We start from the raw sequence: 140,281 nt of genomic DNA, 5'->3' as shown, positions 1-140,281 counted from the left end.
ATAGCGAAAAAATTAGAGAAGATTAGAAATCCTAAAGGTTCAAGATTTGAAATGAAAGTTACCATTGAAGCTTTGAAATTGTTCCCAAGCTTCAAGCTTTTCAAATGGCAGAAGAAAGGAAGAAGATGAAAGATTTGTGGGAGAAAAGGGGCTTAGAAATGCAAGTTGTAATTGGAACACTTATTTTAGGCTGATTTAGACTTACACGTGGATTCCAAAACACAGAGAAAATGCGTTTTAGATACATCTCATGCGCCTAAAAGAGGTGTATTCACCTTCTTGGACATGTCAGCGTTTAAGGATTAAAAGATATTAAAAATAAAAAGTTCAGGGGGTAATAGGATCCCCGTAAAGTATTGGTGTGTAGTTGAGAATTGACTAATACGTTAGGGGGGCATTTGACCATTTTCTCAAAAACTAATTATCCAAATACTCTCTTCGTCCTTTTAATTGTCATGGTGTGCTTTTCAAAAGTTATTATGACTAATTTTCAAAGTAAAATTAAATTATATTAGTTTAATATTTTAAATAAAAAATTTAAATATTAAAAAAATATAAAAAATATTATGAATTATAATATTTTACCTATCAATTAAATGAAGCATCGTAAAAAAGACAGTGAAAATATTTATCATTTTACTGTGTAAAAAAGGAACCTTACAACTTAAAGTGGACGGAGATAATATATATATTTTTATATATTTATATTATATTATACCATAGACATAAATTGACTCATTTCTTATTATTACAATTTTACTTTTCTTTTACCTCCTCCTCTCTTCTCCGCCTGTTATCTCCGTCTTCAATCGCCGCCGGTGAGTATTACCTGAGCTCTTTCTATTCTATTTCCGTTCAGTTTTGTTGTCTGTATATTAATTTTCTTCTGTTGATCAGTTTTCTGCATAATTGACATTGTCGTTGTAGCTGTGCGCTATTTTTTTAGGGTTTTTTATTTTTACGGGTTTTATTTTATCACATGTTCGATTTATATCCAGATCCAATCAATTGTGCTTTGCCTTGGAAATCTGTTAAGTCAATCAGGCTAATTTCTGTCAATTTTGATTTAGATTTTGTTGTTTGCCGATCCGAACTTGTTTGGGACTGAATTGTAGTTGTTGCTGTTGTGGTTTGTTGCTGAAGTGTTATATAGTTCTGGATATACAAATTGTTGACTTTTTTTGTTGGGGAAGAAATTGGGGAAAATGAAGATTTCCAAGTTAATTATAAAAGCTTTTTTGAACTGAGAAAAGATTCAAGTTTTAGTAATTTGTCGTTCTGTTGGAGCTATATTGCTTGGATCCTCATAAAAATGCATAAATTTGGACTCATTAGAAAAAAACACAAACTTTTGGAGTATGTGACACATAGGGAGTAATCTCTGATGATCCGAGTAATATATTGTTGGAGAGTTTAATAAGGAAAAGTAAATTTGTGATTCACTGAAGATTTATGTAAACATAGTGGATATACAGGTAGTTTTAGATTTGTACCTTTGTATGCATTTTGTCTGATTGAGTTTCAGAATTATTGGCTCTTTTGGAGCTGACGTAGAACGTGGATGTTGAGATTTACTTTTTATCACGTAGAAAGAGGATTAACCGATTAAGTCACAATTGAAACAGAAAGAACAATAAAGGTTATGCCAACTAGTTGAATTATAGCTCAGTTTTTGTTATGCTTGCATTATGTGTCCTATGTTTGCCAAGAGTCCCTTTTTAATCTTGTTAGAAACTTACAAGTTAGTCTATGTACCGATAAATGTGGGATTAAGCATTCTCTATTTGAAGGGAAGTCTATTATGCTTTAGAAAGTATATTATCTTATGTTGGGTGAAGTCACTGAATAAAGAAAGATTTATATAATCGATCCCAACTGGTTTGTGAGTTGGGACTAATGGATAGTTGATTGGATGGATAGATCAAGTATAAATAGGACTTACTTCTATTCTACTTGTTTTGTGATAATGTGCAGTTTTATCATTTGTTTTTGTGCCGTCTATTGTAGATGGATTGGCAAGGACAAAAGCTTGTGGAACAATTGATGCAGATACTGCTTGTGAGCTTTGGTGTGGTAGCATTCCTCACAGGCTATATGTTGGGCTCGTTCCAAACTATGCTGTTAACATACGCTGGTGGTGTTGTCTTTACGGCCCTTCTCACCATACCTAACTGGCCTGTCTATAATCGCAACCCTCTCAATTGGTTGGACCCAAGTGTAGTCGAAAAGTATCCCAAACCACTGCCTGCTACTACTGGTTCCAAGAAGAAGAGCACTAAGAAGTAGGTCATTTGACTGATATTCCGCTGACATTTCACTTGGTCTTTCTACAGAAAACTATTATGATGTATCAAATACAGTCGGTGGTTTTTTGGTATGAGCTGAACGTTTTATGCTCTCGGTGAATTTTGTCAGTGCTATAAGAAAGATTTAGTTTTGATATTGTTGTGCCATTTCTCTTCTATTCCTAAATTTTATATGTGAACTGCCTATTTATTTGCATATCATCTGAAAATAATCAGTCTCTATCCAAACACAAGTTGTGTTTGGATGAAAGGACTATAAGTAATTTTGATTTCCTGCGATCGTTCATGTCCGTCTCTAGGTAAGAAACCAAATATGAAAGTGAAATAAAAAATATGCAGCAGGAATCGAGTGAGCTATTGTCGTTGCTGCTGATTTGCTATGGCTCTTTCATGCTTGATGCCTGCAATGTGCTCTGCTTATTTGGACTGCAGATAGTTGTTCTACTCTTTGTATTTCTTTTACCAAGTGTCTTTATAACGTTGTGTAAGTTCAAACAGTAATACTTGATCTGAAGAGTAAAATAGAGATTTCAGGTTGCAGGAACTCTTTAGTTGTGAAATGAATTTCGTGGTTCATACCACAATGCATTAGTAGTCTTGATCTGGATAAGTTGATCATTTCATTTCTTGCAACTGAGTCAACGTTTTAAATGTAGCATCGTAACACTACACATTCTCACTCTATATGGCTTACTAGTAGTCTATGTTTCTCGAACTCTCCAAAAATATCGTATCACTTGTGTTGGATCCGACATGCATCTGTCAATGTTGTCACATGTGAGACGTTTTCATGGACGTGCATTTAGTTCATGTAGTTTGTATTCCAAGTTACTCTCACCGAGTCTTTTGCTCATTTGAAGCAAGTGGCGGAGCTACCCTTGTCCAAATTTTAGTTCGAAGGAGAATATAATCAAATTTTAGCGGTAGATGAAAGAGAGGGGTTTGTCATTGTCACTCTGCCTGCCTTTCTTTTTGTTTTCATAGGTCCAATTTTAATAGAAACGCGGTCGAGTAACCTGACTAATTTGGATTCACGTACAATAGCCTATTAATGCGGGTACAATGCTCTAACCCAGAAATGATCCTTTTGCAGTCTCTAAACTCGAGCCATCTGATTTAAGGGTATAGGGATTTCAATTGGATGCGATTACAAACTCCAAACTCCCCTTAAGTAGTGCATCAAGTGTCAAATGCTAGTTATAAAATAAAAACTAGATAACTATTGCAATAAATATAAGGGTTTATTCTTCTTTTCTATAAATTTCCCAAAATATTCTTCCATCACATGTGAGAGGTATCTTGGTGCAATAAGAATATTTACGTCTCAGTTCAAAACAAGTTGAGACTAACTATATGAATTCACATTCACCATAATATTTCGTTTAACTCATCTCATGTCAATATCATATCACTCCTATAAAACATGAGAAGAACAACCAAAAAGAAATAAGTAGTAAAATGAAACGTGGTCGGCAGGATTCGAACCTGCGCGGGCAAAGCCCACATGATTTCTAGTCATGCCCGATAACCACTCCGGCACGACCACTTGATATTTTAAAGCTTCCTCAAAATACGATACTATCAATAATTATTTTTAATTTAATAATTTTCAACTTTCAATTATTAAATTAAAAATAATTTAATAGATTGAGTGACTTTCTGAGGAAAGAGTGGATAGTTGAGTGACTTTTGAGGGAAAATTGAAAGTTGAGTGACTTTCTGAGAGAAGAGTGCATAGTTGAGTGACTTTTGAGGGAAAATTGAAAGTTGAGTGACTTTTTGAGAGAATAGTGCAAAGTTGAGTGACCATCTGAGGTATTAACTCGTGCATAAAACATTACTTTGCTTACATAAGATTCAAGAAGGGTCGCGACTAAAAGAATGCGAGGTAGACAATCTTTCCTGATATAAATATTAGTGACTATTTTATCAGTTTAAATTCGTGATCTAAGAAAATATTATTAAAAAAAAAATAAAATTAACAATGAATAAATTTTATAACCGAACAATTAATCTATTGCTAAGAGCTATGAATAGGTACCACATCACAAGCTAGTTGGTCTTAATTCGTAGGCATCAAATAGCCAAATAGTTTTAGCATCCAAGAAATAAATCTCTTATTATGTGGTTATCAAAAAAAGTTAGGTAGGTTATAATTGAAAAGCAACAAGTGTGTTATGTTCTATAATTAATTCTTCTAATTCTATTCAATAGATTAATTAAAAGGCTTTGAAATGCATTACAAACATTTTAGTGTGCTTGTATGAGTGCTAGCAATATTACAAATTCTGTTGTTTTCTTGCATCATATTTACTTTTCTTTTTAACATATCCAAATTTATAAATTGACTATGAATTATGATATGAAAGTAATCAAATTATTACATATAGTTCAAATATAAATTAAGTACTTTCTATAAAAATTTCATATGTTGAAAAGCTTCCGGTTATTATGAATAATACTAACTTTGTATAAATTAATTTACAAAAAATCTTAAAAATTCTACTTAGATATAAATTGAGATAAGAGAGTAATATATATCGAAAATAAATTTGGATCTTAATTTTTTTATAAATATAAAAATAAAGAATGCTTGAGTTGTTGCTTCCACACGATTCGTTTTTTTTTGTGAACAAATCTTGTGGGACCTTATCATTCATAGCACGACCATTTTTTCCTTCATCAGCCGCCATTTATTTGGGCTATAACTTCTTCTTCTTCTCGTCGACCCCTTAAGATTTAGCAGAAAAAATCTATTAGCAATGGCGGCGTCTTCAGCTATAGCTTCAAGTTCTACAACTTTCATCAATAAGGTTTGTGTGTGTTTAAAATGATTGAATTAAGATGCCCCTTTGATGCAAAATAAGTTTTTTTTTTCTTCTCATTATGAGTGAATTTACGCTGACCCTTTTGCTGATATGCTCTTATTTGCTGCCAAAATCAAGATTTTTCCCTTATTGAGGAGTTTTGTGCTGACCTGTTGCTGATTTTCTCATATTTGCTGCAAAAATTAAGATTTCTTCCGTTATGAGTGGATTTGCACTGACCCTTTTGCTGATTTTCTCAAATTTGCTGCAAAAGACAAGATCTTTTTTCCGTTTTGAAGAAATTTGTGCTGACTCTTTTGCGGATTTTCTCTTATTTATTGCAAAATTTAAGTTTTCTTCAGTTTTGAGGAGATTTGTGCTGACCCTTTTGCTGTTTTGTACAGAAAGATGTGGGTCTATCTGCCTTCTCTTCACAAGCTTCATTTTCCGTTCAAACTGCTCGGAAAAGGATATCCAAGAGAATTGTTTCTGTGATGACACCTCAGCAGACTGAAAGAAAACCTGCCACAACTGGATCAGTATGCATTTCTGATTGGTTTTTGTGCTCTTAATTGAAAAAAAGGGGTTGACTTTTTTATCATGTTTTTTTTTATTGTTATTAGGTAAAGACTGGGATGACTATGACTGAGAAGATATTAGCTAAGGCTTCTGATAAGCCTGACGTGAGCCCTGGTGATAATGTCTGGGTGAATGTTGATGTTCTGATGACTCATGATGTTTGTGGCCCTGGCTCTATTGGAATTTTTAAGAAAGAGTTTGGACAGAATGCTAAGGTATATATGCTGCCAGTAGAGTAACTTTCTTAGTGCAAATTGATTGTCTTGCTATTTTGGTTGAGTAAATTTGGTTTTGCTTCGAGTACTTGGAAACTGATTCTTAGCTAGTGTTTCGCCATAGATATATTTGAAACTTGAAAAGAAAGAGTTTTTGAAGTTTTGTTGGAAGATAATTTTTGGAACTTGAAGTTGTGTTTGGACATGCATATTTATTAGTGCAAATTGATTGTCTTGTAATTTTGGCAGTGTAAATTTGATCTTGCTTCGGGTACTTGAAAACAGATTCTTAGCTAGTGTTTGGTCATGCATGCATTGGAACTTTGAAAAAAATTAGAAGTTTTGTGAGTGAAGGTGAAATTTCACCCTAAATTGATCTGGGCTAGTTTTTGGAACATGAAACTCTTCAAAAACTGACTAAATTTCATGGACAAACAATATTGAATCATTCTTTTTTATAAAAAGCAATCTAATTCCAGAATCGATGACCAAATGGGAGCTGTTAGTTTGCTAATTTTCTTCATTACCTGGTTATGTGGTAGCTATATGTACTGATTGAAATTTCTTTAGTTCTCTGGTGGTCCGGTAATGGTGTTATTAAATGTGGAAATATGAACTAAAGACTGTTTCTCAAGCTCACGCTTATTTTGTTGATTTGATGCTGAACTAAAGACTATGTTTCTCAAGCTCACACTTATTTGTTGATTAGATGCATTATTCGGATGATATATCTAATGGATGTTTCCTTATTTCAATATCATAGGTCTGGGATCGTGAAAAGCTTGTCATTATACCTGACCATTACATATTCACAACTGACGAACGAGCAAACCGTAACGTGGATATCTTGAGGGATTTCTGCAATGAACAAAATATTAAGTACTTCTATGACATAAAAGATTTGGGGAACTTCCGTGTATGGCTATTTCCCTCTAAGAATACCTTATTATGTGCCCTGCTGAAGCTGTTACTTTGTTTGTCTGCTCATAACAAATGAAAAAAACTAAATGTGTGATACTATACAGGCTAATCCTGATTACAAGGGTGTCTGCCACGTTGCTCTTGCACAAGAAGGTCACTGCAGACCTGGAGAGGTGAATGAATAATCTTTGCCAAAATCCACATTGTCAAGACATATTGATATGTATATGCATAGGCTTTTACTTTATGAAACCTTATGATTGTTGCCAGGTTTTGCTGGGTACAGACTCCCACACATGTACTGCTGGAGCTTTCGGGCAATTCGCCACTGGAATTGGCAATACTGATGCAGGTTTTGTGTTGGGTACTGGAAAGATTCTGCTCAAGGTATGCAATTCTTGTCTTTATGGGATACAGTTATGGATTCACAGTTATGTTGTTTGATTTTATTGCCAATACGAAATTCCTAATTATATATCCCGAGAAGTTTTATCTACATTTTCTACTGTTGCATAGAGGCGTAACTACTCTCATTTTTTGGTGTCCCTTACCAAAGAATTAACCTTTTTTAAGATAATAGATGCCAGAGCTAAGCTAAAGACTTACAATAGTAAATTATAAGCTCATAAGGCATGTCACTGAGCTTGTTCTCCTTTGCATCTCACAAGATGAATGAGAACAAGTAACCATAGCATTCTTCTTAAACACGTTTCAATGCATTTAAATGGAGGAAAAAAATATGCAGCAAAAAATGTATTAAAGGAACATGATGTAGACTTCTTCATTTTCTTTTTGAAGATTGAAGAATGAACAAGAACTGACAGTTGCACGTGGCTCTTCGACATTTTGTATTTTTCGTAGTTAAATAACTTCTCTTTCTGCAAATGTATATCATCTACGAAATTTAATATTTGTATGATGCAGGTGCCTCCAACTTTGAGATTTGTAATGGATGGTGAAATGCCTGATTACTTGCTTGCTAAGGACTTAATTTTGCAAGTAAGTTTTGCTAGATGCTCTATTTTTCATTTTTGTATGTTGATATGATTTGTTGCGTCTGTTATTCTGTTTCTCTACAACGTTGTTGGATTGATAAGAATCCAAAGTTCAAATTCTTGTCCTTTGCTTTTAAAAATTGCAGATTATTGGTGAAATTTCAGTGGCTGGTGCTACTTACAAAGCAATGGAGTTTGTTGGCACGACAGTTGAAAGCTTGACTGTAAGTTTTTTTGACATTGTTGTTGGGATTAACGATGTTGGATCCTCAAGTAATTATGGATCTTATTGTTATAATAGATGGAAGAAAGAATGACATTATGCAACATGGTTGTTGAAGCTGGTGGAAAGAATGGTGTCATCCCAGCTGATAAAACGACATATGACTATCTTGAGGTAAGTGAGGAAGCTGGGGACTCAATTTCTCCCCTTTAAACTTCTCCACCTCCCTTGTGAGAGGTCAATTTCATCTGAGACATGCTGCCAAAAAGACCTTATAACTTTATATTCAGGGTGACTGAATAAAGAACCGCTATTCAGCTAATGAATTTTTATTTTCTGCTGTCACAGGGTAGGACTTCTGTGCCCTATGAACCTGTTTATAGTGATGAAGGAGCCAGGTATTGAATGCTAGAGACCATTGTAGCGATGTCACCAATTGATTCCATATTATTCTAGTGTGCAGTTGTCTCGTCTCAGATTAAATTGCTAATTCCTTTGTTAGTACATATTTTCGTTATTGTTATTTTGAGCACTCCATATGTGGCCAAAATTAGGTGGTTATAACTGATCATTCATCAAGGTATCAGATAAAAACTAATTTTCCAAAAGTGTTTGTTTATAAAAGGTATATGAGATGACTGATGAGATCAAATAGAATAAACCAAAATTTTCTAAAGATATATCAGTATATGTTCAAGTTCAAGAACAAGGTTGAAAGAAGTGGGTAATCAGTTGATGAGACAAATTTGTTCTACTATAAGCTTTGTAGAAATAATTTCCTCATATCCTGGAGAATGTGGTGACACATTTTGCCAAAACTAAATCCTTTCTCGCTATCATTTTCTTGTACTGAAAAATAATTATTTGTCCAAAGTAAATGAATAATACGAAGGAGGACTACATGTCCTGAAAATTGTCAATATCAGAAAACATTATTAGAGTGCAATTATTAGCTATTCCTTTCTGGTTAGGCGATAGAATTTTGTTATGAGGCTCATTATGTGACTCAATAATGGAAATCTGGCCCATGATGAATGTCTGAATATTTTGTTCTTCTGATGAACATTGGGAGATTGTTTGCTTTAAGGATTGTAATTTTTTCCAGAAAGGTTTTAGTGGCCGTAGAACATTTGTATTTGGATAGAGCTAACAGCAGAAGGGTCTGAGATTGGTTTCTTTTCAAGATATTTGGGATATAGAAGTCTTTTAGTAAAGCAATAGCCTCCTTTAATGAAATTGACTTTTTCTATATCCACCCAGATTATAGGGTTTTATTTATTTGATGCAACTCTTTCATAAGATTGTGCACTTGTAGTTATCTTCCATACAACCTTCTTCTCCTCATCTCACGAAAAGAGTATATTAGGTTATCATTTGTGAGTTCAAATTGCCATGTCTTCAACATTAATACGTCGTTTTTTTGTGTACCCAGATATCTTAAGGAGTACAGATTCGATGTTTCCAAGTTGGAGCCCTTAGTGGCTAAGGTTGGTTATGTTTTAGCGTTCTTTCTTTTGGGATTCATCAATGGTATTAACACTGTTTAGTTGTGTGGGTGTAACTCATACGGCGGAAAAAATTGAACTTGCAATTTTATATTATCAAACGATCAAGAATGCTAGTACAACTGTCTTTGCAGATTTTTTAAGCTATTCTCGTATTGTTTAATATTTTGATTTTATTTTCTCTGGAGATGGATTTCTACTCATTCTAAGTACTACCTGTTCCAAATGTTCTAAACCGTCTGCGCCTCCTGCAGCCTCATTCTCCTGATAATCGTGCTTTGGCAAGAGAGTGCAAAGATGTCAAAATCGACAGAGTATATATTGGATCTTGTACTGGTGGAAAGACAGAGGACTTCATGGCTGCTGCAAAAGTTTTTCTAGCTTCCGTAAGATTTTACTCCAATAAACCAATAATTACTCATTTTTATTATCTCATTGGTGTTATGTGGATGTTGCTATGAGTGTGGGATGCAATTTTTTTTTGACAGGGGGGTGTTTGGTTTCTAATTTAATCCTGAAGGAACCGTATGTAGTAGCCATATCCTTGTAATGCTCATTTGATGAGTACATCAAGGCGGTTGAAAGGTCTTCACAATGTGGGATTTATACCCATAAATAAAAATGTTTCTTAAAATAGTATTCACAATTAATGGCCTATATCTATAGATGACTGCAGTATGCTATAAATTATGACCAACAGTCTTGAATAATGTTTTGTTTCCATTCGGGAGAAACTGGAAAATTATATTGATGCATGTTGTAATCAGACAATTGTTTAGTAATATCTCACAGTTTTACCTGTTTTCTCTATGATTTATGATCCATCTCAATCAATGTTGACTTAACTAAGAACAAAATACAGTAGGTCAATGTAGCCAATATCAACTAGGTGTGATTAAGACTTAAATGTTGTTGTACTTAAATTAGGTTTTCTGTTTGCGAGGAGTCCTTTTGTCTTGTTTAGACTTTTATGGCCATGTAGGCATAAATGGTTAAGACAACTTTTTAGTAGTTGAATGAATTGGCTTGAATAGAGTGGAACAAATATGGAGGCTTAATATAACCAATTGCATCTAGTTTGGAATCGAGGCTTAGATGTTTGATTGACTTTACACCTTCACCAATTATAAACTTTGTCGTCTGCATTGACTCAATAGTTGAGGCGCATGATGTAATGTCGATTTCCACATTAGGCCACTCGTCTTTTCTGCAAGTCTATGGTCTCTTCTGTAGATTTGTTCTTGTCCTATATTGGCTGATTACTATATATGTGTGCAGTGTTGCTTCACCATGTTTCACAATTATCTCACACTATTATGCTTAATTTCTCGCTTTTTATGGCAATTTTTCCTTGTTCGCTTTTGCTCCCAGTCCTTCAGGGAGGGGAAATTCTTACTCATTTTTCATGATTAAAGTCTTTATTCATCTCATGTTTTCCGTGCAATAAGATGCTGAATCAGTGGATCAGATCTTCCATTATGTTCTTCACATTGATTCTAAGCGTTCCATGTTTTATTTCCCTTTTGATAACTTAAATAAATGGAAGGTGCAAGTGCTATGATCTACTTCCAATTAATCAGGATATGTTAGATATTTCAGTTTTAAAAGAATAACCATGTCTTATGCAGGGAAAGAAGGTAAAGGTTCCCACTTTCCTTGTTCCTGCTACCCAAAAGGTTCGTAATCTTATTTTTTATCCTAGGACTATGTTGGTATCTTAGCTGCGATATTATCGCAGAAGTACCATATGATGTAAATATTTGATACTGTTTCAGGTATGGATGGATGTATATAGCCTCCCAGTTCCAGGATCAGGTGGCAAAACATGTTCCCAGATTTTTGAGGAGGCAGGTTGCGATACACCTGCAAGTCCTAGTTGTGGTGCTTGCTTGGGTGGCCCTAAAGACACTTATGCACGCATGAATGAAGCTCAGGCAAGTTGTTGGTTGTTTTATATGAGTTGTTAAGTTGCCATTAATATGCTAGGGGCATTTGGCTTTGACTATACATCATTGGGTTGTTTGTGACAAATAGGATATTTCATAGCGAAATTTTCTTTGAGCAGGAATAACTTAGTTCAATCTTATACCACGTAGTTGAATATTTATTTGGTTCACCACACATTGGACACCTCACAAGCTGGAAATCATTGCTAGTTTATAGTGGTGACATCGTTTAACATGGCATTAGTTCCAGACTATTTATTGCTTTACCCTCCTTCCAGATTATTGACCTAGTTTTAGTGAATGACTTACATATCTAAGTTAAATTAGCATCCGTAACCGGAAGTGTACAATGCTGACCCTTAGATCTGTTATGTATGTTGTTGGTTGATTATTCTTTGCGCCTTGTAGTCATTGTTGGGAGGTTGTTGGCGGGCGTGTAAATTTTTGAAGCGTTTTCCATGTTTCTTCTTTTTGGTTTTTGTTTCCTTTTCCATTCTCGGTTTCTTACTGAATGCGTAAGCCTTAACATCCACACAACTCTTATAGAAATTTGCTTGCTATGTTCATTCTCCGTTGACGCGGGCTCTAGAACCTAGGTTCTCTAGATGCAAAACCTTTCAGTCCACGATGATTTGTTTTTACTTGAGAGCTTTTTTCAAAACCGATATAGTGAGCAGATATCATCATTTCAGTTTGGTTTTTCTGGTTTTGGGGAGCCATAAAACAGATTCTCGACGTGAATCCAACTTTTCTGTCCAAGACAATTTTTTCACCGGAGGTTTTCTTTAATCTAAATATAGTGGGCAAATATAATCATGTCACTTTTACCTTTCTGGTTTGGGTCTCATAAATTCGATTACCAGGATGACCTCCTGTAGTTTTGAGTTAATGGTAAAAGCACACCTAAGCTATCATTTTTTTTGCAATTTTTATACTTCCAACTATCCGTTGTTTCTTTTACCCACCTAAACTATCACTCCCTTGTATTAGAACACACCTCAATAGTGACTTGGCCAAATATTGTTCCCACTCAACAGCAGGCTCGTGTAGGCCAACTCAGCATTGAGGTGTGTTTTTAATACAAAAAGAGTGATAGTTTAGATGAGGTAAATGGAACAATGGATAGTTGAGGTATGAAACCTCATGAACATGTGATAGTTTAGGTGTGTTTTCGAGAGAATTCAACCTTGAAATTAACATAATCGTAAAGGGAATAGGGGTCAGTCACAGAACAAGAAACATACCAGCATTATCTGGATTTTGCATAAACTGCCTTTCTATTTTCCGAGTTCAGGCAGCCCTAAAATTGTTGGAAGGAGTCAAACTTGTCATGGCAATGTAGGTCGTTACCTAACTCTATGAATGATTGTCTTGCAGGTCTGTGTATCAACCACGAATAGGAACTTCCCTGGTCGAATGGGACACAAGGAAGGCCAGATTTATCTTGCATCTCCGTATACAGCTGCAGCATCAGCATTGACCGGTTATGTCACTGATCCCCGAGAGTTTTTGCAGTGAAGTTCCTCGATGACCTCGTTTTAGGAGTTTGGATTATGTTGTACACTAACAGATGAGTGAATCTTGAGCTTTTGATGCTTATATATTCCTGAGGAAGGCCGCGCCCGATGTGTTTCTCTTTTTTCTCTTTACTCCCGAGAAATGAATGCTCTTCTGCAATAAAATGAGAACTCCTTAACTCCTAATTTCTGTCTTCTTTGTTGTATTCTTGGAGTCTTATATTGAAATAAGAATTTGTTTCTGGAAATAATTACTCCTTTTTTTGTTTTTCTTCCTTGAAGTAGTAATAGCAAGAGAAGTTTCAGATTCCGCAGGTGAAACTCTATGATAATATTCTAGAATTTCACCGTTCGTACTTGAAAAAAAGACTTTTCAATTACAGGCGCTGAAAAGTAGCTATTTGTGAATTTCACTACTTTGCTAGTTGACCATAGTTGACCACTTGTGAAAAGGAGATGAGTGTCACTCGAGGGTGTGACTTGGTGGTCAGTCAGGAGGAAAAGAGTCGGCATATTAAGGTTCGAATTTTGATAGACCAGAAAAGATTGGATCCCACAAATGATGGAAATAAAAAAATCATAACAAACTAAATAAAAAAATCATAACAAACTTTAAATGAACTTCTCTTTTTCCAAGAAAAGACATATTACCAATTACAAATTGATAACAATGCACATAGTTTTGAGAACTAAAAAAAATAATCAGATAGAATAGTAATTACAATATTGTAAATAAAAAATAATAATGAAAAGAGAGACCTAAACAAAAAGACCCCCTAATTCCTCAATATTCTTCTTCTTGCAATTGGGCCTTACAAATCTAATTGGGCTTGGGCTTTCAAAACCATGATCTGCTAGCAGTTGATGGGCTTCTATACTTTTTGTTACTAACACTTTTCTTTTTGGGCTTCCCACACATACATTGACATTCATAGCCACAAATATTACCAAAGCAAGAAAACAAGCTACTCCCTCCACTCGAACGCCTTCTAGGGTGATGTCCGGTCGAACGATAGCTACTTGAACCTGTCCCTCCGTTTTGTACCGGAGGGATCTCGTTCCTCCACCTCTCGAGCTTCGACCTGAGCCCCTCGGTGCTCTCGTCGATGCTCCAACCATCCAACACTGAGCTCCTCTTGTCATCCATTAGATATCCTCTTTCAACTAAAGCAGCAGCCACTATAGATGCTGAAGGCCCAATTTCTGATTCAGTTAATGGGCCTTTTGGGCCTCCAAACTCATTTCCATAAATCTTCATAGTGGACTTTGTAATAGACTGTTCATCAATTTCTTTAGTTGTTGGTGGGTCATAACAAGGCCCTTTTTCATTTATGGGCTCATATTTGGTCCCCATTTCCAATTCAATAAGTTTGAGTTTGGGCTTGGGATTGGGCTTTTCATGATTGGGCTTATCATAAATTGATGACCCTTTGCTTACAATTGAATCACTTAAAACAGAACTTGTCTTAATTTTTTTATTTTCTAATTTTGATTTCTCATTTATTAGCTCAGCTCCATTTATAACAGAACTTGCTTTTCCCTTTTTTTTCATCATATGAATTGGAGGTTCAAATGAAATACTAATTATTGAACTCTCTTTTTCATGATCTATACCTTTTGTTTTTGAAGGAATTGCAACTATTGAACTATTATTACCTATGGAAATATCATCCAACGCGATACGTTCGCTACGTTCACTCTTTATTCGACGTAATATAGGTTTTGGAACATCAACATTACTATCGTTGTTCTGCTTGATCTCATTGTTGTGTGTATGGTGTGTGTTTCGATCTTCCATCAAATCGCGATATGCAACTGCTGACGTGCTCATTTGTCTATATAATGGCATACTCCTCATCGAGCTATCGAGTAAAGATACACCAATATTCAATATACCTTGAGGACGCCCTGATGGACGACGAATCTACATACATATGTTAACATTTATATAAATAATAAATAATAATGTCAATTAACATAAAGGTAAAATTAATGATTGAAATATAGAGTCATGTGACATGCATGTATCCAAAAATAAATTGGAGGCCTAACTTTTAGTTTTTATTTTTGAAATCCAAAGTTATTTCTTTCTTTTTAATGAAAAAGCGAAACAAACCTGAAGTGCGACAAAACGCATTCCATGATGGTGAGTACGGAGGTGAGTACGAATCGGAGGGATTAGGTTTCCGACAAGGACACGAACCGTTCCGACGAGAGAGTCACGGAACCAATGGACGGAGTAAATCTCGATGTGGACGGCGGAATTCTCATGACGGAGAAATTCTTCGTCCACACGAAAAACAAACTTGTCATTCCACGTGGGGTTATGGCCACCGTCCACGTCAACACCCGTGGCAAGTTTCCGCGTAGGATGGACCCATGCGGCCGCGTAGGTCTTCAATTTCTTTGACATGGGTTCCAAGTCCTGCGCGGAAATGATGTTTATTTCCAAGAGCTGGAACGGTTTCAAAGACGTTCCCATGTTCTTGGAAATCGGTGGCATTATTTCACAATGTTATTATCGTGATCGTGGTGGTGAAATGAAAAAGTTTTGCTCGTCGTCCTCTTTCTCGGACGCGATGAAAAAGTTCGGGGTCAATTCGCTAGAGACCCCGAATGAAATTGGGGGTTAGAGAAGGAGGTAATTATTAGAAGATCGTAGTATATACGCATATGGAGGATTTAAAAAAAATTATTGTTTAAATGTTGTTAGGTCAAAAAATCATTCACTATGGACCTTATATTTAGGCAAGAATTTAGATATATACGTGGAATTTTTGTTAAAATATTTAGTGGATGTTTGGATATAAGAATTGTAATTTTTTTATTTATAAAATAAATAGTGTTTGTTGTCAAATTGAAAATTATTAAACTATTAAGCGATAAATAAATTCGATTTTCTCATATGTAAATATACAATGAAAATATGTAGAATTACAAATCATCAAATGGTCGTTCGATTTCCATTTTGGAAATGACTTGTTTTTGTTCTTTTACCTTATTTCAGCCTAACAAAGCTTACACTATTTTTTCGCAGTTACACACATAACATGCCATTGAAAATAATTCTACTATACATAACGCTATAAATTTACAAGATGATCCTAAGTAATCGTTATTATTTATTGTTCAAATACAATTTGAAGGTATGCCTCAATCTATGCATTTCCATTCTTTTAAAACATTGCATTCTAAAATCTTTATATATATCAGAGGGTTACTATTTTTTTTTTAATATTTATGTTTCCATAATTTAATCATGGTTTTTTCTAAACATATAGGAGTAATTGATTCATCTTTGTATTTTCATATGATGTTAGTACTCACAGTATTCTTTACCAAGAAAAAAAGTACTCACAAAATTATTTCACAACAAAAAATATATGAAGATAGAGTTGTCAATTAAGGTTTGATCTCTTATATTCCTCAAGAACTTGTTTTTTTACATGAAACATATGATTTGTTCACATCGTGTAATTTTTCAACGAAGGGGTGGTAGCATGAATAGGGTCGTTAGGACATGTCCATCGACCTCTAGTAACTACTAGTCTAGGTCAAAATATTGACGTTTTAGAATAACACGAAGCATTTTATTGTGTTTTACTTTTGAATTTCTTCTTATTGCTCGAACTTGGATTGTTAATTAAGTGAGACGTTTAAGAAAATAAACTATAGTCTATAGACAAATATCATTTAAAAACACTCATTATCTTTTGTTTTGAACACTTTATTTAGGATATCCATAGAAGTAGCAAGTCAAGATTTCTGAATTAATCTCAAGCAAACAGCCAAAGTTAGAAATATGCTGCTGAGAAGCTCATCAACTCCTGTTTCACAAACCATTTTGGTAGAAAGTAAAAAAAGTGACTTTGATAATACTTCTGCAGATCACAAAAATATTGGCAAAGTCTCATTTCACTCAGCAAGCCATTTATGTTCTTTCTCATGCAACTCTTCATCTGATCATCAACTAAGCCTCAAAAAATCCAACAACAATCTTGGTCGAAAAACGGCTCGGAGAGTTCAATCTGAAGGGAACTTAAAAGGGTTCGTGTCAAAATGTGATCTTGATGAGGTTTGGTTGGTGTCAGAATCTGATCTTGATAAAGTTTATAGAAAAGGGATGGTTTCAAAATGTGATCTTGATGAAGTTTGGTTAGTCTCAAAATGTGATCTTGGTGAAGTTTATAGGAAAGGGTTGGTGTCAATATGTGATCTTGATGATGTTTATAGAAAAGGGGTGGTGCCAAAATGTGATCTTGATGATGTTTATAAGAAAGGGTTGGTGTCAAAATGTGATCTTGATGATGTTTATAAGAAAGGGTTGGTGTTAAAATGTGATCTTGATGATGTTTATAAGAAAGGGTTGGTGTCAAAATGTGATCTTGATGAAATTTATAGATCAAAGGTACTACCACGATCTTGTCACAACCAAGAGACTAACATAATATTGCAAACAGAATTATCATTTTCTGTTTACAAGGATGAAGATTTTAAGGAGATGATTAATGATGGAAAATTGGTGAGGGCTGTTACTATAGGAAATGAGATAGAAGATTTAGTTAGTGATGATTTTAGTTTTGGGAAATGCATCATGGATCTTATTAAGGAAAACGATGATAATGAAGATTGTGACGAGAAAGAAGATAAAGAAACTGAAGAACGAAATGAACCAGTTTGTCCAATGTACCTTGCTGCTGGATTTGGAATTGATGTTAGTGGCATGAAGTCTCTGACTGAGGGCGGGCTGATGAGGGCGGGTCATGGTGCTGACATTGTACCGTTAAATTTTGATGAAATGGGAGATGTTGAAGCACATTATAAGAGTTTGCTTGAAGAATATCCTTTCAACCCTTTGGTCTTGAGGAATTATGCTCAGCTTTTGCAGGTCAGTCTATTGACTATGTTGATCATCGTATGTCTCGAGGAACATTTCTGATTCTCTTTGTATCTTGCAACGTCTTCGTTGAGAGCTACTCCCTGCTTCAATCTGCGTGAACCTATTTGACTGGATACGAAGTTCAAGAAAAAAAGGCAGATATTGTGAACTTGTGGCCTTAAACATATCACAACGTTTGTGTGGTCTTAGACATGTTTAACATATAGTCAGCTTTTGCAAGTCACTCTATTGATGATGTTGATCACCATTTCTTCCTTTTACGAATATGGTGAATTCTCTTTGTACCGTGGAGATTTTCTTTATGGTTTCGACAACTAAAAACTCTCTACTAGTGATTTGGAAGGATGAAACAATACCAAAAGAAATATGTACCATGTTGTTTTGCCCCTAAACTCTCTGTTCTTGTTTCCACATAATGTGATGTTATTTAGTCCAATCTTGGTGATCATGTTATGTTTTGTGTCATTCATGAACGTTGGTGGCAGTCGAAAGGAGATCTTTCTGGGGCCGAGGAATATTACTTTCAAGCTACTCTAGCTGATCCACAAGACGGGGATATCTTGTCACAGTATGCTACATTGGTGTGGCAGCTACACCATGATAAAGATAAAGCCTTGAGCTACTTTGAACATGCCATTCATGTTGATCCCGAGAACAGGTACCTCATCCGTTTTGGGCTTATATGGCAGTATTTGAATGCAACGGAGTGTAAGAAAAAAAGAAATACTTCTGTCACATACCAAAAGTACCACTGTAACTTCTGGTTTCGATGCATGCCATGATATCGTTATGGCTATAATAGCATGTCATTAAGAGCAAAATGAGAAGTTTCAAATTAAAGAGCTTCCAAATATAAAAAGCTTTCTTTTTTCTTAAAATAGACTGAAAATGATATAGCGCGATATGAAGTGGAACATGTATAACTTTGTATCTTCATTTCTCATTATAGAACAAATATATGTATGGTGTATTGATAGGTTACAGATTTGAACACACATAGTATGCCTCCTTTTTTACATTCATTTTTTCGGTTTCCAGCCATGTCCTTGCAGCATATGCTAATATTCTTTGGGAGATCAATTATGATGACAACGAGCACGACGCAGACACACACCTTGATGAAACTAAGGTTTTCACACATCCTCTTTACTTTATTTCCTAGTGAATATATACTAGCTACCTCCGTTTCAATTGTCCGTTTAAAAAAGAATGTCCCTTTCCACCTTTGACAACTATTTCAGTTCTAACTTTCCACCTGACATGTTTAAAGTACATTTTCTTACATTCTACACATCTTTAGCTTAAGACTACAAGATTCAAAAGTCTTTACTTTCTTAAACTCAGTGTCAAGTCAAAACCAGACAAACAAATTGGAACGGAGGGAGTAACAACTTTTAGAACAAGATCCATTTTGCATCATATGAAGTTTTAACCTTCTTGATGTGCCATCTTTTCAAGGAAACCGAAGAAGTTGCTACGTCCCACAACATGTATTTTGAACAAGACAACAGACAAGCTAGCCCTCTGATGAATCTTGCTGCAGGATTTGGCATTGGAAATTGCGGATTTAGCGGTGGCATGACTCTGGATGAGCTTATAGCAGCTGAGGATTACTATAAGAGTATGATTCAAGAAAATCCAAATAATCCCTTAGTTTTAAGAAACTATGCTCAGTTCCTTGATCAGGTAATGTCCCTTATTTGTCATCTAAGCTACCGCGTATAAGCAGTAGCGTAGCAACATATAGTGAAAGGTAGTCAATTGAACACTCTTGAGTTCTTTTGCATAAATACACTCAACCTTTTCCAAAACTCCACTTGTCAGATCACATTGGATATGTTGTTGTCATTAGCGTGCTTTATCATTTTTTCGTGCAGTGTAAAGGGGACTTGAGAGGAGCTGAAGAATACTACTCGCGCGCGGTATTGACAGATGCTAGTGATGGAGAAATTATTTCACAATATGCAAATTTTATATGGCATCTTCATCATGACCAAAATAAAGCCTCTTCTTATTTCAAAAGAGCAGTTCAAGCTTCTCCAGGAAACTGGTAAGTGTTACTCTCTTCTGTCTCATTTTATGTGAAAGTGTTTGATAAGGCACGAACTTTAAGAAAGAAAGAAACTTGTAGTCTAACATAAGCTATAAACATTTGATCGACTATAAATCATCTCATTAGCAGAGAAAAAAGGAATGTTTATAATGATAACACCACATAATGGTTAAGAAATAAGGATTTTTATATACGTACGTCGCAAACGTTTCCTTCTTCATTGTCATTTTTTCTCCTTTCATACCTACTTTGATTTGCTATACTCGAGCATAGGATTTTCCAGAAACAACCTCTCTAACTTCACGAGATAAAAGTAAAATCTGTGTACACACTATCCTCTCAGACTCCACTTGTGAGATTTCACTGGCATTATTGTTGTAGTAAAGGACTTTTGCATTGGCGCCATATTTTGACTTGTTTCTTATTTTTTTTTAATGTAGTATTCTTTTTAGAGAACCATAGTATATTAAAAAAAAAAATATTAGTACTACCATATTCATTACATTTATTTTGTTTCCAGCGATGTACTAGCATCATATGCTAGGTTTTTATGGGAAACAGAGGAAGACGAAGATGAAGATGAAGATAAAGACGAAGAGTCAAATAATCACAAATATCAATTTCAATATTTTCATGGAGTAATGGTTACTCCAAATGCTTAATCCCCCAATACCAAGTAAAATGAGTGGTCAGAGGGGATTACATGGTGGGAAATCGAATTCTCACTAATAAGGTGAAAGTTCAAATAGTTAATCAGCTGAACTAATAAGATTTCCTGTTTCCATATAGATAAATAATAGTTCCAATAGGATTTTTTTCCTTCCAAAAACCGTTGTCATATATAGAGATAATCTATAGCTACGGTTTTTTTGGTACAATTTCAACGATTGAATTGCTAAAGTGTATTAGCAATACTTAAATAGTTGGAATATAGTGTTCATAGCAACGGTTGTATAGCCATAGCAAAAAAATACCGTTGTCATAGGTCTAGTTTCTAGTAGTGTCATTTCGAAATAACTTCAGACATGACGTTTGATATTAAGCTGTTGATAAAACTGTCTGAATTACGTAAGTCTGAATTGATCAGACTAAAATGACTAAGGTTTAATAAAAAAAATGTTGATTCACGATGTAAATTTTGATGTTGCTAACAAGCAAATTTGAATTATAATTTTATGAGGTGATGGTTTTGTGTTTATTATAGTTAAAGAGATTTTAGTAATTTTTTTGTACTTAAATTTATTTTTCGCATAAAATTTACTGTCTAAATTGCAATTTGAAGTGGAAAAAAATTGACATTTTTTAATTAATATTTTCATAGAAGATGTGACCGAAAAACATGATAAATAATTAAGATAGATAAGGTATTAGTATTTAAGGAAAAAACTTTTGGTCAAAAAATTTAGCTAAAATTTTGATCAAAATGATATTTTATTTATATTATTTTATTTTTTTGTATATTTTTAGATTTTTAACTTTAATACATTTTAATAAAAAGATATTTAATTAAGGTTTACCTCATATTTTATAGTCATAATTGAATTTATTGGAATTTTGGGTTCTGCCCAAGTTAAAAAACAACTTCTTTATATGTAAAATTTATTATTCACTCCATTCACTTTTAAGGAAAAATAATTACTTTTTTTTTCTTAATTTACCTTCTATATTAAATACTTAATTTCAAATTATTTTTTTATATTTAAAAATATACATTAATAAATAAATTATAGTTAAATAATAATATTAACCATTATATTTTAAGAGACATGCTCAAAATAAACATATAATAAGACCTTTCTTAAAAGACATATATATATATATATAAAAAATGAATATTTGACACTTTTCAACTGCATTTTCTTAATAACATTCAATTTTCAAGATAAAAAACTAAACAAAGGATAATTTCATAAACTATATATTATATTTATTAATTTTTTAATAAATATATTTTTTTCTAAGGTCAAACTTATTTTTGAAAAAACAAGTAAGTATTTATTAGGGATATATATGAATTTACTATAAGTGTTCTTTTTTCTTCTATAAATTGAATTTGCAATAGTTTTTATATTTATACAAAACAAGGGTTTAAGCCTCAAATACAGCCAAAACCCTACAAATTTTCTCTGCTTCTTCTTCTTCCTCAACAATGGCGCCTATGGGTAGAAAACCCTTTGCTTTGACCGGATCAAGCAGCAAGAATGACGGCGTTTTAGCTAGGATTTCTCAATCCACCATTGTTACGAAGGGGAAACAAGCAGCTTGTGATGCGACTTATGTGGGGAAAAAGCTTGCGAAGAGTACTGGAAAAGCTGCTTGGCTTGTTGCTACAACGTTTTTGGTTCTGGGTTTGCCGTTGATTATTGTTATGGATCGTGAACAGCAGCTGAATGATCTTGATCTTCAACAAGCAAGTCTTCTTGGTGCTTCCCCTGCTACTACACAGAATTGATTTTGTTAGTGGGTTTGAGAAATTTGTAGAATGGGTTGGGGAAGCTGCAGTTTATTAGTTAAAAAAAGAAGATCTTGATCTTCAATAGAAATTATTTTTCGTTATGTTTGTGTTTTTTTGTTAGTGTTTTGATGATGGATTTCGAGATTGGATCGATGAAATTTGTAGAATGTGTTGGTTGTTTTATTAGATGTTTGGGAAGCTGCAGTGTTTATTAGTGAAAAAAATTTGATCTTGATCTTTAATGGAATTGATTTCACTTTGTTTTGGTTTTGTTTAGTGTTTTGATGGTGGATTCGAGATTGGATTGCGAAATTTGTAGAATGGGCTGGTTAATTCACTTTATCAGTGAAAAAAAAAAGATCTTTGATATGATGGATTTGAGGTTGGATTGCAAATAAGCCGCTGTGAAAAAAATGATCTTGATCTTCAACAGAAATGATTTCTCTTTGTGTTTGTGGTTTGTTTGTTTTGTTTAGTGTTTTGATGATGGATTCGAGATTGGATTGCATAACTAATTGAATAGTTTGGTTACTAGATGTTAATGTGCTGCCTCTGGTTAAAAAAAAGTGATATTGATCTTCAATAGAACTGATTTGTGGTTAGTCTTTGTTTTATTTAGTGTTTTGATGATGGGTTTGAGATTGGATTGCGAAATTTATAGAATGAGCTTGTTATTAGATATTTGCGAAGCTGCACCTTTTATCAGTGAAAAGAATGATCTTGATCTTTAGCAGAAATGGTTTCTCTTTGTTTTATTTAGAGTTTTGATGATGGAATCGAATTTGTGATTGAAAAAAATATAGAATGAGTTGGTTATAAGATACTTGGGACGCTGCACCTTTTATCAGTGAAAAGAATGATCTTGATCTTTAGCAGGAATGGTTTCTCTTTGTTTTGTTTAGTGTTTTGATGATGGAATTGAATGGAATTTGTGATTATAGAATGGGTTGGTTATGAGATGTTTGTGATGACACTGGTTAATTGACTTTATCAGTGAAAAATAATGATCTGGATCTTCAACATAAATGATTTCTCTCTGTGTTTATGGCTTTTACTTTGTTTTGTTTAATGGTTGATGATGAATTTGAAATTGGATTGCAAAATTTATAGAATAGTTTGGTCATGTTTGATTTTATCAGGTGAAAAGAAATGATCTTGATCTTCAACAGAAGTGATCTCTCTGTTTGTGGTCTCTTCTTTGTGTTATCTAGTCTCTTCTTTGTGTTATTTAGTGTTTTAATGACAGGTTTGAGATTGGATTGCAAAATTTATAGAATGCTTTGGTTACTAGATGTTTGTGCTGCCTTTGCTATATGTTTCTGTTTGGTTTATTTCTGCCCTTAACCATAGTGATGAACTATGAACAACAGCTCAATGATCTTGATCTTTCATCTAGTGGTTCGAAGAAAAAGAGTCAATTGTTAGTACGATTTCTCTTCAAGAACACTAGATTTCTTTTCCCAGAAACTGAATTGAGATGAAGTCAATTGAAGTGTACAAGGGGGAAGTAAGGCAAAGGTTTGTGCTTTGTGGTGTATCTGGAAAATCAGGTAGTTGTGATAAATGTTTGTGCTTGTTTTGAAGTTTTTCTTCTTGTGTTGTAGCACAGATCTTGTCTGTGATGACTTCTTCGTGTTCGCGTTAACTAGCAGACTAGTCGCGAGCTTGGGTGATAGGGTGAGATTTAACTCTTGCAGTCGTGCGTGCTCTCTCTTGAGTAGGTCAGTCTCGCTCTCTCTCGATTGGTAAGTATATCTGTTATCGTATTGTTGGCGTAATAACCTCTCTAACTCTGTTGCAGAGACAAGGTCTATTGTTCTTGTCTTATCATGAAAAATTTAAGATACTTGTATGTGTGTGTTATGTCCCGTAAAGTTTTTATAAGATTTACGTATACTTTAATTTTTAAGTTAGTGCAAATTATATGAACTCTTTGAAATAAGACTTGGAGACAATTCTTTTTTCGATATTGATTGTTACCAAATCTTTCATTTATTTTATAGGTCACCAAATCAAATGTTGCACTAGCTCCATTAAAATTAAATCTTCTATTTAGTTTGAAAAGAAAAAAATATATCAATGTACTCATAATTTTAAAAGATAATAGATTCTTTATCTTGTAAATTGATGCTCATTTAAGAAGAATTAACCTAAATAAACCAATCACTCAAACTAATAAGGATGAGTAAATGTATAATGATATGTGTAATTCATATATTGTTTGTGCATAACAAGTATGTAATTTATGTCTATTAAGCTAGCATTGTAGTAAGATAGATCTCTTTATTTATCAATTCCAAACTTCCAAAAATATTAGCAAATGATTGTAAGTATATTTGTTATGGTATTGTTGGCGTAATAAATCAAATAATGAAGAATTTATGTGTCCATCGTAAAAAAATAACATTTTTTATTTTGTGGGATGAAGTTGTAGTAAATATCCGTTGGAGAGTCCAGGGTTCATACCGTAACAACCTCTCCACCTCTAACGTATAGGCATAATGTCAGTGTACGTTCTATTTTTTCTAGATCCTACTTTGTGCGGCTACATTGTGTATATTGTTGTCTCTATATTACGATTAGCTGCAATAATATAATATGAATACCTATAACCAAACACTTCACATAAATGTCATTAAACACTTTAGCCACTTAAGATGAAATGATATTTAGATGCAATAAATGTTTTGCCATAAATTAATAAATAGTCACTTAAATAAAAACTTATTACTACAAATTCTTTTGTTGCAATGACAGTCTAGTTAAATTTATTACGCAAAATTGAATTAGTCAGATTCCAATACGAGTACTGAATACCAATCATTGATCCTTTTGTAGGTCAGCACTTCATGACTTCTCAAATATTGGAAATGAGTTCAATATGGTTTGTAGTCTGCACTGAGAGACCAGCTAACTACATGTTCTACAAGGCACTTTGACACAGGCAAGAAACTCGACGTGTGCCACAAGAATCATTGGTAATTTCTACTGTTCTTACCTGATGAGAAGTCAGAGGAGCTTCATGGAGATCATGTATCAAACTAGGCGTTGTGCTTCAACAGCAGCACTCAACGTAGAAAACAAAGAACGGAAGTAAGTCTTAATAACCAACGATTAGATCCTGCACTACACCGAGAATGGCTGTAAATAGGACTTGACAATCAATGTCAAATATTGTAAATGAAATGAAGTTTAGAAGTCCTCGGATACTTCTACGTTCTGTACATGTATCCGAGTTCTCCATCTGGACACGCTCGAGACATGTCAATCAATTAACTCAAGCCATAAATTACAGTTAACTGATGCAAATATGTAAGCTAAGCTCATATTTACTCAAAAACTTTCCACAGGCCAAATGCTCATTATGAATCATAAACCTTGTGCAAGTTAGCAAAATATGATGTTCCAGGGAATAATACAAAGCAAGCTAGGATGAATATACGCCAGTTGACGATGCAGTAAAAAACTAAGAATCAGTTCTTACTCACGAAAGTGAGGCCAACTCCGACAATCTTAGGCATACAAGACTCTCTTCTCCCTTCTTTATCACAAAATGAACCATCGAAGACTTCCTTGCCATCGTCGTGTCCTCAGTTCTTTTTCACCTTTTCCGAGTTGAGGGGATAAAACATATGCAATGCACTGTTGAATATGATACACCTTGCTGTTAGTCTTGGGAGTTTCTGATGAGTTACTGTCAGTATTGGAGTTTGACTGGACTAGCATAAAAAATTTCGATACAAAATGAACGATGGAAGTTAAGACAAACATATACAGCCAAACAAATGAAGAGAAAACAAAGAACTTTCTGTAAAGTAAGAAATTTTTGAAGAAAATGTAGAAGCATTTTCAAGTCAACTGGACAAAGAGACAATATGCACATGGCAATTGGAGAAAAAGTTATAAACCAAAAGGACTCTTTCTAATAACTATATCCCACAAATGGTGTCGGGCGAAGATATGATGTATGCAGACATTACACCTCTACCTTTGGTGGGACAGAGGGGTTGTTTCCGATAGACCCTTGGCTCAATAGGACTCTTTCTCATCTTGTTAATAATTAACTAACAATTTAAGTTCACTTTTTATTTCCAAGAACTTATCACCATACATCTCAATTTCATAGCCCAAAAATTACTCTTTTCCAAACAGTTTTCATCCCTGTTTAACTAAGAAAAACCAAGAATTACAGACACAAAATCCTTTGATTTCTATTTTCCTTTCAAGAAGAGAATCGAAAAAAAGAATCCACCTCAGGAAAGCGTTGCCGGTCATAGCAAACAAGTCTGACCCCTTCAATAATCTGCAGCAAATAATGCATTGATATAACAGCATAAGCAAGAGACAATGTTTCAAACTATTGAAAATAATATAGTACATTAGTCAAATTAGGCGTACCGTCATGTTTCTTCATTAGATTCCTTGCAAACAGCACGCATATGAGTATAAACCCCACTCCAGCTACCCCTCCTAGTATTATAGCCACTGTCTTCCCCACATTTTGCCCTGACCCTACGACAATTATTAAATGCAGCTCTCTTTACAATATAATTGTAGGCAACAAATAAGAAGAATGGCTGGCAAATCTAAGGAGGACAAAGTTTTGATTTATCTAAGGAAAGAAAAAAGGCACATTGAAGTAACTGAAGTTTGGGTTGTAAACGATCGAGTAAAATAGACAGTCCCTCCGTAAAGAAAAGAAAGTTTTACTCTGACTCCACTTCTTGCTCTTCCAATTCACGAAAACTAGTCAGAAATCGTCAATGGGATTAAAGCTAAAGAGGGGTTTGATATAATCAACTTAATAGCACTAGTGTTTCAGACCTTTTATCATAAGTCCAAGAATACAGAAGTTTACTAGCTTGACTTCGTTTTGACACTGGAAAAAGCATAAGCAATTACCAATTTAGTAGAATGGCAACTTCAGCCAAACCAATTAGGAAATATAGACTTCCCAAAAATGTTATCATGCCCGTGTTAGATCCTCCAAAAATGGACTACTTTTGGAGGATATGACACACACCCTGCAGCATTTTTGAAGAGCTAGAGCATATAAAGCTAGACAAGAGGATCTATATCAGTATATGTAATACCTGAAGATGAAGAAGGGGACCAATCTGAAGACGACGGTGATGTTCTAGGGACCCCATTTGGAGAATTACTATAACCAATAAAACATTTGTGCAGGAAGATTTGGCCAGAGACGGAGCTTCCACATTCCACCTGAGCTTTTTGGACAGCATTTTTCACACAATCAGCACAATCAGCGGAGCCAACATCCCCTTCACATTGCCCCATGGTATAAACAGACTGATAGCTTGTTGTGTAGAAGCCATTGCTACTAGCCATGCCATTTTCCAATGTGGAAAAAGCAGTATCCCTTCTTTCCTCAAACCCACTACCTGACAATATTTTCGACACGTATTCTAAATATACATATGAAAGAAATACCAAGTCTTGAACTTGTAATTTTGAAAAATGTAATGGCTATGGTGGTATATACTAAAAATTGAACCTATAAAACTTAAATATATAGCTACCTAGCTGTGGTTGATGTATGTAGCTATAAGTAACATGTAAGACCAAAACCAGAATTTTTGAGATAAATATACGTAACAAAATCACTAGAAATTCAAGAAATACTAAATTTGTAACCCATATTTGAAATGCACAACCGGTTCAGCGGTTAAAACCTAATAATTTGAACACGTAAAATTTAATTCTTGAATCTGTCTATGCTGCCTGAAGCATTTTACCCACAATAAGTCTTGTACAGCATCTCCATTCCAGAGATTTGAGGGAAACCAGCAACCTCATAGAGCATGTAAAAGCCATAAAGCTGGATTCTTGCAACAATAGGATTGCTACCATATAGCTTATCAATGATTATTGGCAAACCACTAACACATTTAGAGCAGTCAACATTAGAGTGGTCACCTCCACACTGAAAAGACCATGAATTATGGACTGCCCACTACCAGTACTGAAGAGCGGATCTATAAACTCCAAATTCTGAATCCGTCTTTGACACAGAGTACAACTATATATGCAAAGAAACACTAAAAATTCGAACAACATCAAAAAAGTTAAAATTGAACTAGTAAAGTTTAAATCTTGAATCCGCCTATGCTACCAGGAGCATTTTCATCAGTACAAGTCTTATACTGCATCTCCATTACAGAGATGAGCATGTAACAGCCAAAAAGCTGGATTCTTGAAGCAACAGGGCTTGCTACCACACAGCTTATCAATGAGTATTGGCAAGCCACTCACATTTAAAGCACAGGTCACCTCTACACTGAAAAAGACCAGATACTGTGGACTTCCCACTACCAGTTCTAAAGAGTGAACCTATCAACACAGAGTGTAACTATATATGCAAGAAACACTAAAAATTCAAAATATTTGAAATAGAACTAGTAAAGTTTAAATCTTGAATCCTCCTAAGCTACCTGGAGCATTTTTCCCACTACAAGTCTTGAACAGCATCTCCATTCCAGAGATTTGAGGGAAACCAGCAACCTCATATAGCATGTAACAGCCATAAAGCTGGATTCTTGCAGCAACAGGCTTACTTCCACATAACTTATCTATGAGTATTGGCAAACCACTAACACATTTATAACAATCAACATTAGAAAGGTCACCTCTACACTGAAAAAGACCAGAAATTGTAGATTGCCCACTACCAGTACTAGTCTTATAGAACTTAGACTTTGAGGACTGTGAAACAAGAGTGCCAAAAAGGGAAGACAGAGCTTGTGAGTAAACCCCAGATGGATCTGATAAATCTTGCTTTGCACAACCCTTGTAAATCAACTTAGTATAATCAGAATCAGATTTAGCTTGTGGGGTTAGCTTAAAAATGGTAAATATAACTAAGAAAAGAGAGAATATGCAAAATGGCTTTGATGCCATACTCATTTTGTGGATTCTTGATGGATTATTCCATTGTTGTTTTGTATTTATTTTTTTTTATAAAGATTTCAAGCTTGAGTCTTTGAAAAGTGAAAATGTGAAAATGTTGAAGGGTTTGCTTGCTGTTTTTTGTTTTCTTTCTTTCTTCTAAAAAAAAGGGAGCCTTGTCTTGGTACTTTCTCTTTAATTGTGCAAATAGGAGTTATCTCTACTAGTATTACACATGAAATGAAAAATATCGGGATTGTATTGCGATGACGAGACTGTTTCAACTTTAATTAATTGTCTTGAATTTGAATTTGGAATATGGAAAAAATAACTTTAGAAGCGTCACCTTCAAATAGATTCATAATATGTTATTCCGATTTAGTTGAAATTTCAATGCAAGCTCCGGTCAATAAATGAAAAATTAAAAAAAAAATTAATATTTAATATTTTTATTAAAATTCAATTACTTTGAATAATAACGCTTCATAAGCACTATTTAACAAAAAAAAATTATTTAGAATTCTAAGAACTTTGATTAGAGGAGAATCAACCCAATTAACCACACTATTATCTTAGTGATAGATGAATAATAAATGAGTAGTACTATTTATACTTTAAAAAATAGTGTATTTTTATGAAAAAGTGGTAATTATTTTATTAGAAAAATAGTTAAGTCTTTTTAAAGGAAAAAGTGATGGTCCCTATGTTTTATTATGTACTACTAACTGTGTTTGATTAGACATGATCACATGTAACTTAAAGAATTTTTTGAAAAAGAATTTATGGTGTTAAATCTATTATAAATGTTTTTGCAGTGACAAAAAAAATTAAAAAATTGTTATTATGGCTCATTGAATTAATTAATACATAAGATTGAAACATAATTGAGGTAATAGAGGGAGTAATTTAGAGTGTTACATGAAATATGAAAATGACATTCTTTCTTCAAAAATAATTTAAGAATGAAAGATTGTTATTATTTTTTTATCAAGAAAATCATAATATCTTAGTATTTGAAGAGAGTGACAACAAAATATTGTACTACTAATTTAAAAAAAAAAGAAAAAAACTCATAGAGTGGAATATATATTCCCTAGGTAAGAAAGAGGTGAGAGTAGATGAAGAGAATTAATTTCATAAGTTTGACCAAACTTATTAAATTCCAATATTTGAAATTTGAATATTTTTGGGTATATTTGTCTCTTATATTGAATAAAAATAATTATTAACCCTCTTATAGTCATTATTATTAATGGAGTTCAACCAACATCATGTGAAGTATTTGTACCTTTATATATATATAAAATAAATTGTGGTGTTCGGATTTATAACAAATAAAAAAGTAATTTTTGTTTTTATTGAAAGTATAGATTAAAAATTTTATGATTTTTCAACTCACTTCGACGATTATTAAGTTATATTCTTAATGTAACATCACATGAAATATTATACAAGCAAGAATATTAGAAGCTATCAATATGTTTTGTGATGAGATAGCTGAAGTCTCCAGTTTGAATCTCTTGAAATAGCAAAAATACGTTAGAAGCATGAAAAATAATCTATTGAAAATATCGTTCTAAAAATGAATTATATTATCGGAATTAAATTAAATTTTAATATGAATATCAAATATCGAATATTTAAGAAATCTTTAGTCATGTGTAAGCAAATTGTTAACAATTGGAGCAAATAGTGAGTCTGTCATGTGATAAGGTGGACTTCAATAAGTAAGAAATAAACAACATTAAGATTTGCTTATAAAGATATATTATATTATGCTAGTAAGATTCTTTTTTTTTTTTTTGTATTTTTTTTGGAATTTAATCATGTGTGGAATACTATGTGATTCGAACATGTCCCAAGTGAGTCTTATTCTACTTAGACAAGTGAAGTTAGACAATCGTCTAAGGGTTTTGTAATGGTTTCAAAAAGAAATCGTTTGAAAGTAATATTATCAAAATATTTATAGGCTGACACAAAAAAAAATTAAAAAAATTGATTAAATTTTGTTTATTGATCCCTTAATGTCCAAAATGAGCACTAAAAAATGGTGAGACCTTACGTACTATTACGCCAACTCCCTATGGAGGGTTCATAATGGTTTCGAAAAAAGCTCATCCAAAAGACATATCATTAAAATATTTATGGGCTTAAACACACACGAAAAACTAATAAAATCGTTTAATTCTTGTAAATTGACCCTATATGCCCAAAATAGATTTTTAAAATAGTGAAATTGTACATACTGCTCCAACAATTCCTCATGGAGAATTCTACAAAGATTTCACAAAGAAATCGTCTGGAGGTCGTGTCACCAAATAGTCATAGGCTAAACATACACAAAAAATGAGATAATTGTCTAATTCTTGTATATTGGACCCTAAATATCCAAAATAGACTCTAAAAATGGTGATATTGAATGTACTTCTCCCTAACTCCCTACTGAGGGGTCTGTAAAGGCTTCACAAAAAAATCGTCCGAAAGTCATATCACAAAAATTTAAGCCCACAAAAAAGAATTTTGTATGTTGTCTCCTAAACGCCCGGAATGAACGTCGAAAATGGTAAGAATATACCTACTGCTGTCCCAACTTTCTATGGGGGGTTCAACAAAACATTCATTGGCTAACACATATGAAAAATTAAAAAAATAGCCTAATTCGTATAAATTACCCCCTATATACCTAAAATGAAATCCAAAAAATGGTGAGACTGTGTGTACTGCTCCTCGAATTTTCTTCGGAGGGTTCCGTAAAGGTTTCATAAAGAAATCGTCCATAATCCATATCACAAAGTATTCATGGGCTAACATACATGAAAATTTTTTAAAAAATCCTCTAGTTTCTGTAAATTGCCCCCTAAATGTCCAAAAGAAATTCCAAAAATAATGAGTGTATCTGAAAATCGTATCATCAAAATATTCATAGGTCAATACACGAAAAATTGAGAATATTGCTTAATTCTTGTAAATTGATACTTAAATATCAAAATGGACTATAAAAATGGTGATACAGTACGTACTTCCCTCCCAAGTCCCGACAGAGGGTTTGGTTAAATATTTTGCAAAGAAATCGTTTGAAGACATGTCACAAAAATATTCATTGGCTAATACATATACAAAATGGAGAACATTTCTTAATTTCTGGAAATTGCCCCCCTAATTGCCATAAATGAACTCTTAATATGGTGAGACTGTAAGTATTATTTTCCTTACTCCCTATGGTTGGTTCCATAAAGGCTTCACCAAGAACTCGTCCTAAAGCCACATAATTAAAATATTCATGGGTTGACATACACAATAAACTGGAAAAAAAATCGCCTATTCTTGTAAATTGGCCCCTAAATATTCAAAATAAATTATGAAAATTATGAGACTGTACGTATTGCTCCCCCCAACTCCCATGTAGGATTCCAATTTTTTTTTCATTTTAAAGTTGTATCATCATAATATTCATATATTAACAAACACGAAAATTACATAAAATCACCTAATTCCTGTAAATTGCCCCTTAAAGAATCCGAAATAGATTGAAAAAATGATGACATTGTACGTACTGCTTCCCCAACTCCCTACATAGGTTTTCATAAAGATTTCACAAATTAAAGAAATCGTTTGGGAGTCATATCGCTAAAACATTCATGGGTGCAAAAGACTACGAAACTCATCTAATTCATGTAAATTGATCCTTAAATGCTCAAAATGGAATTTGAAAACGATGAGACTTTACATTCTTTTCCTCCAACACCCTACAAAGGTTCCATAAAAATTTCTCAAAGAAAACATATGAAAATCTTATCACCAAAATATTCATAGGCTAACACCATATAAAAAATTGAGGAAATGCCTAATTTATGTAAATTGGCTCCTAAATACCTAAAGTGGACTCTAAAATTGGTGATATTGTACATACTTCTCTCCCAATTCCTTATAGAGGTTTTTCGTAAAAGTTTTGCATAGAAATCGTCCGAAAGCCATATCATCAAAATATTCATGGGCTAACACACAATAATAAAGAAAATCGCCTAACATCTGAAAATTGCCCTTAAATATCCAAAATGGACTTTTAAAATGGCGAGACTGTACATATTGCTCCCCCAGCGCCATACGGAGGGTTCCATAAAGATTTCACAAAAAAATAATTGGAAAGCCATATCAATTAAATATTTATTGACTAACACACAAAAAAAACTGAAAAAATTTACTCAATCACTGTAAATTGCTCCTAAATGTCAAAATTAGACTTTGAAAATGGCAAGACTGTACATCTTGATCCCCTAACTCCTTTACGGAGGATTCCATAAAGGTTTCGCAAAAAAAAAAAGATCTAGAAGCCATACCGATAAAATATTTATTACCTAACACAGATTGAAAAAACTGAAAAAATCGCTTAAATTCGTGTAAATTGACCCTTAAATGTCCAAAATAGACTCTAAAATGGTGAGACAGTACATACAACTTTCCCAACTCTCTACGGAGGGTTCCGTAATAATTTCACAAAAAACTCGTTTGGAAGTCATATCATCAAAATATTCATGGATTAACACAAATCAAAAACCAAAAAAATCGGCTAATGATTTTGTGTGTGTTAGCATACTCGCTACATCAAACTCAAACATCCTTATGATTTAAATTGAACTCTAGTACACTGCAACTCGTTTGTTAATATTTATATGCTCCTTTTTAAAATAAAAATATATAAAATTATCAAAATTTGCTTTCTCAATCACCACCATTGATCTCATCAAATCACAACCGTTCATTCTTTGTCCCCAAAATTCATAATCCTTCACTACTATTCTCTTCCCTAGTCTGCGCCTCTTTTCCAGATTTTCTCTTACACAAACCCTCACTCTCTCTTCTCCCTCACACACTCACTCAAAAATCTACAATTTTTTTGTTATACATACATATACATCTTATATATATATATAGATAGAGAGAGAAAAAGTATAGGGGGAGAGAGAAAAAAGAGTATGGATTCAGATCAAGGAAAACTATTTATTGGTGGGGTATCATGGGAAACATCAGAGGAGAAGATGAAGGAGTATTTTCAAGGGTATGGTGATGTTGTACAGACTGTAGTAATGAGGGATAAGATTACTGGGAAGCCTAGAGGATTTGGGTTTGTTGTATTTGCAGATCCTAGTGTTATTGATAGGGTTCTTCAGGATACCCATGTAATTGATGGACGTACGGTGAGATTTTTTTTTTGTGTTTTTTTGTTTATTTCGTGATTTTAGCTTATGGGGTTTCGTTAATTTTGTTTGTTTCTCTGTATTAGCTTCTGGGGTTTCATTAGTTTGACTGTTTTCGTGATTATTGATTTTATTTGAAATGTTGTAGTTGTGGAGTTTTGGTTACGTGTACTGATTTTGTGATTGTCTTCTAGGCATTTCCTGATGTGACATTTCCAATTTAGGATGTGTTTTTGCTTCTGTTACCATGATGTGAGTTCCTCTTTTATTTGTGGCTTTTGTGTGCTGTTTATTTTTCTGCTTTATTTTCCCTGGGTTGTGGAGTTCTGGTTAAATGTGCTTGTTTTGTGATTGTTTCCTAATGTGGCATTTCCAATTTAAATTGTGCTTTCGTGTCTATTATCGTGACATTTGAGTTGTGCGGTCTTTATTTGGTAGCTGATTATCATTTTAAGCATGTCTTTATCCTTGTTGAGTTGTGATACAGATATGATCTTAGTTTGATTATGCTCTTTAGCTGGTGTATGCTCATGAAATTTTTTGGTATGGTTTTGTTATCTTCTTCTGGCTGTGGTTTGTATTTATCAAGTTCTCCTGATATTTAAAGTAAGTCTGCATCTTTTGTGTTGTCGTTTCTTATGAGTAATAGTATCTCTCAGACAATTTTGTGAGTAGACAAATTCTCCTATACTAAGTGAAGTCTGCATCTTGTGCTTTGTTGTAAATAGTAGTTTATCGAGTAAGTTTTGTGAGTACACTGTGTGTTGTTTGTGTCCTTTTTTTTTTCAAATGTGTAATCACTGGATGAGGTTAACTAAATCCTTGCAGTAGTTCTGTTATGTGTTTGAGTGCCACGTGGGCTGAATGATTCTTAATGAGCTGTGTAATGGTGTTTTGTGTTTGCGCGGCGATTTTTGCTGTAGTATGTGTTGCTGTTGTCCCTTGGGAAGCTAGAATTATGTGACTAGATTGCTTCCGTTGATTGAGCCATGCACTTTGATGCAACAGGTGTCTTATTGCCATTATGCTCCTTTTCTTGTTTCAGAAAAAATATTGGGTTGATGTGCCCTTCTTTGTTGATTAGACGACTGTATATACAATGCGGTGAATAGAGTTGTAAATTTGTAAGTTTCTCGAATTAAATTACTTGTTATACGATGGGTAGACTTGGTGGGGTCGATGCGTAGTAGTAGTAGTAGTTGTTGTAGTACAAGTTTTTGCTTGTGCTGCATAGTGGTAAGTTTTGTATAAGAATATAATTTGCTAGGTGATGTGTCTCTATTGTGCCTTCCAAAGCTGGAACTGTACAGCAAACTGTGTTCCATTATCAAACCATGCACTTGATGCAATGAATGTGAAGTGGGATGAATGTATCCTCCCCGATGTTTTTGACACTTTCTTGGTGTGATAATGATGAAATAATATCTTACTTGTTGAAACGGATGTCCTAAAATGTGGTGCATAGAGTAGTAGATATTATTGTTAAGCAGTGCGCTGACTTGTTGACAGAGATAAGTTTTTCTTTCGGTTTATATGGTGCGGGCGGGTTTATTTTAGTCCTAATGTCCTCTTTTGGTATGATTAATGAGAATAGATAATGGTTTGTTCACAACGAGTTCTGTAGTGGTGATGGTAAGTAGGTAACTGATTAGAGCACTATGATAGTGATTTATTTTAGGTAAATATGCATTTTCTTTCTAGATTAGAGCATTATTTGCTCTGAACATTTTAGTGACTTAATAGTGCATTTGTGAATCATCCCTTTGTTGCTAGTTGCACTGTCAAATGGAAAATTTCCTGTGATAATTTCTTAAAGTGGTGCCTTTCACAGTTCAGTGCTCTTATACTTGGTCATAGTGCCACCACTTCGGTTAAGGCGCTTCTATTAAGATGTCAAATCATTTGTGTTTGTTTATCCAGGCCTGTTTTTTCATCTGTACTTTCGGGAATTCATAATAAGACACTCTTTGTTAAAAAAAAGTGTTCAGATGATAATTTTATCTCTTTAGTAGAGGTTTCGCCCCAAGTAATAACCTAGTTGATGGAAAATTGACTTAAATTTTGGGCATCTTTTTATTAAAAAATATCTGTTCTTTGTGTCTGTCTTGCTTGCATCTGAATTTGATGTTCTTTTACTTAGCTCAATGACATTTTTTTCTTTATAGGTTGAGGCTAAAAGGGCCTTGTCCAGAGAGGAACAACAGGGTCCAAAATCTGGAAATATGGGTAGTGGTAGAAGTTTTGGAGGCGGTGGAAATACCAGGACCAAGAAAATATTTGTTGGGGGATTGCCTCCCACTCTGACTGAGGATGACTTTAGAATTTACTTTGAAACTTATGGTAATGTCACTGATGTAGCAATTATGTATGATCAACAGACCAACCGACCTCGTGGGTTTGGCTTCATTTCATTTGATTCTGAAGATGCAGTAGATAGGGTTTTACACAAGGCATATCATGATCTCAGTGGGAAACAAGTAGAAGTAAAACGTGCTCTTCCTAAAGATAGTAATTCTGGTTTTGGTGGTCGTTCCACGGGCAATGGTGGTAGTGGTATGGGTGGTGGAAGTTACCAGGGGTATGGTGCATCTGGTGACAATCCCAGTTCTTATGACAGAATGGATACCAACAGATACATGCAATCACAAAACACTGGAGGTGGTTATCCATCTTATGGTTCCTCTGGATATGGTACCGCAGGTTATGGTTATGGATCGTCCAACAATGGCATGGGTTATGGTGCTTATGGAAGTTACGGTGGAGCCAATCCTGGCTATGGGGGTGTCAATCCTGGATATGGTGGTGCTGCAGGTGCTGCCTTTGGAAATCCAAATGTGCCTGGTGCCGGTTATGGTAGTGGTCAAGCTGGTGGACCAAGAAGCTCGTGGGGCTCTCAGGTTTCTTCTGGATATGGTAATATGGGCTATGGTAATGTATCCTGGGGTGCTTCAAGTGCTGGTGGTGGAGGTGGGCCTGCTAACGGTGGATCTGCTGCTGGCCAGTCTCCAAGTGGAGCCACAGGATATGGAAATCAAGGTTATGGCTATGGTGGATATGGCGGAAATGATGGTGCTTATGGAGGTGGTGCATCGGGAGATATGCAATCAGGTGGAGGTTACATGGGCAGTGGGTATGGCGATGCTAGTGGAAATTCAACTTTGAGATCTGATACCTCACAAGGTTCTGGTAATTATGGTGCTCAGCAAAATGGACCTTATGGTGGTGGTGCCCCAAGTCGGCAGGCTCAACTACACTGATCATAGTGGTCAATTTCATCCGAGAACTCACCTATCAACGTAGCAGAGGATTTCACGCTACTGATTTCGTTCCACAGACAGTTTCCTCTTGCTGTTCTTGCAAGCGTAAAGCGCTAAATGGGATTGCTTTAATTTTTGTAGTTTGCAGTTCTTATTTCTAGTTCACAACAAGTAATTGTCAGTCTTATTTCCCTGTTTTGTCATATTTTATGTTTTACTGTAGTTTTAATTTGGCTTGCTTATGGTTGAGGTTCGTTTAATAGTTAGTTTTACCCTTCGTGATACTATCTCATCGCCATTACTAAACTTCCTTAATTGGATGGAAGACTCCAAATAAGATAATGAAAGTGGAAAATAGAACTCCGAGTGTGTTTCAAATTTCAAATATAATTTAAGTTTATTTGAATACTTTAAGAGTATATTCAAAAGAAACTAAACATGGCTAAATAGATTCGGCCTACTGGTTTCGTTCTACCGACAGTTTATTCTTGCAAGCATTATATGCTAAATGGGATTGGTTGGACTGCTTTAATTTTTGTAGTTTGCAGTTGTTGTTTCAGTTTACAATAAGTAATTGTCTGTAGTATTTGCCTGTTTCATAATATTTTCTGTTAACTCTAGTTTTAATTTGGCTTGCTTACCTCAACTTTTGTTTAATAGTTAGTTTTACCTTCTGTTATAACCCATACCCTTCAACTTTAATTCTGTTAGTCGCAGAACGTTGTACATTTGGATTTGGTATCCTTTCTAAGAGTTCATGATTAATAGTGAAAGAAGTGACCTTTGATTCATCTTCTGCTATCATCACTTTTGTGATCTTTGCTGTGTTGTTCATCATTGTGCTGTAACCTAGTCCTTCTAATGCCTTGTTTCTTCAACTCATGTTGCAACTTTAAGATAGTTGGGTAGGGTTTGGGTTATTTTTTGAAAGAATTGGGTAATAATAGTCGAGAATGCAGGTGTTGCTATATATTTCATGATCAAGAAACATCTTGCCTAAAGAGCGTTGGAACAACTCTGTGATAAGGTATGATTCATAGACTCTGATTCTCTAGTGTAGTTTGTCCACTGTTAAGACTAGTGAAACATAATTCAATGATTCTACAAACTATGTGTTTCGATTAGATTCTTCAGAATGTGATAAGAAATGTCTAGTTAAATGTTCAAAACTTGATAAATCATTTTGTCTCAAGCAACATAAACATTCATATGAAAAAAGAAGCAACATTACAAGAAGTTACAATAGGACTAGATAAAATTGTTTTGAGGTATCAGATTCTTGTTGTTTTTTTTTCAAGCAATACTGCGTGGAACTGTTGAATGCTGTTGATATCAAGTTTCTGGCAGTTGTCGATTTCTATGTCGGAAAGTATAGGCATGGCTGTATTTTCCACATGGATTCTCTGCAGCTCGGACAAATTGAGGAGTTGTAAGCATTTGAGCTGAGGGAAACCTGAAGCTGAACAGACCATATCCTTCCCCATATAGGCATCATCATTGAGGCCAAGAATCCCTAAACTAGGAAGCTTCTCCAAGATTGGCATGGGGTCTTGTTTAAGACAAGACTTATGAAGACGTAACTGAGTGAGATTCGGGGAGATTTTAGGAGATGGTGATAGGGGTCCAATAAATCCTTTGAAATTCAAGGTTTGGAGTACTTCACAACCTAAGAATTCTTGTAGTACAGTACTACGTTCGGGTGCAGAGCAATTCAAATCTATGATGTCAATGGAGCAATGTAGCGGACATTTGTTTGAAGTACTACTTCTCATGTAACTGGTGATTGATTCAAAGTCGGGGAAATTATTTTCAACCTTTGCCTCCAGGTAATGGAGTTTACAAAGTGTTGAGACATCATTAGCTCTGCACAAGCTCGTGTTGAAGTTCACCAAGGTTTCAAGTTGTGTCAAGCTATTGAGTCGGAGTTTTTCACCATTTTGAGTTGCAAATTCTAGCGGAAGGTATAAATGTTTCAGCCTCCTCAACTTCCATAGAACGTTTGGGATTTTTATAGCGGATGCTCCTTTTTCTACTCTCAAATCAAATACTCGCAAGTAAGATAACTTGCTAATAGATGATGGCAACTCATCGAGGATACACCCTTTTAAGCTCAGATACCTCAAGAACTTGAGATTGGAAATACCCGTCAGTAGTTTCAGTGTTTTAAAATCAATCCCATCAAAATCAAGAACTCTGAGCCCTTTAAACTCCTTGAGGTTTAGCATTTTAGTAGGGGTGTGCTGGTTTCCAAGAAGAACCACTCTAAGACTAAGAATAGTTTTAGAAACTTTAGGAGGAATATCAACTGTGTGATTACCTAGATATATCACAAGTCGACGTGGTCTTTCACTCAATGAGAGTGAACAGTTTTCTCGTCTTAAATCAATGATTTTGAGAAAACATTTTTCTTCACAATTTGAGACACAAAATTTTTCCATACCTTGAACAAAGCGATAAGCCTTGAATAATTTGTTGGTCGTGGGAACTTCCTCTGGTTGCAGCTCTACCACGCCCATACGTTCTAGTTCTTTCAGATATCTCTCAGTCATGCTCTGATCCCCTTTAACACTTTGTCTTGTTGATAATAACCCTTCGATCATCCATAAATGGGACAACTTTTCGGGATCTATCAATTGATTTTCTAGGAAATGACCCAAGTAAATAAAGCAGCATGGTTGCAAGTCCTTTGGTAACTCTTTTTTATAAAGTAGACAATAGTATTCAGAGATAAATGATTGGGTATTTTGATCACTTTTTTTAGACGATGCAAGATGCTTGATGAGCCCTGGTAACCCACGACAACTTCCAACCATTCCCCTATCTGCACAGAGTTAGATACTGTATTAGACATATCATATGAAAGGATCTACTATTATTATTTTCAAATGTTGTCGAGGAAGTTGTAGCTTCATTGCTGGCAAAGATACATTTCGTGGGATTATTTGCACTTTTAAAACAAAAGCAGAGTAGAATTAAATTAACTGACCTGATGATGATGCCCTGTGACTGGGAGATAACACCATGTCGAACAATCTCCAACTATCACCCTCGTTCAAGGACTTCATGTTATGTACAGGCTGACTGTGTTTTTTTGATATGTATTTCGCTACATATTCAACTCGGGTAGTTACAAGTACGTAACTACCCGAGTATAATTCTGGTAGTGCTCTGTAAAGAGTTTCCCAAGCTTGTATGCATCGCACATCATCAAATACAAATAAGCTCCTCTTACAATAAAATATTCTCTCAACACGTTCCTGCAATTGTTTCTTGGAGCTGCTGCACCGCATCCATCCATGATTTACTGACTCCATTATTTTCTCAAGTATGTATCCGACATCAAAGTCTTCGTGAGGAACATCAATCCATATCCGATACTCAAACCTTTCAACAATGGCTGAATTGTCATGTATTGATCTAGCAAGTGTAGTTTTGCCTGAACCAACAACTCCGTATATTGGAATAACAACTGGTACTCCAATACGGGAGGACGAGGACGAGGATGAGGACGGAAAAGATGAATAATCAGATAACATTGATCTGCACACTCGCTCAATATCTTCTTCGAGACCAACTATGTTGGTGATTTGGTTTCGAAGAGGAAGGAGGGAGGTGCTTACTCCATTAATAACAATATTGTCGATTTGTTTGAGGATAGTCTCCATCTTTGATTTGATCTTCGGGATTCTGAAACTAAGAAATCTCCACGTTTTTGAAGATTCGATTTTGTCTTCGATTTGATAATTGAGTTTTTCAATTATCCTCACTTTGTTTTCAATTTCATTTTCCCTCTTTTTTTCTTTCAATAAAGTATAACTCAACTGAAGCTTTTTGACTATGGAAAATAAATCTTCCCTAACAGAGCTATTCAATCCTGCAGTTTCTTCTGATAATAAATTCTGAAGCCTTTCACCGGCGGACCGGAGTACTATCTCCGACATCCTGGTCAACGCTTGCTTAATTCATCATCTAAATCTTGTCGCTGCAATTATTTCATTTTTACAACCTTCAATTATTGTTTCATTTTTATAACCTTAAATCATCAATCAACTTGTCACTCTTCCGTTGAGCATTTTTGAATTCATAAATTAGTTACTAACCAATTATTTTTTTAATCTCAAAAACATTTATATAATAGGGAAAAATGACAAATATATCCCTAAACTATCGTAAATGGTATGTATATACCCTCCGTCATACTTTGGGACATTGGTGCCCCTGCTGTCCAAAAACTAGAGCATATATACTCTTTTATACTAACAAACGTACTCATCTCATAATCTTATTCGCCGATCGATAATTATTAAATATCGAAACAACGGATAAGATTACGCCACATGTCCCTAGTCTTCGTTAGAGTGAAGACCATATATGATCTACTTTTTAGACGGCAGAGGCATCAATGTCTCAAAAGTCTGACAGAAGGTATCTGCATACAATTTATGATAGTTCTGAGATATATTTGTTCTTTTACTCCGTATAACATCAGCAAAAAAAAAAAAATAGCAGGGTGGGAGGGTGTAGGGTCCGGGAGTAGTGGTGATGGGATCGTTAAGGGGTAAAAGTTGGAGGTGTTGGGTGGGTGAGTGGGATGGTCAAGGGTGGAAGGTTAGGGGTGTTAGATGTTAGTGAAAAAACTTACAAGATAATAAAATTGCAAGATTACAATTGAAAATAAAATGAAGAAATTAAGCTCTTTAGGCTGAGCGCGGATATCTCGCTCTCTTTAAGGAGATTCAAGCCCACTGCAGCAAATGTTTTCACCAGTCCAGCAGTAGTCCTTTTTGACTTGTCCCCTCCAGGACACAACAGTCTTCACAAAGTATAACTCAACAACTCTGGACAAGAGTTGAGTCCAAAGCTCCACAAAAAAGAACACTTCCCTTCAACTAATAAGAACTCTCTTTTAGAATAACTCTTTCACTCTCTGTTTTCTCTTGTGTTTCGTGTGTCTCAAACCAAATGAAGACTACCACTATTTATAGTTGGGGATGTCCTCCTAGCAATGAATAGGAAGATCATGGTGTAGTAAATAGTGTATATAATGGTCTTAGGAGTTACATAAGTTACAAGGATAATGAAGGAATTAAGAGTGACAATGAAGTGAGCACAAATGCCATCAACGGCTAATGCCATCAAAGGCATTTTGCATAACTGCAATACAAATGACATTGAGAAATGCATATGACAATGAGAAATGTACTAATGCATATGGCACTAACTCCAATAGATTAATGTAGTTACTTCCACATTATGCCAATGAATATCCACAAACGTAAGTATAAATGAAACAAAGAGACGGTCAATATGACAATGTAAATATGCACATTTCTTTTAATATTAAAATGCACCCTACACTAACATTAGATTGTCATGTTTTCACCTGTCACATGATTGAATATTTTTGAATTTTGTGATCATGAATTAAAGGTCTATAAAATGTATTAGAGTTGTCTTATTACTAGATTATTTATGAGTTTGGTTTGGTGGTAGGATAGAATAACATGTCACAAACAGTATTGACCTATTCATGCATGTAGTGTATGGATTTTGATTTCATATATGGTTTACTATGTTTATGTACGTAGTTTTGCTTTGTTGTTATTGTTATGATTCCTTGGTATATGATCAGCAATGGTTTGCTATTAATTATTCTCTCTGCTCTATTTACTCGTTCATATTTTCGTTTTTAGTTGTCTCGATTTACTTGTCCATTTCGATAAATCAAGAAAGGACAAAAAATATTTTCCTATTATATCCTTATTTAAACTTCTTGAAAATTTCCAAGTTTTACTTCATCATTTTTGAAACCATAATTAATAAGGGTAAAATTATAACTTCACTACATTAATTATTGCTATCTTAATATGTGTGTCATTTCTAAAGTGGACAACTAAATAGGGACATATGTAGTATCATGTTTCTTATCTCTATAGTTTTTCTTTTAATTTGCTTCGGTGGAGAGTCTTTCGGAAACAACATCTCTATCTTGAAAAGGTTATAATAAGGTCTGCGTCTACTATATTTTCCCCACATCTCACTTAATGAAATTTCATTGAGTGTGATATTGTTGTTGGTCTTAAACATATTACAGAACAAAATTTTAAATGAAAGAACTAAAAAAGAAAGTAGAAGTATCTAATCTATTTACATGCTAGTCGTAAATAAAAATAGAAAAAAAAAACAATATAATTAGATATAATTCACTACTAGTATATATACTATTATTAGTTGTGAAAACGTGCTTTATATGTTTATCCCAAAAAAATTAATCTAAACATATTATAAATGATAATTTTGATATAATATCATAAGGAAAAAATTTAATTAAAAACAACAAATTAGGAACGAAGAAAATTCCTCAAACTTGCACGTTTTCTCCCCCGACAAACTTACTCTATCTTTCATAATTTTATTCGGCCATAAAACAAATCATATAAGTGATCATGTTTTTGTTAATTTTGTCACACATAACAGAAAGAGATTAACTAAGGTCTCATTTGTTTACACTTAATGGGAGTTTGAATCTTAATCAATCAGATTCACTTCATTTTGTGTTTATTTTTGAGGGCTAAATTTTAATTATTCAGATTCAGTTCATTAAGTTTGTTTGTTTTATTTCCTTATAAGCCCTCTTAATGAGTCTGAATAATAAGATATGTAACACACTCTTAACACCATTGACACTAAAAAATAAGACTCCTATTTTAATTCAACTACATCACAATAACTCATAATTTTTTTCTTATTTAATTAATGTTAATTGCATGCTTACCAATTTCCTTTATTCTTACTAACTTAACATACATGTACTTTCATAAATTAATCTATATATTTGATAAGCATTTCATGATATATATAATATTTAACATGGTTTTAGAAAATAAGAAAGTATTAATTATTTGATCGATAACAATAACAAAAGTCCATTTTAAATAAAATATTTTCATAAACGTTATATTATTACTCTATATAAACTATTTTACATTGCATTATATTAGATTTTCAAAGTTTTTGAGTGCAAAGAATAGTCATATTAATGATTTAATTTAATGTTAAATTCTTCATAGATAAATCATATTACCTTGTTATGATAAGAATGTTCAAAATATTATTTTCTATACAAAAAACTATTTTACTAAAATAAGGTTTCTATAATATTTTATTTATATAGCGTTCTAATTTCATATGTACAATGAAATATTGAAAACAAACAGTCCCAATAATCCAATATTCAGATTTAGAGAAAACATCTTAATATTTAAATATTTATTCAGATTTACACATCTAAATCTTAATGCGTATCTTAATATTCAGATATATATTCAGATTCAGACGTTTTAATCTTAATGAAACAAATGAGGCCTAATTCATGATTCAACTAAGAACTTGAAGCACAATCCCATGTCAGATTTTGCCGCTACATTGAAATGCATTGTAATAAACTCTAGTTTTCTGTTTCGCATACCTAAATGGTCACCCAAGTTAAGAAAATTGCCTTGAAATATCATTTATGTTTCATTTAGGACAAATATATCACTCAACTATCACTATTTTTCTTCATATATACTTACACTTCAAAAGCATCACTCTTTCCTAATTGACATGATATGTCATTGAAGTCTTTTTTCTTTATAATAGACTAATTTAATTCATTAAACCTATTTAACTAAAATAATGATCATATTATTTAAAAAAATATATATATATTCATTAAGAATAAATTTTCATACTTAAGAATCTTTTATCATAGTTAAACCTTTTATTTTCTTTATGTTTTGAAGAGTACATTATAAAATGTACTATAATGTCATCAATTTTGAATACTTATAAACACATACATTCAAAAAATATTGATAAACAAATCACTCATGAACGCTAATTTACATCAATTAATCAAAAGTTATATAATAAATCAATAATATTAAAGGTCAATTAACTTTACAATAATACTAATTGTGTATTTTGAAATTCATTCTTCCAATACTTTTTTTGGAAAAAAAAAATGAATAATACTATATTTTTTATCCCAAAAGAAATACTAAATACCTCAAAAGTCTCCTTCTATTCTAATTGATATGTCATGTCCTTATATCTATCATTTTTTAAAAATATATAATTTAATTCATCATACTTATGTCGCTACGAAACAAATATAAAAATTACATGAGAATTTATGAAGATTATAAGAAATTTTTTTAAAAAGTCTAATTCTTTTTTATATATCTTCCAAACAAAATTCAACTAAAAAACCTCTGTGTTCACTTATTACCTGATAATTTTAAAATTTCTAACTAAATTATTTGAAAACTTTAATCATTTTTTTTTATAAAAGTATTTAGATAAATTTGTATGTTAACAAAAAAGTTGATAAGAAAGAGCAAATTATTATTTAAATTTTTTTAACTTAATTTTTTTTATTATTTTATTCTAGACGATATCATATTTTAACTTCTCATACAATCAAACACCAATAAATAAATTAATAATTAATTGAATATCCTATTTTAATTTAATAATATGCATATTATATGAAATTAATGTAGTGATAAGTAAAGAATCAAAATTAATTTTCTAATATAAATATTATTCACTTTCTATTTTCTTTTCAAAAAAGATGTTGTAAGTATATATGATTTTCAAAGCACCCAAATAATTATTTTTTTAATAGCTAATCGACCTTTAATATTATTAATTCATTATACAATTTATGATTAATTGATGTACATTAGTGTTCATGAGTGATTTGTATATCAATATTTTTTGAATATATGTGTTCATAAGTATTCAAAATTGATGAGATTATAGTACGTTTTGAAACGTATTTTACCTAACATAAAAAAAATGAAAAGTTTAATTATGATAAAAGATTTTAAGTATGAAAATTCATTATTAATAAACTAATAATTTTTTTTTTAAAAAAAATACGGTCATTATTTTAGTCAAAAGGGTTTAATGAATTAAATTAGTCTATTATTAAAAAAAAAACTTTAATAATATGTCATACCAACTAAGAGAGAGTGATGCATTTGAAGTGTCAGTATATTTGGAGAAAAATAATGATAGTTGAATGATATTTTGGTTATAAATGAAACATAAATAATATTCCAATGCAATTTCTTAACTTGAATGACCATTTAGGAACTTAACTCGTTAAATTTGTGTCATTCAATGAGCAAAGTTAGACACATTCTTGATATTCATTTATATAAGATGTTTAATAGGCGAAATTCAGCATAATTCCATCATTAGTCTTAGCTAGCGTTTGGCCATAGATTTCCAAATATTCTTGGCAAATATTATTTGAGTGAAAATTTGAGTGAAATTTCACCATGTGTTTGGCCATAAAATTTGGGAAATATATTTCACCTTTTTAGAAAAATATGATTATACACACAAGTTTTAAAAACTATCAAAACTAACTAAAAGTTTGTATTACAAGTCAATTGAATGTTCGTTACAACAATAACAAATAGTGTCCATGACACTAAAGCAATGTGGTAATTTGGAGTGAGTGCAACAAGAATTATTCCATACATCGTGAAGTACACAAAATACATGACTTTGTTACTTAGAGCCAATTTTTAATAATTTTCATCAACAATCTTATCATTATTTAATATTCACTAAATTTTTCATCACTATTTTGGTGTTCACCTAAAAAATTATGTAATACAACGCAAGCAACTACTAGAGAGGGTGTTTTTGTAAAAGATAAAAGATTGGGGTAAAATTTTAATTTTTAAAATATCTCAAATAATGAGATTTGGCCCAAATACTAGAAAAAACTAGTATTTGGAAATTTGGGATATTTGCCAAAAATATTTGCCAAATAATGGCAAATTGTATGGACAAACATTATTTGCCAAATTTTTCCCAAATATTATTTGGAAAATTTATGGCCAAACGGGCCCTATAATTGATTCTAAATGATGGAAAACAAAAGGTTTTGATAACATTTAGCTTTTATCTAATAATATTTGATAGGATTTCATTAAGTTACATAATTATTACTTTATCTTTAATAAAGTTGTCTATATTCAATAGCAAATGTGAAAAGTTGTGCATGTTATTAACCGATATCATTCTAATTGTTAGTGTAAAATAAACGCATCCTTAAAAGCAATATGTTAAAAAGAAAAATCCAGTTTTCTAATAAAATGATTTTATTCAAAAGCTAACCAATAAATTAATCATATTTTTTTTTAATATATCAATCATATGTTATTAACGGATCACTTTATAACTTACAAATGAGTATGTTCACTCTACAACTCTTTAGCTTACGATTAATTTAGGAGGTTAAAAAATTATGAAAATTAGATAACATCTTTCAAAGTAGTTACTGATAGTAGTTTTGACATTTTAATTATAATTCATCATATTATATATTATTATCAGTGTGAAGCATTTAGTAAAAAGTTAAATTACAATTTTATCTCTACATTAAATTAAAATATTTAAAAAATATTTAATAAATTATATAAATTTGACATAATAGTTAAGAGTTTTTGGCCAAAAACATCGTTCAACTATACCTAAAACATAAATTACATCATTAAAGTGTCATTTCTAGTAGAAAACATCATTTAATTATACCCTAAACTTAAACTACATCCTTAAAGTATCATTTTTAGCAGAAAACATCCTTTAAATATTTATAAATGAACAACTTTCATCCTTTTGTTAGATATTGTCAAAAAACTAATGGATGTTACGAAAACATGAACAGTTAACATGACTATGAACAAAAGTTATTCTGCATAATTTCATTATTTGCTACAAGAAGTTTTTGGAAAATATAAAAAATCTTAGACATTGTTACTTATGGAAACTAAAAATGATTGGAAGATGTGCGCGTACATAATTTGCCTTTTTCGTAACGGAAAGAAGTTGAAGATTAATTATTTTTATCATTTTCTTAACCAAATAAAATCAATAGATATTTAGGTCAATCTAATATTGAAGTGACCAAAATATTGATTGTGTCTCGTATTTGAGTTTCATTCTACATTACTAGAAGTGAAAGTCTCCAACAAATGTCGCTTCTAACATATTCAATTGAGCAGAAACATATTTAAACTAATGATATTTTTAATTAAAATTACATGAAAAATGAATGAATAAAACGGTCAAATTAAATGTTTTGCATAATTCTTAATTCAATTACAAAAAATTTCACGATAATATTTTTGGCATATCTAAGAATAATAATTAGAAAGGGACGTCTTAATTTTTGTGACTAGAGATATTCAAGTAGAAGGATGAAAATTACTCACTTTAAAATACTTTAAGGATGTTTTATGATAGGAATGATACTTTAAGGATGTAATTTATGTTTGAGGTATAGTTAAAGAATGTTTTTTTTGCTAGAAATGATATTTTAAGGATGTAGTTTAAATTTGAGGTATAATTAAAGGATATTTTTGACCACAAACTCTGATAGTTAATGCATACAATATTTTTTTCATCTTCCTCTTTAATGAATGTTTGACATTTATTATTAAATAATAATTTTGCTGCAATTACTTATCCAACTCCCATTTAATTTTAATTTAAGTAGAGCATAACACAGGGTAAGTGTGGAGGATTATTCATCTTTTTATAGTCAGTTTACTTTTCAGTTTAAATGGTTTTTGGCTTTTGATCTTCCTCCGGTAATACTAATAATTATATATAATTTCTTATGTATAGCGGTACATAAATGAATAATTTATATTTTACCTCTTCTTTATGTTAGAGTTTTTCCCCTATATAAACTAGTGATCCTTCTCATTTAAACTTGCTATGCTTTATACTAAGCTAGCGTTTGATCATAAATTTTTAAATATTCTTGGCAAATATTATTTGAGTGAAAATTTGGGTGAAATTTCACCATGTGTTTGGCCATAGGATTTGGAAAATATATTTCACCTTTTTAGAAAAATATGATTTATATCTATAAGTTTTAAAAACTATCAAAACTAACTATAAGTTTGTATTACAAGTCAATTGATGTTCGTTACAACAATAACAAATAGTGTCCATGACACTAGAGCAATGTGATAATTTGGAGTGAGTGCAACAAACATCATTTCATACATCGTGAAGTAGATGAAGCACATGACTTTGTTACCTTGAGCTAATTTTTTTATTATTTTTTATCAACAATCATATCATTATTTAATATTCACTAAATATTTCACCACTATTTTGTTGTTCACGTAAAAAATTATGCAATACAATGCAAACAATTACTATAGAGGATGTTTTTGTAAAAGATAAAAGTTTGGGGTAAAATTTTATTTTTCAAAAGATCCCAAATAATGAGATATGATCCAAATATTAGAAAAAACTAGTATTTAAAAATTTGGAATGTTTGCCAAATAATGACAAATTGTATGGACAAACATTATTTGTCAAATTTTTCTCCAAATATTATTTGGGAAATCTATGGCCAAACGGCCCCAAATGTTGCATTGCATAGCAACATTTGGACGGGTACGTAATCTATTTTTTTTTTTCATGTTAAATCAGTTATTTGTTCAATTTATGTTTAACACTCACTATTTAGGTTGTGTATTTATTTCTATGGGGAAAAAATATGGTACTTACAAGTTTCTAATGAAGTGTTTCCCAACAGGAAATGTTGTTGTTTTTCAATTGTTTCTTGGCATTCATTTGATAAGATGATGTAGTGATATAACCCATGTTAAATAGGTGGCTTCACTTTTGATGACCAATCTTTCAAAATTTTATGATTTTGGTTGGATAAAAGTATGTGCTCTAGACAATTATCCAAACATGTGAATGTGATTATAAACTAAGAAATCTATTTGACAGATATGAAAGCTTGATAGCCTTGTGCTTCGCAATAAACTGTATTCTCCAACTTAAACTTCCAATTTATTCTCATGGTCTCTCCTAGAAAGATTATCAATGGAAAGCTATAATTATTGTTTTGAGATATAGAAGTACATTATACATAAGAAACATAATTATATATATATAAAAAAAGAAAGAGCACACTAATCCCAATCACAAAATGACAAAACCAAAGAAGAATATAGGCACACCAATTCAGTTGCAGATATAGAAAGTTGAGAGCCAAAAGAAGAGGTGCAAGGAGGACAGAAACACGACGACATTCAGTTGACAAAAGAAAGTAGTAACTGGCTGACCTCTGAAGAGATTTGATTAGTTGCAATCAGAGTTATGTATCGGGCGGGAAAATGGTTAGCTTGAATCCAGTACATACACTTTGGGATTCTATTTCCTGGGCAGATTTAATAGTTGATTCGGCTGTTGTATCCACCAGATCCATCATTTTCAGGTTGGTTATGTTGGCAAAGTTTATAGGGATTTCCTCAAGCTTATTTATATTACGAAGGACAAGCCACTCTAAGCTCGGAAAATTCTCATCACAAACCTTCCAACAAACTAGTTCTGAGCTTTCAATACATAATACCTTAAGATAAGGAAACACGTAATCCTTCTCCAACTCCCAAGAATGCCCCTTAAATGCATTCTCTTTCACCTTCAACACTTCAAGAAGCTCCAAATGGCCAACTGCTCTGTGTATCTCCTCCCAATCCAACCACGTACCTGATAAAGTTAACTGCTTTAACCTCCGAGGGAATCCATAATTTTCTGAATCAAGCTGCAACTTCCCACTTGCTAAATTCATTAGCTTCAATTTCTCGAGGTATTCTAACTTCAATAGACCAACCAACTTGGTCATATCCCCACGAATACCCAACTTTTTCAGATTTTGACACCTTGCAAACACATCCTCTGTCAAGGTTTCAGCTTCTATTATAGAAAGAGTTTGTAAAGCACTACGATGATTTCTTGTTTTTAGGACAGAGGGACACAATTTACCAGAGGCATTTGTGTGAACATGCCTAAGTTGTGGCATGTTACATATGTCTGCTTCTATGTTCAATGTCTCTTGTTGAGTTGAAATTATGAGGGTTTGTAGATTCCACAGGTCCTCCATGAATTTAGGAAGGATCTTTAACGAGTCACTTGATATAGCAAGGTATCTCAAATGATATAGCTGAAATAACTGCTTCTGGAATGGGGATTTTCGGGTTGTCTCTAACTCAAATAATATGGACTCAGTGTCGAGAACCCTCAGCAGTGGAAAGGATTTCGGGATTGTCTCTAACTCATATGGGGACATCACAATGTTCCGAGAGGAGAAACAGAGGAATGAACGAATGCCATCACCATAAGGGTTGGTAGAAATGAATTCTTGAACAGAAGAATCAATGCTAAGGCGGCGAAATGTGGATAATTCCTGGTTTCTGGGGAAAGATTGCTCGACACCTAGTTTTATTTCTTTGAAAAGATTTTCCTCACTTGCTTCGAGCGTACAGAACTCATGTAATATGTCATGCACGCGGAATGTTTTTATTTGGCCATTGGATGTCCTTTGTGTTACCATCACTAAGCTCTTGCTGACAAGTTCATTCAAGTAACCCTCTGCTACACTTTCAACGGTTGATCCCATTGTTTCTCGAATGAACCCTTCCGCGATCCACAACCGGACTATCTTCCAAGCAGGGATCTCGGAACCTTTAGGAAAAGCACCACAATATAAGAAGCAAGCTTTCAAGTTGACAGGCAAACTATCACAACTCATCTGCACCAATTTCTTGGTCATCATAATATCACTACTAATAATGTGTTCACTCACAAATTGATGCACTATTTCCCACTCACTTTTAGTCTTGCCTCTCCCGGTTAGGGCTCCCGCAATCACCAAAGCTGCAAGAGGAAGACCCATACATTTCTTAGCTATGCTCTTCCCGAGTACTTCCAAGTCCAGGGGGCATTTATCCTTGTGGAAAACCTTCTTCTGTAGTAGCTCCCAACATTCGTGGTCGGTTAGGAATTTTATATGATGAGGTTTATTGCAACAAGATTTACCCACCTCGTCATCTCGAGTGGTAAACAAGACTTTACTACCTCTCATCTTGTTTGGTAAAGCAATTTTGACATCATCCAAAGGTTCCCGTGTCCACACATCATCCAATACAATCAGATACTTTCCTGACAACAAATGTTTGTGTATTACTTTAGCTAGATCCTCCTCAGTTACATATCGATATTGTTCCGTGTTTCTGGTGAATTGGTTGATGATTTTAAGAAATAGGTCTCTTCGGGTGTACGACTGAGAGACATATACCCAAATGCGATTGTAGAACTCATATCCAACACTCTTGAAAACCTTATTTGCGAGAGTTGTTTTGCCAAGACCAGGCATTCCGACGATCGAGATAAACTCTACATCATCTGATCCTCCAAGAAGACGTTTGATAATTTCATCCGCCTGCAAATCAAAGCCTACAACCTCATCTTCCTCTACAACGGGAGCCTGAGATGAAAAATGAAAAATGAAAAAATTCAGGCAGAGCAACATATATATATATATATATATCATTGCTCAACCAAACTTCTAATACGATTTTTACAGGTAAATTTCATAGATGATCACATACCAAATCACTTTGCTCGCAGATCCTCCAAAAATCCACTACTTTTTTGGAGGATCCCATACGTGACCAAAGTCGCTTTGACTTTGTTTTCTAACACAAAAATAACAGAACTTTGAGCCTATTAACACAAAGTTTTAATAGATATTACTTTTTTACTCATTTCTAAAAAAAATTAATCTAATAAACACAAATCCAATTTAATAGGGTGGATGAAAATGAAAAACATGACACAAAACAAGAGTTGTTGCTCGACTGATAAGCACCCTCAAACTACAACCCTACGATTGTTGGTTTCAGTGTGAGGAGTAAAAGAAAAAAATTTATCAAAAGATTATTACTTTCATGCAAGTAGTAGTAATTATTACTCCTTAAGATTTAATTTAATGTAAAAATGTCGTAAAGATTGAAAATAAGTTGTTTCAAGTAAATGAACTGAAGTGAACTAATATTTATATTATTTCCGCTCATGAAAATGGATCATATTGATTATTTTTTTTTTGATAGTTTTGGGGAAGGGTGGTTTTAGTTTCTTTAATATGTGTTTTTATTTTTCTAACATTTTAATTTTTGCACACTCAAAGTTTTGTGATTTTGGTGTTACAAAACATAGTAAAGTTTAAGTAACTTTTGTAAAAAAAAGGGCAAATATAACTTTACCTTCTGTGATTTTAAAGCAAATATATTCTCTGTTAAAAAAATGGGTACATATATACCCTTAATGTCTAACAAATGGTGCATATATATCCTTGTCATCTAACAAACGGTGTATATATATATGTCACGTGGCTTTAAAAAATTATCTCACACTTTTTTTCACCCTTCCAAACGATCCAGCTAAGAAAATCCAATCTTTCTTTTTTTAATTTAGACGTGACCCAACTCATTTATGACTGAATAAAAGAGGGGTTGAGTTTTTCCACTACAACAAAAAATATATATATATCGACAATAAGCATATCACTAAGAAAGAGTGCAAAATATTTAATAATGTTAGTTTAGTGTTATAAGATTTTATAAAATATTAAACAACATTAGTTTAGTGCCATAAGATTTTTGATTATATGATTTAGGAATATTTATAAAGAGTGTTAATTGATGCTAAAAATATATATTTAACTGCAACTAAATCAGTGGGAAAGTCAGGATTTTCAATTAGACGGTTCAAAATTCGTAGAAATAGACACACAGAGTAGCCGAAGGGGGCTTCACATCTTCTATATATTCATAAACTATTATTTTAACCATGTATAAATAGTATAATTTTTTGTCGGAACCCCCTTGTACCAAAGTGACTCTGCCTCTGAACTAAACTATTATTGTTATTTTTTTAATGTAGAGTTTTTTCATTTATGTTGGGTTTGGAGAGGTAAAAAAATTAGGTGAATTTTTTTAAAACCAATACTTATTTCTATTGAGAATATTTTATGATTATTTTATATATATATATATATTCTCTTAGAAAAAACCATTAGATAATTTAGTACTACTAATTTTTAGCTAGCATTTAGATTTATCGTCAAATATTTATTTATGGTAAAACTTTTAAATGTCTTGAAGTTGATCATCTCTAAAATACATAAACAAACGCACAAATAAAAATCACGATAGAGAGATTGTTTTGGATAAAATTCGAGAAGAAAGAGATGCGTACCCTTTTGAGTTGATGAGCAGTTTGTTTTGAATCATCGAATTGAAGAGGCAGAGAAAGGGCATAAGCAGTATCTTTCCGAATTTCCTTCAATTTCTCCATAATAGATCTGATATCAGAGCAACAGCGCTTGGCTTTTACCAAATAACACAAATCGAAAATCCTATAAATCCCCCTTTTCTTGTGTAATTTGACCTCAATCATGAATTTATCGATCGAATTCTCAGCTTTATTGATTGCTCTGTTCAACTCTTCCACAAAATGTTTCAGAATTTCACTTCCCCTCCGATTTCTATTGGCTTCGATAAGAAAAGCTCTCAAATGATTAAGTTCGCTTAACAGACAACTCACATCATTCTTTATCACACCAATTACACCCATGTTATCTAGCAATTTTTCCGTTAAGTTGCTTAACGCAAACTCCAATGTTGTTTCCGCCATTTTTATTCTTTCTCTCTTATCTCCTCTCTGTGTTGTGTTGTGTTGTGTAAGAGAAAGGGAATAAACCAATTTTTTCACAAGTTGACTCCCAACTCCATTATTTTGTTTTGTGTTTGAGAATTGCTAATCAATATAATATTTAAATAAATTTTATTTATAATTAATATTAATAGGGGATTGGGCTACAGCTCCTTATTTTGATCACGTTTGGTTGGCTTTAAAAGTTAGTCAAATTGAATTTTAAATTTTTGATTTATAAATGTAAAATATAATTTAAAATAAGTAAAGAAAATAATTTAAAATAAATCAAAAAGTGTTTGACAAAATAAAAAATAACTTAAAATAAGCCAGAAACCAAAAGTAGACCTCCTCTTATTTTTTGTTTTTGACTTAAAAGTCATTTTAATTCGACATTTTATTTTTAACTTAAAAACTATCTTTTTTTTAAGTCAATCCAAACGGACTCTTCATAATGTATCTATTACTAATATTTTGTTAAATGAATAGTATAATATTTGAATTGATTGTACTGTTCTTAGTCTCAATTTTATGTATATGTCTATCAATTTTAAGTGTTAACAAGTAAATATTTAAATTTAAATAAATTAAATAAAAATAAACACACTTATTCTATATGATATTCAAGAACGGATCTATATGAAGGTGAGATGTTCAGCCAAATTCCGTAAGAAAATTACATTGTAATACATAGGGTCAATTTTCTTTTCATGATATATATATATATATCCCCTTAATCATTGAGGTAGCCTCTTTACATGTATTTGAGGGGTTCTTATATATATATATAAGAACCCCTCAAATACATGTAAAGAGGCTACCTCAATGATTAAGGGGATTTCTAGATCGATTTGCGAGTTTTATTATTTTTTTTTATTTTTATCGTTTATTTTATTTTTACATTACTTTCTTTTTATATACTAATTCGGAAGAACTCTTTAAGAAAATATAAATTTCTCTTAAACTTAAAATTGAGGTAGACAAAAAATTATATTTTAAAGATAAGGTAAATTAAGTTTAATCGAACGATGAAATTTGAAAGACATAAATATTCATGATATTTCTTTCATATTTTTTTTCAATTTTATTCTAGAGAGATGTAAACTAAATTTATTTGATATATTCATCATTCTTTTTACAGATGAAAAATCTTATAAATTGAATAAATGAACTAAAATAGGCGATGCCATCTATTTATCTTTTTATATACATTATAATATTAGTAACTCAATTCTCACACTTTATATAAGTTTAAATATATATTTGTACAAATCCAAAGTGTTAGAGCATAAATATAAAATGATGTCAAGTTAAATGACACATTTATGTATTATGTCAAAAAAAGTTGGGTGAAATAAAACAAGATTATCAAATAATAAGTAAAGATAAAATGAGAAGAAATATTAAGGTAATGATGCAATTGCACCAGATCGATCGTTATATAAAATGAAATAAGGTACCAAAATATATAAGTATTTAGTTTTTTATAGTATTAGAGAGCCGGTTCAACATAGTACTCCCTCTCTGTTTTAAGTTATTTTGGTTAGCGTAATGCATAACGTCGTGTTATTTAATTTGGTTTTAGTTAATATTTATATCTTATAATTTTGTGGATATACATATAAAATTGATAAATTCAAACTAGGCAATTTTTATGGTCTTCCCTCTCTGGCTTATAACTTTCACCAACTCCTATTTCACAATAGTTGATTGATTTATTATTGGCACATTTGTAAGTTCATATTAGAGATCGAACCCAAGAGTTGCAGAGTATAGAGAAAATCTCACAACAATAGAGAAAGAGCGTTAAGACGATTCGTAGCTGCAATGGAGAAATTAGCTGCAGCGATGAAGCTTGAACAATTGGCTTTGGCTAAAGAAACACAACTAATTGGATCAAAGGCATACGAAGAAATCATGGAAACAGTTCATTGTATCAAGAATTTGGAAACAACAGATAGGGAGCAAGTAAATGAAATCGAAGAGCACGTCTATAGGGTCGAGAATGCGATCCAAACTTATGGTGTTAGATCAAGATCCAATTTATTTTTAAACAGACATGGTGCTGCCCAGAATAAGGCCATGACTGATATCACGAGTTTGTGTCGGGTGATGAAAGAAATTGCTATATTGCAAAAGTCCAACAACAACCAACAATTGATCAGGCAAAACAACAAGTTTGTTTACAACCATGAAGACGGTGCAGTTGTTGTTGGAATGGAGGACGAAAAAGAGGAGATAATACAAGTTTTGTTACATAATTCACAAGTATCATCAGAAGTCTATTTTCAAGCAGTTCCCATATGGGGACGTAGTGGCATGGGAAAGGCTACACTTGCTAATGAAATATACAACGACACTCGCATTGTTAAAGAGTTTGGACATCATCATCGTGTCAATATTCGTCTATCTGAAAACATCAATGCCCATGACGCACTTCAACATGTTTTTGAGTTGTTTGAAGGAAGTCGAATAGATGACAAGTATGTTGACATGTCCCCAACTAGATTGGAAAATTGTGTCAGACAACATCTTGAAATGTCAAGGACGTTGATTGTTCTACAAGGAGTAGGCTCAATTGATGATTGGCGGATGTTGCGTTCTGTCCTGGGAGCTAAAGGTTGCATAATACTGATTACGACTCGAGCAAGACAAGTAGCAGAAAGTATAACTCAAGCAATTCATATTCATGAAAAGAGGCCTTTAACCGAAGAAAACAGCTGGAAGTTATTTAAGGAGATGGTTTGGCCAGGTATATTTTTTTTAAACCGGAATGCTATCTTTAGTACTATTAGTATTATGTTGTTTTAGTTAAAAAAATCAGAGAGTAATGGTATATACGTTGTTTCTTTATGACCAGGAGGAGCTGAAATCCAATCAGCAATATTGGAGAGAATGGGTAGGGTAATGGTAAAACTGTGTGAAGGTATACCTGGGGCGATTATTGCACTTGCGAAACAGTTAGCAGGAAAGAATGCAAGTGAGTGGGAGACGGTGCAGAAAAATGCACGACGAGGTGTTTCCCAAATTATGGCTCCAAGTTATGCTGAGTTGCTGGATGATCAAAAACTATATTTTCTATACTTGGGGCATTTCAGAGAAGATTCACAGATAGAACCAGAGAAGTTGTCTCATTTATGGGAAATTGAGGGTTTGATTTCATCATCAAAGGGTCATGAAAGCGGGATGACATTATTGGACATAACACAAGAACGATTGAAGGTTCTAGCACAGAAGGGAATGATAGATGTGAGACGGATAATAGACGTGATCAAGTCTTGCCACCTTGTAGGATTAATGGGAGATATGTGTCTCTCAAAAGCGGAAGAAACAGATTTTCTCAAGGTCATGGATTTATCTAATCAGCTAGCTTCCTTTCCTTTTGGCAGGACGCGTAGGGTCGTGATTTATCTAGGGAAGTATGATGCTGAAGTCAAACCGGAGTTAGCTTCAAACATTTGGAGTCTTCGAATCATCAGATCAGTAGTAGGGGAGTTTGCATGGCCATCCACACTAATGTCGAATATTAAGGAATTCAAGTCGTTAAGGATTCTTGATTTCGCGAGGGTAGACTTTCCAAGAGGGGAACTACCAAAAGGCATTTCTGATCTACAATTCTTGAGGTATCTGAGTTTCGAAGGATGTTTCCTGGCGAAGCTGCATTCGTCTATCAGCAACCTGTCATACTTACAAGTCCTTGATTTGAGAACTCAATACAAAGAAAATGGCAACAACACTATCATACCATATAATGTGTTTCAGAAAATGACAAGGTTGCAACATTTGTATCTTCCACTAGTATTCCAACTGCAAAATGGGAAAAAACTCCGACTTGATGGATTGGCAGAGCTTCAAACACTAAAGAACTTCAACTCCAAGTTGTGTGAAATACGCCATCTCTTCAAATTGAAAAAACTCCGGAACCTAGAAGCAAAGGTTGAAGTATGTGTTGAGGATCTTAATATAATAACTGACTTTATGAAAAGTAGGAGTGATAAGGGGCTTCGTCGTTGCTCCCTTGAAGTTAAAAACTTTGATTGTTATTCAGATACAAAACACTCTGCCTTTCGTGAGATATTAAAATCCGGGGTTCCACCAATAGTGTCTTTTGAGGGTTATATTAAAACGCTACCACCATACTTTGATATCTCTCAAAATTTCACGGAGATTGTCCTACTAAGCACTCAACTGGAGGAAGATCCAATGCCAACACTAGAAAAACTCAACAACCTACGGCTTCTGGTGCTCGAAGATGATGCTTTCAAAGTGAATCAGATGGTATGTTCTGCTTCGGGTTTTCAAGAGCTCAAACACTTGGAACTCTCAAGATTATTCTCATTCGAGAAATGGAGGGTAGAAATTTCAGCCATGCCAAGGCTTTCTCATCTCAAAATTGAATACTGCAATGAACTGGTAACGCTCCCAGATGGTTCAGAATTTCTAGATTCTCTTCAAGAATTCAAGATGATAAAGATGCCTGAGTCATTTACTCAAATGGTTACTGAGAGATATGATCACAACCACAAGCGTCCACCTTCTTTCATAATACTTTGATTATCTCTCGTCTTGTGTACAAATCATCAACATTACAAATTTCAAATAAAACATGTCAATGTTCATACTTTTAATTAGTTTAGTTTGTACGTATTAATGATACGTACAAATCTTAGGCGAACGGTCCACATTTTTTGTCTGATACACCTTAGGCGAGTATGACCGTCTACTGCATACTCTTTATCGAAAAATTATGTGATACATCTAACGCGGTGCACATGATTCTTTTTGTTGAAAAATTATGTGGTAAATCATCCACTTACTAATTTGTATTGATACATATGGGTGAAGCCACCTTAATAGAAGGGTGGTCTAATGCACATTCTTTATCAGAAAATTATGTGATAAATATATAAGTCACAATACTTATAATTTGTGCATAGTAAAAAGACACGTTTTTTATTTGGAAGAGAGATACTACTAACTTATTTATTTATACCTAACGAATCCCCACAAAGAGTTGGCAAAACATATAACTTGTACAAGTCTTTTCAGTTTTCATGTATGAGTATACATATAATCTTTTACACCCTTAACACAACTCATAACAAAGTTACACACTTCGCTAAATTTCTGGTTCTATCACTGATACACGATTCTTTTTAACTAAGTAGTTAACCCTAGAATTTAGATGCCTGATTTCAAATATGCATTTTTTTTTATGAAATATGCAAGAATATCAACTTCAAATCTCTATTTCCAAAAAAAAAAGATTTTAAATTTCAATTGTGATTTCATTTCAAGTACTCTAAAAGAAGACTCATATTCGATGTAAAAAAATTGTTAGTACCATTTGAGAGAATTTATCAAAGAATAGTTAGTTACTACTAAAAATGGTGTCAAATGACACTTCATGCCCAAAAAAAAGGAAGGGAGTTGTAGGGGTGTACATGGCCGGGTTGATTTGATTTTCTCAAATATTAAACCAAGATATTTGTGTCGATTTTTTAAATTTTTAAGCTAAATCAAACTAATAAAAGTTGAGTTTTTTCGGCAAAGAGTTGTATAAACATATAACTTAACGTGTATTCAAATATTTCATTAGTCCTACCAATTAATGGAACGATCTAATGTGTTTCTTAAGGAAATAACACAATGACATTAAAATATTCAACAAAAAATAATAATGAATCGCATAAAATAAATATTGCAAATTAATAAGTCATAATTAAAATGATCATAATTTAAAAGTACAAAACCATGCTAAAATAAGTCTAAGAAGTATTAATTACATGGCTAAATATTAAATAAAAATTAAAATTTGATTATAAATTTTAATTGTCCAAACCAAAGTAAACTAAAGAACAAATATTCAACATTATTGTCATTCTTAGTGTTGAACTGATAGTATTAATTTGAGTTTAATTAGAGTTACTAACATCAATAGACTATAGTTTATTAGTTTTTATTGGACCATTTAAAATTCTAATCTTTCAAACTTGAAATAATAAGTTAAAAGATAAAAACTATGAAAATATATGAAATAATTAGAAATTATATCAAAGTAAATATTTTATGCGTAAAATAAAATTTTAAATTTATATATATATTTCAAATTTTTAATTTGACTCAATTCGCGGTTTGGTTCGATCGATTTTGTACTAGAGAGATGATAGTCAAAAGCACACATGATATATCATATATTTCTTTGCATTTTTCTACTTAAATTACCTACCTACCTAAGTACTATCACCAACTATTTATCAAAAAGTCAAAATTATGAGTTGTCGTGTGAACAAAATTTTAATGGAGAATTAAGTTATCATGGAGTCTGCTGGCGATTATATCAAATATTTGATCTAGTCAATTTTAAAATATGTTTTGATAAATAATCGATAATTATTCAAATAATTCAATCATGTTATTGATTAACCAAATGATTGAACGAAGACTTTTTACATGTATTAAAATACATTAAGCGATACAACTTTTGTTATTTTAATGTATAAAAACATTAAAATAATTTAACAAGTTATTTTCAAATCGACTACCTATCTAACCAACTAGACTTAATTGGAGCGTTACATTTTTTATGTTTTTGTTTGTATTTGTTATTAGTAGGATTAACCATCCCATGTTATGTCAAGGCTAGATTAATATTTGTTGCCACGGGTTTTTGAAAATTGTATTTAAATATTTAATCTGGTCAATTTTTAAAATGCATTTTAATAAATAATTGATGATAATTCAAATAAAAAACACAAATAATTCAAAAACACGTTATTAGTTAACCAAATTATTTGAACGAAGACTTTTTATGTGTTAAAATATAATATGCCGATCAAGTTGCATATATAACATATGTTATTATAATATATAAAAACATTGAAAAATAAAATTATGTTACTTGTTAATCAACTAAACTTATAAACTCGAGCATGATATATTTTTTGTTATATTTATATTAGTATTTTTTCCTGTAGTTAGATTAACCGTCCCAATGTTATATTATGTTGATACATAACTTTCATTAGGTAAATAATTTAATATTCGAAAAATATTAAATACCAAAAGATAGTAATGTGTCATATTAAATTCTAATTCAAATATCATAATTTTAAAATTTAACTCCCGAGTATCATAGCAAATATCAAATTAAAGAATATCAAAATCATTAAAATTTCAATTCAATTCAATTCGATATTTTATGCCCGAAGATAGTCCTAAGGTAGGAAAATCTTAAGGAAAACTTTTACATTTACGTAAATTTAATAGCTTATGTAAAAATTTTCAGTATTTAAAAAAAATTATTAAATATTAATGAACATTTGATTGTAATCTAAGAATTTTAGCATTATATATTAATTTAAGATTGTTATAAATTCTAAACTTCAAATTTTGAGGCCTTTTTATCGTCTTTTATGACTATATAAAATTTTGCCAGTTGGGCATATTTCCCCTGCAAAAAAAAAAAAAAACATGAGTTTTCTCTAATTGCCCTGCTGGATTATGACAATGCAAGTTGTCTAACAAACATAGAACAAAATTATTTTATCGAATTCTTTTTCATGAATTATTAGGTATTCGTATTTTCTATCTTAATTAGCACTAACTAGTTACAAAATACAAATTAATGAGTTAGTTGTGAGTTGTGACCGAAATTTTGTGGGTAAATTAAGTTGTCATACATCTTTTGTCGATTGTATACAAATACTTGGTCTAGTAAGTTAAAAGTTTATTTTTTGATAAATAAGTTTTTTTTATATAAAAAAAAAGGAAATAATTTGTAATAGTTCAAATAAGAAACACTAAATGCATAAGTAGTTACTTACTAAACAAAATTTACTAATATTACTAATTTATAACTCGTCTATTTTTATTTTTAGCTTAAAGAAATGAAAACAATAGAAAAATTGAGAGAAAGGTCATAACTAATATGTGAATCAATACAATATGCAGACAGATCAAGTTGCATTTTATAAAAACATCAAAATAAAATATGTTATTTTTAAAACTACTACCTATCTAACTAGAATAGATTCCATTAGATCGTGATAATTTTTTTTTATGTAAATGCTTGTATTTACGTAATTGATTAGTCGTTTCCCTTAACATGTCAATAATAATAGATTAATGAATGAATGTTTTAACCTTGTTGATAGAGAGTACGTTTAAAATTATTATCCTCGCTTTTGATTCCACTCTAGAAAAATGATCATATACCTAATAAGATGGTGACATAATACATTAATGAATCTTGTTGATAGAGAAAATGTTTAAAATTATAATCCTCATTTAGGCTCTACTCTAGAAAAACGATCATACACCTAATAAGATGGTGACATAATACATTAATTAATGATTATTTTAATTTGGTTGATAGAGAATACATCTAAAATTATTATCTTCGCTTTAGGCTCTACTCTAAAAAATGATCATATCTAATAAGATGATAACATCGTAGATTAATGAATGATTATTTTAACCTTGTTGATAGAGAATACGGTTAAAATTATTATCCTATGCTCTAGAGAAAATGGTCATACCTAAAAATGATTATTTTAACCTTGCTGATAGAGAATACGTTTAAAATTATTATCCTCTGCTCTAGAGAAAATGGTCATACCTAATAAAATGGACTTCTCATCTTCATATGTTCATGCTCATCTTATCACACGTTACAACTTACATCAATAACAATTAAATTTCATTGTCTTTTCTTTTAATTTGTTGTGAATATTGAAATAAATCATAGTATCAAAAATCAACACATATAGCCACCAACTTTAATAAAAGAAATTCAACAAGTTTGTATGTATATTATATCTTTAATACAATTTTTTTGGGAGCGAAGGAAATTCAATTATTTCACCTCCGTGAGTACTCAACCATCCATACTAGTAATAACTAATTATCGTACATTTAAAGTCTTTATTTGTAGGACTTTGTGGGTTAGGCCCATACATACTGATTTGGGCCTTCTTAATGTGAATCATTTGATGAATCGGTACATGACTGTCACAAGTCCATTGGCATAGACTGAGGCCTATTTTGTAAGTGAACAGTATATGACAAGCCTAGAGATTGAATTCAAGGGATGCAATCTAATAAATTGATTGTTGGTAACATCACACTATCTTAAAACACTAGATAAAAAGGTTCGCAATAATATGAATTGTTAGATTTTTTATATCAGAGAGAAAAGTTGAGTCGGGATGAGTGAATTGTCTCTATACTTTCTTCAGATAATGTCGATTAAGAATGAAGCTATTGCGCCTAAGGCAGAAGCTAGGTAATTTCCGGCTCAAATAGATGAAGATTCAGAACAAGAGAATTAGACAAGGGAGAAGTTCAGTTAAATTAAATTTCCTTATTAAGGTAATGATAAAGGATAAATAGAGGATTTATATACTCTCTCCGTCTCATTTTATATGGCATTTTTCGCATTTCGAAATTCAAACAATTCTATCTTTGATAGTAAGTTTTTCATAGAAATCCTTTTAACATTTTGAATTATCAATTATTGTAACTTATAGGACTCTTTATCTGGTTTACAAATATATAAATTTCATTTCAAAAAATTTGAAAATTTTATACGCAAATATCCGATCAAAGTTAAACTGTTTGACTCTCGAAAAATGACAAGTGCCATGGCACATACCCCTTCTCTAATTTCATTCAAATTTCAGAAATTCAATAGTGAATTTCTCTTGCTCTTTGTTCTATTATCTAAATCATTTGGATTACCTACGAAAATTTTAATCTATAAATAAAATGCATGTCATAATAAAGGACATTTACATGATGAAAATCACATTTGATATTTGTTTGGCCTTTTTAGATTGTCAATTGGTGTGAGTCAATACTTTTGTCTCTATCACTGATGTGAAAAATTTTCTACCTCTTTGCATTTAGTTTTTTACATAGAATGTAAGGTGTTATAAATATAAATATTTATGCCATTATTGAGTTTTTTTTTAATATAACAAAATTTGTCAAGTACAATTATAAATGAAAGGTGTATTTGTTTATTTGTTTCACGTATATACTGCTATTGTTGGGAAGCAGCTATATAATTTTCTTTTTGTTGGATTCATTTATTCATGCCATAAACGGAAAGGATGATAACCGAACAAATTATTTACAAAGCCAAAAAAAATAGGTTAATAACATATATATGGATATGACACTGTTTGTATAAAACAAAACAAAAATACAATTTATCAAAGTGTTAAAACATTGGGAAAAGTTTGAATTAGATAGAGATTTTCGTATGAAAACTCTTATTTTCCTGTAAAATTTCATACTAATTCACACAGTTATGTTGTAGGGGAGGATGGGGGTTTGTGGTATGCTAGCCCGGCGTAAATAGTCTGAGCAATAGAGATGATTACTCCGAATAGTGCGAGTAAGAAGAGAATGGTGAAGTAGCTTGTAACCCAAGGAGGTTGGTAAAAGCTATTTATTTCGATGTTTACAGAGGTGAGATTTGGATCGATTATTTTGTCATTGTGAGGAACAAGGTGTATAAGAATGGATGGTAGCTTTTGTATATACTTGCGGTTTCCTTTTACAATCCCATCAGAGACAAGGATTTTGGCATCTTGAGTTGTGCGAACTAAATCGCGCATGAAGATCAAGTATGAGCTAACTTGACGTAAGCTAGAATCAAGGTTTTGCTCGTACTGTCTCTGATTTTCGAGAAGCAGTTGAGTATAACATCCAATAAACAATGGGGGCAAGTAAAGTTTAGGGTAAATCAAGTTACTTTTGAATCTTATTCCTTTAATCCCAGCTCCTTTTTTTGTTACGCCAAAATAAATCCCAGCTTGTTTCAATTCTATGACGTTTTTAAGCAGCTTGTCATTGTTTTTTTTAGTAGCATCATCATCACTGCTGCTGCTTCCTCCACTGTTAGTACTTGTAACTATGTTTTTATCGCTACCTCCTCTGTTTTCTTCTACATCACCAATATCGTCCTTCTCATCCTCGTCGTCCTCATACTCATCTTTTTCTGGATCAATTTCTGGTCCGACTAAGAGTAAATGGATTCCATGTAACACATCACAACATTCTTTCAACTCTTGTGTCCAATGCATAGCGTGTTTCCCAAACCAGTAGTACTCTGTTGGTGATAGCAGAATCCGAAACAACGACTTTTTAACAGGATCGAACAAAGGCTCCTTCCACTTTCCATTATCAACAACTTGTCTAAAATAACTCTGTTTTAGTACTTCCCTTATAACCACAAGAGGAATTTGGTTGCCTACATGAAGCATAGACTCCACCCATTTGTGCCTTTTCGATAAGCTAATTATATTTCTCAGATGAGGAAAATCGACTAATTCTCCATCATCCAATTTGTTGTCAACAGCACGGAACAGAGAGAAGGATAGTTGGAGGAATAAACAAGTATCCTTCAACATCATATCCCGGAAATCTGAATTCGACAATTTGTCCCATATTACAGGGTCCGGATCATAGGAATCTTTTGCTTTTTTTTCGATATTTCGAATACAAGACATGTAAATCTCAGTGACAATTGCCTCACTGGATCTGGAGTTTTTCATAACATGCTTCCATGCTTCTTCTTTCGCTTCTCTGACACTACTACCCTCCTCATCTTGTCCAAATAATGGACCAAATTTGATGAAAGGGATAACCTTGCTATCGGAGTTGGGACATCGTCGTATCAGCCTACCAACGGACGGCATAATCTCGTTTTGTAGACTGGATATTGAAATTATATATACTGGTTCCTTGAATTTGTGTAAGAGTTTAATTTGCACAAATGAATTATATATATTCTTCTTCTTCATCTTCATTATCATAATATTTTATTTTCCGTTTACTTTGAATTAAATACAGAATAGTTTATTCAATAATCATAATATTCTAACATTAAAATAATATAAGCATGTTACTTGTAAACCAACTACAATTAGATGCAGCATGATATTTTTTATGTTTATTTATATTTGTTTTCTAGTTGGATTAGCCGTTCCATGATATGTCAAGAATAGATTAATGAATTGATGATTGTTTTAGCCTTATTGACAGATGTATTCGTCTAAAAAGAATTCAACAAGTTGTAATTTATTTTTTTTATAAATACGTGCAGCGGATTCAGAATTTTCATTCAGGAAATTCGAAATATAAAAATACAAATTCAAACCTATAACTTATTTTTAGGGAGACTTACCATTGCGTCATCGACTTCTCTTTGATATTGAGAGGGTTCAAATATTTATATCTACAACAATACATAAAATTAATTTATATGTATAATATAATTTTTTATCGAAATGGTTGGGGGTGAAATCAAATAAAAATTGGATAGGTCTTTAAGATTGAGATATGTGTCCCTCCGTTAGTTCAAGAGTTATATACACCTAAAAAATTAGACGGTAAAGATATTAGTGTCCTAAAAGTACAACGAATAAAAGATATTAATCCTTTTTCCCTTAAATAAATGTGAAGAAGTAAACAATGGCGGAACTGAATGTGAAGAAATAAACGCAAGAACTAGATAAAGAAGGTTCAATATACAATATTTACATAAAAGATAATTTTAATAGTACATAAAAACAATACCGGAGCCAAATAAATGTGAAGAAGCAAATAATGACGGAACCAAATAAACATGAAGAAGTAAACAGATGAACTATATAAAGAAGATTCAACATATTATATATACATAAAAAAAAATTAAACATATATAAATAGTGTAATTTTTCAACAAAAGAGATTCATCCGAATTCCAAACCCTCTACCCACAGCTCCAAGTTCGCTACGCATCTTCGCCCCTACATAAATAATATAGTTTATCATCAAAAAAGATTTTAAAGAATCCCCTTAGTTCTATCTAGTTCCGGCCCTTCCATGCTTAAAAAAATAAATATACATTGCATGATAAACCGAAAAATATGTATTTGGCGCCACTTAGCAACAACCTTTGCTTCTCATTTTCTTCACCCAAACAAACTAACAGAAATTGCCTTAACCATTCTTTTTTCTCTTCTCTTTTTTCTCTGTCTCAATCAAATCTTCTTCTTTTTTCTTCGTTTTCCCCCAAAATATAATGCTCATCTGCTTCCCTCTTCCGCCTGATATTTCACTGATTTTTTAATTAAAAAAACAAAACTTCTCCTCGTCGCCGTAATCCACCCGCATTTTTTTTTATAAAAAAAAAATGCCGCCTCAATTTCACCTTCCCCAAACTATAAAAACTCAACCCGCTAAAAAATCCGACCCGAATGATGATCCAATCATCGTCGTCGATCTCGTATGGCCATTCGGAGATCTAGAAGGACTTGATCGGGATGATTTTCGGGAGGCAGCTTACGAGATTTTCTTCACGGCGTGTAGGTCATCGCCGGGGTTTGGTGGTAGGACGGCGGCAATTTCTTCGTCATCAGACGGGTCGGGTGAAGGAAATGGATCCGGGTCGGGTACGGGTTTATCCGGTCCCGGGTCACCGAAACCGACCGGAGTAGGGATGGCGATAACTAGTAGGGTGAAAACGGCGTTGGGGTTGAAGATGTTGAAGAAGTCTCCATCGCGGAGGAAGTCTGGTGGCGGTGGTAGTGTTAATGGTCCATCTTCGCCTGCTGGAGTTGCGAGCCCGAGAACACCCTCGGGCTCGATCGTGCAGCAGGCGAAGATACGGAGGCCGTTGACGTCCGCCGAGATTATGAGGTTGCAGATGAGAGTATCGGAGCAGAGTGATAATAGGCTAAGAAAAACTCTTATGAGAACTCTCGTAGGCCAAGTACGTAATTTGCATGCATTTGAAACTATTTTATGTTATTTTAATACGAAAATTGCACGTTCTGCCTTTCGAATATAAATAGTAGAATATTATGATATGAAAATGTAAATTTATATCTCGTAAAAAAGAGTTATATTTCTCATTAAGGGCATAAATTAAAGACCGGCCAGTCCAAACAAATGACTTGTCAAAACTATTTGATATCCCAAAATTGCAAATGGCTTTGTGGAGAAGTTCTTTTTAGAATTTTTATTTGTTTTATTAAAAGAAGATGTTTTATTTTTCTTCTTAATAAACCATATTTTTTCAAAAATTTTATTACTTTGACCTACATTTTGTATGCTTTCTCTCTATTATTCCATTTGTTTTAATCTATGAGTCTTAATTTTCTTTTTTAGTATGTTTAGAAAAAATGTAATTTAATACTTTTAACTTATTTGTCTGATTTTGACATGACACGGAATTTAAAAAAGTAAAGAAGATCTTTTAATCTTGTACTGTTAAACTAAAGATATGTAGAATGTACTAAAACGTTGTTTGATCTTGTGATCTTAGACATGCTAAGTGAAAAGTTGAAATTAAAGATTTGTAAGACAAACAGATTGAAACAAAGAGAGTATATTTGTTAATAACTCGACATGTTTAAAACCATAAGATTCAAAAACCATTTCGATGCATTATAAACATTTTTAGATTAAGGCCATAAGCCAAGATTCCAATATCTTTACTTATTTTCTTCATACTCAAACTAAGATACATAAACTGAAACAGACTGAGTATATGTTTCTTCTTTAAATACTACTAGCTAGTAACATTATTATTGTCTAACTCATAATGCTTGTAATGTTTGCATCCTAGATTACATTAGTAGCTCAAATGGAAGAATTTTTGTGCAGATTGGGAGGAGAGCAGAGACAATAATCTTACCTTTGGAGCTTTTACGCCACCTTAAACCATCCGAATTCAACGATCCTCAAGAATACCATCTATGGCAAAAGCGTCAGCTTCGTATCCTGGATATAGGCCTACTCCTTCACCCTTCTATCCCAGTAGAAAAAGACAATGCATCTGCATCGCGATTACTAGAGATCATTCAAGCTTGTGAGATTAAAACAATCGACACTAGCAAGAATTCCGAGACCATGAAATCGCTAAGTAATGCAGTAGTCTCCTTAGCTTGGAGAAGTGTTGATGACACTCCTAGTGATACATGTCGTTGGGCTGATGGATTCCCTCTCAACATCCACATTTACACGGCTCTCTTGGGATCGATATTTGATCTTAAAGACGATACGTTAGTCCTTAATGAGGTTGATGAGCTTCTTGAATTGATGAAAAAGACATGGTCTACATTAGGTATTACTAGATCAACTCATAACTTGTGTTTTACATGGGTGCTTTTCGAGCAATATGTTGTGACTAACCAAGTCGAGCCTGATCTTCTTGGTGCAACATTGACTATGTTAACGGAAGTTGCAAATGATGCTAAGAAAGTAGACAGGGATCCTATTTATCTTAAGATGTTAAAGAGTGTTTTAGCCTCGATGAAACGATGGTGTGAGAAGAGATTGTTGAATTATCATGCCAGTTTTCACGCGGAAAATATTGGCCTAATGGAAAATATTATTCCTCTTATGTTCTCTGCTTCGAAAATATTAGAGGAAGATGTTCCTGGATATGTATCTTCTGCTGCTGAGAAAGGGGACGTGAAAGATGATTCAACAGGAAATCAAGTGAATCACTTTATCCGTTCATCGTTAAGGACTGCATTCAATAAGGTTTGTATTTTATTACTTCTATCAATAGATATACAAGTTCATTTCTAATAATAACAATCGCTCTTTTTTTCATCTAGATGTTGGAGGAACGCAATATAAACATCACAACTTTTGAAAACGACGATGTGATAGAGACACTCATCAAGTTAGCTAATGCAACTGAAGAAATGGCAACTAAGGAGAAGAAAGTTTTCACTCCCGTCCTCAAGAAATGGCATCCGATTGCAGCCGGTGTTGCAGCAGTGACATTACATACTTGTTATGGAACTTTGTTAAGGCAATACCTTGCAGGTACAACATTTCTCACGAGCGAGACAGCATTAGTGTTGCAGAGGGCTGGGAAACTCGAAAAGGTTTTAGTCCAAATGGTGGTGGAAGACTCTGTAGATTGCGAGGACGGAGGCAAAGTGATGGTGAGGGAGATGATTCCTTACGAAGTTGACTCAATCAAAATTAATCTATTGAGGAAATGGATCCAAGATAGTTTGAAGAAAGGGAAAGATGTTCTTGTGAGATCAAAAGACTCTGAAGTAAGTCATTTGGTTACTCTTGCTATTTATAAATAGGGACTCTTATATTCATACTAAAAGTAATTAGAAAGACGGGTAGCCCAACGTATAAAGCATCCCCGTTCACACAGGGTCTGTGGAAGGGCTGCATTCCCGTTCACACAGGGTCTGTGGAAGGGCTGCATCCCAAGGGGGTGTAATGTCGAAACAAAGTCCCTCTGTTGTTCACTCAAAGAGGCAATGCATCCTTTGTTTGAATGGTACTTCGTTTCATATAAAGATTATACGGACATTCTAGAAAAATGTCAGCTTATCGTGATGCAAGCATGAGTGGCTGATTCCACAACTTGAACACATGTCACACGGAGACAACTATACTGTTTTAATGCAAAAATATTTTGTTATGCAGACATGGAATCCAAAATCCAAAAGTGAGCCATATGCACAATCAGCAATTGATCTAGTGAGACATTCCAAGGAAGCAGTGGACAATTTCTTCGAAATTCCTACAATCATCACTGAGAATTTGGTTAATGATATCGCTGATGGCATCGAGAACTTATTCAAAGATTATGTTATCTTTGTTGCATCATGTGGTAAGAACGAGTTTAACGAACCATATTCGTTCAAGTATTTTGATGCGCGAGTCATCTTTTGATAGTCATAATCTCTCTGCAGGGGCTAAACAGAACTACATGCCTGCACTTCCTCCTTTAACAAGATGTGGCCAAGACTCAAAATTTGTGAAGATGTGGAAGAAAGCTGCCTGTAGTGTCGGATCAAACGATCCAAACCAGCATTTGACAGACGAAGATAACAATCCCCGTCCTTCAACAAGCCGAGGAACTCAACGCCTCTATGTAAGGCTTAACACCTTGCATTACCTCCTTCAACAACTCAATTCCCTCGACAAGACTCTATCACTCTCCTCAAGAGTCATCGCTTCACCAGGAAGCCGTTACAATAAGAACAGACAGCTAGCATGCTGTTCCTTCTTTGATCAAACACGTTCATCCATCCAAGCATCCGTCCAACTCGTATCAGAAGTAGCTGCTTATCGTCTAATGTTCTTCGATTCCAACTCTGTCTTCTACGCAAGCCTATACGTAGGGGACGTAGAGAATGCACGTATTCGACCAGCTCTAAGGATACTCAAACAAAACCTAACTCTTTTGTGTGCTATCCTCACTGACCGGGCTCAAGCATTAGCGCTTAAAGAAGTCATGAGAGCGTCTTTCGAGGCATACCTTATGGTTTTACTAGCCGGTGGACCGCGAAGAAACTTCTTTAGGATGGATCATCAAATGATTGAGGAAGATTTTGAAAGTTTAAAGAAGGTATTTTGTACTTGTGGTGAAGGTTTGATACTAGAAGATGTTGTGGAAAAAGAAGCTGCAATAGTTGAAGAGATAGTGCCTTTAATGGGACAATCAACAGAACAATTGGTTGAAGATTTTAGCAATTTGGCTTGTGAAACAAGTGGAGTTGGAGTTGTTGTGGGAAATGGACAAAAATTGCCTATGCCACCAACAACAGGAAAATGGAATAGATCAGATGCTAACACAATCTTGAGGGTACTTTGTCATAGAAATGATAAAATTGCTAATAATTTCTTGAAGAAAACATTCCACTTAGCAAAGAGGAGGGGTTGAAAAACAATTTGAACTAAAAAAAGCCGTCAACTCGGACCTTCTACTGTCGTACCTATGTCAGATCCTTCTAAAATCACACACCAAACGATATATTTAAAGAGTCAGAGCAACATAAGCCTAAAAAACGGAAAAAGAGAGGTTTCACTTGTACAGACAAATGAAGAAGAAAGTAAATTTTCTAAGTATATATGCTATTAATTAAAGTTAATTTTTATTTGAAGGATGTAAATTAAAGCCTTCTAGACTATAAAAAGGTTTGTAACTTTGAACTAATTTTTTTCTGAGTATATATGCTATGAATTTTTTTTTTTTTTTGAAGGATTGTAAAGTAAAGCCTTCTAGAATAAAAAAAAGGTTTGTAAATGAGTATCTTGAGAATATTGTATATAATGCTTTTGATCTTTATCTAACTTACTCGAGAGAGATAACTACTTTAACAATATATATACTTTGTATTATAAGCTATTTGAGTTTNTTGAAGGATTGTAAAGTAAAGCCTTCTAGAATAAAAAAAAGGTTTGTAAATGAGTATCTTGAGAATATTGTATATAATGCTTTTGATCTTTATCTAAATTACTCGAGAGAGATAACTACTTTAACAATATATATACTTTGTATTATAAGCTATTTGAGTTTNGTTCTTCGATTCCAACTCTGTCTTCTACGCAAGCCTATACGTAGGGGACGTAGAGAATGCACGTATTCGACCAGCTCTAAGGATACTCAAACAAAACCTAACTCTTTTGTGTGCTATCCTCACTGACCGGGCTCAAGCATTAGCGCTTAAAGAAGTCATGAGAGCGTCTTTCGAGGCATACCTTATGGTTTTACTAGCCGGTGGACCGCGAAGAAACTTCTTTAGGATGGATCATCAAATGATTGAGGAAGATTTTGAAAGTTTAAAGAAGGTATTTTGTACTTGTGGTGAAGGTTTGATACTAGAAGATGTTGTGGAAAAAGAAGCTGCAATAGTTGAAGAGATAGTGCCTTTAATGGGACAATCAACAGAACAATTGGTTGAAGATTTTAGCAATTTGGCTTGTGAAACAAGTGGAGTTGGAGTTGTTGTGGGAAATGGACAAAAATTGCCTATGCCACCAACAACAGGAAAATGGAATAGATCAGATGCTAACACAATCTTGAGGGTACTTTGTCATAGAAATGATAAAATTGCTAATAATTTCTTGAAGAAAACATTCCACTTAGCAAAGAGGAGGGGTTGAAAAACAATTTGAACTAAAAAAAGCCGTCAACTCGGACCTTCTACTGTCGTACCTATGTCAGATCCTTCTAAAATCACACACCAAACGATATATTTAAAGAGTCAGAGCAACATAAGCCTAAAAAACGGAAAAAGAGAGGTTTCACTTGTACAGACAAATGAAGAAGAAAGTAAATTTTCTAAGTATATATGCTATTAATTAAAGTTAATTTTTATTTGAAGGATGTAAATTAAAGCCTTCTAGACTATAAAAAGGTTTGTAACTTTGAACTAATTTTTTTCTGAGTATATATGCTATGAATTTTTTTTTTTTTTTGAAGGATTGTAAAGTAAAGCCTTCTAGAATAAAAAAAAGGTTTGTAAATGAGTATCTTGAGAATATTGTATATAATGCTTTTGATCTTTATCTAAATTACTCGAGAGAGATAACTACTTTAACAATATATATACTTTGTATTATAAGCTATTTGAGTTTTATTATATTTTGCGGTTTAAATATTATATGCGATTTTTATAAGATATTCAAATTATTATGTCTCTTTAATTATTCACGCATATTTTTAGTGATATTGTTAACACTTCTATGAAATTTTTGTCCGAAATTTCATATTCATACAAAAATTTAAAATCATTTGCTATGTAATTACAAAAATTAATATATATATATATATATATATATATATATATATATATATAAGTTCAATGAATTAATTTAAAGACAATAAATAATTTACGTGAAGTTCAGGCGCTTAAATTTAACATCAGCCTTTGGTCCACTTTAATAGATCGACGCTTTACAGCTATTAACATCACAAGGAGTTTTCACAAACATCATGAACTAGCCGTTACCAAATCTAACGTTAAACACTTTAAAAACATAAAAAAAAAAAAAAGGTACGAACTTTTTGTGTTCTTTCACTTTCCCCCTTTTTCCATTTTCTTAGCTCAGACAAATTCTCAATTCCCAATCCTCAATCTTGAAATTTTCTGCAAAATTAACTGTTTCCAGTTCTTAGAAGAGCAAAAAGATTGAATCTTGATTTGTGGGGTTTCTTGAATTTAAGCTGTTTTGGTCTCCAATGGCACCGACACCGAAAAACCAGAGAACCCCAACTCCGTTTTCGAAGTTAAATCTTAACCAGATACCCAATTCAAGAACCCCACAAGCAAAACATAGATTGAATTTCACCACAGCAAAACCAAATTCTGTAGCCCCTGTTGCAGCAGCAGCAGAGCATCCTATTGAAGTTATAGGAAGAATTCGTGATTACCCGGATAGGAAGGAGAAGCCTTTATCGTTGTTACAGGTGAATCCTGATAGCGAGACGTTAAGAGTGAAAACTGATGGAGGATATAGGGATTTTAGCTTTGATGGTGTGTCATTGTCTGAAGAGGAGGATATTGATGAGTTTTACAAGAAGTTTGTGCAGTCGAGGATTAATGGAGTGAAAACGGGAGATAAATGTACTGTTATGATGTATGGACCGACGGGGGCTGGAAAAAGTTATAACATGTTTGGGAGTTCTAAGCAGCCTGGGATTGTGTATAGATCCTTAAGGGATATATTAGGTGATGGGATTGAAGAAAATGATGAGAATAATGAGAAAATTAGTGTTGGAACATTTGTGCAAGTTACTGTTTTGGAGATATATAATGAGGAATTATATGATTTGTTGTCAACAAATAATGGTGGAGGGTTTGGTTTTGGATGGTCTAAAGGGAGTTCTTCTAAGGTAAAAAAAAATGATTTTTTACACTTTTTTGTCTGATTGATGCATTGATCTTTCGAAATGTAGTTTATTTTACACTTCTAGTAATTGTTGTTGTAGTAGTAATAGTAGTAGTAGTATTTAGCATGTTTAAGAAAGGCTCTAATTTCTCTTAATTGATGTTAACTACTTGGTAAACTTGGTGCTTATCCATATTGAGCACGTTTAGACATGAATTGAGCTTAAACGGAGAAACATGGTTAGTGAGGATTCATATAGCTGCTGACTTGTTTGGGATAGAGACATAGTTGTTATTGTATTCAGCACGTTTAGGAAAATGCTCTAGTTTCTCTCAATTGATGGAATAGACTTCTTGGTGACATGAGTCGATCTTAAACGGGAGAACATGGTGAGCGAGTATTGAGGCATTGTTGTTGTTGTTGCTATTGTATTGAGCACATTTTTGAAAATGCTCTAGTTTCTCTCAATTGGCGGAATAGACGGACTACTTGGTTGGTATACTTGGAAAATGAGCAGCCTAAATCAATGTTTTCTCTGTTAATAGTGATTATCATTTGGCATCTATACGTATTGATTCTTTTTATGTTTTCACAACATTTTTTCACTTATGATGTATATCTCCTCAGATAAATTGACGTTGCATTTTAACCTCACTATGTGTTATACACATATCAATACTTGGCTTTCAATCGACGATGTTGTCATTAAGTACTGAATGCTAATGATTTATCATTTTTCGCCTGATACTTTTTTGTCATAGCATTATTGATCTTGCCATTATTGATCTGTATGCTGAACACAACTACACAAATCAGAAATTAGGATATGCTTAATTAGGAGATGGTGTAGGCTTAGAATGTCAAATGCGAAAATACGAAAGCCAGTACTACTTAATATGTATTTCTCTGTATAATGCTGGCCCTGTGTTTTACCTTCGCAGGTGAGGCTTGAAGTTGTCGGTAAAAAGGCAAAAAATGCAACTTTTATTTCCGGTACTGAGGCTACAAAGATATCAAAGGAGATCCAGAAAGTGGAGAAGAGAAGAACAGTGAAAAGCACTTTGTGCAATGAGCGGAGCTCTCGGAGCCACTGCATGGTATCAATTCTGAATATATGTCTAACAAATAATGTTTAAATGGAAAGAAGTTCATTTATTTTCTGTTTTCAGCAAGGATATCTGTCTTCATCTTTTATAAAGGAAGCTAAATGTTGTTGCAGATGATTATTGATGTTCCAACGGTTGGAGGGCGGTTAATGCTTGTCGACATGGCTGGTTCTGAGAATATAGAACAAGCTGGTCAAACTGGTATGGAAGCAAAAATGCAGGTAAAGTTCCATGTTCTACTTATCTCGCTTCACTGAAGTTTGTTATTGGATTTCGTACGAACAGTAACTCAAGATATATGAATACCTGCTGATGCATTTATCTCCCTTTTAGTATCTGACAAATCAAATTATGCAGACTGCAAAGATCAATCAGGGAAACAGTGCACTGAAAAGGGTGGTTGAGTCCATTGCTAACGGTGATTCCCACGTGCCTTTCCGAGACAGCAAGTTAACTATGCTCTTACAGGTATGTCTTGTGCATATCACAGATCTATTGTTGCTTTGGATCCTCCAAAATGAATAACTTTTGGAAGATCCGACTCACACCAACATCATTTTTAAGGACCCCAGAGCAACACAGCCATAGACAGTTTGGGAGTTGTACTAATTGTTGTAAGAAATTGATTCAACTATATTTCATGTAGGATTCCTTTGAGGATGACAAGTCCAAAATTCTCATGATACTGTGTGCCAGCCCGGATCCTAAAGAGCTCCACAAAACTATCTCCACTCTAGAGTATGGTGCTAAAGCAAAATGCATTGTCCGTGGCCCTCATACGCCGTTAAAGGAGAAAGGTGCAGAAGATTCTTCATCAGTGGTTATTTTGGGATCGAGAATTGCAGCTATGGATCAGTTTATCTACAAGCTTCAGATGGAGAACAAGCTCAAAGAGAAAGAGTGTAATGAAGCTAAGAGAAAGCTTATGAAGAAAGAAGAAGAAATTGCTACATTAAGGTCTAAACTTGAAGTAGTAGTAGCACAAGGAGGGGTGGAGACAACCGAAAAGGATATCATTGTTAAAGTGAACGAGCGAACTCAGATGTTGAAACATGAATTTGAAAATAAGATCCAACAATGTCAGGAAACGGCAAATGAATTCGTGGAGACAGAAAGGAGGAAAATGGAAGAAAGAATGTTCCAACAGCAACAAGAGTTTGAAATGCTTAGAAGACGGTTGGAGGAGATTGAGTCCGAGCTTTGGCATTCAAGAGTTGGCAGCAGATCAACAGAAGTGGAGGAGAACAGCTTTGGGAAAAGACTACTGGAGATGTACTCTGAAGACGCGGGAATGGTGAAATCTATGGATTTGGACAGATCTATTGATATGGACTGTGGAAAGAAAGCAGAAAGTAACATAATTCAGGCAATGTTGGGCTATCCTAGCATAACCAATGCAAGAGAAATTGAAGATCCTTCTATCTTATTGCAACATTTCACCAACAAATCATTCTTGAGCACCGTGTTCGAGGAGGAAGAAGAAGGTAACGACAGTGAAGGGGATAAAGAGAATCCTTACGTCGAGGAAGTGCAAAAAGAGGTTATTGAGGAAAAGACAATATGTTCCGACAATGTAAGTAGAGTAGAAGATCGTTCCGATGATCTTTCTAGTGACAACATAGCCCCTTCCAGAAAAGAGCTAATTCAAAATATATTCAAACTCTGCGGAAATTCTAGAGAACTCTCTCAGCAATGTACTACTACCCCCTCAGTGACTGCAGAAAAGAGAGTTAAAGATGCTGAATCGAAATCACCTCCAGTTAAAGAGATTGAAGAGGATTCACCTATAAGAAAAAATCATAATTTCTCTACTGAGAAAGTAAATGATTCAAAGGAGAACTTCAATCCGAATTCAGAGTTGAAATGGGAAGCTGCATCAAAGGAGAATCCCATGATTATCACTACACTAACGGATCGTTTGGTTTGAAAGACAAGTTATGATGGGATTAGTTATGCTCAGACTATTTATCCTGGATTACTTATCCTGAGATTATTTCTTATTGTTTGTTTCGTTTGTTGTATTAAAGATAATAGGCATTGTATTCTTTCTAAGAAAAAGTAGTTTGTATCTGAACATACACTCCACCTTATTTAACTTCTATACATATTTTTTCATAGAACTTTTGTTATAAGCATTTGCAATGTTTTACTCTAATAATATTGGTAAAAGAATATTCTATTGTCCAAAATATGCAAAAACTTATTGAACTACAATTAAATAAGCATAGAAGGATAAAAATTGCATTAAAATAACCATAAAAACTGGATCAAAACTCACCAAAAACTCCGTCAAAGCAACATTAAAAAATTAACTTGCAAGTTATGTCCTCAAAAAATTTATTACTTTTAAACCGAAAAAATCAAAAAAATTAAATCAAATCGACAATAACTAAAATCGACGATTATTTTTTCCGTTTGGTATAGTTTGGTTTTGGTTATATAAACTAATAACCAATCAAAACTGAATCATGAACACCCCTAGGCATAAGTTCTTTAGAAATTGAAGTTGTGCGAGGGGCATAACTTGGGAATATTATAATATATAAATATATATATTTTCGTCCCACTTACATTTTTTTTTTTTTATGACGGGCGTAAGTGTTAATGACCTGTTACGTTTAAATCTAAATGGATTGGACTAATTATATTTTCATAGGCTAATTTTAAGTAAATATGATGGACTAATTCTATTTTCATTGGCTAATCTTGTTAGACTTATTCCACCCCAAAAGTTGGAGTACACTCTATAAAAACACTAATAATAACTCAAGGGAGTATTCAAGGCATTGGGAAGTTTCAATGGAGCAAAGCATGAGAAACATGAGAATTAATGAAGAAGAAAAGGAGGTAACAATTCTGAATTTATAAATATTTTTTTTGTTTGTTGTTCAATTTTTCTAGTGTTAAATTTTTGTGTTTTTGGTAGTGATAGGCATGAATGTGGGGGTGGGGTGGTAGGGTAGGGTAGGGTATGAGATCTTATTTGCCACAATTTTAACATTTTGAGCTCTCAAAGACGGATTCAAGATTTAGTGATGATGAAATGGATCTAAGATATAAACTTGATATAACACATTGTCAATGAGTTCAACAGATTTCATTCAATGGATCACAATACTTTAAACACAAATACAGCTAAATATATGTAAAAAAAAAATTGTTAATTAATCACTATATGTTGATTCTTGAATCTCATCTTTGATAAGTTAGATCACACTAATTTAGGAGTGATCTTGGTTAGGGAAGGCCGAGACAACGCCTTAACGCTCACTAAGGGTAGCAAGAGGGCGCTTATGCCCTGACGGTTGGGCCCAATCAAACAGGACATAACACACCCCACTTCAGGCACACTCATGTATTGACTGAATCACTCTTTTGGTCTAGTTGGATAAGTTGTGCAGATTCTTCACTTTTGATGCCACGATTCTCCAGAAATAAATCTGACATGCACCTATTGACATTTTTGAAGAGTCCGAGCAACAGAGCTAGTTAGTGGAACTAGTGAACCATGCTAATTGGTTACATGTGTGGGGTAGAGGGCTCATATCCCCTTTTTTGATTGATCTAGCCTTTCCTTCACTTCAGTAATGAATCGTTTACTAGAGAGGCAGGCCTTGGAGTACTCTTTCATTAGGTACGGAAACAAGGGGCCTAAGCACGATAGATGTTGTACAGTTGAGTGGCATAGGATTTTGAACTTTCTTACGGAAGTTACAATTGGATCGTTGACGACATGATTTTTACCTTAAAATTTTTGTATTTTTCGACCTTTTCATCTGTGCTTAAGAGTGTTTTCGTTTGCTGGTGTTTATGATTGTTCAGTTCACACATGTTAAGCACTGATATTTGCAGCAATACATATATACATTTTGCTTTTGTTTATCTTCCTGCAGATGACTATATACTTGAAGATCAATAAAACAGTTGCTTTAAGAGTTAAGGAATCAGATAGTATCGGAAACATCAAATCATTATTACATGATAACGAGGGCATACCTGAATGTCTTCAGCATCTATTTTCAAAAGGAGTTGAGCTAGCAGACGAACTAAAACTAATCGATTATGGCATTACCACAAACTCCTTTCTTCATGCTTCTGTCGACAATTCAGTCTCGAGGATATTTTTCGTGAAGAGACCTTATGCTATTGATGCAATTACGGTTTGTTCAAGGATTTGCGATACTATCCAGGATGTTAAATATAGGATTGAGGCCAGTGAAGGAGTAGAATCTACAGAATTCTCTCTTATTCATGACGGAAAGTTTCTTGATGATGACAAAACTTTTGCTTTTTACAAAATCGATAGTGGATCAATGCTTCATATGGTTTTGTATCCAAGAGACAAGTTTCTTATTTCCATAGTAATGCCATGGGAGAAAATTGTAAAGATAGAAGTCAAGGCTGCCTTAACTGTTCGCGAAGTTAAAAGAAGTTTAGAGAGCAGAGTTCGCTGGCCAAAAAATTCTATGTATCTGTTTTTTGGAAACCAGAAATTGGAAGATTCAAAGACATTATATCAGTGTGATATCAACGAAGAGTCCGTCATACAGGTAAAGTATAGAACTATTCAGATCTTTATCAATACGGGTGATGGAAGTACTACACTAGATGTGCACAGGCACGAGTTGATCAGGAATGTGAAGCTCATGATTCTAAAGAAGCTGAAAATACCGGTTCATCTGCAAAAACTTTTCTATGGGGGAAAATGTCTATTTGATCACCGTGATTTAGCTAGCTACAATGTTAAAAAGGAATCGAATATCATGTTTGATATACGACTTCCCCCTCCTGCTAACATCTATGAAAGATATGAACCTTATTTTACGAGTAGCCAACCGGTATCTAACATGAGGTGTTACCACCAGACAAGTTTACATAAGATTAAAGGTGTGGTTTCCAGATTTACATCCGTTGCTCATTTGAAGACGTTGATCAAGTACGACTTAAAAGTAAATGTGAAGGAACTATATCTACGCGGCAAGCTTTTGAGCGACTTATGTTGTCTTGGTAAGTATGGAATTACAAAGAAAACAGAGTTGGGAATCCTTTGCTGATTGTTTAGACAACTTAGTTATGTAGTATATAAAGACAGAAAGTGTCTGTTTTTGCTGCATTTTTTTGGTTTGGTTACAAATATGTTGATATTTGGAAGGGTTTGAAGTTGTTTTGTTTTACATCTTTAGATGATCTTGAAATTGAAAACCAATGCAATGGTATTTTGTTTTAGTCTTATCTGTTGTTTTCTTTGCTTCGGTTATCATATTTTTATTCATTATTTGTAATTGATATTCTTCATTTCCCTTTTTTCTTTGTTTCTTCATTGTTGTATTACCTCTCCAAACATGTTTTGATATATTTTAGTTGAGTCGAAGATCTTTCGGAAGCGGTCTTTCTACGAGCATATACACGACCCTTCCAATGCTCTTTTTCTTTTACAACTATAGTGTTCGGGCCAATTGGCACCTCGGTTAAATCCACGAGATAACTCCCACCTCGACCCTTCCAATACTCTTTTTATTTTACAACTATGGTGTCCGAGCCAAGTTACGCGTACCTCCGCTAAATCCGCGAGATAACTCCCACCTCTGACCAGCAATACGTATTAAGTATTCTAGATGCAAAGGCTAGAACATATGAAAAAAAATCTTATGATGCTTTGTCTCAATTTGAACTTAAGACCTCATGGTGGTTTACTCATTGACCAGTCGGCTACACCCTTGGGTGACAACTAGTACTCCTTTTGTTCTAGTTTACAACACTTTCTTTCTTAGGCTGTTCTAAAAGTAATTTTTTTTCTTAATACTAGTACTTACTAGTCATTACATAGTAACAAATGAGTATTTTCAAGTTTTTAAAATATCAACTCAATTTTCATATTTAAAATTCAAAATCTAGTTCTTCAAACTCATTATTTGGAAAAAACAAAAATTCATAAACATAAAAGCATCAATTAACTTCAATTCCAACCATTACAATGAACAATACTCAGGTTATCACAAAGTACTCACCACAGAGTGCTCACCCGAAAAACAGAGACCGTAACAGAGGTTATGAATTTCCCAAAAATAAAATAAAATCTAGCTCCAACTAAAATAGAAATCAAGTTTTCCACCGGAAAAGAGATACAATCCATCTGTCCTAGCATGCCAACTACACAAATGCCCTTTGTTACACATAGCATTATAATTGTCATAATCAAAGACATAGAAAAAGCCTTTTTTGCTGAAATCAGAAGTGTGCATGTCACAACTTGCTAATGTTGGTTTAATATTAATATCAACATTCCATCTTAAATGAGAATTTGGTTGTAGTGTTGTTTGTGAAACATCTTTGTCTTGTGAATTGCACCCTAAAATTAATGGATCTTTCAAATCATTAATCACTTGCCATGACCAAATTTCTGATTTTACAATACTTGATGATTGTAGTAGTAGCAATAGATAAATTATTGGTAGAAAGTTGATGAAATTTTGGGATTTGGAAAGAGGGGGTTTCATAGTCACACTCCGAAGTATTATTGCCTTTTCTGTTCTCTAATGTTTGCTATCGCTGCGTTGTTTTTGTATTGTTCATTTTTATAGTACATATTTGGATTCTTTCATTTAAGATTTTGACACGCCTAAAAAGAAAGTATTAATTATATATCTCCTTGAAATAATCAAGTAAAATTGAAAAATAAATCGTTACAATATCTCATATTAGTAGAAATATTTAGTAACAGTATCTTTGTCTAGTGATTTGTATACTAAAAGCAATGAATCTTGCAAATCATAATCACTTGTCATGACCAAATTTATGATTTTTACAATAATTTGGAGATTGTGATGATTCATAATGGACATTTAATTATGATGTGATCTTATTAGTAATTTGGTTGATGTTACATAAGCATTCCCGTGATAAATAAAAACAAAAACTAATGTTTACATTAAATTATATCAATTTAATGAATTTACTAATCAAAAAGATAAACATACACTATTTGTGATGTGTTACATGATATTCATTTAGTCCTCCTAGGGCCAGAAATTGATCCCTAAATTCAAGTCACAAAAGAGTAATAAAATAATTTTAAAACCCAATTTTTATAAAAGAAATATATTAGAGAAAATGTAGTTATCTGTTTTATTTCTCATTTAAAAAATAAATGAGAAAAAAATAAAAAATAAAATAAAAATAACTAATGAGAAAGAACAGAAGTAATCATTTATACCTTCCACAAGAATTTGCAACTCAAAATGATCAAATATTAAAATACACTAATTATAAAAAAAAAAAATAGCCTATGAATACATTATGTAGTCTATCAGTTTGTAAACTTACATAAAAATGTGTTGGGAGTAAAAAAAGAAAATAAATAACACGCAAATACAAATTCAAACTGAAAATTTAGGGCATACATTTTTTTTTCTTTAACACCCTAAAGGCCTAGAGAGAAAATGAATTAGCAAAATGTATTACAAACTCTGCTATCTATTCTGTATCTCTGATGCTTCCACTTGTGAGCCACAGTTTCTTTTGCACGACGAAAACGACCTCATCGTTGTCCTGCTCGGGATCCGAGGTGGAATCAGTTGATGCAACTGCTTCCCAGTGCAATGCTGATAAATGCTTCTTTACGAATTCGATAATATGTTGTTTATCACGGATGATAACGAAACCTGTAGGCCTAAGTATGCGATCAATCTCGAGTAACAAGTCCTCACCACTGCAACCTTTCTTCTCAGCATCAGAGATGACTGTCCAAGCGTGGAGCAAATCATAGGTCCTGGGATAGGTTGAGAATGCTTCACACCTGCACAAAAGCACGTAAGTGCAACTAATGTTACAAATGACCGTTCACCTTGGCTATGATCAACATCTACTGGGGAAAATATAAGACAGATAACTATATCCGAGCTCCTCAACCATTAAAAGTCTTGAATAACAATGCACAGCTACATTAGTTTCATAATGGCTAGAAAAACTAAGATGTTCATAAATATGCTCAGTTCAATGTCCTAAAGGCGAAAGATTTAGGCCACAAAGTAAAACTAGCAGACTAATATGGTTATACAAAGTGAAAAAGATTATCCACCTACCAGTCATGTGTTGTGCCAATCAAGCCTCGGTCATATACAATCTTGAGAGTGTTGGGTCCATCTTTGGGTACAACGTTCATGACCCATACGTTTTTGTCCTTCAGAGCAGCAGCAAATGACCCCAAGTTAGCCTTCATGTCCATGATATTTCTCAAGGTGTCTGATGAAATCTTAGAACTTAACAGACTCCAATAATGGTCAACCCTCTCCCTCCAAGTCTCCTGTTGATAATCCGAGAAAGCAAGGAGTCATCAAGTTTGTAATGGAGCACTTAAGCTCGTGTGTTGAACCAAATGGCACAAGTTAACCAATATTACTAAAACAAATTACCGTGTCCTTTTCAAACATTTCATTCGAATACCCAAAGTCAGCAAGACGGGGAGGAGGACTACTTAATCGAGCTGGCCAAGGAGCCAGTCCACTTCCACTGACTTTGTGGTCATCTGAGAGAATGGTGACAATAAGGAAGTAAGGTTTTGAGGAAAACTAACGGTAAGCAACTTACAAGTTTCTTATAACCTTAAGTCAACAAAAATGCATCCATTTGACAAGACAGAAGAGGCAAGCACTTACGTTCAGAATAAGGTGTTATGCATGCCTCCATATTCACACCCCAGACAGCATCTGGATCATTATCAGATCGACAGAGTGGTGGCTGCGTACCAGGAGGTCTTTCCATGTAACAATCATTGTTTAGAGGTTTTTGCCAAATGACAGTTTGATTCTTTTTCGCTGCAATTCTCCAGCACATGCGTTCAACAAGTGTACTCATCTCTCTCCATATTCTTAAATCCTCTTCATCCTGTGCATATGCTTCAGGAGATGAGTATGCAAAATAGCCTCCAGGTCTAAGTACCCTATCGAGCTCAAGGAGAAGGATTCCATCCCTTTGAAGCCAATCAATCCTACAACGAGAACAGTGAGAAAATTCAAATGACCTGCTTGGATAAGGCAGTCTTTTCGTTCCAAGGACACCAAGGTATGCAGGAATTCCTCTCTCTAAAGCAAACTGTATTTGATTCTGATGCACATCATTTGGTGCCAATGACATTGCTATAATATCAGAGGATAGAAGATAACCACCAAAGCTAGCCACACCGCAACCAACATCAAAAACTGTCCGTATCCTTCCCTCATCGTTCAAGTTATTGTTTGTAAAGTTCAGCATCTGCAATCATGATTACATGTATGATAAAGTTTAACATTTCATATATTACTAGGTTCCCTTTTTTTAAATTTCTGCAATATCTGAGAAAGAGAAAGAAGTCCTTACGTTGGCAATTAGCGCAATGTACTTATCTGCTCCATAGTGAAAGTGAGTGCCTCCACCAGGAAATACTATCTTTTCACCCTTAACAACCATCCAGTTCTGGTCAGATTTCTCATTTGCAAGGTGCGTATGAGGAATGTTCAATTTCCAGACCTCATCTCTACTTCTTGGCCACTTAATTGGCACCTATAACAGCATATAAATGAGCAAATGATATAAGTATCGGAAAAAAACTAGTAGTAAATTTGGAAATATGTCCAGGGTAACTTCACTATAGCTTCAGCCTATTCACCTTGTATCCAGGAGGAGGAGGAATCAGACAATTATAACGTCTTTCTGGCAAGGGGCAATGTCTTTCATAGTGCTCCATCAGTGACAAATCCAACTTTAATCTCATTTGATAAATGAGATGTCTGTCCAGACACGGAATTAATTCTGAATGTCGATCATCACAAACCTTCAAATGAAAGACCAGTACAAAATTAAGAAGGTAAACAAAGGAAACAACCAAAATGCAGCAACTCATCCTTTCCTCCAATTAGCCACTCTTGGTGGTTGGAGGAGAGCCTTGTGACATAACATTGGGCTGTGAAATGAAAAAAGACTGACTTACTGGAAAACTCTTAGAGACAATGCCACCATCACCATCTTCCAGTCCAAACTTCTCCTCTTGCCTGCTGCTGAGATCAGAGTTATCATCCCCACCCAAATAAGACGATCCCAATTTCCTCAAAGAACGGCTGCCATACTCAAGAGCAGACTCACCACCGCTCTTGGATCCAAAATACATGTAAAGGAAAACAACCAAGACAGCCCCAATACCTACAAAAGTCCACAAGCGCTTCTTTTGCGCTCCATCTGATCTCCCTCGCATCATTTGGTTTTTTTTTTGTGTCCGTGGAAAAACTTAACTTTCTCTTTTCTACTTCAGCTCTTTGAAATCATAATTGTCTAGATAAGGCACCAATTAAAATCAAGTATCTTGACTAAGGAGATTAAACAATTTAGACTCTTGAGAAAAGTTGATCTGCAATGTTGAGGAAGCAACCTGTGAAATTAAATACATTATCCATAAGAAACTAATCAAGTAGTGTAGGCCAGAAAAAGAAAGAAAAAATAGTTCCAGTTGCCACACAGCTATTCCAGATCTGTTTAGAGTGTGAATCACTCAGTTTTCGAATACACATGTCTGTAACCTGGGATACAGCTATGTATAAACAAGGGGTTCGATTGAATCCCCTTCATCATAAAATTATAATATGCAAATAGAAAACGAGATTTTCGGGTTGTATATAAACTGTTGAATCCGTGCATTGGCAAAGGGGTTAAAAACTTGCTTTTGGTCACACGTTAAATCCCAAATGTAACATTCTAGTGTTTTTTTAATCCCCTTATATAAACTCCTAGCTCAGCCACTGTCTATAAGACTATAACCATAAGCTATTTTGTGAACCAAGAGCAGCTCATTAGTGAAAGGAAATGTTAACAAACACCACAAAACCTACCTAATGTGAACAATTAATCACATTCTCCCTATTAAATGATCTATGAAAAGAAAAGTGTACTAAAAGATAAAAGCAAAAGTCCATCAAGACATGTATAGTGTGATGCAGGGGAATAACTAGAACCCGAATCTAGCTTTAATCAAACCTTGTACTTCTATTAAGAAACTCACTAAATATGCACAAAACTTACATTCACAACCCAATCATAAACACCTGATTTCAGCTATATTGCTCAAACTCTTCAAAACTATAAACAACTGTGTGTCCAAGCAACTGTGTCAGATACTCCAAAAGTAGTGCACTTTTTGGGAGTTCATAAAGTGTCCAAGCAACATATATCACTATCCTACAATTTACAACTCATAAAGTTCAAATCTTGACTCCGTCTTAAGACCAACTATACTCAAGCTTAATAACATAATGTCAAGGCCTAAAAACACTCTTTTTTGTAAAAACATGAAAAGGGTACATATATAATTCACTAAACATGAAACAAAGGAACACAGATCTGGAATCACATATTAAAAAACCCACCATTCACAAAAAAACAGAGATCAATCAGATATTTACCACAAAAAAAAGACCCCCTTTGAAGTATACTTAAGTTGTCTTACTCATTACTCATTTATCTAAATTGGGTATAAGATACAATAGCATACAACACAATACAAAAAACATTAATGAGTAAGCAAAAAATTGAATCAGATCGAAGAAAAGCAGAAAACTTACAGATCTGAATTAGGAATAATGAGAGGGAAACCCAATAATGAGTTCCTGGAGATGTAAATGTGTAGAAAACTACTACAAAAGGGAATGAATATGATGAGAGAAAAGTGAGAGAGACTGTGTGTGTTTTTCTGCAGAGAATAAATGGAGGGACAGAGAGAGTGACGGTGGATTAGATCTAAGTTTTTTTTTTCTTTTGTAGTGTGAAAAGTTGTTAACTATTGGGACTCTTTTTCCAAATTTTCATTTTTAAAAGCGGAATTAATATTTGAAGTTTATAGATTACGTAATGTGGATGTTTTATTTAATTTAATATATTATTATAATAAGAATATTTTTTAGTGATAATAAATATGTTGATTAATAAAGAATATTATTATTTTGTCGATATGAATTAAATGTTATTAAATTTAATATCTCTATAACTTTAAAGATATTTAAAAAAAAATGTTAATTGTCTTTAAAAATTATATAAATAGCATTAATTAATGAGATCAATTTTGGTGTAGTGTCAATTTATATCGATATTTAAAAAAATAGATGTGCATAAGTCGTTAAATAGGTATTTAAATGTGTGTAAAATAAATAGATATATTTATTATATGTGACAATTCGCGTGAAATACATGTTAACTAATTTGTAAAGTTCTAGTTAATTATGGGTTTGATTTGAAGGATACATGAGAAATATTCTTTGAATTTCATAGACTTACATATGTTATGTCATTTAAAAAAAAAAGTATTAATTAATGAAAAAATGAATGTTTGAAAAGCTTATTAGATATAGAAATATTATTTTCTAGAGTAATTTTAATATATAAAGCACATAAGCTTGAAACAAATTAGGGTATTTTTTTTTTTTTTAGATTTTTGTTTGAGAAAAATAAGCAACAAGACATCTTAAAAGTCGGTCATCACAAAAAGAGAAAAAGTTGACATATGCTCATATTATTTTTCAAGAATTATATGATTTTTTTTAAAGCTAGAAATCTTGAATTTAAATTTCAAGTTGAAAAAAATAAATCTGAATTATTTTTACATGTGAACTTTTATGAAATAATAAGGATTAAGGAGAAAGTACTTGCATGTATTAATTAACATCAAAATAAATATTTTAATCCTAGAATTACTGTTGAAGTGAAAATAATTTTACTTTATTACAGTGAGGTGATAAAAAAAATTTCAAAAGTAATTATGTATATAATTATTAGTTTAGTTTGATCCAAACGAGTATAAAATAAAATGACAAAAATATCCCTCAGGTCCCTCAATCCCCTCTTTTACATGAGGATAATTTTCTTGGGGATTAGTATGAAAATTTGTTGGAATCCTGTAAATTTTTATATTAATCCACACAAAAATCTCCATGCAATTCACACTTTCATTGTAAGATGAAGATTTTTTCATAATCAAACAACTTCTCTTATAGATTATATAATGTGTTTTATTCGCAATATTATAGCAAGTCAAAGAGTTTTTGGTCAAAAACATCCTTCAACTATACCCAAAACTTTAACTACATCCTTAAAATATTATTTTTAACAGAAAACATCATTTAAGTATTTGTAAGTGAACAACTTTCATCCTTTTATGAGATATTATCAAAAAACTAAGGGATTTTACGAAAATTTGAGTAGTTAACGTGACTATCAACAAAAGTTATTCTGCAAAATTTCATTACTTTTTACAAGAAGTTCTTTAAAAATATAAAAAATCTTAGACGTTGTTGCTTATGGAAACAGACTGGAAGGTGTGAGTGTACACGATTTGCCTTTTTCGTAACGGAAAAAAGTTGGAGATTAATTATTTTTTTATTTTTCTTAACATAATAGATTTTTGGGTCAATCTGATATCAAAGTGACCAAAATATTGATTATGTCTCGTATTTGAGTTTCATTCCATATTATTAGAAGCTGAAGTCTCCAACAAATGTCGCTTCTAATATATTCAATTGAGAAGAAACATATTTAAACTAATAATATTTTTAATTAAAATTAGATGAAAAATGAATGAAAAAAGGTTCAAATTAAAAGATTTTGCATAATTCTTAACTCAATTACGAAAAGTTCACGATAATATTCTTGGTATATCTAAGAATAATAATTAGGAAGGGACGACTTAATTTTTATGTGATATATCGATTAGTTTTCTGATAAATACAAGTAGAAGGATGAAAATTGTTTACTTTAAAATACTTGAAAGATGTTTTATGATAAGAATGATACTTTAATGATATAGTTTAAGTTTGAGGTATTATTTAAGAATAATTTTGGCCAAAAACTTGCAAGTCAAATCATCAACAAGAAATAATATATATATCAAAATAACTAATCTCAACATAACTTATCTTCAAATCAAATGACTTCATAAAGTTTAAATTCTGAATTATCTAATGAAAAGTACATAGGGGAGATAAAATATATACTTATCCGCTTCGAATTAAAAATACTAAACTGAAAGAACATATCAATTAACCTTTGACATATGTCTTATATTCATTCGTTTGATATAATTATCGAGTGCAAATAAGTTTTTTCCGAGTTGAATATAGTAAAATATAGTACTACAATGTTTACATAAGGTGGTTATAAAATGATCCAAATAAGCGCGCCAAAATCGAAAATGTAAGGTTCCCCTAAACTTACTGTCACTTTATTTTCTCTCTTTTTTTTTTCTGCTTCTTTCCAATTTTTTTCTTTTTGCTTCCTCTGATCTAATCTCAAAAAAAAAATCTAAATTTCAACATTTACCCACTAGCAATTTACATCAATATAACATGAATTCACAAAAATCTTGAATTTTTTCGATCGAATTTTGGTTATAATTTGGTGAATGTAGGTGGATCATAGTATTTGAAAAGTTTCTATTTTGGGAAAAAGGGATCAGTTTTGTAAATTAGGGTTGGAAGAGATTAATGATAGGCCAAGGAAGATTGGATTGGTATCTATGATGAATATGTTGATGGTTGGGAGGACAACAAATAGGCTTCTTTGGTGGATAGCCAAGATTTGTTTCAGATGGAATGGCAGATCCTGCTAGTTATGGCAATCCTGACCGCGACATTGACCAGGTATATTTTTTGAGTATTCAGTGGCGAAGTCAGGATTTTTATTTATTTTTTTAAAAAATATTGTGGGGGTAGGAGAAGGGGTAGAGGATTACGAGGCGGGGGAATTGAATCACTCAAATCAATAAGATGAAAGTTTGTCATAAGAATTATAATTAATATTTGAAAGAAAGTAGCTTTTGATCTCGAAGTGAAAAATGATATTTAAAAATTGGAGTTGTTTTTGAACATTTGTAAGTGATTTAGAGTGAAAAAGAGTGAAATAACTTTTTGGTGTTTTTCAATTTCCGTAATTCGGAATTTTCCAAATTTTTATGGCCAAATATAATTTTTGGTCAAACGCTCACTAAGATTCTCTAAAGTTAAAAATTTTCTTAAGGGTGTTCAAAATTATAAATATATATAGATAATAAAAAAAGGAGTTAGGAGGTGTTTGGATGGACCTTTTTTAAAGTGACTTATAAGTCAAAAGTTAAAATCATAAGTTGGCACACAAAATTTTTTACTTTTTGGCTTTTTTTGGTACTTTTTGGCTTTTGAGTTACCTAAACACTTCCAAAACTAAAAAATAGCTTAAAAGTCAATCCAAACACCCACTTAGTGGTCATACTCACCTAAACTATCATTTTTTCATGACTTTCATATCTCGACTATCCATTGTTCTCTTTTCCTACATAAACCATCATTACCTTTGTATTTTAACACTCCTCGATGTTGAGTTGGCGAATTGATTGTTCTTGGTCAACAACAGATGCGTGTAGGCCAACACGACATTGAGGTGTGTTTTAATACAAATGGAGTGATAGTTGAAGTATGAAACTGGCTTAAATATTATAGTTTAGGTGTTTTTTTTACTGTAGACTCTAACAAAGTGTTGTTTAACCTATATACCTTGTATAATTTTCTGATGAGGGGTGTTCTTCAACAGGCCAAGTGATTGTATTACTCTTGTGGGTAATTGAGTTCATCTGCTCTAATTTATGCAAATTCGATACACGAATTATACCCTATTCTTTGCTTAGCATGAGTTATGAATTGAGTGAGATAAACTTGTTATTAGACAAATAAAAGTGTCACATATGTAGCTAGTTATGTAGTATTTAGCGAGTAGACGACTTAAGTGAAATGAGTTTCCATGTGTAGTGTCTCAGGCACAACTGTCAAGGTATTGTCCGCTCTAGCCCAACTTTTCAGGCCTCACGGTTGTCTCCGTGGACTAAAGCTCAAAATGTGCCTCAATCACCACGGCTCCATTATTGTGGCTGTTGTTTATTCGACCAATCTGGACAATACTAAAATGATAATTTTACTAACTCGACTAGACTTAGAAACATAAGACAAAGATTTTTTTTTGCAAATGCATCCTTGTCTTCCTACTGTTCCATCATTGAAAATGTATAGATACCAATTGCAATTTAATATCTCGAACAGTCGTGCTTCACTAAGATTAAATAAAGTACGGGTACACTTTATAAAATGGTATGACATTAAGACTCATAATGCTTGAATTTCAGTTGGCTACAACAATTTTCTCATGACTTTGAATATATAGAATTTTCATTTTGTTTTTCATAGACATTACAACATAATTATCACAACGTTCTTGATTGTCCAGTGATCTTATTTCTCACTTAACACTTACTTTGAAGGGGCTGATTACGTTGAAGAAAGGTACACAGCTAATTAAGTATAGCCGGAAGGGGAAGCCAAAGTTCTGCCCTTTCAGAGTTTCTCCGGTAATTGATTGCATTACTTCTGAGCTTCATATCAACTAGTAATATGCTTTTTATGATTTTTACACTGTTTGCAATCTGAGAGCTTCTATATGAACTTATTATTCTTGTCCGGAAATTTACAAATTTACTGAAGCCTCTCTCTTAGAACAAGTATTTGAAAGAAAAGCCATTTAAGGAATACCATAGTTTTATATACTTGCTATCAAACACCAAGGAATAAGAATCGGTTGATCGCAATTGTTTGATTGCGAGGTACTACAACTTAAAGTAGGTCTTCAAGCTTTTCCCACGCGGAATATGGGGTTTCCATTCCAAAAGGGGACAAAAAGTTACTCCATACATCCCACTTGACTAGCATTAAAGTTTATGTTATTGCAATGCCTTTTACTAAGTGAGAGCATTTGAAACTGAATGCTTTGTCCTGCTTTCCCTATTAATTGACATGTTTATTCCACAGCCATATTACCCTCTTTCATAGCTACTTTAATTTTCTACACTTGAGCCGAGGTTCTTTCTAAACAAGCTTTCTACCTCCACGAAGTAGGGGTAAGGTCTGTGTACCCTCTACCCTCTCCAGACCCCACTTGTGTGATCACATCGGATAAGTTGTTGTAAAATATTTGAAAGTGAAGCCGAGGTTCTTTTGAAAGTGAATCAAATAGTTAGTAGTACTAAGAAAGCTATTTTGAGTGTTTTGTATGCATAACATTTTTCCTTGTATTTATTAGCAACTGTTTGTCATTGTTTTGTTCATATGTAAAAGTGATCTGGTTAATGAATCTCTATTGGTTATTTCGCTTGTAGCTGCTTGATTTGGTAATGCCAGTCGTGTCATAGTTCAATTCAAGTTCCTTAAAGTTTCTGTTCCATCCAAGAGTCTCGTGCCATATGCTTCTCATTTTCTTTCTGTAACTTACCAGTTGTTGTCAAAGGCACGCTTAAGCCCTGAAGCGAGGCTCAAAATGTATTTAGTGCATCGCTTCGCTTAAGACATATTTTTCTTTGTATTTATTAGTCTTAGACTAAACATATATATTTGTATTTTTGTCCATTTGCGCCTTTTTTAATCAAGGGCCAGACTTTATTTGTGTTTTGTGCTTAAAGTCCCAATGGACCTTAGAGCTCTTTTGTCCTTTTCGCTTTTGATAATACTGTAACTTACTACTTCGGCTGCTCCTGAGTTCATCCGGTGTCTGAACTGATGAAAGAGTCTTATCAGTTCAAATATGCATCTGGCTTTCTAGCTCACTCAAAAAGCCAGCTCATGAAGTTGATTTCTGAAATTATATGATATCTGATGGAAGATTACAGATTTACTTTTCGTACTTTCAGGATGAAACAACGTTAATTTGGTACTCTCGTGGATCAGAAAGGAATCTAAAGCTATCAGCAGTTTCAAAAATTATTCCTGGCCAGAGAACTGTGAGTTAATGATTATGCATCTACATTTTTGCAAAGAGTTTATTTACCTACTAATGTCAACTTTTGCGTGTGAATATGTCTATGCAGCCTGTTTTTAAAAGATTTTTGCGCCCAGAGAAGGAGTACTTATCATTTTCCCTTATATACAACAATGGCGAAAGATCTCTAGATCTGGTTGGTGAATAGATAATTTGGTTTTTGCTGTCATGAATATTGTTTGGAGAAAGTTTTACTAAGGTAACAGTTAATTATCATTTTCATTTTGAAGATCTGTAAGGATAAGATCGAAGCGGAGATTTGGATTGCTGGACTAAAGAATATAATTTCAGCTGGTCAAGCTCGTAGTAGACGTACTAGGAGTGATATTACCGATGTAAGTTTTTAACGTTGAACTTTAAGGTCAAAGCAACTGACTATTCATCTCTTACATCTATCTTACATATTGTACCATGCGAGAACTCACTTTCTCCCTTTTCATTTTTTACCATGAGCCGAGGCTCTATCGGAGATAACTCTCTCAACCTGAAGGTAGGCGTAAGGACTGTGTACACCCTCCTCGGACCCCACGTGTGGGACTACACTAGATATGTTCTTCTTGTTTTTTTACCATTCACAAATTGACTAGTTTTGAAAAGATATCCAGCTCTAAATACACTATGTGTTGTTTATATTCAATGATGAGAGATCTGTGACCTTCACTTCATCACATTTCTTGAAGTTTCTTTCTAGGAACACTAACAATGCATTAACCTTCAACTATTGCATGTCTAACGAAAGAAGATGTGAAGGCAACATCATAGTTCGTTTTTTAAAATTGAACTGTGGAAAAGATGATCGAGACTATATACAAGTTTGTCTCATAACTTTTTCTGTTTCAAAGATGTTATGATTTTAATACACGGGGATGGTTAACTTGTTTTTGTTTATAAGTATTGTATTTACATATGGTAGTTACTAGACATGCCATCTGATCAGCTTCTCCATGTGCGCGATAAGGTTCTGCAGTCTTTAACTACCATTTAGCAGTTCATTGTAACATATTTTGACGTCTTCTCTCTATGATTTTATATGCAGTTACAGAATTCCACTCCATGTGGTGCATCACTAGATTTCAGCCAAACTGTTTCTCGGGATTGGACTTCTGCTGACCCATATGGTTATGAAACTTCCTCGAATGCGCGGTCTTCAGATGTAGGGTCTGAACGTGGAAATATGCAAGTAAGAACAAGTTCGGATGGTTTCCGTATTAGTGTCTCTAGCACTCCAAGTTGTTCGAGTGGGGGTTCGGGGCCAGATGACATAGAATCATTAGGTGATGTTTATGTGTGGGGGGAGATTTGGTGCGATGGAGTATTAAAAGATGGGGCAGGGAATCCAATTCCTGTTAAACATGATGTACTCACTCCTAAACCTTTGGAGTCAAATGTGGTTCTTGATGTTCATCAAATTGCTTGTGGTGTACGACACGTTGCTCTTGTTACAAGGCAAGGAGAGGTTTTCACTTGGGGAGAAGAATCCGGGGGCAGACTTGGTCATGGAGTTGAAAAGGACTTTAGCCGGCCAAAACTTGTTGAATTTTTGGCAGTTACAAACGTCGATTTTGTTTCGTGTGGAGAGTTTCATACCTGTGCTGTGTCTACGATGGGTGATTTATATACTTGGGGTGATGGAACACACAATGCTGGACTTCTTGGGCATGGAAATGATGTTAGCCACTGGATACCTAAAAGAGTTTCCGGTCCTCTGGAAGGGCTTCAAGTTTTATCGGTTGCATGTGGTACCTGGCATTCAGCATTGGCAACTGCAAACGGAAAACTATTCACATTTGGGGATGGAACATATGGCGCCTTAGGTCATGGTGATCGTGTCACTGTACCGTATCCCAAGGAAGTTCAATCACTGTATGGACTTAAGACTATTAAAGTTGCTTGTGGTGTGTGGCACACTGCTGCTATCGTGGAAGTCACGAACCACAACTGTGGAAATCTTCCCACGAGAAAGTTGTTCACCTGGGGAGATGGCGATAAATATAGATTAGGCCATGGAAATAAAGAAGCCTATATGCTTCCGACCTGTGTCTCTGCACTTATCGATTACAACTTCCATCAGTTAGCATGTGGACATAATATAACTGTTGGTCTTACCACATCGGGTCACGTCTTCATCATGGGAAGTAATGCATATGGTCAGCTTGGAAATCCACAGGCTGATGGGAAGGCTCCTTCTCTTGTACAAGATAGATTGGTAGGTGAATTTGTTGAAGAAATAACATGTGGCTCGTTCCATGTTGCTGTCCTTACATCAAGAAGTGAAGTCTTTACGTGGGGAAAAGGTGCTAACGGAAGGTTAGGTCACGGTGACACTGAAGATCGCAACAGTCCAACATTAATCGAGGCCTTAAAAGACAGGCATGTGAAGAACATAGCATGTGGCTCTAATTATACTGCCAGCATTTGCATTCATAAATGGGTGTCTGGAGCAGATCAATCTGTTTGCTCGGGTTGTCGACAAGCATTTGGGTTTACGCGAAAGAGGCACAACTGTTATAATTGTGGACTTGTGCATTGTCATGCTTGCAGTTCGAAAAAAGCACTGAAAGCTGCACTGGCTCCAACTCCAGGTAAACCACACCGTGTTTGTGACTCTTGCTACATGAAGTTGAAAAAGGCTTCCGAAGGAAATTCCTCACTTTTTGTTAAAAAATTTAATTCCTCACATCGACCAATAGAGAATAGTAAGTTAGACAGGGGCGAGGCAAAAATATCAAGAGTTTTGCTCTCTCCCACGATCGAACCAATTAAGTACCTCGAAGTCAAGTCTATGAGGTCTGGCCTCAAATCAGATAATTTCAGTATAGTGAGAGCTTCACAAGTCCCCTCACTTTTGCAATTAAAAGATATCGCTTTTCCTAGTTCACTTAGTGCACTTCAATATGCCTTGAAGCCTGTCGTGACAGCACCACCTCAACTTCAGCTTCAGCCTCAGTCTCAGCCTCAGCCTCCGCCTCCTTCGTCCAACTCTAGACCTGTTTCACCTTATTCGAGAAGGCCAAGTCCTCCACGCTCCCCTGCGCCTGTTTTCTCAAGGGGTGTCATCGATAGTCTTAGAAAGACAAATGATGTATTGCACCAAGAAGTTGCCAAATTGCAAAACCAGGTATGGAAATCTTTACATACAAAACAAGAGGATTTATCATTTAATTGATGAACTTTATGTCTAGACATATCCAGAGAAAATTATTGAAATTTGTAGGGGGAAAAAATACCAATTTCTATTGAGCCGCCCTTGGAGGTATCATTATTTGTTGTCTCGTTTACATTTGTAGATCAAAAGTTTAAAGCAGAAAAGTGATGGACAAGATGCTGAACTACGAAAATTGAAGGAAAGTTCTCAAGAATCGTCTAGGTTGGTTGCAGAGAGAGCATCAAAGTGTAATGTCGCGGTGGAAACCATGAAGTCTATTACTATTCAAGTAATGTTCAAATTGCTTCTCTTACGTTTATGATTTGTGTTATATTTTCCTCATCTTCAGAATTGCATTTAGTTATTTTTAGATACATCTATCAAAAAGTTTGCCTCTTTTATATTTTACCTCAAAGAAAATCATTAGTTGGGTACAATCTTTAGATATTGCTCGGACTCTCCAAAACTACTATCTCACCTGTGTCTGATTTTTCAAAAACACACTGCTTTTGGAAGATCGGACATGCACCCAATGGTATTTCACAAGAGTCCGAGCAATAGACAGGTTCAACATCATATAACTTTAGTTGAACGAAATCATGCAAATTCCTATAACTTGCTTGATCTTGTCTTTTCTATGGGAGGTTCAACTCCCACACGGTTGTTTCGTGTATAAAAGTTTGATTTCTTTTTTACATTACGTCTTCATGTCATGATAATGGAGCGTGTAATCGTGTCTTTTGTTACTTCAGCTGAAAGAGATGACACAAGAACTGCCTCCTGATATCTCTGAGAGTCCAGCCATTAAATCCATACATGCTCAAGTCGAATCATTTCTTAATACATTTGGGAATCAAGCATCTGAAGACAACTCTTCTTTGCAACCAGACACGTCGTATAGTCATCAGAAGCCAACACATAGAAATAATATATCTGAGTCTGTCATTAGAAATGATCATTGGGATGCTGCTGGAATCCCTGAAACGTCACACAGTGTTGATGGAACAGTACGTGAAAACCATGGACAATCAACTCCTAGAAGTTTCTCGGGGTCACCTAGAGCTCCAAGAGAGGGACAAAAAGAAGTTATCGAACAATTTGAACCTGGCGTCTATGTCACTCTCCTTCAACTTACAAATGGCACCAAGATCTTCAAACGAGTTAGATTCAGGTTCTTACCTACATTTCCTCTGTTGCAATTTTGATTACTTGTACTCCCTCAATCCCTCTGTCTCGTTTTATCTGGCACACTTTTCATTAGTTTGTCCAAAAAAAAACGGCGTTTTCCTATATTATTAATGACATGATTTATAGCCACAATTATCTATGACTTGTTTTAGATCTCGAGTTTCAAAAGACTTATCTTTCTATCTTAAACAGTGTACCTTGTCAAACATCATCACATAAAATGTACTGTTTGTTGATTAAACAATTTCTTGCAGTAAACGAAGGTTTGCGGAGCAACAAGCAGAAGAATGGTGGAAGGAAAACAAAGACAGGCTACTGAAAAAGTACAGCCCTCCAAAGACAAACGTTGCGTCTACTACTACTGATTCATCCCCTGCATCACCAGCACCACCACCACAAGAAAATAGCGAAGCATCATAGTCTTCGTAGACGTAGTGATTGCTAATGTTGTCCAGCTTAGTTGTTAGCATAGAGGCGGGTTCAAGATTTAGACTCAAACGAGCTTGAAGTTGGTATATTGTATGCCTTTTAGATTTTTTTTAGAACTGACAGACTTGAAGGATAAATTTAACCCCCTAAATCATCACAAAAATAAATTTATCCTCTTGAGAACTCACATGTATACAAAGTATAGTAGTTTAACACTTGAGAGTTTGAAGTGATTGAATATGTTTTTTTTTTCCTTAAGGTTTCTGAAATCCATAAGCTTGACTTAATTAGATTCGCGCCACGAAATAAGGAAAAAGTGGTCGAGCCTACTAGGAATATGTTTGTTCCAAGAAACCTCCGATTAAAATGAAGGAATTCTATTTATTCCACTACATCCATTTAGTGGTGATTGAATATCGTCTAAAACATGCCAACATAAATAATTGAACTAAGATCAATATTATCTTTTTTGTAATTGCAATATCTATTGAATTTTATTTATAAGGTACAAACACATAATTTTGTTGTCTCTAATTGAGTACTTATACTTCATACCACCAAGTTGAGGAAGTTCAATTCTGTTATAAAAAGACCTAACAATGAAATGGGTAAATACATCATTTATTAAACATTATTACTTTTTAAAAAAAGTACCGATCTCCAAAGACATAAATACCCTCAAATCATTTTAATCATTTTAGATTTGTACTATTTTATTTAAATTACCTCACAAATTTCATTATTTAGATAAAGTTGTTTGTTGATAAATAAATCCATTACAAATCAATACAATATTTGAAATGTGAGTTGTTTAATATTTGCTAATTGAAAAGACTAATATATGACCGCATGACGTTTGTGATCTTAATTTAATGTATTATTTGTTGATCTTTGTATGTAACTAAGATGACAATTATTTACCCTCAAATAAATCAGTTGAGAAAGCCAAAATGAATAAAATTGTTCTCCTAACTAGTTAGAAGGTCATAAAAAAATAATTATCCGACGGTTATCTATTTTGACTCAATGACATAAAGTAGAATATTTCATAATAATTCAAGAATATAATTGAAAAGAAGTTTTTTTTTAGAGTTACACCAAACACCAAATTAGGTGAGAAGCATTGAACCAAACACTTGGTAAAAGATAATTTTTACAATTACTAATTTCTATATTACTAATTCTTACATATGTTACTGTTCTCTGCATTATTAATTTTTGTACCAAATGATATCCGACTCTCATTTTTTATAATACAAAACCAAAAACAAGACATGCAACACAACACTTAGCAACACCAAACCAACAATCCCACCTAATAAACATTATGAATAAAACCAAACTTCCATGCAAATAAAAACACAAAAAGAAACAACTCATTTTGCAGAAACCATTTGCCACATTTCATACAAAACCTCTGCATATGTGTTAAAATCAATCAAACACTTTGATTCCATGCAAACAATTACGTGTCAACCTTTTTCTTCAATTTTTCCCTATAAATTTCCATCAATTTTCCCCAATTTTTTCATCAACAACAAAGAAGAGTAATTAAAATTATAAAAAAAAAATGACTTCTAATTCCTCTTTCCTATGTTTTTTCTTTTGTTTTCTCGTTCTTTGCCAGATCAGCTTCGCTCAAATTTTTGAGCGACAACAGATCTGGCAAAGGCTGCAGCATCAGCAGCAGCATCGGGCACTCAGGTCTAAAACCGAGTGCCAGATAGAGCGTTTGAATGCTCAAGAACCAAACCGTAGGTTTGAGTCCGAGGCGGGTGTTGTTGAGTTCTGGGATGCTACCCAAGAACAGTTTGAGTGCGCCGGAGTTCAGGCCGTTAGGCATGAGATCCGGCGCAACGGGCTTTTGTTGCCTTACTATAGCAACACTCCCCAACTCATCTATATTGTCCAAGGCAAGTCTACTACTCTTTTTTTTATTTTTAATTTAATTATATGAATTTAACTAATTCAAATTCGAATCGAGTAAGATCTATTTGAGTGATACAGTTAACCACCATGTTAACTCAAAACTTAAATAAATATTTTATTTGTTCTATTTTATATGACATACTACTTTTTGTGTTGTTAAAGAGCTTTTTCTTTGATTGTGATTTTCTTTTAAGTATTTTTTAGGTATTCTTGATTTATTAATTATTGTAATTTTCTTCTATTTTTTTTTTAGTTTTCAAATATGTAAAATTTGTTTGAGAAAATTTGAAGTATCTATTTTGTATGTTCTCTACTTCTTATTAGTTTTTAAATATATAAAATTTATTTCAGAAAAATTGAAAGAAATCAATTTTTGGGACTACTCTTTATTTAGTATTCGAATATACTATATACATTTATTTAAGAAAATCTATTCTTGAATTCATTTCAAAAAAATTGAGTTAGTTTCTCTTTTTTTTTTTTTTAAAGAGTATTTTAACTCTCCTACTCTGAATAATATCATAACATTCTAAATTCAAGTACAAACAAAATCGTTAAGTCACATATAAATTCTGAATCTGTCACTGTCGCTACTCTACTACTCTTATCTCTTATGTAGTATAGCTAAGCTTGTATTATAATTAAGTTGACATTTGTAATTTGATGAATGTAGGAAGTGGAGTTCATTCAACAATATTCCCAGGCTGCGCCGAGACATTTGAAACAGAGTCGCCACTTGATCGTAGGGCACGGTCAGGAGATAGAGGGCAGAGATCACTCGATCGTCACCAGAAAGTTAGGCGTTTTCGGGCGGGAGATATTCTTGCATTGCCTGCTGGAGTTACTCATTGGACATACAATGATGGTGAAGAACCTATTATTAGTGTCTCACTTATTGACACTTCTAATGTTGCCAATCAACTTGACCTCACATTCAGGGTAATTTAAAAGAATCATACGTTTCTAAATAAAGATTCTTTTTTTCGTTTTACAACATGATTTCACAAGTCTATGTTCATTCAATACTGTCACATAAATTGAGACGGGAGAAAGTAGTTATTTTCACGTAGAGTTGTTTCAAGAAGGAAATTGGTGACCATTATATATGATGAATATAGTATATATAAATAGTAAATCAATCATTTACAACATAATTTACTTTTTAGACACAAAATATGTAACAAAATCAACATTACTCCTACCTCATAGATAGAGAGGTTGTTTCTGATAAGACAAGCCTCGACTCAGCTAATTGATTTTTGATTTGCCAGAAATTCTTCCTAGCTGGAAACCCTCAACGTGGTGTACAACAACAAGTATTAGGAAGACAACAAGAGACAACTAGCCAATATGGAAGAAGAGGCTCAGAACAAGAGAAAGGAGGGAACATGTTTAGTGGATTCGATCCTCAAGTTCTCTCCGAGGCATTCAATGTAGACGTGGAGGTTATACGAAAGATCCAGGAAGAGGCCCCCGAGAGGGGTGTTATTATCCGGGCTGAAAACCTTCGGTTCCTCCTCCCGGAGGAGAAAGAAGAAGAAGAAGAAGAAAGAGAATGGCATAGTAGAAGAGGATTCCCTCTTAATGGTTTGGAAGAAACTTTTTGCACAATGAAGTTGAGGGAGAACATTGGCCATCCTACTAGGTCTGACGTGTACAATCCACGTGGCGGACGTATAAGCACCGTCAATAGCAACAGTCTCCCTGTCCTTAACTGGCTCCAGCTCAGCGCTGAGAGAGGTACCCTCTACAACGTAAGTGCTTGTCCCTATTAAAAAGTTTAACTTTTATATACTGACAATTTAGCTTTTCATATTAAAGAGTTTTAACTTTTATATACTTTTACTCTAAACTATAGTAGCTTGATATAAATGCATGTATTCATCACTATGAATAACACGTAATTTGAGATAACTACACGTAGTTGTTCATACTAATTTGTCAATAGGAGTTAGTCATTTGAAAAAGAGGTTCTAATTGTGTTATTGTATATGGTCAGTGTACATAAGTTAAATTTCTCATGACATTTTTGCACGTATTACAGAATGCTATAGTGGCACCACATTGGAACTTGAACGCTCACTCAATCATCTATATCATCCGTGGAAGCGGTCGGTTCCAAGTGGTAGGGAACGCGGGAAAGTCCGTGTTTGATGATCAAGTGAGGCAGGGGCAACTTATCGTCGTGCCTCAAAACTTTGCTATAGTGAAGAAGGCAGGGGAGCAAGGGCTCGATTACATTGCTTTCAAGACCAATGACAACGCGATGATTAGTCCGTTAGCCGGACGTTTATCGGCTATCCGAGCCATGCCAGAGGAAGTCCTCATGAACTCATACCAAATTTCAAGGCAAGAGGCTAAGAGCTTGAAGTATAATAGGGATGAAGTTAGTGTTTTTGGACCAGGAGCTAGGTCTAGCAGGCAATATGCCTAAATGTAAAAAAACTCAAATAATGTAGTGTCTCAAAAATCCTATTATGTTAGGATTTGTTTGGTGAGAGAATAATAAAAAAATGCCTCTTGTAAAAGGCAATTCTGGCGTTCAATTAATCTTTTGAGTGAATCGAGAAATATATTTGATTGTTCATCCTTCTGATACATATATCAAGCATTGCATTCTATCGATAATTCAAATCAGAATAATTAAATATCTAATTTAACTAGGTCTGTATAACATGACCGATCAATAGATTTAAATTTTTTTTCATACATAAAGTCCCTCAATATGTCTCCATCTGTATAATTACCATTATTTCACATGCCAATAATGTATTTCCCACTATCTACTCATTAGTGGTAACTTTATACTTTATGTTAAAACTAAAAACAGAGAAGTTCAAATATCAAAATAAATAAAACAATAAAAGAATTTGGTGGTCCTCCCCATATTTAATGGTCAAGAAAAAACACATAAAATTTTTCCAACTTGTCATACTCCAAATTTATGATGAAACCCAAAATTGACCCCTCAAAGTTCTGGTAATTCTGAAAATTCCTCAGTCTTTATGAAAAAGTTGAACAAAGAGTCCATGTCAATGTCATCCTCCATTATTGTTGTACTATTAAACATGTCTAAGCCTTGAAATTCTTCACCATCCATATTAGTAACAAAATCGAAATTGTTCTCTATCGTTAATTCATTCATCCAAAAACTCTCATCGATCTTGGCAAAATATTCTGATGAATCCATTTCTTCTTGTTTAATCACTATTTGATCGTCGATCGTCGTATCGAAAGTACCAATCGATGATGAATTGGTTGTCATGACTGACGTCTCGCTAGACGATATTTCTGGTGAGTTAGGAGCATGCATGCAATTATTTATTTGATTAATTTTTTTGTGTCTTTTGAAGCTTCGAGGAGACTGACAATTTTTTAGCCTTTTCTTCAAGTGGGTGTGCCAAATATTTTTTATTTCATTATCTGTTTTTCCTGATAATCTTGCTGCTATTGCTGACCATCTGAAGAAAAAAAAGTCATTTTTTAATTAAAATAATATAAAAATCTTTCTAAATTTTATATATATATATATATCGCATTGATATTTGAGATTTTAATTAAATATATTATACTTATAATGTCAAATCTAGAGAAATAGGGGTCTTTGTCACATCTACATTTATATTTTTAATTACAATTAATGCATATATTTCTATTGTATATATTTTCTAATAAAATTATAATTAATATTCTATTTACCAACTTATCTAAACGAATCTTTTCACAATTTTTTTTTTAAAAAGAGATGGGCATAAGGACATGTTATATCAAAGTGTGTGTATGATACTTGCATTTTGAATCCCTTATTAAAAAATTTACTACAAAAATATTAAAAATTAGAGAGGGACTATTACATCTTCACTAAATAATAAATTTGTGCTTAATTCTATTAACAAAATAGAATAATGATAAATTATTTTTAAAAAATTATATTAGCTACCGATACTATATATAGATATATATTAGCAATAAATTTCATAACTAATTACTGACCTATTGCCAAGAATTTCATGTAAATTGATGATATTATCTTCTTCTTCTTTGGTGAAATTTCCCCTCTTAATATGTGGACTCAAATAATTCATCCACCTCAATCTGCAACTTTTTCCACATCTCAATAATCCTGAATAACAAAAAAAAAAAGGCAAAATAAATATGAGCAATGAGTTTTATTTTAAAAAATCTGAAGAAAAATATAAATCAAAAATAGGTTTTTATTCTTTAAAAGCATCTTTCTTTTTTCCTTCCAATTCCATCATATTTTTCTAATAATTTCTTCATCAATTTTTTTAGTAAACATAATAAGACAATAAAATACTCTTTAGTACTACTACTTTTTGATGGGCACATAGTTTAAGTAAAACATTTTATTTTTTAAAAAAACGAAAAATTGCGATTCTAAATCTAACATATTATTTGTGGTTAAATATAGTTTTGGAGAATAACAATTTGTGTTTAATAAATAATTTTAAAAAATAACTTGTTATTAATATTAGATCAACAATTTATGCTTGACCAAAAATTCTCAAGGTGCTATCACAAAAAACTTCTCTACTAAATAATGTCACGTAAATTGAAACAGATAAAATATATATATAGTAATTTTTGAGCAATTACCAGCTTGTCTAGGGAGCGCGCGCCAATTGCCATGGCCATTTTTGTTAATGTAAGAGATGAGAATTTGGTCTTCTTCGTGATCCCATGGCCCTTTCTTCAAGCTCGTTTTCTCACAACAAGGTGCTCTGCCCATTTTTCTTTTTTCTTAATCGTTTTTTTTAAACAGACTAAAAAAAAAACTTTAACTTCTTTCTCTATCTTTTTTTTTTCTCCAAATTTTTGTGTGTGAGAAATTATTAGAAGTCTCACTCTTCAGTTTCAGTGCAAAGAAAGAAAGAAAATGGTTTAAGTGTTTAGTGAACGCTAAGAATGGGTATTTATATTAACATATATATTATGAAAGATATAAAAAAAAAATAGTCAAAGGTCAAAAAGTCCTTTATTGCAATTTCCATGAAGTTGTGTTTGATTTTGTATTTATTCTCATTAATAATAATTAACATAATTAGATATTGTATAATGCAAGCTTGTAGACCATAAAAAAGGGATGGGGAAAATGTGCGTTTTATTTCATCTCTTACGTATTTCTTACGTGGTTTTTGAGCCATATCAAATTTATTTTGTGCTATTTAAAGAATATATATATATATATATTAAGAGGGAAGAATAAAAAAGATACATAAAATATTTTATTTTTTTACATTTCATATCTGAATTATCGGGTATTAATCATTTTCGTAATTAACCTATCATCAATTATTTGAAAAAACATATATACTTCAACTATTAATTGTTCTATTTTCCTACATGAATGATAACGGTAATACACTAGGTAGGAAAAAGGAAACAACTGGAAATTAAAGTGTGTTTTGATAAATAATTGATGGTAATTCGAGCGACAAACTCACATAATTAATAATTCAGACACTGAACTTGAAAAAACATGACGCTTTAGTATATTTTTTTACCATTTTTCTTTTTTTATAAATGGAGAATCAAACTTTCATTAATAAAGTAAAAATTGAAATAGTCAACCAATTAAATTTATAAAATTATTTACATGTAAGTGACTTACGAATTAAAAACCTTCTTTGATTTATTAAATTTTATTCACAATATAATCTTTACATACACTCGTGACTCGACTATAATTTTGTTGTTTACTTTTTGTCAGTCTCTCTATGTATATATATATTGATTATACACGATTAAACATATATTATATATAGATCATACATACTTATTTTATTGTTTTTAATTTAAATAATTAAATGAACGGCTATTTGAATTATTTAATAAAACACCTTTAGATTAAAATGAGATGAATAGTATTTATGTTCAATGTTGTCACTTTATAAGCTTCTTTCTTTTTCATAAAATAATTTTCCTTTAAATTTATTGAGTTTGTCATTAATCATTATCAATAATTTCTAACACGTTACCCGTTGCCAGTTGGTTCCCTTTGGAAGAAAAAAATTGTTCAACTCTCATAAATTTCATCAAAATTTAGTGAGCATCAAATAGCCACGTGCTCTATGTATTTAGAATTTCAAATTTATACATTTTAAAATAAATTCAAGTTATTTAAATATGATATATTTATTTGAACTTTGAAATGCAAAAATACTATGTAAATTAGAACGAAGGAGTAACTTTTTTTATTTAAACAAAAAATAAAAAAAATTGACCATTATGAGGAACAAAAAGTCAAATCATTGATCATTATTGCTAAATTACGGATTAAGATAATAGGGTGCCAGGAAATAGAGCACTTTGACCCAATTAGTCAAAGTCAAGTATTTAGGGCGACAGCTCGACAATTGCACACGAATGTGCGTTTCCTTAGTGGTACTAGTGACCTAAGCGAGTTAAACTTCTTCGAAAATGTTTTCGGGTACGTTTTAAATTTTCGAGAAGCAACATATTTTTGAAAGATTTGAAATGAATACAATAACTTTCTTAGTGAGTCCAATAAATAAGTAGTAATCAGAGCTTATTTATCCTACACGATGCGAATCTAAATTAGTCAACTACCATCGGATGGTTATAAAAGAAAAAGAAAATTACAACAAAGCCTTAAAACATACTTACTATGATTCCACAAATGAAGTTCGGAGAAGGTAATATACACACAGACATATCCCTACTACTGATTATCTTATAAAGATAGAGAAGTTATTTTCGATAAATCGTCACCTCAAGTAAAATATATCAAAATCAAGTATGAAAAGAAATACAGTAATAAAAAACTCATGTTAAAATCAAAAGAGAAAGAAAATAATAACAATAATAAATAACATGATAATAGAACCAAATTAAAGTACCTGACCGAGCGAAAACAACATGTAATAATAAAATCAAAATGACTAAAGTTTGTACTCTAACTCTGTTTTCAACACTCTATGACCTCCAAATTATACAACAACAACCACTGGATGACCATGATAAAAAAAAACATAAGAAGGAAGAAAAATGAAAACAAGAACAAAGAGAAAGCAATACACTCACCTCAAGGGCTTTCTCCAGAAAGTTGGTGTGGAATGTACAAGATAGATTGACTAAATATATGAATTTTTTTTATTTTTTTTTTAAAGTTATGAGATAAAAGTTTAAAATCTCAAGTGTGGGAGAAGATGAGAAAATATGAGATGTGGAGAGAAACAGAAAGAGTATGTAGTCAAATTATTTATTAAGCAATTATAAGTAAATATTTTCGTAAATAACTTACCATTACATGTTTTAGTAGTAATAAATATTAAGTCTATCTTAAATATCGCACAAACTAAGTCAAAAGCTCACGAAAAAATCCAAAAGAGGAGGAGGTAGTAGAAGAAGAAGAATTCAAAAAATAAAAATCTCATAGTGTTAAGAGCTAATTATGTTCTATTCTAACTCTTATTCAAATTACAAAAAATTCTTAATTTTGGTGGAATATGGATATACCCCAAAACATTCCGATACACCTCTAAACGTCCTGATACGTTCTGTAAAGTGATGTATCTGATAGATATATTGTGTAAAGTGATGTATATGAGAATAGCATAGAGTAAGAATTTTCGTAATCTTATTCAAATGGTAGAGAGTTTTAGAAAATTTAAAATTTAGGTAATTTTTTCAAAATGGATTAAAGAACAGGCCATCGCGAAGATACCCTTAATGGGCTGGGCCAAGAAGGCACGGGCTATAACCTGAGGCGAGCCAACCCAAACCATCTATAAATTTATGTGGGCTGGCGTTGGGCCCTTAATGTGATGGAAACCGACCCGCCTAAATTATCAATCAAAACATTTAGAAAAATAATTTTGTTATAAAAAAAATATATTGTTATCAAAATGTTTAAAAATAAAAGTTGAAAGATAGGCAAGTCTACTATATACATGTCCTCAGCGTTTTTTTCTTTTTTAATCTACGTGTTCTTGGGATAAATTATATAGAATCCATAATGTAATCGGTTAGAAATTATTGTTTATGGAGAAATTTTCTGTAAAACATTATTTATATTTTTATCAATAAAATATTAATTTTATAATATGTAGGTCGTTTGATTGAACTAATATTATTTATATTAATAATATGCTTTTAGTAATTTTTTTTAAAAAAAAGGTAAATTACTGAGTGCACTTTAAAAGAAGGTATAATAATAAGACGAAAATAACATATGCTAAAAAAAAAGTTAATAAGGGCCATCTAGACGATCAAATATCAATTTGAATCGACATCGTATATGAACTCATTAAAGATGAAAGCATTTTCTACGAAAAAATTATCATTTTTTAAAATTTTAATTCACAACCTCTAATTAAAGGTGGTCGCACACCTTATTCATTGCTTCCCTTCGATAAAATAGAGATACGTCCCATCATATATACTAATCAAACTACTTTTTTTATGTTATCCTTAATTTTGAATTAGAAGTGATTAACTTAAAGTATTGTCAAAAAGTCAATGATTTGGATTTAGATACTGTTAATTAAAAAAGATAAAGTAAGATAATTTATTGGAACTATTTAAAAAATTAATTAGTTAGTGTATATTCAGCTAATAAAATAGTCGTGCAAACTGCTAATCATTCGCGTCAAATGCTAATTAATTGTTCTTCCAAGTATACATAAATAGCTGACTTTCGTTTGTCCCTATTTGATTTTGGTTTCCTGTTCCGGTGATATTCATATTGAGATCCGATTAATACTAAGAAGTATTAAAAAATTTCATTTTGAGAATAAAATTGTATATTAACGACAATTTCATTACAAGGGATAAATTCCAGACTTCAGATTAAAGGATGGAGAATAACACATTTTTGACTCTCTGACATGTATCATATTCTTCTTTGGGATTGATCTCAAACTAATCCGATTTATTATTACACTCGATAGTACTACATCTCATCATTTTCTAAAATTTTCAATTTTTGGAGATTAAACATTTTATTTGTTGCTCTTTCAATCGTATGTTGTATAGTTTTTAAATTTTTTTGAAAATATCCCTTATTTTTATTTTTGGATTGAAATTTTCTTAAATTCTTCCTATTGCTACTACAACAGATGAGATATCTTTCTCGATGATGAAGTTTATTAACATTGATTGACTAACTGAATCTAATGAATGGTGAGCTTTTAAATGGTTGTTTTGGTATCCCATAAACCTCAAATATTCGCCAAAAGAATGTCACTTTTGTTGTAAAAAAAAGCTCAGAATATAAGAAAAAGACAAGAAGTGTAAGATAGAGGAGAGAATTTTCTTATTCAAGAATATCTTCCAAATGGTGAGTGATTCTCTATTTATAGTGTTGAGATATCACTCCAAAAGTCATCTAATTAATAGATACATAGTTATCTTGGAAGTTCTTATCACCTTGAAAGCACCTATACATGAACCCATTTAATAGTGAATAAATCTAATGGATAATCCACATATACTATACAATGGATTTACAACAAATTTAATATTTTGAAACAATTTTCATTTAAAATAAAGCAAACACATACATAGAAAAGAAAAAAAAACAAAATGACAAGACTTGCATCAGTCATCACACAAAATTACAACTCGAAAGACTTTTTTCGAATTTTTTTGAGTTTTTTCTGGATTTTGATGAGTTGTAACATAAAAAAAAAATCCCTTTTTCTCAATTTCTCCATGCCCGACAAAGGGAACTTGGTGTGAATCGGGGTAGCTAGCAGAAAATTAAATCTTTCTGGAAAGAAGTAAGAAGCTGATTGTAATGTTGTAATGGCCAAAAGGTCAATTTTGTTTAATGATCTCATGCTTCTCCAGTTATAGTTTCTTGTGATGCTTCCTCTAGAGATTTTCCTTTGGGCTCTGGCACACAAAATGTACACAACATTCCAAGTGCATTGATACAGCCTAGAACAATTAGTGAGTTCTTTATTCCAATACCCGCTGGGTATCCTGCATCCGTTTTCTTTGGATCTTTGCTTTGTGCAGCGTATAAGAACCCATACGCTCCCACTATAGCTCCAGCCTTACCTGCAGCCGCTGAAATTCCATGACATGTTGATCGAAGCCTCGCTGGGAAAATCTCCGCCGGGACCACAAATGTAGTAGCGTTCGGCCCAAAATTCGCAAAGAAAAATGTAAGGGAATACATTACAATGAATCCAATGCGGTTAGCCTCCAATGTCCAATGATGGTAAGGGATGGCAATCGCAAACATAAACACAGTCATGAAGAAGAATCCCATCAATTGGATAGCGAACCTTCCAATAATGTCAATAAACGCCACGGTGAACCAGTACCCTGGCACCGTGCTACAGAGCGCAATTAGTGTTTGCGCTCTGGCAATTTTGTAAACTTCCTGAACAGCATTCATTGTTGGAGCTTTAGGGATCCATCCAACGGCGGAGAACACATCTTTCTGAAACAAATTCTGACTGTAGAAAGCAATATCTAATAAAAACCACGTGGAACACGTTCCGAATAAATGCAATCCATGCCGTCTAACGAATTCCCACGAGAACAGACCGAATTGATTAGTTTCATCCCTTGAAATTTGCTCGATTTTTGATTCCTCGCTTTCAATTTCCACCTGTAGTACCTTACCCATGTCCTGCGCGGCTCTTTTCGCGTCTTTCGCGACTAGAGCCGTGTAACGTGCTGTTTCGGGCATTTTCATGCGCCAGTAGTAAGTGAGGGCAGCTGGCAAAGAGCCAAACATGAGAATGATACGCCAAATGTAGTCCGATTGTGGTACCGTAGATAGAGCAGCATTTTCCTCGAAAGTTGGGGATCTATACGCGTGATCGAATCCAGCTGCGGTGATAAGCGCAACTATCCCACTAAACAAAATTCCAAACCCTTGCATAGCGAAAACCGCGGCTATGAATGCACCACGTGTCTTTTTGTTAGCGTATTCAGACATGATGGTAGCGGATAAAGGGTAATCACCACCAATACCAAATCCAAGCCAAAACCTAAAAAAACACAATGTAGTCATAACACCCTTAGGGGTACTACCTAAGGAGAGCCCTGAAGCAACAGAACACACAACCATGAGAACTAAAGTCATACCATACACCTTTTTTCGTCCCATTTTGTCACCTAGCCAGCCAAAGAATAGCTGGCCGGCTAGGGTGCCAACAAGGGCAACACCCGTCACCGAGGCCGATACGGCCGGAGGGAGTGTTCCGGGTTTCAAAAGATCCGGTTTGGTGTAGTATAAACGCCCAAGCAATTTAGTAACAAGAGAAATACTAAACAGATCATAGGCATCAGTAAAAAATCCCATTCCAGCAATAACAATGGCTGTAAAATGGTAGAGTTGAGTTTTGGCCAAATCAAGTGCATTAAGCACTTGTAAATTATTATTATCCCCCACAGCCATAATGCCTAAAATTGCTTCAAAAAATTGTGCACTTTCTTGATTTTTGTGAGAATTGGTGTGTTTGACATTTGGGAAAATTGCAACTACTTATAAGGGTTGTTACACTAATATAAAAAGAATAATCTCAAGAATATTATGGGCATATGCCTTTATATCATGTCGAGCTTATACTAAATTTTACAATTTTTTTACTACAATTTAATTAAAGTATTAGCATATATCTCGTTATGTCTTTGAACTTGTCTTCAATATGCAGGCAAGTTGTTAATCTTCTGAATTAATGGATACCATTATCTTTATTTTAACATAAAGTCTTCTTATAGCTTTGATATTATATTTGTAGAACACAACACAATCGTTACTTTTTTATGTGACTATAAATCGTTTTATTAAAGTTATTGAATAAAGAAATAGATTTTAGGATTAACTGAAACCTGATGTTCGCTCTAGAGGTAAGGATTGTGCAACGGTGTGAGGCTCCATAATTACCATTTGAAAGGTGTGGTAAGATTGTTGATGTATATCTCCACGCCTAATCAGAGGTCTCGTTTGGACTTTGCCATTTCTTTTACACCATGACCTTGAGTAATTATAATTAGCAACAAGACATAGTTTACTTCTCTGATTAATGATAACCTAAAAAAATAAAAATGAATTGAAATGATGTCTTAATTATATTATCTCCAATTATCAATCTCTTTCTTGAAAAATATTTTATAGTTCAATAATAAAAGTCAGAGGCTTGAAGCAATGTTGGTAATTAAATAAAATTTATATAGATATTATAATTAGCACTTGCATGGTCGAAAAGTTTGAAAACAAATGGGTTGACAACAACGAAAGTCACCATTGTTCCAAGTTCATTTTGATATGTGAAATTTATGTTTCAAATTTAAGTTTATTGGAGGTAGATTTAGGTATTAAATTGTGTGTTTTAATTATTCAAATTCGAAAAAAATTATTCACCTGAACTTGATGTGAAATTTAGCCTAACATATGCCTTAACATCATGTGAAAATGTGAGTTATGCAAGTATTAAATCCGTACTACGTTTTGGTAGTTGATTATATTAGGAGGTAAGTTATTCATTTATGAAATCGATACGGTGCTTGATTTGTAATTTAAAAACTCGTGCAACTATTACATAAAGTATGAGAGAATCTTATGTTATTTTATAAAAGATTGAAAGTGGAATAAGTAACATATGAATAATTGAAACCTGCACAACTGATTTTGACATTATAAAATAATACATATATTTTCATAATTAATTTTTGAATTGCTGATATCTACATAATTCTAATCAACTATCAAACTACCCCTCGAGTTAATAAGATTTTGAAATACAATAAGCACAATCATAATATATAGGTTTGCATAGGTAAGTCAAAAATGTCTGAATTAAGTTCTTGTCAAGGTCATAATTTCAGTAAAAAGATAATAATCTAAGTTTTGAGCTGACTTTTGATCTGAGCCATTTTTCTTATCATAATATTAGAACCTGAGGCCTCACAATTCTTTGTCTATAATTCTACCGTTGCAGTGTGGGTGGGATTGAGTCTCCCATATCGATTGGATGGTGGTCTAGTGTGATTACTTGAATTATAATTTAATTGTAATTTTCATGCTCTAAATTTTAATGATATGTTTTTATAGACACGTAAATATAATCTTATGTTGATAAAATAAGTTTTAAAAGTATTTTTCTCGGAGCACTAGCAATTTTAGATTTTTTTTATTTAGTCTTTGGTATTCGAATAGAAATTAGATTAAACAAATTTGTATTGAATAGGACATATTCAAGTGTACCTAATATTTCCTATAAGAGATTTTTATAGGGGTGGGCATAAACATCGGAAAATTGAAACACTGAATCAAACTAAAACTTTTTTGTATTTTGGTTTTTGATTCGGTATTTGGTTTATTTTTTTGTATTTTGATTCGGTTTTCGGTACGTATTATTTTGATTTTCGATATTTCGATTTAAATCAAAATATTATATTATATTTATATTATATTAATTAATAATTAATGTTAGATAATCTTTTAAAAAAAGAAAAAAAATCTGAAACCCAATGTCCCTATTCCTAATTCAATATTCATCTTGCAGCTCTTCCTCTTCCTTTCAGGCAGCAGCAGCAGCCCAGCAGCCGCCAGCAGCAGGCCAGTCGGCGAGTTCAGAATCAGACCGGCCAGCTACTTCAGATCGGTGTTCGGCCACTAAGCAGGCCCATTAAAAAATCGCAATAAAAAACCGAACCGAAACAACAAAAATCGAACCGAATCGAAATATTTTGGTTCGATATTCGGTACACATTTTACAAGAACCAAAAATTGAAAAATTGAAAAAAAACGAACCGAAATATCGAATGCCCACCCCTAAATTTTTAAGCAATAAAAAAAAAAAATCTCATCGTTTGTACCACATCCGATAAATAGTGTCACTAGCAACTAATTTGCCTCTATTATAGTGAGATATTTTCTCATATAACATAATTAGTCAACTATCACTCTCCACATGCAAATGCTAACCGCGCACGCAAATGGATGTATTTACAAATTGTTAATTATTCAAATTGTTTTAAGCCTCTGACTTTGATTATTAAGTTATAAAATATCTTTCAAGAAAGTGATTGATAATTGGAAATAAGATAAAATAATTCTTTTTTTTTTCATGATATAATATTTGATCAAAGAAGTAAACGATGTATATTATTGATAATGTACGTTTAGTACTTACTAAGGCCATGGTCCAATTTGAAAGCAACTATGTATACAAAATAAATATCAAAAGTCTATATGAATATTATTAAGACACAAATATTGATGAGATATATGACGGATCATAGTGAAATGAAAAAGAAATTAAAATGATCTCATAAAAAAATGGGATAGAATAGATGAGTTTCGATTCATATCAATTTCTGAAGAAAATAACCATTTTTTCAGCTATTAATTAAGTTTTTGTCAGCATTTCAAAATCACATAGTGTTTATCAATGTTTTAATGTGAAATAAATCTCAATAAAAATACCCTTGTTATAATATAAAAACTCAAAAAAAAAAAACTTATACTTTGAAGACTATGAATAGTTCTTGGTATTTGAACTAAAGAAGGTTTTAGTTCTATAAATCACTATATTCATATAGTTTGAAATAACACTTAGATTATGAAAATTTAAACTTAATAAATCATTTCTAGAGTTTGAATTGATAAAAGAATGAACACCATAAATCACTGATGGAGTTTCAAAACTCAAGAAAAAATTTATACTTAATTATAAAAATTTTAACTCCGCGAATTATTTATGAAATTTGAATCGCTAAAGGTTTTAACTCCGCGAATCGCTCATCGAGTAATTTAAACCTCAAACAAATTTCAAAACTCTAACATATATATTTGTTGGTGTTTTCCACTAATTGTCATAGTTTCAAACTTTTGTGCAATATGCAAGATTTGTTCCATATCTAGTAAGAGGTATTTTTGTCGTAATGACTGAAATTAACAAGCTAATTATGAGTTTCAGATATCAGATAGTTACATCATAGAAATGTACTTCATATGTCTTAATTTATATGGATCGTTTGAGATGACATAAAATTTATGAAAAAAATGAAGGCTTTTAAAATTTATGATCTAAAATATTTATTGATCATTTATACGACAATAAAAATCATTCATGAAGAATAAATATGTTATTCTTTTTTAGACGGTTTAAAAAAATGTGTGACACATATATCAGATAAAAGTAATAAACAAAGTGATTAGTTTGGTTGACTTAACATATAATAAGATAGAATATCCAAAATATAGATAATGGTGTCCATTTTAAACTCTCTTATCATAGACATATTCAAAGACAACTACTATATGCTAATACTCAAATGAAAAAAATTGCAAAGATAGTTATTAATGTCATGCATTACTTAAAATAGTAAATTGTTGACAGTTATAATGGCATATCCTCATATTATTCCGGAGATTATTCTCTCTATGTCTGAAATGGTATTAGTTAATCAAACCTTATAAGAAGTTGCAATTTTCCCTAAGTGTAACACATTAATTTTCCAAAAGTCACAAAAATTAAGTGCATAATCTTCTAAAGAAGAAGAAGAAGGTAACTTAAATATTGTAGCTTTTTAAGTTAACAAATTAGAATTTTCTTTTGAATGTTAGCTAGTTCATATAGTAAATGTGATATCTATTTATGTTAACATTATTTCCAAATTAGGTTGTTTGAGAAAAAACAATACATTTCTATGTTTATAAACCATTTAGCATTAGACTTTTTGTTTTAGAGAAGCTTGTATACTCACATGAATATTATAACATGCTTTAATTTTGAAAGTTTTTCTTTCAATTTTATCTTTCAAAACCAACCTCCTTAGGTTAGTATTACCGACTGTGTGTGGTCGAATCTTCTTTTCAAAATAGTTTCTCGGAAAATACCTACCTCCGATGGTCAATTTTTTAAATTACATAATTATAAAATGTAACATTCGAGAATCAAAGACCTACATTTACCGCGATTAGATACATTTCTATCACTAGACCATTGGTGCTTGCTGATTTAACAATATGGTTTTTTATTCATTTTCTACTCTTTAAATTCATTTTATTTCTTTTCAGAAAAAAAAAAAACAACCAAACTTGATCAATTTGATTAAACTATATATAATTTTTAAATATATTAAGGCTAAAATAGAGACTCTTTTTTTTTTGTTCGATTTTGGGCCTATTAAGATCATGTTCTTTTTTATGGTAAATGTAATTTCTTTAATTAATTTTGTGTGTTCAAATGCAGATAATTTTGCACTTTTGGAACAAGAAGCCAATTTAGGCATTATGGCTGTGGGGGATAATAATAATTTACAAGTGCTTAATGCACTTGATTTGGCCAAAACTCAACTTTACCATTTTACAGCCATTGTTATTGCTGGAATGGGATTTTTTACTGATGCCTATGATCTGTTTAGTATTTCTCTTGTTACTAAATTGCTTGGGCGTTTATACTACACCAAACCGGATCTTTTGAAACCCGGAACACTCCCTCCGGCCGTATCGGCCTCGGTGACGGGTGTTGCCCTTGTTGGCACCCTAGCCGGCCAGCTATTCTTTGGCTGGCTAGGTGACAAAATGGGACGAAAAAAGGTGTATGGTATGACTTTAGTTCTCATGGTTGTGTGTTCTGTTGCTTCAGGGCTCTCCTTAGGTAGTACCCCTAAGGGTGTTATGACTACATTGTGTTTTTTTAGGTTTTGGCTTGGATTTGGTATTGGTGGTGATTACCCTTTATCCGCTACCATCATGTCTGAATACGCTAACAAAAAGACACGTGGTGCATTCATAGCCGCGGTTTTCGCTATGCAAGGGTTTGGAATTTTGTTTAGTGGGATAGTTGCGCTTATCACCGCAGCTGGATTCGATCACGCGTATAGATCCCCAACTTTCGAGGAAAATGCTGCTCTATCTACGGTACCACAATCGGACTACATTTGGCGTATCATTCTCATGTTTGGCTCTTTGCCAGCTGCCCTCACTTACTACTGGCGCATGAAAATGCCCGAAACAGCACGTTACACGGCTCTAGTCGCGAAAGACGCGAAAAGAGCCGCGCAGGACATGGGTAAGGTACTACAGGTGGAAATTGAAAGCGAGGAATCAAAAATCGAGCAAATTTCAAGGGATGAAACTAATCAATTCGGTCTGTTCTCGTGGGAATTCGTTAGACGGCATGGATTGCATTTATTCGGAACGTGTTCCACGTGGTTTTTATTAGATATTGCTTTCTACAGTCAGAATTTGTTTCAGAAAGATGTGTTCTCCGCCGTTGGATGGATCCCTAAAGCTCCAACAATGAATGCTGTTCAGGAAGTTTACAAAATTGCCAGAGCGCAAACACTAATTGCGCTCTGTAGCACGGTGCCAGGGTACTGGTTCACCGTGGCGTTTATTGACATTATTGGAAGGTTCGCTATCCAATTGATGGGATTCTTCTTCATGACTGTGTTTATGTTTGCGATTGCCATCCCTTACCATCATTGGACATTGGAGGCTAACCGCATTGGATTCATTGTAATGTATTCCCTTACATTTTTCTTTGCGAATTTTGGGCCGAACGCTACTACATTTGTGGTCCCGGCGGAGATTTTCCCAGCGAGGCTTCGATCAACATGTCATGGAATTTCAGCGGCTGCAGGTAAGGCTGGAGCTATAGTGGGAGCGTATGGGTTCTTATACGCTGCACAAAGCAAAGATCCAAAGAAAACGGATGCAGGATACCCAGCGGGTATTGGAATAAAGAACTCACTAATTGTTCTAGGCTGTATCAATGCACTTGGAATGTTGTGTACATTTTGTGTGCCAGAGCCCAAAGGAAAATCTCTAGAGGAAGCATCACAAGAAACTATAACTGGAGAAGCATGAGATCATTAAACAAAATTGACCTTTTGGCCATTACAACATTACAATCAGCTTCTTACTTCTTTCCAGAAAGATTTAATTTTCTGCTAGCTACCCCGATTCACACCAAGTTCCCTTTGTCGGGCATGGAGAAATTGAGAAAAAGGGATTTTTTTTTTATGTTACAACTCATCAAAATCCAGAAAAAACTCAAAAAAATTCGAAAAAAGTCTTTCGAGTTGTAATTTTGTGTGATGACTGATGCAAGTCTTGTCATTTTGTTTTTTTTTCTTTTCTATGTATGTGTTTGCTTTATTTTAAATGAAAATTGTTTCAAAATATTAAATTTGTTGTAAATCCATTGTATAGTATATGTGGATTATCCATTAGATTTATTCACTATTAAATGGGTTCATGTATAGGTGCTTTCAAGGTGATAAGAACTTCCAAGATAACTATGNATGATTGGAAAATCACTTCTTTTTTTTATGTTTTTGTTGGTTTAATGTCAGTTTTCTTTGTATTGTGTAAGCTTGTTTGTTGTAAGTTTTTATTTTATTATTTTTTTGTGGCCAAGTGTGTTATTGTAAAATGGTTTTGCTTATTTATTTATATTATAAATAAAAATTTGTTTGTAATTGGGTGATATGACTTGACCTTTCATTTTTTTATTTTATTTTTACTGGCGTGATTCACATGTATATAAGATATTAGATATATAGAAGGGTGACGAGCAGGATGGGATGAATGTGAGTGAGGCAAGCGAGATTTGTCCATGTACCCAAGATATATATACGAATACAGTTGGATATAGTGTATCTAGAACAAATTACACTCAATTTTAATATCATTATGTATCTCGAGATATATTTATTTGGATGCACAAAAATATGATAAAAGTTTTTATATTATAAACTAGAATATGATATACAATGATCCATTAACTCACGAGATTTGGGCTTGGACCAAGTTTAAGAAACACAAGGTGAAATCCCTTCTAATAACTTGGACCAAAAATAATTAATTTAGATTTACGTTCATAGTAAACCACATTTTCTTGGCCATGGCCAGCCTTCTTTGAAATAATATCTAGAATTCAGAATTTATTTTTCCAACTAATTTGATTTTGTATCTGATAGATCCATTAATTAAGGGGTAAAACACTTCTTACTAAGAAATATCTTATTTCTAAGGCTTAAAGATTAAATCAAAATCGATAATAAAAAGTTCATGTTATAGATAATCATCTAATTAAGAGTAATTGAAAAGTTTGAACTCATATTATTTTTATATAAGTTTTTCATTCGTATTTGACAGACTAATGAATAAAGTCGATCAAATGAAATTGGATCGAGGAAATAGTATATACTTACGTCCAAAAGGTGTGATAGAATGATATATGTTAATTTATATACCCTTATATAGAAATATTGAGTTTTTTAGATCCAAGAATGAACTTTCTTAAAAATGCTTAGATCACCATAGTTGACTTTTAACTTTATTACTAGATTAGTCGAATCAATAAATTTTTTGATGATTAAAAAGTGTTTTTCCAATACCTAAGTCACTGTGAAGTTACTGACAATAACGTGCCATCATCACTATAAATCTCCACAAAAAGGAAAATCTACAAACTGATCTCCAATTAAAGTAGGGTAGAGATTGATGTAAAAAATATGGACCTATGATTTATCAAACACTAAAATTACATTAGTACTATTTATTTTTGTTTTTCAACCCATGTACAATACTATCTTTTGGGACGTTAATGAATTTAAATTTATATCATGTTAAATGGATCTTGATCATCTAACTCATAAGGAAGGACGATTGATCAAGCCATATAAGGAGTTCAGGTTCCCACACTTCATTAATATGTGATTCATACCTATCATACGGAGCTTTTTATTTTCATGACTTGAACTCAAATTCTCTAATTAATAAAAAGTGAGGAGATCTTATTCATCCCACCACGACCCGCGATCATCATTACTTGTATTACTATGATCACTTGAACCCAAAAGTTGTTCCAAATAATCAACACCCAAATCTTCAAACACTACTATATTAACATTATAATTACTCTCATCTTTTACAACTTCCCTACTTGCTTTATTTTTCTTGTTGAATTTCCTCTTCCTCATAGAATGTCTCATCTTAAGAGACACAATAGGTGAACAACCTTCTTCAACATGAAATTTCATTTCATGTAGAGATTCAACAACTCTTTCAACTGAAAAATTCAAGATTGCACTTGTACCCCTCATTGAAAAAGCAGCTTGATCATATGCTAAAGCAGCATCTTCAGCACTATCAAATGTCCCTAGCCATACCCTAATTCCATTTCTAGTTGAATCTCTAATCTCCGCCGCGAATTTGCCCCATGGCCGACGCCTAACACCTCTATAATTCTTTTCCTTTGATGAAGGTGTTGGCTTGGCCATGGGTGTACTATTTGTTATTAAGGTGGTAGTGTCTGAGTCAGCTTGTGCGAGAAGGTCATAGAGCAACATCTCGTCCGAGTCATTTATGTTGAATGGGAGGGGAGAGGTGTTGAAATTGAGATTGTATAGAAAATTAGAAGAACAATTCATTGTGTTCTCTCTTGTTTTTTTATTTTTTAAGAAAGATTTGAAAAGAAGTAGGTGACTACCTAGTTTTAGTAATAGTCCATTATGGGGAGAAGTTGAGGCTTGATCCTCTTTTTATATCCATATAAGTAGGAAGGGCCCACAAAGAAAATCTACATTGGTTATATATTTGAAAATATTATACGATCAAATCAAACAATTAAATCGTAATCAAAATAAGATATATCATCTGTTATAGTAAAAAAAGGTTGATATAAAATAATTGAATCATGATTAAAATAAGATATATTAGTTGTTATATTAGAAAAATATTGATGCAATAACAAAAAAACTTCTTCATACTTCTTGCATATATATCTCAAAGATGAAATAACAAATTATATCATATTTTCGATTTTGACTAAGATTTCAAACATAAGTTAAAACTCTTTCCAAAGTATTTGGTGTGTCATTAATATCACAAGAAAGTAATAAAATAAAAATGAGTATTTTATTAATGAGAAAAAGAAACAAAAAAAAGAGTGACCAAGGAGGATGTTTTGCAATTATTTTATGGCTTCTTGTGATTAATTTTAGAGACAATTAAAATAATATGTAAAAAGGACACGTGGTCTATTATCAAGGCGGCCAGGTCAAACAAGTCTTGAATGATGACTAGCAAATCAAGAAGTTTTATTGACTTTTCCTATTATTCTTTTGAAATTCAACTTCTAGATCAATATTTTAAAATAATTATTAAAATTATATAATTGAAAATTTTAAATTTGGATAATACAAATAAAATTATTTCGATCCTAAGTATTTTATATCTAATGTAGATTTTTTTTAGCACAAAATTAATATGTAAGGCCTATAAAATAGATATCGAATATCTGACGAAAATATTTTTTTCTCTATTTCCTACTCTAGAGAATTTTGAATGTTTCCCAAACTTCAGCCACCACATCGTATTGTTTGAAAACTTGGGAGTTTTAAAAAGAAACAACTAAATTAAGTAGTATCTTAAAAATTTTAAAAAAAGGAAGAATTAAGCCTAACGAAAACTTTCTTATTCAATATTTAATATATTAATTAATATGAAAATATAGGTAATTATTTTTAATTAGAAATTTCAAATTTAACTCTTCAGTATGAAAATTAATTGGGTAGAAAGTGATTGGTCTTATTCTTTGGTCACCAATATATACACACAACAAAATAATTTCTCATAGATTAATATAAATAATAAACATCGAATAAAAAATTACCTAAATAAAATAATAATTTCAATGTTATTATTATAGCTACTAGCCTACTACTAGAGTGACATGATGAATAATCAAATTTGAGTTGCGTGTTTTATCTCAATTTGATTTTAGTGATACAATTTCTGGTCCTAAGGAAACAAAGAGATTCATGTGAACCAGTTTAATTAAAGATAAATCATAATTGATACTTCACAGTTCACATTAATATTTTTCTGGCATATCATGGAATAACCTTTAAATTTTTTTAAATACATATCACCATAAATTCAGAATAATTTCATAAATGTGTTATATCTAAAAAAAATATAAAATATATATATAACTTATTTCTATTTTATAGAATGAAGATTATTTTTAATCGATCATCAATGATTTCCTTTCTTTATTTAAACATAAAACCAGCCATATAACTAAGCTCATATAAAAAAAGAACTATACATAACATGTTGGGTTATTTATATATATTATCTAAAAGTGATATCAAAGAATAAAAAGGGAATATGTAGATCTAGTAAAGGATTCATTAACCTTAAGATAAAAGGACAATTTGTCATGGAAATGATTTATATTTAAATTGTCCAAATACAGACCCCCCTTTGAAAATCAACAAAAAAAAAAAGTATTATAAGAATTTAGATACCTTTTGAGTTTGAAATACATCGGTAATATATACATGCTTGTATATAAATTTCTTGAATTTCACTTAGTTATAGTTAAATAATAAATACATATTACTAATTTTAAAAAAAATTATTAATTATAATAAGTTAATATAATTATTTTAAACATAAACATTGAGTTAGAATAAATTTTTATCTCAAAACTTCACATTAAATGAATATTGCACCTTGATGCTGACCTCTCAATCTAAGCAAGCTCAAATTAGTTTATATTAAAAAAATGTTAATTCGATACACTAAACTTTCATTATGATATTAATATGATATACTAAACTTTTATTATAATAATATGTGTGAAAAATTTAAACCACATTCAATGTATTGTGTAATATCAAATTAAAGTAAGTGGTTTTATATATTAATAAATTATATGTATTTAGAAAACCATCACAAAATTAATTTAAAAATATTGAGTAATTACCTTCTTATTTAGTCGAGCGCCGCTTTCGTATGGTTCTTTCTTTTTTCTTTTATAACCATTTGCTTTTATGTATATATTCATCAATAATATTAGTTTAAATTTACATCGTATGAAATTTATCTATTTAAGAAGATAATTTTTCTCTTCGAATAAACAATGTGGAATTTTTGTGAAGCTCCATGATATCGACTATGGTAAAGAGAAAATATTAGATGCTTACGTTAAATTAAGTTTATGTATATATAATTGAATGAGGAGAGATCTTCACGTATGATTTGGATCCTTTTGTTATTATGCTTTTATAATCTATTAATTAAAAGTTTGATATTTCGCTTAAAGGATTTAAACTTGAGATTTTTTTAAAAAAATAAAAAGTTCTTTATATACTTATATAATGAATATAATATAAAAAATATTAAAAATATAAAATTTAAATTCTGAACTCAAGTTATATTAATTCTTTTGAAATACATGTAAAAAATCCCAAAATCTCCAACTAGTACCGATTAGTAGTTATCACGAACACAAATACCATATAAAATATTCCAAGCATACACATATGGGCAGCATAATTAGGCAGTTTTCTAGAAAATAATTGATTATAGGTACAAATGTATGTACTTATACTTTTTAATTAAAAATGGAAAAATACACGAGTAAATTCTTAACCTATTCTCGAAATCATAGAGACACACTTATAGTAATTTTCAACTCATTTTCGACCTACGTGGCACTAGCTTGAAAAAAAAAAGTCAATCAGCATTGGACCCACAAGATAGTGCCACGTAGGCCAAAAAAGAATAGAAAATTATTAATAAAATAAGTTCAGGGGATAATAAAACCTTAGTATAGTGAGTCTGAGATTTCGAACATATATTAAGGGGATACTTGTGCATTATCCCATTAAAAATTGACTATCTATACAACTGCATATATAGAAGAGTGTTTTGAAACAATGATAAAATAAACATTAACATTATTTGTATTAAGACAAAATATCTACATCAGGTAATTCTTATTTAGACTTTGTTAACGTAGTATATTATGAATTTATGCTATCTTTTTAGGGTAAATGACTTTAAATGTAAAATTATAATTTATCTCTTGTAAGTTTATAATTACAGAAATCCCTCAACCTGATACAATAATATAAGCACGGATACATTAATAGTTAAGTAAGATATATTACATTTTATATCTGATACACTAATTTAATGTACATTTTATTCATGATACACTAATCTGATGCGCGAGATACATTAATCTAGTATACGAGATACATTAATTTGATGTGCTGATACATTAATCTAATATGTGAAAATAAGGAATTTTGAAAATTTACAAAATTAATAAAGGATAATAATAATAAAAAAACTTAAATGTGAGATTTCTGTCATTTTTCTATCTTTTTATTAATTGATAATCGAGAATAAAGAATTGTAATTAAAGAGAGAAAATGACATAAAACTTTGGAAAAATATTCAATAGAACGCCGTCATATAATGATAACACATTAAGAACAACAAATAAAATATAAATATAAAAATACAAATTTCCAATAGGCATGATAATGATGATGAATAAAATGCTAATTAGTTAGGTAGATTAAGATGTAACACATTCATAGTACACAGTCTCTTCTATGTCCTTTTTCCAAATTTGTTTAGGAAACTATTAAGTTTCCCTTTCGAGCAGCAAATTGTAGTTAACTATTACTCCCTCTTCTCCGTTTCATTTGATATGTCATCTTTTTTTATAAATAGTTTATAATATTTGTTATTTTATAAAATTAATGCATAAATTGACGCATTATTTTTTTTTACCTTTGTGAATTATTAGCATTGAAAACATACATTTGATCAACTTGGAAAAGTTAAGTATATGATTCATGTTTATTGGTTTAATTTAGACAAAATAAATTAATCTATATTTATTGATTAAAAACTTGAGTTTCAAAAAAATCAAATAAGGATAGAAGAATAAAGTTACATAATTTTTTAATACAAGTACAAAGTGAAAAGGTGACATATTAAGGCAATAGAGTAATTAGTCAGGTTTTAGGGATCAGTAGGGTAATTATTAAATTCAATTAATTAGTCAGGTTTTAGGGATCAGTAGGGTAATTATACTATTAGAAATTAAATGTATTTGCTGTGTGCATATTCGATACTTTGGAGTGATTTTTGCATAATAATTTTTTATCCTTATGATATATGACTCAACATATATATCCTTCAATTAGTTTAAAATATATGATATTGACTTTTAATGGATATTAGGGAGAATAGTATTTTCTATACTTCAAATATTAATAAATTTTAATTTTAATCCTGATATATGACTCAACATATTTATCCATCGATTAATTTAAATATATCATATTGTCTTAAGTAATATGTTTAATTTGAACTATTTTTAAAAGTATATTATTTTCAATTATGGAGTAACAACTAACCAAACAAGTTCTAAATTTTCCATAGGTAATTAAACAGTAAAATAGTTAAGAATTTGAAAATTTTCTGAATATTTATAAGCACAAAGATATCATATGTGTATATTACAAGCAATTTATCAATAATTGAGGGACTAAGAATATAATGTGTACCAACAAGGAAGGAATTCTTCTAGTATTGCGGTTACTCTTTCAGACTCTCATCCTGAGATCTATCCTTAACAAAGAAACACTTGGTTGCACGATTTATTGTTCAAATAAGCTGATCTTTAATTTTTGTTATTAGAAATCATATTTATGCATACTATGACATAAGTTCTTTAAGAATTGACTATAACTTGTCATACTATGATGCAAAAATATAAATTTATGCCTCCGCGAAAAAGCCAAAAAAAAAAAAAAGTTATCTTCACAAATAAAAATGAAATATCAACACAAAATATGGCCAAAAGTGCAAATGAACCTCCCAAAAAAGGCAATTGGACCCCTAATCCAAGTCTTTATGTTTGTGGCAAATCCTCTCATATGGGCCGGCCTTTTCTTTCGTAACTGGGCCGCTATCTAAGGCGCAAATTTCACCATACATGGGCCGTTAACATGCAATGGCCCAATGTCACAAACTTCCCATTTTTTACGGTTATTATTTAGATTTTGTCCTTATTTTAAAAGTTGTATAAATATAATCCTTCGAAAATTACCCTTCGAGATAATTCTAATGTTTGCTCATATGCTACATTATTTTACTTTGTGTCTAATATTTGAATAACTTACAAAACATGATCCAATATTGTCTCGTATGATTTCTATTCGATACAAAAATAATACTTAAACTATGGTCTAAAAGATTCCTAAATTTTTCTTTTTTGGAAGAAAAGGTTATTTACTAAATAGGTATCAAAAAAGAATACCAAGTGAAAAAATATCAATATTACTATCCACTCCTCTCATGTAGTGTATGCATCTCCTATTTAACATGTTGAGGTCCAATAAATATGGAATTATAACTATTTGATCATGACACAAGGGTTTCATGCAACAAATTAGTGGATGAGCTCGATTATTTATATTGATATTACGCGAACGTCTCTGTAAGTATAATGAAAGTAACTAATCTAAGGCATGAGACTTCATGATTATCGCATTTGAGATTATAACAATATTTTCAAATCTATCTTCTCTTCTTTCTCTTTTTAACCATCATAACCGACAAAATATTATTACATAAATTGAAACAGATAATATACTATTCATCACTTTATATCCACAATATTCCCTCGTGCTTTTATTCTCCATGTTTGTAGAAGAAAGAGAAAGAATGGGAATTTCATCTTAAATGAGGTATACCACTAACGTTAGCAAAGGGAATTGCGAGGCGGGGCCTTATAAGGTTCATCTCACTTCAATATTTAGAATATAAAATAAATAAAAAATCATTAAAATAATAAAAAGTTGTTAAATTTGACTTCAAAATATTAAAACTCTTATCGATTTAATATTAAAAATCTTAAAAGTCAACTTTATAAAATTTAAATCTCAGAATTTAGTTTCGAAAACAAGATTCTTTTGACACATTCTTGTCAATACTATCATCGTATCCAAACTTGAATGTCTTGGATAAGAGTAGCTTATATTCCACCAAATATATTTATTTTAAAACCAAAACTAATTATCTACTTGTGGCATCCACATTCTGCTGACGAGAACTAAACAAAATCAATTTTATTTTAAATTCCTTACACTTTATTTCATGTAATGTTATTTGATTGGGTACAATATGTGTTTGTTCTTAATAGGTGAGGTGATTTATCTGGTTGATTAATTTTATTAACGAATATTAAAAAGGTGAGAGTTTTTGTTCGGTCATTAATAAGTTTTTCCTTATTCAACGAGTTATAGTCTTGACTGACATAATCCAGTATAACTTTGAAATTTCACTGCGGTGAAACTAAATCATTGCAATTATTGATCTTTGTTGAGAAATTTTTAGTAAATCTGAGCTGTCAATTAAGTCAGATTGGTAACGTGTCTTTTCTATAAGCCGCTCACATGTTGCCCCAATCAAAAAGAAAAACAATTTTTATATTAATTATAAATCATTTAATTAGAATAAAGTATGAAATTTAAAAATAAATTATATTTTAAAAATATATTATTATTACTTATAATAATTTTTTTAAAAAAATTAAAAGAAAACATAAATTAAACAAATAGAATCGAAACTTCCAATCTCAAAAAATGCCTTGGAAGTATCTGACATATTAGTGGCCCCCCAATCTTTTCATTATTCTATCAACTTCAATTAAAAAGAAAATTTGTGGACCAAAATATTGCATAACTCAATTTTAATTAGCTGGAAAAGATTCTGAGAATTATATTTTTTTTCATTGGAAAAGTACGTGATATATTTTGAAATAGAAAAAATGCATGTCTTAATTGTTTCTACAGATTATTCAACAGAATATTTTTAAGTAAAAATTCGAAAAATATTTTCAATAGAACACGTGCTAATAGATTTTTGTGATACTCAAAAGTCTCAATGTACCTGTTTCTTGATTTCAAAATTTATATTTACATAAAGAAATTTATTTATATTTATTATTTTCTCTGTTTGGATTAATTTGTCTTAGTTATTATTTGAATAATCAGATAAATTTATAGCAAATATTAGTTTATTTGACTCTCATTCTCATTATCAAGCCAAACAAATTACAACAAAAGAGTGTAAATTATTAATTTAAAACTGATAACCTTAAAAGGGATTAGAAGTCCAAAATCATACACTTCAAAAAATAAACATTGAAAATACATATAATCAATCCCAATTCACTCAAACCAATACATAAATACGGTCACTCTAGTACATTTTCTTGAAAATTATAATTATCCCTTAATTATATTATATTCCCTTTTATATTATGAAAATAATAAGTTTTAGCTAAGGAGACAAATCTTCTTAAAGTAAGATCCAAGGAGATCATAAGAATCTTATCCAATTTCTTGATAAGGTAGCAAAATCAGTCTGTAAAATACGATAATTTTGTTGAACTCGTTTAAATTTAAATGATTTAATAATCCGCTCATTTATTAGGTTAATTGTTCAATCCTAATTCATTTCAGCTCATAAAATATTGAGTTGATATGCTGTCCAAATAATTCATAAGAATATATATATATATATATATATATATTTATAAGAATAAATAAGGAAATTAAAACTTAATAACTAATAAGAATTGAGGAAATTTGTAATGATACGTTTGTAGATCATTTCAGCCCAAGTTACTTTTGAATGAGACACTATAACTCGCTAATATACTAGTTTGATCTATTATAACGTCCAAATTCAGTTCAACCCGATCATTTGATACTAATTATAATATATATGTTATTGACACTACATATTATATATGTGTTTGGCTAATTATATTATATTACCACCTTACAATACTCTTGCAACCTCACTATTATGTTGATCAACAAAATCTATCTCCAAGAAAAAGTTCCAACCTAAAACACTGTATAGATATAAAGTTTTAGCAGTGAAAAGTAGCTTCAACTATATATCTCTCCATCTTTTTTTCTTTGAATATATATAAGCATAGTAGCATACTAGATTTGGTAGAATAATTATCGAATTTTATTGACATTTTTGAAGAGACTTCCATGCAAAGAAAGTTCTTTTTTTCTAGATACCCATTATAAAACAACACAACATAAGTATAAAAAAAAAATCCTAATTTGTAATTTTAAAAATACGATATAATTAATTACTTGTTATAATATGTAAATGTGATTTGATGGTGTAAACACGTGATTAGTCACATGTGGCATGATGGCATAAAAATGTGATTATTTACATAGTGTAGTAAGACAAAAAATAAAAAAAAATAAAGATTCATTGATTTCAACAATCTTATGAGTCACAATCTCTTTAGCGATCTCTATATAAATAGACATTAACATGTCCAAAATTAATATGTCAATGTGGTGTGTTCCACCAAAAAAAAATTTAAAAAAAATCTCCACATATAATAATCATCATGGATAGTAGTTCTTCTTCATCTTCTTCTAAAGGAAAAAAAGTGATACAATTAGAGAAAGAAAATAGCAAGGATAGTAATGATTTGATCAAATATCGAGGCGTTCGTAAACGTACGTGGGGTAAATTTGCAGCGGAGATACGTGACCCAACGAGACAAGGGGCTCGTCAATGGCTAGGGACGTTTGATACGGCCGAGGACGCGGCTAGGGCTTATGATAAGGCAGCATTTAACCTAAGGGGACATCTTGCTACTTTGAATTTTCCAAATGAGTATTACTCTAAGCTTAACGATCCACATTATTATAATTATCGTACATCATTAAATGTTAATATTCCAAGTAGAAGTTTAGAGAGGGGAATTTCATCAATTGGTCATCAAGACAAAGAGATTATTGAGTTTGAGTATCTTGATGATAGTGTTTTAGAGGAACTTCTTGGAGCAGAAGACCCAAAAAAGATCATAAGAAAGTGAGGTTAAGTTTTGTAATTTTTAAATTTTTAAGTTTAATATTTCTCGTGTGTCAGATGAACCTTTATATTACTGGAGAAAAGGAATAGCGATGAATTCCTATATAGAGTATATAGGAAAAAAGCTTCGAGTTTCTCCTCGTCTTTGTTTTCTTCTTATTCATCATCGTTGTCGTTTTTAATTTCCTTTTATAAACATATTTGTTATTAAGAACTTATTTTGTATAATGTTTGCCTTAAGAGTATGAATTTAAAGGGAATAACATGGTCAACGAAGAGTTGATATAAACAAACCTCTACTTGTTTGATACTAATTAGAAATAGTACTTGTTTTTTGTTGTATTCAATACATATTCAATTGGAAAATGCTCATGTCGATTTATGTTGCGTATGACTCACTAAGATGGGAACTATACTTTCTAGAAGAAGTTTCGATTCTTATTCATAAGGCTTACTGGTGAAGGAACATGTAAATATTCTGTTATATTTTTTTGATGATCGTCTATCTTTAATTTTTTCTTTTGTTCATACCTTAATGGATTACTTCGATCCCCAAATTTTATTTTATTTTTTGTTATGAAAAAATAATCTTTGTTACAACTATATAAATAGAGTGTTTGACCAATTGGATGCAAATATTGAATTTCCAATTTGAAAAAGCTTTGGGGCCGGAATTGAACTATATATTCCACTAAGAATATTTGACTTATATTAGAATTTTTATCAGAAATGGTCAATATTTGACTTAGAATATTTAGGATTTGGTTTTAATATATGATAGAAGATGAAATAATATTGTAACTAATCAGATCAGAAAAAGAACTCTCGTATTAGATAAAAAAGTAACAAAATGTGATATACTTGATCCTGGTACATAACAAATATAATTCAACATGTCACATTTTAGGTGAGACTATATGATCATTTAATTGTGATCAGATTAAAATGTACGTTTGTGGAAAATTATAATATATATCTTCACTGAAATTACAGTATTTATGTAATGCATTTGAAGTGAAACAAAGATTAATGACTATGATATATTTAATTTTGTGGCTAATCATCAATTATGTTGTGTGACTTTTCTGATGACATTTTGTTGTTCAGATGTAGCTAATTAACTTATTTTTTGTATTTGTATAAGATTTTTTTTTTTGATATATATAATGGTTAATCGTAACTAAGACGAATTATGAATTTGATAGCAAATTTAGAACAAATAAACTTTAATTAATATCATTATGGACATCATCTTAGGCGTTATTGCTTATGTCGTTTCTAGTGTGTAATATCTATTTAAGGAAGAAAATCTTCTTAGTAAAATTTTTTTTGATTGTATATTCACATCTCGAACCTAATAGATTTTTTATTTTTTTCACATGAAAACATAGGCATATTGGTCAAACCAAAATATTGTGTTCATCTTTTTCTTTATCTCATATGTGCGATTGATTTTATGTCATTCACAGGTTATCTCAATAACAACAATAAAAATCTCAACTAAGGGTTGGATCAATTTTTATTTTTAACTAAAGATTTCGAATTTAAACTTTAAACATAAAATTTTCTTTGTTGAAAAAGTTTTCTCGATGCAAATTCAGATTTAGTCTACAGACTAAATCAAAAATAAAAAATAAAAAATCTATATTTAGTGAAATTAAAGAAGCTTAGCTTATGTATCAAAAAATCATGCTAAATATTCTATAGGACTAGGCAAGAATAAGTGCTAATATAATTAAGGTAAATTTCAAAAAAGATGTTTCAACTCGATGTTAATTTGACAAAAATATGAAGGAAAAGTTTCCAGATTAAAGTGATTAAGACATTACCTCTTTATTTTTAACAATAATGCAGCAATTTGCTAAAACAATTATTCGAATATAAATGATTTTTTTGGACTAAAAACAAAAGAATATAAATTATTTTGTCTTATTGACAATTCTGAATCCTATTTTAAGATCAGGTGCATGATATATATTAGATATATATTATTCTTTTTATGTTTAAAGGAATTTACCATGTAGATATATGTGCAGTAAAATTTTTGAATTAAAGTTCATGTTTATTAATAAGATGAGCATGTTTGTTAATTAATCATGATTAAATGTTAAAAAAACATATGTACAAATATAATCATATATATATTGGATGAGTGTAAACATTTAGTGTCGCTAAAATTATTTTACCCTTTGTATACACTAATATATCATTAAATTATGACTTAATCATGATAAATTAATAGGATTTAGTGAATATACCTAAGTTCTGAATTTTCAAACAATCAAAACATTATGGGCCAAAATGTAACACACACCTGGGCCAATGAGCAGGACCGTTATCATTAGAACCCAATGGGCCAGCCAGATGATTCAATAATGGGCCCTTAACCCAAAATAAAGAGAAAGGGTGATTTGCAAGAATGACCATTTACATCATAAGGAGTGGTCTTGAACTTTTAGCTACACTTAACGAAATCTTAAAAACTAAACCTATGTGGACCATAGGGTATAAATTAGTGATGACAATTCTGGCAAATTTCAAGATAGCTCATTCACAATTCTCCGTCCATCAATTGATCACGCGAGTATGCATTTAGTCAGCGCATAGTCTCATATACGTATTCTAAATTAAACGATTCCCGTAAGATGTGTATCTTCTGTTGACACCCAATTTTTGACCCGCGTCGGTATGAATTGATTATCGAGCTTCGTAAGTTTCCCNAGCAAGTTTCCAATCTGAGTGACAATGCGCCGAGAGCTTTGGAAATTATGTCCATGTGAGTTCTTACCTATGGATGTGAAGAGCTCCACATTCATGGCTAAGAGGTTACAAGCCTCCTTTTCATACTCGTTAGTGTGTCACTCTTCCAAAACCGAAGGTTATCTAGCATAATAGGTTTCCTTTTCCATCGATTGAGTCGAACTACACACAGCCTGATTCCGAGGTCTAAGGATATGTAGGCGGATTCAATGTCGAAAACTCGGCTGTATTCCCACATTCGCTCTCGAATTCTATTCTCGAGCATTTCGATACCTTCATAATTCGGTGTCGAGGTGACTTTTGATTCATTCAAATCGTGCGGTAAATCAAGCTTATCGAACTACAAGTGGCCTGAATTCTCATATAGCCCGAGATATGTAGGAAACCCGTTTCAAGGGTCCGGCCATAATTCCTAAATCCTTTATCGAATCCTTCCTTTAAAAAAGCGAATGGAGTTGGTCAAAATTGGCTCGGTCAATTTCATTTTCCTCGAGTTGCTTGCATCAACCCAAGTAAAATGAGGGACAGTTGTTGACACCCAATTTTTGACCCGCGTCGGTATGAATTGATTATCGAGCTTCGTAAGTTTCCCGAATAATTTAAATTAATTAGTTTTATAAATTTTACGAATATAATGATATAATGCATGAACTTTAGCTTACGCCGGTTACCTTTAGCATAACTTTAGATAAGGTATATATTTCTTTAATTATGTATATAATTAGTATATTTTATGATTATTCAAAATATATATATATATATATATATATATATATATGTATGTATGTATATGTATATATGTATATCTTAAGTTTAGAAAGTATTCTATTAAACTAGTTTACTTTAAATCACAACTATATTTTGAATCATTACCTTATAGTTTAAATAGTTATGTTACTAAATAAATAAGCCCGTTAATAAATTTATACCATATTCATTCTATCAATTGGCTATCTTAATTTAACTCATTTTATCCTTTAATTCGTTCTAAAGAATCAATCTTGGGCCTTTTTCTAATTTATCAGCCCCACCTCAATCTAATCCCCTCCAATTGACCCCAGGCCCACTCCCTATTCCAGCCCATCAGAAATCTAACTCCCTTCCAATTAACCCCGGCCCACCAAACTAAAATAGCAAACCATTTCTTTAATACTCAGCCCCAACATTACCCCTCAGTCCGGCCCACCTAAAATTGACCCAACTCTTTTTATTTATCAACCCAACCCAGTCCCTCGACCCGGCCCCGATCCGAACCCGCCTCCCCCTTCCTTCTTCCCCCAGCGATTACCAGAACAGCAAAAACAAAACCCAGAAATCCCCAAAACAGAAAAAACGCAGAAGAAACAGCACCCCAAAAATGGAAACGCTCCCCCCACGCTCTCTCCCCACGCTCTCTCTCCCCCTCTCCCTCCCATCGCGACCTGCAGACCCAGCAGATTTCCAGAAATGGAAAACGCGACAAACTCTCGAAAGAAACAGACGCGAAAATCGCGTCTCCCTCACGCCCAGACTCCCCCTCTCTCACCCATCTCCCGCGTCTCCCTCACGCGTACTCTCTCCTCCCCCTCGCCAGTACGCCTCGCAGCAGTACAGTGCTTTCGGCTGTGGCAGACCTGCATTTTCGTCCTCGCCAGCACGCGATGCTGTCCATATGGCTCGGATTTGCGCCACGAAGTTCGCAAGGACATCAAACGCATCCCGACCCTCCACCTCGCCATCAACCCGTTTGAATGGGATATTCTGAAGCATCTAATCCGTATATTCCGAAATTTCGGATAAGATTTTGGGGATTTTGAATTTCGAATTAGGAGATGGGCCGAAAATTCCCTCCAGCCCTTTTACCTTTTTCGAAAACCTAGTCTCCCTCTATAAATATCCCCTCCCTCAAACGTTGAGGGGGTGGAAAAATTTAGAAGTCGAATTTCTGTTTGGAATTTTCTTGTTTCACACGAATATCCCAGCAGGTCCCTTCCTTTCTGGAAATTTTGGTTTTCTGAGTTTATATCGTATAACAAAACAAGTGTCTCGTCTTTTCTTTTTCGAATCTCGCTATCGAGGCTTCGAACTTGGAAGTATTTAAAACTACACAGCCTCTTTGCTTTCCATTGCCTCTGTACTGCTCGTTGGAGCTCTTGAACTCACGTCGTGGTGGAAGTCGCTGTCGAAGTCGCTGCTCGCTTCCGTCCAAGTTCGCTGCCCTAAGAAGGTACATTTCATGCTGTTTTCTTCTTTTCCTTATGGGTTCGAACTGCTGCTTTGTTGCTGTAAGGGATGAGACGTTATATCCCGTTTGTTGGTTTGATTTCGTGAAGCGTTTTGCGTGATGGTTCTGTTTTTTTCCGTCGTCCTGTTTTTGTTGTTTGTTATGCTCGTTCCTTTGTGTTGTTTACCTGTCTATCATGAGTTCGTGACGGCTAGGTTGGGTTCGTCTGTAGCCCATAGTTTCTTGCTTGCTTAGTCATCATAGTTCGTCATGTTTGGTCGTGGATTGATTCTGTTATAAGTTCGTCTAAAAATGCGATTTCAAGTTAGCATGATTCAACTGTAGTATCTTGGTTCTTCTCTTTGGTTTTAACCTCCCAGAATGTGTTCTTGTTTTGGATTCTTTGTTTTCATTCAAGTCTTGTTTATTAAGATGTCATAGAATGAGATATATGGTTGTCTATTCGACTCCTAGGCCTTCGTATCCACCGTATTTTCGAGCATAATGGCTAATGTTTGTAGGTCTTGTTTTGTGTGGTATCAAAAGTTGTAACCTGATCAGTTCACTTCTTCTATTGAACATCTCTGTGGTTTGCTGCTAGATATTCAAAGGTTTCAAGGCTGCATTCGCGTTTTGGTTATTTAGCAACTTAAGCAACTCCGTAATTTGTTCTGTTTCTTGCTGAAGTATGAAGTCGTATGTGTTCTTTAGTTTTGTTAAAATCCTTTTCGTAGAAAGGTGGTTTACATATCTTACGTGCATGATTACCCTATCCTAAATCTTGTAGGAGAATATTTGGGGTCATTTGGGTTTATCATGCAATTTATTTATGTCATATGCTAACCAAAGTATGAAATGAAATAACCAAGCTGTGTGCTCTCAACTTTATGCTGCATATCTTATAGTGGTCATTGTTGGAGAATAATTGTTAAGCAGCTGTCATGTGATAAATGGTGTGGTTGGAGTTATTAAGCCCATTATGATCTGTCTCTATATAGCCACCATTGTCTTAGTCTAAATTGAGTCGTTATAACTATTCGGGATGTGGTCTTGGCTTGCCTTGTATTTACTTGGGTTTCGTTATATGAGTGTTGCTAATCACCGTTCTTATCTTTACGCATGCCAACTGTCGGAGTTTGTTATAAACTCTTGTCCTCCATCATTTCGAAGGAGCCATAAAGGCTCGAAAGTTCTTTCCATCGAGTCAACCCGTCAAAAGCCAAGGATCGCGAAGATTGAAGAATTGGAAGAAGAGGATTAGAAGATTTTTTTTACTCTATTTTATATGTCTTTATATTTATTTGTAATGGGCATAAGCCCTTGTTGTCGTTTTTTTATTTTTATTATTTTCTCGTATTTATGTTGTATGTTTAGATTAGGACAGGTACAAAACGGGTCAAATACCCGAAAACAGGTGGGTCCAAACTCGGTCAAGGCGAACAGAATCCGAGCTTGGACCCAAATCTCTCTCCCTCTCTCTCTCTCTCTTTATTACTTGTTTTTTTGTGTGTTTGTTTTAGATTTGCCGTTAGTTTTAGGTTAGAAAACTCCAACCCCGTCGAAACGCCTCTCTACTTTTATCAAGATTAAAACTAAAATTTAAGTGTTAAAAAAAAATATATATATATATATAGATGTTAAGTTTGAAAATTTGCTTAGAGTAAAAGTTTAAAAAGTTCAACTTTAGCGAAATCTTGAAGCTAATATTTCACAAGTTCGTTTGAGTTTAGAGAGTTTAACTTTAAGGAAAATTTGCATATTTCAAAATTTGCAAAGTTTGGTTAAGTAAAGTTTAAACTTCGATTTATAAAAACAAAATAGTCAAATATTGTTAATCGTTGGAAAACCGTAAGTTAGCGGAGTGTCTTAGGTGCCTTAAACACCTTCCTAAGACACTAATATGAATCCCGAACCCCCTAAAAAATGTTTCAAAACAATTTTTTGTTTAAGTTGTTTAGAAACGAAGTTTTCTTGATTTTTCTTAAAAATTAAGTGGCGACTCTTAAAAAGTCGAAAATATCTTTAAAACAAACTCTTTTCGAAATTATCATTTTTCGATAAAACATCTTCACGTTTTGAGCCTAGTTCTTCTTTTATTGCCAAACACGCATGTAAGTCACTTTTGGTAATGAGTCATGGTGGGGTATAAAAATAAAATGCTAGCAAGTTAAACCTAAAGAATATATGAAATAACATTTTTATTTACTTAATTATATTTTAAATAATTCGGATACCAAATGTGAAGGTCAGTAACAACAAAGTGGAAGCATATAGTAAAGAATTAATTGTGCCAAGAAACATGTATAAAATCAACTTTATTAACATATAACATTGTTTTCCCATAGTCACAATCTTATATAATTAATTGGTATGAACATACACTCAATAGCTAATCATTAGCATTAATATTGGCCAAAATTTAATAGGTAATTAGCACACATTGCATATATATTCATAAAATGCACCACCATTGTTAAAAGTTGGCCCATCCAACTTTACTATATAGGCTATGAAGAGGTAAGATTTTACGTCTCCCTCTTCATGCAAAAAAAGGCAGTATTTATTGAAATAAAAACCCCCCCATTATAAGGTTTATTATTAGTATATATTACGCGATATACTTAGCTTTATAATGATATAAAAACGATCTTCATTTTCTCTTATTTGCATGTTGATCACAATCAAGAAGTTCTTCAAGAACATGATCGTCAAGATACTCAAGTTCAAGAACTTGTCCTTTTCCTTGTTGATCATTTCTTGCATGAACATTACTTGAAGACGACGATGGCATTGATGAAGAATTGTTGTAAAAATGAGAAGAGCTTCTAGGCAAGTTATACTCCTCTGGAAAATTAAGTATGGCCAAATGTCCCCTCATGTTATAAGCTGCCTTGTCATAAGCTCGAGCAGCTTCTTCAGCGGAGCTAAATGTCCCTAGCCAAACACGAACCCCTCCTTGTCTATTAGTATCGCGAATTTCCGCTGCATATTTTCCCCATGGCCTCTTACGAACACCTCGATATTTCACTTCATCCATGTTTGTTATTGTTGTATTTGTTTTTACATGCAAAATAGGGTACTACAAGGTGGCTAATTTATAAAGGAATTCATAAAAATGGATTATTATTGTTTTGTTTTTTTTTGGCATAATAAAGAATGGTTGAGAATGATTTGAATGGAATATCTTGAGGGGCCAAAATTTTATTAGTTTAGCCAAAAATAGAACCTTCTATGAGGACCAAAAAAGTTAATTATAATGCAGTGTATCCAATTGGTCAAATGATGGCTATAAGACTCATTCTTTTCGTCCACCTGTTTTTTTATTAATCTGCATGTGTCAATGGTAAAAATAATTTTTATCATTTTTATTGGTAAAAATCCTTTAAAGTAATTTGATAATAACATTTTTTTATATCATTAAATCATTTTAATTGATAGAAATCTAAAGGTGGTCGTTAATATTTAAAAAAAATTCAATATTTACTATATATCGAATAATAATTTTATAAGTATAAGTTGTCTGATAGTGGATGGTTAAAAATGTATGAAGTAATTATTTTTTATAAATTGTGTTAACATTTGAAAAGGTGTACAAATATATAAATCACAATTACGATAATTTATGAATGAAGTGTTGTGTTGTGACACAACCTGGGACTTGGTATAGAAGTCAAAAATGATGTTGTAGAAAATATATACACTGTCAAAATATTATATAAACTCTCTTTTAATTTTGTTATATTATATGTGACATTTTTTTCTTTATAAGTATTTCGAATAAAATGATACATCTCTTTATATTTAAAATGTATTAATTAATCTTAAATCTTTCATTTTATTCTTTCACAATATAACTAGTTACAAAAAAAAAGGTTTTAAGTACTATATTCAATCAAATAAGTTTACATTTAATAGAGTGAATTGGGTAATTAAAGCTCAAAAGAATTTG

General features: G+C 32.6%; 22 protein-coding genes and 1 non-coding gene across 31 annotated transcripts; 13 read left to right on the top strand and 10 right to left on the bottom strand.

Moving 5' to 3' along the window:
* The first annotated feature begins 697 nt into the window (after window positions 1-697).
* On the top strand, window positions 698-2,442 carry LOC107012483 (probable signal peptidase complex subunit 1). The gene is made up of 2 exons (XM_015212344.2): window positions 698-818; window positions 2,008-2,442. Exon 2 carries the CDS (start codon window positions 2,008-2,010, stop codon window positions 2,284-2,286), a length of 279 nt encoding a protein of 92 aa, XP_015067830.1. The 5' UTR covers window positions 698-818; the 3' UTR covers window positions 2,287-2,442.
* Window positions 2,443-3,770: 1,328 nt separating this feature from the next.
* TRNAS-AGA lies at window positions 3,771-3,852 on the bottom strand. The gene has a single exon. It is a non-coding gene; the product is annotated as a tRNA-Ser (tRNA).
* Window positions 3,853-4,916: 1,064 nt separating this feature from the next.
* LOC107014568 (3-isopropylmalate dehydratase large subunit, chloroplastic-like) lies at window positions 4,917-13,200 on the top strand. Its single transcript, XM_015214535.2, has 15 exons — window positions 4,917-5,119; window positions 5,518-5,652; window positions 5,737-5,907; window positions 6,671-6,823; window positions 6,933-7,001; window positions 7,099-7,215; window positions 7,753-7,827; window positions 7,970-8,047; window positions 8,125-8,220; window positions 8,395-8,444; window positions 9,479-9,533; window positions 9,806-9,937; window positions 11,180-11,227; window positions 11,327-11,485; window positions 12,875-13,200. The coding sequence occupies exons 1-15, from the start codon at window positions 5,069-5,071 to the stop codon at window positions 13,013-13,015; spliced, it is 1,530 nt and encodes a 509-aa protein (XP_015070021.1). The 5' UTR covers window positions 4,917-5,068; the 3' UTR covers window positions 13,016-13,200.
* Window positions 13,201-13,625: 425 nt separating this feature from the next.
* Window positions 13,626-15,696, bottom strand: LOC107013947. Its single transcript, XM_015213822.2, has 2 exons — window positions 15,131-15,696; window positions 13,626-14,938 (listed from the first exon to the last, which is right to left on the bottom strand). Exons 1-2 carry the CDS (start codon window positions 15,515-15,517, stop codon window positions 13,853-13,855), a joined length of 1,473 nt encoding a protein of 490 aa, XP_015069308.1. The 5' UTR covers window positions 15,518-15,696; the 3' UTR covers window positions 13,626-13,852.
* A 553-nt stretch (window positions 15,697-16,249) lies between these two features.
* On the top strand, window positions 16,250-21,165 carry LOC107013082. Its single transcript, XM_015213068.2, has 7 exons — window positions 16,250-16,421; window positions 16,750-17,902; window positions 18,400-18,572; window positions 18,953-19,043; window positions 19,373-19,600; window positions 19,792-19,964; window positions 20,488-21,165. Exons 2-7 carry the CDS (start codon window positions 16,817-16,819, stop codon window positions 20,627-20,629), a joined length of 1,893 nt encoding a protein of 630 aa, XP_015068554.1. The 5' UTR covers window positions 16,250-16,421; window positions 16,750-16,816; the 3' UTR covers window positions 20,630-21,165.
* Window positions 21,166-22,023: 858 nt separating this feature from the next.
* Window positions 22,024-22,692, top strand: LOC107015382 (mitochondrial import receptor subunit TOM9-2-like). The gene has a single exon (XM_015215635.2). It carries the CDS (start codon window positions 22,117-22,119, stop codon window positions 22,417-22,419), a length of 303 nt encoding a protein of 100 aa, XP_015071121.1. The 5' UTR covers window positions 22,024-22,116; the 3' UTR covers window positions 22,420-22,692.
* Window positions 22,693-25,065: 2,373 nt separating this feature from the next.
* LOC107015381 (cysteine-rich repeat secretory protein 3-like) lies at window positions 25,066-29,528 on the bottom strand. Of its 7 annotated transcripts, none has more exons than XR_003577464.1 (6): window positions 28,875-29,527; window positions 27,516-27,824; window positions 26,821-26,934; window positions 26,675-26,725; window positions 25,907-26,064; window positions 25,066-25,548 (listed from the first exon to the last, which is right to left on the bottom strand). XR_003577464.1 is itself a non-coding variant. In XM_015215632.2 (5 exons), the coding sequence occupies exons 1-4, from the start codon at window positions 29,344-29,346 to the stop codon at window positions 26,718-26,720; spliced, it is 903 nt and encodes a 300-aa protein (XP_015071118.1). In that variant the 5' UTR covers window positions 29,347-29,528; the 3' UTR covers window positions 25,681-26,141; window positions 26,675-26,717. The 7 variants fall into 7 exon arrangements, 5 of the variants coding, with proteins under 5 accessions (XP_015071118.1, XP_015071116.1, XP_015071120.1 ...); XR_003577463.1 differs by having other exon boundaries at window positions 25,066-25,543; XM_015215632.2 differs by lacking the exon at window positions 25,066-25,548 and having other exon boundaries at window positions 25,681-26,141; window positions 28,875-29,528.
* Window positions 29,529-34,124: 4,596 nt separating this feature from the next.
* On the top strand, window positions 34,125-38,067 carry LOC107014915 (heterogeneous nuclear ribonucleoprotein 1-like). Its single transcript, XM_015215036.2, has 2 exons — window positions 34,125-34,523; window positions 36,689-38,067. Exons 1-2 carry the CDS (start codon window positions 34,302-34,304, stop codon window positions 37,778-37,780), a joined length of 1,314 nt encoding a protein of 437 aa, XP_015070522.1. The 5' UTR covers window positions 34,125-34,301; the 3' UTR covers window positions 37,781-38,067.
* Window positions 38,068-38,882: 815 nt separating this feature from the next.
* Window positions 38,883-41,750, bottom strand: LOC107012331 (disease resistance RPP8-like protein 3). The gene is made up of 2 exons (XM_015212144.2): window positions 40,767-41,750; window positions 38,883-40,601 (listed from the first exon to the last, which is right to left on the bottom strand). The coding sequence occupies exons 1-2, from the start codon at window positions 41,719-41,721 to the stop codon at window positions 39,052-39,054; spliced, it is 2,505 nt and encodes an 834-aa protein (XP_015067630.1). The 5' UTR covers window positions 41,722-41,750; the 3' UTR covers window positions 38,883-39,051.
* Window positions 41,751-50,687: 8,937 nt separating this feature from the next.
* On the bottom strand, window positions 50,688-55,468 carry LOC107012330 (putative late blight resistance protein homolog R1B-14). The gene is made up of 2 exons (XM_015212143.2): window positions 54,914-55,468; window positions 50,688-53,141 (listed from the first exon to the last, which is right to left on the bottom strand). The coding sequence occupies exons 1-2, from the start codon at window positions 55,349-55,351 to the stop codon at window positions 50,973-50,975; spliced, it is 2,607 nt and encodes an 868-aa protein (XP_015067629.1). The 5' UTR covers window positions 55,352-55,468; the 3' UTR covers window positions 50,688-50,972.
* Window positions 55,469-57,196: 1,728 nt separating this feature from the next.
* On the top strand, window positions 57,197-59,934 carry LOC107014119 (probable disease resistance protein At1g58602). Its single transcript, XM_015213980.2, has 2 exons — window positions 57,197-58,121; window positions 58,230-59,934. The coding sequence occupies exons 1-2, from the start codon at window positions 57,197-57,199 to the stop codon at window positions 59,921-59,923; spliced, it is 2,619 nt and encodes an 872-aa protein (XP_015069466.1). The 3' UTR covers window positions 59,924-59,934.
* Window positions 59,935-68,392: 8,458 nt separating this feature from the next.
* LOC107012874 (protein unc-13 homolog) lies at window positions 68,393-74,699 on the top strand. 3 transcript variants are annotated; one of them, XM_015212834.2, is made up of 6 exons: window positions 68,393-69,134; window positions 70,031-70,912; window positions 70,990-71,442; window positions 71,831-72,017; window positions 72,100-72,487; window positions 73,711-74,699. In XM_015212834.2, the coding sequence occupies exons 1-6, from the start codon at window positions 68,556-68,558 to the stop codon at window positions 74,294-74,296; spliced, it is 3,075 nt and encodes a 1,024-aa protein (XP_015068320.1). In that variant the 5' UTR covers window positions 68,393-68,555; the 3' UTR covers window positions 74,297-74,699. The 3 variants fall into 3 exon arrangements, with proteins under 3 accessions (XP_015068320.1, XP_027770944.1, XP_015068319.1); XM_027915143.1 differs by having other exon boundaries at window positions 72,100-72,531; window positions 73,755-74,699; XM_015212833.2 differs by lacking the exon at window positions 73,711-74,699 and having other exon boundaries at window positions 68,556-69,134; window positions 72,100-73,391.
* Window positions 74,700-75,374: 675 nt separating this feature from the next.
* LOC107012645 (kinesin-like protein KIN-10A) lies at window positions 75,375-79,250 on the top strand. Its single transcript, XM_015212530.2, has 5 exons — window positions 75,375-76,028; window positions 76,966-77,121; window positions 77,244-77,351; window positions 77,488-77,598; window positions 77,777-79,250. The coding sequence occupies exons 1-5, from the start codon at window positions 75,375-75,377 to the stop codon at window positions 79,055-79,057; spliced, it is 2,310 nt and encodes a 769-aa protein (XP_015068016.1). The 3' UTR covers window positions 79,058-79,250.
* A 1,773-nt stretch (window positions 79,251-81,023) lies between these two features.
* Window positions 81,024-82,313, top strand: LOC107013081 (polyubiquitin-like). Its single transcript, XM_015213067.2, has one exon. It carries the CDS (start codon window positions 81,024-81,026, stop codon window positions 82,182-82,184), a length of 1,161 nt encoding a protein of 386 aa, XP_015068553.1. The 3' UTR covers window positions 82,185-82,313.
* Window positions 82,314-84,369: 2,056 nt separating this feature from the next.
* Window positions 84,370-88,891, bottom strand: LOC107014713 (probable methyltransferase PMT3). Its single transcript, XM_015214750.2, has 8 exons — window positions 88,716-88,891; window positions 87,095-87,529; window positions 86,774-86,938; window positions 86,485-86,667; window positions 85,785-86,379; window positions 85,542-85,654; window positions 85,212-85,432; window positions 84,370-84,925 (listed from the first exon to the last, which is right to left on the bottom strand). Exons 2-8 carry the CDS (start codon window positions 87,356-87,358, stop codon window positions 84,604-84,606), a joined length of 1,863 nt encoding a protein of 620 aa, XP_015070236.1. The 5' UTR covers window positions 87,359-87,529; window positions 88,716-88,891; the 3' UTR covers window positions 84,370-84,603.
* A 2,521-nt stretch (window positions 88,892-91,412) lies between these two features.
* On the top strand, window positions 91,413-99,989 carry LOC107014011 (PH, RCC1 and FYVE domains-containing protein 1). Its single transcript, XM_015213880.2, has 9 exons — window positions 91,413-91,781; window positions 93,428-93,514; window positions 94,847-94,936; window positions 95,024-95,110; window positions 95,205-95,309; window positions 96,011-98,092; window positions 98,262-98,408; window positions 98,872-99,290; window positions 99,562-99,989. The coding sequence occupies exons 1-9, from the start codon at window positions 91,734-91,736 to the stop codon at window positions 99,725-99,727; spliced, it is 3,231 nt and encodes a 1,076-aa protein (XP_015069366.1). The 5' UTR covers window positions 91,413-91,733; the 3' UTR covers window positions 99,728-99,989.
* Window positions 99,990-101,268: 1,279 nt separating this feature from the next.
* On the top strand, window positions 101,269-104,215 carry LOC107012590 (cocosin 1-like). Its single transcript, XM_015212466.2, has 4 exons — window positions 101,269-101,649; window positions 102,339-102,604; window positions 102,937-103,419; window positions 103,710-104,215. The coding sequence occupies exons 1-4, from the start codon at window positions 101,307-101,309 to the stop codon at window positions 104,097-104,099; spliced, it is 1,482 nt and encodes a 493-aa protein (XP_015067952.1). The 5' UTR covers window positions 101,269-101,306; the 3' UTR covers window positions 104,100-104,215.
* Window positions 104,216-104,313: 98 nt separating this feature from the next.
* Window positions 104,314-106,608, bottom strand: LOC107012591 (transcription factor MYB14-like). Its single transcript, XM_015212467.2, has 3 exons — window positions 106,283-106,608; window positions 105,659-105,788; window positions 104,314-105,126 (listed from the first exon to the last, which is right to left on the bottom strand). Exons 1-3 carry the CDS (start codon window positions 106,413-106,415, stop codon window positions 104,634-104,636), a joined length of 756 nt encoding a protein of 251 aa, XP_015067953.1. The 5' UTR covers window positions 106,416-106,608; the 3' UTR covers window positions 104,314-104,633.
* Window positions 106,609-111,401: 4,793 nt separating this feature from the next.
* Window positions 111,402-113,156, bottom strand: LOC107013036 (probable inorganic phosphate transporter 1-3). The gene has a single exon (XM_015213021.2). It carries the CDS (start codon window positions 113,064-113,066, stop codon window positions 111,486-111,488), a length of 1,581 nt encoding a protein of 526 aa, XP_015068507.1. The 5' UTR covers window positions 113,067-113,156; the 3' UTR covers window positions 111,402-111,485.
* A 3,992-nt stretch (window positions 113,157-117,148) lies between these two features.
* On the top strand, window positions 117,149-119,576 carry LOC107013044 (probable inorganic phosphate transporter 1-3). Its single transcript, XM_015213029.1, has 2 exons — window positions 117,149-117,183; window positions 117,871-119,576. The coding sequence occupies exon 2, from the start codon at window positions 117,912-117,914 to the stop codon at window positions 119,490-119,492; it is 1,581 nt and encodes a 526-aa protein (XP_015068515.1). The 5' UTR covers window positions 117,149-117,183; window positions 117,871-117,911; the 3' UTR covers window positions 119,493-119,576.
* A 1,757-nt stretch (window positions 119,577-121,333) lies between these two features.
* Window positions 121,334-122,114, bottom strand: LOC107014155 (ethylene-responsive transcription factor 1B-like). Its single transcript, XM_015214008.2, has one exon. The coding sequence runs from the start codon at window positions 122,060-122,062 to the stop codon at window positions 121,427-121,429; it is 636 nt and encodes a 211-aa protein (XP_015069494.1). The 5' UTR covers window positions 122,063-122,114; the 3' UTR covers window positions 121,334-121,426.
* Window positions 122,115-130,827: 8,713 nt separating this feature from the next.
* On the top strand, window positions 130,828-131,583 carry LOC107014158 (ethylene-responsive transcription factor ERF098-like). The gene has a single exon (XM_027915990.1). It carries the CDS (start codon window positions 130,900-130,902, stop codon window positions 131,371-131,373), a length of 474 nt encoding a protein of 157 aa, XP_027771791.1. The 5' UTR covers window positions 130,828-130,899; the 3' UTR covers window positions 131,374-131,583.
* Window positions 131,584-138,668: 7,085 nt separating this feature from the next.
* On the bottom strand, window positions 138,669-139,423 carry LOC107013079 (ethylene-responsive transcription factor ERF096-like). Its single transcript, XM_015213066.2, has one exon. The coding sequence runs from the start codon at window positions 139,367-139,369 to the stop codon at window positions 138,983-138,985; it is 387 nt and encodes a 128-aa protein (XP_015068552.1). The 5' UTR covers window positions 139,370-139,423; the 3' UTR covers window positions 138,669-138,982.
* Between the last annotated feature and the right edge of the window lie 858 nt (window positions 139,424-140,281).

This window comes from Solanum pennellii, chromosome 3 (assembly GCF_001406875.1).
Source record: "Solanum pennellii chromosome 3, SPENNV200".
NCBI lineage: Eukaryota > Viridiplantae > Streptophyta > Magnoliopsida > Solanales > Solanaceae > Solanum > Solanum pennellii.
The sequence above is the reverse complement of the archived record's forward strand: the minus strand, read 5'-3'. Positions and strand labels throughout refer to the sequence as shown.

Excerpts from the sequence above, each read along its gene's own strand:
- LOC107012483 (XM_015212344.2), top strand. The coding sequence starts at position 2,008 with ATGGATTGGCAAGGACAAAAGCTTGTGGAACAATTGATGCAGATACTG.
- LOC107014568 (XM_015214535.2), top strand. The coding sequence starts at position 5,069 with ATGGCGGCGTCTTCAGCTATAGCTTCAAGTTCTACAACTTTCATCAAT. Across the intron at positions 7,002-7,098 it reads GTCACTGCAGACCTGGAGAG|GTTTTGCTGGGTACAGACTC; the intron begins GTGAATGAATAA and ends GATTGTTGCCAG. Across the intron at positions 9,938-11,179 it reads CAAAAGTTTTTCTAGCTTCC|GGAAAGAAGGTAAAGGTTCC; the intron begins GTAAGATTTTAC and ends TGTCTTATGCAG.
- LOC107013947 (XM_015213822.2), bottom strand. The coding sequence starts at position 15,517 with ATGCCACCGATTTCCAAGAACATGGGAACGTCTTTGAAACCGTTCCAG. Across the intron at positions 14,939-15,130 it reads TGCGTTTTGTCGCACTTCAG|ATTCGTCGTCCATCAGGGCG; the intron begins GTTTGTTTCGCT and ends ATATGTATGTAG.
- LOC107013082 (XM_015213068.2), top strand. The coding sequence starts at position 16,817 with ATGCTGCTGAGAAGCTCATCAACTCCTGTTTCACAAACCATTTTGGTA. Across the intron at positions 17,903-18,399 it reads ATTATGCTCAGCTTTTGCAG|TCGAAAGGAGATCTTTCTGG; the intron begins GTCAGTCTATTG and ends CGTTGGTGGCAG. Across the intron at positions 19,965-20,487 it reads CAAGCTTCTCCAGGAAACTG|CGATGTACTAGCATCATATG; the intron begins GTAAGTGTTACT and ends TTTTGTTTCCAG.
- LOC107015382 (XM_015215635.2), top strand. The coding sequence starts at position 22,117 with ATGGCGCCTATGGGTAGAAAACCCTTTGCTTTGACCGGATCAAGCAGC.
- LOC107015381 (XM_015215632.2), bottom strand. The coding sequence starts at position 29,346 with ATGAGTATGGCATCAAAGCCATTTTGCATATTCTCTCTTTTCTTAGTT. Across the intron at positions 27,825-28,874 it reads TAGTGGGAAAAATGCTCCAG|GTAGTGGGTTTGAGGAAAGA; the intron begins GTAGCTTAGGAG and ends AAATATTGTCAG. Across the intron at positions 26,935-27,515 it reads GTCCCCTTCTTCATCTTCAG|GGTCAGGGCAAAATGTGGGG; the intron begins GTATTACATATA and ends TAATTGTCGTAG.
- LOC107014915 (XM_015215036.2), top strand. The coding sequence starts at position 34,302 with ATGGATTCAGATCAAGGAAAACTATTTATTGGTGGGGTATCATGGGAA. Across the intron at positions 34,524-36,688 it reads ATGTAATTGATGGACGTACG|GTTGAGGCTAAAAGGGCCTT; the intron begins GTGAGATTTTTT and ends TTTTCTTTATAG.
- LOC107012331 (XM_015212144.2), bottom strand. The coding sequence starts at position 41,721 with ATGTCGGAGATAGTACTCCGGTCCGCCGGTGAAAGGCTTCAGAATTTA. Across the intron at positions 40,602-40,766 it reads TCACAGGGCATCATCATCAG|ATAGGGGAATGGTTGGAAGT; the intron begins GTCAGTTAATTT and ends AACTCTGTGCAG.
- LOC107012330 (XM_015212143.2), bottom strand. The coding sequence starts at position 55,351 with ATGGCGGAAACAACATTGGAGTTTGCGTTAAGCAACTTAACGGAAAAA. Across the intron at positions 53,142-54,913 it reads CTGCTCATCAACTCAAAAGG|GCTCCCGTTGTAGAGGAAGA; the intron begins GTACGCATCTCT and ends TTTTCATCTCAG.
- LOC107014119 (XM_015213980.2), top strand. The coding sequence starts at position 57,197 with ATGGAGAAATTAGCTGCAGCGATGAAGCTTGAACAATTGGCTTTGGCT. Across the intron at positions 58,122-58,229 it reads TAAGGAGATGGTTTGGCCAG|GAGGAGCTGAAATCCAATCA; the intron begins GTATATTTTTTT and ends CTTTATGACCAG.
- LOC107012874 (XM_015212834.2), top strand. The coding sequence starts at position 68,556 with ATGCCGCCTCAATTTCACCTTCCCCAAACTATAAAAACTCAACCCGCT. Across the intron at positions 69,135-70,030 it reads TGAGAACTCTCGTAGGCCAA|ATTGGGAGGAGAGCAGAGAC; the intron begins GTACGTAATTTG and ends ATTTTTGTGCAG. Across the intron at positions 72,018-72,099 it reads TATCTTTGTTGCATCATGTG|GGGCTAAACAGAACTACATG; the intron begins GTAAGAACGAGT and ends ATCTCTCTGCAG.
- LOC107012645 (XM_015212530.2), top strand. The coding sequence starts at position 75,375 with ATGGCACCGACACCGAAAAACCAGAGAACCCCAACTCCGTTTTCGAAG. Across the intron at positions 77,352-77,487 it reads GTATGGAAGCAAAAATGCAG|ACTGCAAAGATCAATCAGGG; the intron begins GTAAAGTTCCAT and ends CAAATTATGCAG. Across the intron at positions 77,599-77,776 it reads AGTTAACTATGCTCTTACAG|GATTCCTTTGAGGATGACAA; the intron begins GTATGTCTTGTG and ends TATTTCATGTAG.
- LOC107013081 (XM_015213067.2), top strand. The coding sequence starts at position 81,024 with ATGACTATATACTTGAAGATCAATAAAACAGTTGCTTTAAGAGTTAAG.
- LOC107014713 (XM_015214750.2), bottom strand. The coding sequence starts at position 87,358 with ATGATGCGAGGGAGATCAGATGGAGCGCAAAAGAAGCGCTTGTGGACT. Across the intron at positions 86,939-87,094 it reads TTGTCTCTAAGAGTTTTCCA|GTTTGTGATGATCGACATTC; the intron begins GTAAGTCAGTCT and ends TTTCATTTGAAG. Across the intron at positions 86,668-86,773 it reads CTCCTCCTCCTGGATACAAG|GTGCCAATTAAGTGGCCAAG; the intron begins GTGAATAGGCTG and ends ATGCTGTTATAG.
- LOC107014011 (XM_015213880.2), top strand. The coding sequence starts at position 91,734 with ATGGCAGATCCTGCTAGTTATGGCAATCCTGACCGCGACATTGACCAG. Across the intron at positions 93,515-94,846 it reads GCCCTTTCAGAGTTTCTCCG|GATGAAACAACGTTAATTTG; the intron begins GTAATTGATTGC and ends TCGTACTTTCAG. Across the intron at positions 98,409-98,871 it reads TGAAGTCTATTACTATTCAA|CTGAAAGAGATGACACAAGA; the intron begins GTAATGTTCAAA and ends TTGTTACTTCAG.
- LOC107012590 (XM_015212466.2), top strand. The coding sequence starts at position 101,307 with ATGACTTCTAATTCCTCTTTCCTATGTTTTTTCTTTTGTTTTCTCGTT. Across the intron at positions 101,650-102,338 it reads ACTCATCTATATTGTCCAAG|GAAGTGGAGTTCATTCAACA; the intron begins GCAAGTCTACTA and ends TGATGAATGTAG. Across the intron at positions 102,605-102,936 it reads AACTTGACCTCACATTCAGG|AAATTCTTCCTAGCTGGAAA; the intron begins GTAATTTAAAAG and ends TTGATTTGCCAG.
- LOC107012591 (XM_015212467.2), bottom strand. The coding sequence starts at position 106,415 with ATGGGCAGAGCACCTTGTTGTGAGAAAACGAGCTTGAAGAAAGGGCCA. Across the intron at positions 105,789-106,282 it reads CGCGCTCCCTAGACAAGCTG|GATTATTGAGATGTGGAAAA; the intron begins GTAATTGCTCAA and ends TTTGTTATTCAG. Across the intron at positions 105,127-105,658 it reads CATGAAATTCTTGGCAATAG|ATGGTCAGCAATAGCAGCAA; the intron begins GTCAGTAATTAG and ends TTTTTTCTTCAG.
- LOC107013036 (XM_015213021.2), bottom strand. The coding sequence starts at position 113,066 with ATGGCTGTGGGGGATAATAATAATTTACAAGTGCTTAATGCACTTGAT.
- LOC107013044 (XM_015213029.1), top strand. The coding sequence starts at position 117,912 with ATGGCTGTGGGGGATAATAATAATTTACAAGTGCTTAATGCACTTGAT.
- LOC107014155 (XM_015214008.2), bottom strand. The coding sequence starts at position 122,062 with ATGAATTGTTCTTCTAATTTTCTATACAATCTCAATTTCAACACCTCT.
- LOC107014158 (XM_027915990.1), top strand. The coding sequence starts at position 130,900 with ATGGATAGTAGTTCTTCTTCATCTTCTTCTAAAGGAAAAAAAGTGATA.
- LOC107013079 (XM_015213066.2), bottom strand. The coding sequence starts at position 139,369 with ATGGATGAAGTGAAATATCGAGGTGTTCGTAAGAGGCCATGGGGAAAA.